The sequence below is a fragment of the Pistacia vera genome, unplaced genomic scaffold, assembly GCF_008641045.1.
Source record: "Pistacia vera cultivar Batoury unplaced genomic scaffold, PisVer_v2 Contig483, whole genome shotgun sequence".
NCBI lineage: Eukaryota > Viridiplantae > Streptophyta > Magnoliopsida > Sapindales > Anacardiaceae > Pistacia > Pistacia vera.
The window spans coordinates 579,510-721,250 of record NW_022196316.1 but is presented as its reverse complement, the minus strand read 5'-3'; the positions used below and the strand labels follow the sequence as shown (position 1 = coordinate 721,250).

Genomic DNA, 141,741 nt, shown 5'->3' with positions numbered 1-141,741 from the left:
AGAAGGTGAGAGTCAGAGAGATTTAGCTGATAGATATCGGCTTCTTTGAGAGTGAATTGAGGTTTTGAAGGGTGAAGGATAAGCCAAAGAAGGAGAATAAGTGAAAGAATTGAAGTGAAGAATGATGAAAAGATACAGAAAAACTTCTTGTGTTGCTTTTTAATGGTGAAACCTTGCTTATTGGCACAGTGTTTAGGAGATTTTGAGAGGACTTGAGACATTTGCAGAGAGAGAGAGAGAGAATTGGAAGGTTTAGTTACAAATTGACTAAGGAAGATGAATGAGAGATGGGATTAATAAAGGAAATAGAAAGCAACAATTATTGTGTTCTTTCATGCTTTTGACTGGCAGCTGCTGTGAGATATTATTTGCTTCCAAACTTCTCCAATCAATCTTTATATCTAGGGTTGTTATTTCATTGCATTATTTTAAACTGCATCTCCACCGTTGGATCAAATTCAGCTTTATAACACATTTCAATATATGAATATATATTATTTCGGGTAATGTGGCAATGGCACAAGAAACAATGAGCCCCTGATATCTCAAAAGTCCATGCATATTAATAATAATTGACAAAACATAAGCTCGTTTAACAAATTGTTCATGCCCTCATGGGTTTTGCACATAAACCTGTTCCTCATTTCAATACTGTTGCTCTGGGTCTATAAATCATATGATTGGTCCTATAATATTTCGGTATTTAGAATTATATAATATTATATTGTTTTAACTCTCATTAATATTATATTTCTTTAAGTCATTGATTAATGCTATTGTGTGGATAATAAATGTTATCGATCACTTGCAATATAAATATTAGGATACAAATTTGAGATATAGGGTTACTATTTAATAATTTAAGTAAGCAAATAAAAATTATATATATGTACATGGATACTAAGAATATTCAATATTGATTAGTTGTACTGGTGCTTAAAACTGAATAGGCAATTGTCCATATTTTAGGGAAGATGCAATAAATATTCTCAACAAAAGAGAAGTGTGAAGCTTTCAAAATGTAAGAATATTCCCACATATATTTTTCCCCATGTTTTAGGTTTAGAATTCAAATAAAGCAATTAACTTAGAGAGAAGAAGACCACTTTCCATGTTTTTGAGAAATTAATTAAAGTCACAAACAGCTTTTTGACCATTTGAGGTTGAGGATTGTAGTTATACAAGGCATATCCTTACTGTGGGGGATTTACAGCTTTTACCACAGCATTAATACAATTTAGTCTTATAAAATTCATATTTCAGATGAAAAAAATATAAAAATTTTATTATATAGATATATATTTATCGATTCTTTTATAAAATCAAATATAGATACATGATGCATTTAGATTCTAAATCAACATCTTGAATATGCAGCACGCTTTATAGAAAATAGGTTATTTTATGAACGATGATGGTTGAAAAGAAAGGATACGGGGATATCTTTGTTACCCAGTATCAAATATGGTGATTGCTTTTTTTTAATAATTGAAGGAAAAGCGTTTTTTTTTCTTGTTGATTGAAGGCGTAGAGGCATCTCTATCTTTTTATTCAATATTCACTCAACTTGTCTTAAGCAAAAGCAAAATGATTGATTAAGTTGAAAAGTGCTTTTCTCTTAAGCTGTTTAGCCGTTGATTGGTGCTTTTTAAATATATAATTTTTTATTTTTATAGAGCTGTGCTCAAGAAATGTTATAAAGCAGAGAAAGGGAGACATGGAGAATCTATAAATCAACTTTTTGGAAACCTCCTCATATTTCTTGAGCCTTTATGTGTCTTATCTAGCCGTTACTTTTAAGTTAAGAAAAGGGTATATAAGGTAGAACCAAATATCTCATCCTTTTCTCTCAGCCGTTTGATTTGGAGGGATCCATTGCTGGACGTGTTGTTGCCTTTGATAAAAGTTAGTGGGTCATAGCCATTAGGATTTCAAAAGAATATTACAGTGTGGGACATAGCATTTGGTTTACAATTATGTTTGCAGTAATACTATATTTACCAACCCAACTATCGATTTTTACATACCGACCCAACTACCCAACAACCCAAATCTCAAAATTTAACTTAATTCACATGAGTCAGTATGTCAAATCGGTAGCTGGGTCGGTAAGTCTAGCATTACTGTTATGTTTGACCATCTGATTAGCAATGGTGGGAATGTTTTGCTTAATAGAATAATAATTAATAAAAATATTTTTAATTCATAATGCAAGGGTTAATTAATTAAAATTTTCCTAGGTCTAATGTAACAACAACAAACTCCATTAGGATTGTTATATAGAAACAAACTATTACCCTATTTTTTTTTTTTTTTACATGACCAAGGTGTCCGGATCAATTTGGGTATACTTTAACTGATCCTCGGGACTCATTGAGCAAAACTATTACCCTATTGTTAACCTAAAAAATGTGGAGCAAAACTATTACCCTATTGTTAACCTAAAAAATGTGGAACAATAGATTTAGGAATGATGAATCAAATCCATCATTTTTTTTTTAAACTCTTTTCCACGATTCTTCTGTACCTTTTGAGAAGATATTGTGTTTACTCTGCTTAATTGTTACTATAAAACCAACAAAGGGATAAGGGTGGATGTAATAAGCGTTGTAGTTGGCATGCTCAAGTCAAATTACACACAACCTAGTGTCACAGGGCCTAAACTCTCTTCTAGGTGCTACACGGCACAAACACGCCAACTACCTGTCAGCCTTCCCAAATGTGCGTTTCCATGCCACAAATTCCAGCAACGATATACAAGATAGGCTACTGAAACGTAAAGCAATACAATATACAAGAAAACTCCCAACCTTATATTATGTATAAAGAATACAAGGAAAACAAGAATACTCTCACAATGTTTCCCACTGATACAATTTGATCCCACACTCATAAATACAACACTCAAGTTACAACAATGACATATACACACATATTCCCCTCTCCCTTGAACAATACAGCCTCCTTGCCTTATATACACATTGGCAAGACAATTACATGATAGTTACAAGAGCAGTTACAACCTACACAATAGTTACCAAGTAGTTGGGTAATTATACATGTTTATCTAGACACACATAACTGTCTCCCAACCTTTGTCTAAGCAACCATGCAGCTTTGTCTGAGTATTCCCATCACCTTGGCACATGCCCACATGCACACCACACACACTAATGTTTGCCTTGTGCGTGTGCTCAGCAGTTTGCTCTTACATTACCCACTTGCACACGTTCTAGCTCGTGCATTGCTTGACCTGCTTATGGAGGCCCCAACGTTCATGCTAACACATACTTGCCTGCACATGTATCTGCTTGCAAGTGCCCACACCCGCAAGCCTATGGGACTATGTTCTCACCATCTTGCATCAGTACGTGTTTGGCGCCCCAACGCTGAAACACTTCATGACTGACACCACCCATCCTCATCTGGCACACTCCCATACATTGTCTTGGCAAGATTGTGGCCAAGGATGAAAGCCACATGCTTGCCCATGCCCATGGCACTTATTAAGGTTCTAACAAACCACCCGCACCAGAAGAACCCAATGTCCTTGTCGGAATGGTAGAAATGTACTTCTGCACACTCTCCTCAAATTGTCACAAATCAATATCTCTTTCCCACAAAATTTCACTATCTTTACCCCTCTTCTATTTCACCAAATACTCAATTTGGTGATTCTTCTTATGATGTCCCATCCTCCAATGATCTAAGATCTTCTCAATTTCATCATCGAATTGTTTCATGATCATAAGAGGAGTTCTCTTAGCTTGGGTCCATGAAGAATCCTCTTTGTCTTCATGGAATGGTTTTAAGAAACTCACATGAAATGTGCGATGCACCTTGATCTGTTCAAACAACTTCAACCTATAAGCAACAACACATATTTTGCTTACAATCTCAAATAGCCCATCATATTTCGGTACCAACCCCCTGTGCACTTGCTTGCTATTGATATTCTTTCAAATATGAGGAGTGAGTTTGAGTAACACTTGATCACCTACATCAAACTATAAAGGCCTCCTCTTAGCATCCGCATACTTCTTCATCCATTTGCTTGCCTTGCGCAAATTGTCTTGAGCTTGATCTATAAGCTCTTACCTGTCCTTTGCCACCCTATCAGTAGCAAGAAATTTTCCCCCTATTGGCTGCTTTGCAATCTCTATAGGTGTTAAGGCTGTTATCCAACACCAACTCAAAGGGACATAACTTTGTTGAAAACGATTTATGAAGATTATAGCAAAACTGCGCAGAGTCTAACAAATCTAGCCAATTCTATTGGCCAGAAGTCACATAATGCCAAAGATATCCCTTTAGCAATGCATTCACCCATTCAGTCTAACCATTCGTCTGTGGATGATTAGCTATAAAAAACTTCAATTTAGTTCCCATTATGTTAAAAAGAGCAGTCCAAAACCATCAAGTGAACCTCGCGTCTTGGTCACTAACCAAATCCACTGGCACCCCAAAATACTTCACCTCATTTTTATAAAACAAGGCAACATTTGTCTTCGTTGTACATGCATCTGGGGCTACCATGAAAATTATATATTTAGAGAATTTTTCCACCACAACAAGGACAGAAGACATACCTTCCACCTTCGAGAACCCACTGATAAAATCAAGAGAGGCTGACACCCAATGCCTCTCAGGAATGGGCAGGGGCTGCAGTAACTCTGCTACTTTCCTCTTTTCAGTCTTGTCTAATTGACATACAAGACAAGTCTTGACATAGTACTCAATGTCAACTTCAATCTTAGGCCAATAATAGTCCCTTGCCAACAAAGCCAAAGTTCTTTCTCTACCGGGATGACCTGCCTATGGTGCATCATGAACTTCTTTCAATAACAGTCACCTCAATCCACCCTTGTTTGGAACATAAAATCTATCCCCATTGGCATACAACAACCCATCATCTAACCAATATCATTGTACAATCCCATCACAAACCTGTGTCAACAAATCCTTGTACTCGACATCCTCTTGGGCAGCCACTTGTAACCTATCCAACATGTCAAATTCCACACAGGTTATTGCAAATAGAGCAACAATCACTTCTTTCCTACTTAAAGCATTAATAACCTCATTGTGCCTCCCAAGCTTATGTTGCCGTGTAAAGTCATATTCAGCCAAAAGTTCCTACTACCAGACTTATTTTGGGGACAATTTCTTTTGCGTTTTGAAGAAAGTGTTGGCGACATTATCTGTAACACCACAAACTTTATGCCCACTAAATACACTCGCCATACCTACAAACTATGCACAACAACCACCATCTCTCTCTCATAAGTAGAATATCGCTGCTTTGCCCCATTCAACTTTCAACTCTCAAAAGCAATAGGATGTCCCTCTTGTACTAACACCATACTAATAGCTATCATTGAAGCATCAGTATAAACTTCAAATGGTAACTCAAAATTAGGCAGCCTCAGCATTGTTTTTAAGGCAATGACTTCCTTTAACTTACTGAAAGTCGTGGCACATGTTTCTGTCCACTCTAATCATTGCCCTTTCTTCAACAAGTCAGTCAACGGTGCTGCCTTCTTTGAGTAACTTGCAATAAACTTGCAATAATAGTTTGCCAAACCCAAGAAAGATCTCAACTCAAGTACCTTTGTAGAAGCTGGCCATTCCACTATTGCCTGCACCTTCTTCGAATCCATTCTCACTTGGCCTTTACTCACCAAGTGCCCCAAGAACATGATCTCCCGCCTAGCAAATTCACACTTCTCCATCTTCACATGCAATTGATGCTCTCTCAATCGTATCAATACCTTTCTCAAGTGAACCAAATGTTTATCCAAATCTCAACTATAGATAACAATATCATCCAAATATACAACCACAAAATCATCTGAGAACTCGTATAGCACATCATTCATCAAATTACAGATGTAGCTAGTGCATTTATCAAGCCAAAAAGCATGACTAAAAATTCATATGAACCATAACTGGTCACACAGGTGGTCTTAGGCTCATCTCTTGTAGTAATTTTGACTTGCCAATACCTTGACCACAAGTCCAATTTGATGAAAATCGAAGCTCCACTCAACCTATCCATGAGATCTTGAACAAAAGGAACATAATACTTGTTCCGGATTGTAATCTTGTTCAAAGCCCTATAGTCGATGCACACACGAAGGAATCCATCTTGTTTCTTTTGAAACAACATAAGAGAACTAAAATGAGCCTTCGAAGGTCTTATGGCACCTGCCTCAAGCAACTCATTAAGCTATTTTGGAGTTCTTTCAACTCCACAGGACACAACCTATATGGTAGGTGAGTAGGTGGGAACACCCTTAGTTCCAACTCGATTTTGTGATTGATAGCCTGCCTTGGAGGAAGTTCTTTGGGCAACTCCCATGGCATCACATCAACAAACTCATGTAAGCCACTGTATCTAACATTTCAACCTTTTTATCAGGCTTCAATTCTATCAATGTCGCCAAATAAGTTTCATGCCCTTTTTGCAACCCATGCTTTACTACCATGGCTGAAATAGTGGTAAGCTTTGACTGTCTCGGTTTGCTACCACCTCCCAATGAACAACATGACACAAAACAGAGGTCTAATTCATGATTAATCATCATACCATTCAAATAGGGTACACCAACACCTTTGTTACCTTAAAGAACTCTACCCCCAAAATAATATCAAAGCCATTCAATATAACAGTAGTCAAGTTTATCTTACCCGTCCAAGAACCCACACATACAAACACAATGCAATCTATTCCCATCACCGCACGTGCATTAGAATTAATACCCTTCATTGTTGTGGGACTCTTAAAGAGTTCTAGCCCTAATGTTGAAACAATTCTGTCTGCCATGAAATTATGAGTTGCTCTCGTATCTAACAAGGCTTTAACCTGAATGTCCCTTATTTTCATGTCAACAAACAATAAAGTATTTCAAACAACACCTTGCTCACAACTCCAAGGTAAGTAACACCATTTCCCGTCTTTGAACTAGTCTTTGCCATCATAGCATTCATTAGTTGCATTGGATTCATTAAGATCTGCTCCCCACTAGCTTTGCCTCCTTGTCAATTAAAGCATTAAGCTTTTCTCTCTTTGGGAAATCCCTTACTTCCTTTAAACTCCTGGTGATCCTTCTTTTTTGCTTTTGCAGTAGCAATATGCTTTTTTTTCTTATTAGTTTTGAAGTCTACTAACCTATTAGCAACAACAATTGCACTAGGCAAATCCTGCACCTTTTGCCTTCTCAATTCAACTTGCGTCCAACTTTGCAAGCTTGGCATAAAGTTAAACAATTTGTCCTCCTTGGACATATTAGAATGTCTAACATCAAGGAACTAAATTCCTTCACATAATCCGTCACAATACCCTTTTTCTCGAGCTTTTTCAACCTATCCTTGGCCATCCATGATGTATTCCCAGGCAAGAACTGATCTTTCAGTTCTTTCTTGAGTTTCTCCCAAGTAGCCACCTTGAGTCTACCCGCATAACATAATCTGCCAACCTTGTGCGCCACCACAACTTAGCATTACCAGCCAAATACATGCTTGTGATCGAAACTTTCTCCGCATTAGGGACTTTCGCTGCCTCAAAGTACTGCTCCATATCCCACAAGAAATTTTCCAACTCCTTGGCGTTTCTAGCACCCTGAAAAGCCTTTGGTTCGGGCACTCTTATCTTGGCTGTACTTCCCCCATCAAGACTACGAGGGATGGCATGTTTCAGCAAGGCATTGTCATCCTCGATGGCCTCCACTCTCCTGTTGGTTTGGTCCACCATTTCCATAAATTGCTTATGGAGAATTTTAAAACTTTGGTCAAACTAATCAAGTCTCTCAATAATGGTTATAATTTGGCCATCTTGATTCTCACCCATCAGTTCCTCCAACCGAGTCACTCTTTCCCTTAATGCTTCCATTTCAACCCTTCTCAACATGAACAAGCAACAAGGAAAATTTAAAAACGAATTGGGATAAACTGGGGTTTGATACCAATGTCACAAGGCCTAAACTTTCTTCTAGGCATTGCGCGGCACAAACATACCAAATGCCTACCAGCCAGCTTTACCAAATGTGTGTATCCTTGCCACAAATTCTAGCAACAATGTATAAAAGAGGCTACTAAAATTTAAAGCAACACAATATACAAGAAAACTCCAAACCTTATATTATGTATAAAGAATACAAGAAAAACAAGAATGCTCCCACAATGTTTCCCACTGATACAATTTGATCCCACACTCACAGATATAACACTCAAGTTACAACAGTGGCAAATTCACACATATCCCCCTCTCCCTTGAACAATACAACCTGCTTGCCTTATATACATATTGGCAAGGCAGTTACATGATAGTTACAAGAACAGTTACAACCTACACAACAGTTACCAAGTAGTTGGGTAATTATACATGTTTATCTAGACATACATAACTGTCTCCCAACCTTTGTCTGAGTATTCCCGTCACCTTGGCGCACGCCCACATGCACACCATGCACATTGTTGTCTGCCTTGTGCGTGTGCTCAATAGCTTGCTGCTTACATTACCCACTTGAGCACGTCCCGGCCCGTGCATTGCTTGACCTACTCATGCCCCAATGCCCATGCTAACACATGCTTGCCCGCACATGTATCTACTTGCAAGTGCGCACACTCCTAAGCCTATAGGATTGTGTTCTCACTATCTTGCATCAGTGCATGTTTGGCGCCCCAACGCTCAAACACCCCACAACTGACACCACCCATCCTCATTTAGCTTGCTCCTGTGCATTGTCTTGGCAAGGTTGTGGGTGATGAATAATTTTATAACCTCGCAAGTGCACGAATCGCTCTCATAGTCTAGTGTGCAAAAGCAAGGGTCGATCCCACAAAGATTTGTAAGCAATTTACTAATCCTAATAACTATGCTTAAATTAAAACTAAAAACAAGACTTAATAATGAAGAATTAAGGAAGATCACTTCAAAAGCAACAATTGAATAAAACTAAAATTAAACAACTATTAAAATTATCAAAAACCCAATTGACCAAAACCTAGGGCTCCAATTTCACCATAATTATCCAACTCTATGTCAAACATCTCTCTATTGTTTATCAATTTCGTTTCTAGGGTTTGCATTCACTAAATCAAGGTATTACTGTAAGGCATACGGGATTAACCTAATATTTTTAACACAAGACTAGCTAGGGCGTATAGTCTAGCCTATGAATTAAAAATCCATTAAACATAGGAATACTTGAAATCAAGAACAAAGGCGCATTTGTCAGGGCGTATGCACAGACACTAATTATTCAAGAAATCATGAACCAACTAAAATTCTGTCAGGGCGTATGCACAAAATACTAATCATTCATTCAATAATCTCAACACAAACAGCCTACTAATTCACACTAAGTGTCGTCACACAATAATGAAAATTAAAGGCAGAATAAATACATGAATGAATCCAGATTTCCATTGAATTGATAATAGTAAATATATGTTTAAACATAGAGCCTTCCAATTAGGCTACATTGGATCCCTAAATAAGAAATTAGTTACACATTGACATTAAAGAGAGCAAACCTCAATTCCCCCAAAAGCATGAAAATAAAAAACCCAGGGAAGAATCTCCTTCTCTTTCTTGCTACAAAGTGGCTCTCAATTTAGGTCAAAGAGTATCCGTAAAATAAATTACAAAGTCCTATTCACACTTTTCCTTTGCTAGGGCCGTTTTTGGAAAAATACAAGTTCAAGTCGGAGTTGGAAAAGGTGAGGTTTTTATTTTTCTGACGATCCATGCCATGTTATGGTTTTTTGGCGCTGCAGTGCCAAATTCTTCCACAAACATAAAACTTTGTCATGCCATGGCATGAACTTTCTGTCCAAATTCAGTTTCTCATGCCGCGGCACAGAAAACTCATGTGCAGAGTAGAAAAACCATGTCGCGGCGCATAAAAACCATGCCGCGGCGCAATCCAACAATTTCGCGTTCTTTCTTTTGCTTGACAATCTGACTTCTCTCTTTAGCACATACAAAGCCTCCAACCACCGTGTGAGCATAAATTCATCACTTTTTCTACCTAAAAGCCTGAAACTCATATATATACCCGTGATTCTGGAAAATAGAAATATATAAAGAAACTTGCATAAAAATAATCCATGAAAGTCACGAGTTCCCTACAATCTACCCATAAAATCATGAAATATATATATCATTTCATCACTCATCAGTGGGCAAGGATGAAAGCCACACGCCTACCCATGCCCATGGCACTCTTAAGGGTCTAACACCTAGCTTCCAAAATCTAAATTACTTCAACGCGGAAAAAGGAGAGACAATAGAGAGATATGTAGGGAGAATTTGAATTCTACCATCAAGGTCTTCTAATAGTCAAATTGGTGACACTTTTAAGCAAAATTATCAACTACTACCCCTAAACCTTAACGATGTTGAGTTTTGTTACATTGGATTTTTTATTTTTGTAAAAGTACCATTTGACCCTTACCATGGTTAAGGAAGTTGAAAGGGTGGGAAAAAGACTACACAATTAAGGTAGGATGACTAAAATGTCCCCTAAGGACTAAAGAGTTTGAAAAGTACAAAATTGCCCTTAATGTACTACATTTCCATCTTACTAAATCGTTGGAAAGGTGGCAGGCGACTGTTATTATCCATGCCAGGTTTTCAACTATAAAATATTCTGAAGGCAATAAAAGCCAACAATTCTAGTAGCAAACTTATAAAAAGCCATTCTAAAAAAAATCATTAAAAATTATACCAAAAAAAAAAAAAAAAAAAAAAAAGCATAATAAATGAGTTAGGAAAGTAATTCAAGCGTGTCCAGAAGACTATCTTGTTCATTTATGAGTGGAAGTGTAATTAGTAGTGTAATTAGTTTTAAACACCAAGGATGCAAAAGAGAAAAAAGGGCAGCAGTTATGATATCAGAGTCCAATGAAAATCCTCGGAAATTGCACTTCATATGTGAGTTTGGAACATGCAATTTCTTTAGAAGGTGGATGCAGTCAGCATGACTGACGATAAAGAAATAAATATCAAAGAAATGCAGTAGCTGTTAATGTTGTCAACATTCGGAAAAAAAAAAAAAAAAAAAAAAAAAAAGTGTTTTCGAAATGAGTATATAATGTTGTCAAAGTAGCTTGAAGGAGTTAAAGATTTGAGAAAACTATCAAAGAAGCTGGAAGACATGCAAGAGCATCTTCATGATGTGGGCAGAATTGTAAGCTCATGGAAAACACCCTTTTTATTGTTGAGCTTAGGGACTGATTTCTTATTCTTAAATTGAGGATTAGATAGTTTATTCTCTACCACATGTGCCTTGGAACTTAGTTCCTTAGCAGTTTTGGCTCTATCTCTAAGCCTATTTTGTTCCTCAATTCTTATGTACATCTTCAAGGCTCATTTGCTTCCATTTATACTTCATCTTGTTTTTGCAATCTCTCTAAGTATCTGCAAGCTTTTCAATCAAGTTGCCAGCTACAAAAAAGTATTGGAGGATTATATCTTTACTTTTTAGGCCATTTAGTAGCTTGTGATAGGTGTGTACTTGATTGGTGACAAGTTTGTCATCAACCATCTTAAGGTCTAGGAATTTCCATATGCCACATTTTTGGGCTTCAACATCTTCTGTTACATACTTCTTTATCATGTTTTCCCATATTTCGTGCGCATTTTTGAAAGGGCAATAGATGTCATAAAGTTCATTGGATAAGGTACTCAGACATACCTTGTTACCTTTCTTCAAAATTTTCAGAGGTTGTTCATAGTCTTACATGTTTGCTTCAAGTTCAGTGTGGCTGAGGAAGTCAACCAAATTCATTACATCCAAGGTGTCAAAAACCTTTCCCTACCATCTCTTGAAACTGACATCATTAAAAGTCTCAATTTTGGATACATTGGGCAATGACTTGGCGGCGTTCAAGGCAACTTCCATTGTGTTTAGGGAACTGGTCTTTAGATTGTTGTCCAGAAATTACAATGTAAAAGAAAATACAGTAAAATAACCATAGCCTAGAAAAATCACATCTAGTCTCTTATAGAGTTTATGCTTACAAATAAGTCCCTATAGATAAATTAGGAAATTGAAGTTAGGACATATTAATTAATTAAAACTTTGTGCAAAGACCAAATTAACAAAATTAATGCGGAAGACTGAGACAAGTAAATAAAAAAAGAAGGGTATAAAACTAGAAGAAACAAAATCGAGATTAAAACTTGTCGTCTTGTGCATAAGAAAACAAACTCTTATAGAAGATTGAAACTCGATTCTAAAGCATAGAAGGTGAAAGCCAAGGCGTGCAAAGAGGCACTGGCCTAAAGATCGATTCTGCCTCTACAGGTAAGAGATTGGGTTTGGGGCAAAGGTTTCAAAAGCGATTCAACTCTAGACTTCAATGGTTGTAGTTCGGCTTAGTGTACTATGAAATGAAATTTAGAACAAAAAAAGGAATAAAGCAGTGTTTTGTTTTCTCTGGTGGAAAAAGAAATCTAAATTTATGCCTATTAATTTACTAATGTGAGCTCTCTGTTATCAGTGTAAGTCTCAATATTTTTCAGCAATGAAAGAATTGCCCTCAAAGCTCAATTTATAAGCATATATAAAACTATTTCCTGCAAAATCAGTTAACGACCAGAACAAAATTGATCATTAATGCATGCAAAAGCAACAGCCAATTTAAACCTTAATTAAATTCCACTAAAATGTCGTTTGTTAGCACAGAGCAAGTAAGGGTCTTTCTTGCATAAGATTTTTCAAAGTAACTAATTATTTACTGAATATGGTAAAATAAAATTGAAAAAACAATTAATTAAAAGCAAACAAATCAAGTTCACGATTGAAAATGCAAGAGTAACGAGATTGAAGGATTATTCATCACCACTAAGCATGTATTGCAAATTAACAATAGCACTTCCTAACTTCCTACTCTTTTGATTATAACAGCTTAAAAAATATCACAAGCTCGATAAATTCAATTTCTCCTTGCTGTGTGCCAGCCTGTGTCGTTGGATTAAACAAGCTCTTAACCCAATTCTCTATCTAGCAAACAACCTAGAATAAGCTCTCTAGATTTAATTTATTAAAGGCATTAAGAGACGAGAAACATACTGAATTAAAGCCAAACTCATAAGTTCGGTTTAGTTATCTTGAGTGTTTATTCCCATTGCAAGCAATTTATCACTAGATATCTAGATTAATTAAGCGATTACATACTTAATAATCTAAATTGGTAATAGATAGATTGACTCAACCGTTCAATTGTGCACTTAAATAATCAAGAGAATATACTAAGACATTATTAATAGAGAGTAAAACACATAATCAAAAGAAGTAGTAAAAAAGGAATTGCAGATTTTATTAATTATCACAAAACATATCTAGGGTTTTGAAATCACCCCCAATCGCAAGAAAATTAGTTATCCATGGAAAATAATAAATCCATAATAGTATTCATGAGAACAAATAATAGAAGGGAGTAGAAAAGCTTAGGAAAATTGGGTTGGTCAAAGTTGTTGATGTAGAATTCTTCCTAATTGCTTCCTTCCTATAATACCCACATTCAAAAATATGGTAGGGATTATTTTATAGTCATAGTGAATATATTTAATTAGTTTTATAGAGGAATTCCACAAAAGTTTCAATAGGGGCAAAATAGTAATTTCACATAGAATCATGTGTTAAAGTGAAAAGTGAGTATGATAAATATAATGTATTAAGTGTGTTAGCCATGAGAATAGAGTGGTAAAAAGATTATGGGAAATACACGTGATGTGATGTTGAGATAAATACGTGTTTGTAAAGTAATAGGAAGAAATTAAAGAATAAGGCATTACAAGAAAACTGACATTTTGCAATCAATTTTTTAGCAACTAATCAGAATTAGTTGCAAAAAGGCTATATTTACCAACTAAATTGAGATTAATCGAGCAAAGAGGATTAAAATTTTAGGGCCCACATGTTCCAACATTTGGCATCTAAAGTTAATTTTTTGCGACTATTTTGTTAGTCACCGAACTGATTGCTTTAGTGACTAATAAATTTAGTTGCAATTTTTTTCAGGTGATTTTTCCCTCCAAAATTTGATAATTTGCATCTAAAATATTATATTTTGCATCTACATTTTTTGTTACAAAAAACAATTTTTTGCAACTACCCCTTAGTAGCTAAATTAGTTGCGAATAATTAGGGATTTGTTAGTAACTATTATGATTAGTTATAGAAAAATAAAATTACCAAAATATCCTATATTTGGACAGTAATTACAAGGGCCCCAAAGTATATACAACAACTAAATTTGATTTAGTTGCTAATTTAAGTTAAAAAATTCATATTCCCCCAAATTATTTGTTCCCGCCAGACCTAAATTATAGGCAACACTAATTCTTTACTAACTAAATTTTTAGTTTCAAATTGACTTATTTGCAAAATAGAATTATATTTCAAAATTAAACAACTAATTAGAACCCTTACTTTTTTAAGTTATTTACAGAATACCCTATCCTATGTAAAGGAAGCATTTTTGTCAATTTCATCTCCTCTCCATGCATCTTTGCCCTATCTTTTTACCCAATTTTCCCAAACGCACAACCCAAATTTCATATCTTTTCCCCACGCATCTTCATCTCTTTTGACGCGTCTTCATCTTAATCGCTGTTGCCCGAATTTCTGAAATGCAAAACCTGACTTTATCTCTTCTCCATGCATCTTCATCTTTTAATTGATCTTTTTGGCTTCCTTCATTCATCCAATACGAGGCAGTCCCTAACCTCCCGTAAGTACAATTTTTTATTCTTTAGTTCTCTCACATGGTAACATTGAATTTGATTTCAAATTTTTAGAAACTGATGTATTTTCGTTTATTGACATTGCATTGATTTTCGTGCAATGAATAGAGACAACGAAAGCAAAGAAAACGTTTCCAAAAGCAGCGCAACGATCATGTGGCACTGAAAGAGGACATGTTGAGAGAGAGAGACATTTCCAAAGCAGTGAAATTGATATGAAAGAACAACTCAGGAATTGTAACGTGTGTGCCATCCCATGTTCATGTTGTATGCATTCCAAGCAAATGACATCTACAATGGGAATAAACACTGATGAATTTTCTGATGCCTGTAAGAGAAAGGATGTTTGTCGGGGTTCTTCTGGTAATGTTGATATGCTGTTGCCATCTTTATGTTATGCATGCAATGGGAGGCATCACACAAGCAGTGAGACAAGCAACCTATTTAGTGCATGCTCAAGTTGTGATTCTTTCACAGAAAATGTAGAGAGTAAAGCAACTTTGAGGGCTCCTACTACTTCTGAAGACACTGATGAAGTTCCAGAGAATCATGCTTCTGTGAAAGGATCAATTTTTCATGTTGACGAAATCTTATCAAATCGACCTAGGCAACAGAAAGAATCAGAATGCTTTGGTGACAACATTTCTTGTATTAGTGGATCAGACAACTGATGAGCAACCAATAAAGATAGTGTACCACAGGAAGCGTGGGAATAGGCAGTAGAGGAACATGGCCAATTATCTGCAAGGCTGGAAGTCAGGATTTGTTTTGAGTTTGTTTTAAAGGAATATTGTTAGGACAGATGGCAGGTTATGGTGGAACGTAAGTGGAATTCAGTTAGAATAAAGGGTGACAGGAGAGAATAAAAGGAGGAGGAGTGAAATAGAAAAGGCAGAGAATTATAAAGTAAAGTGAAAAGGGAGGCTACTGACCCTCGAAGTCAGTATTTGGGAGGTGTTTGACCCTCGAAGTCAGTCTTTTGATTTTCTTTTCTGATTGTATTTTGCATTACGTTTCTGAGTTGTTTGCTTACTAAATACTAAGGATAGGACTGTTGGAATCTAACGTAGTGTCTAGCTGTAATATTTTGTTGAGGTCAATACACAGGATCCTATTACTATTTTTGGTGAATTTGACTTGTGAGTGCAGATTGTTTGTGGTAGTTTGCTTGAATTGCAGGTCAGGTCCTATCAAGTGGTATCAGAGCGTGAGATCTGGGTAATGGTCTTGACAAGAATGGATTCTAGACTTGATAATGTGGAGAAAGAGGTTACTAAGTTGGGAGTTGAAATGGGTACCATCCGGGAGTGTTTGGTGGAGTTACAATCATGGGTACGACGAAAGAATGAAGAAGAGGCAAGTAGAACAGAGGGACGTTCAACAGAAAATATTCAATCTCACAATGACGAAAATATAAACGGAGCCAGTGGGTCAGGGAGCAGTAACCAAAACCGCAGTGAAATAGGGGGAAGGAAGTTGGAAATGCCAATCTTCTCCGGTGAAGACCCTTACGGGTGGATCTTTAGAGTAGAGCGGTACTTCAACATCAATGGCATATCGGAAGAAGGAAAGCTTATGGCAGTTGCTGTCTGCATGGAAGGAGAAGCTATCAATTGATTCCAGTGGACAGAATCCAGAACACCAGCAAGCTCATGGGCTATGTTGAAATTAGCACTACTTCAGAGATTTAGTGGATCCCAAGAACTCAACCCCTGTGAATCCTTGATGGTGATGAAGCAAACTGGGTCAGTGGTAGAATTCCGTCGTCAATTTGAAGCAGTAGTAGCTCTGTTGGTAGGAGAGAAAGAAGAAATCCTACAAGCTGCGTTTATAAATGGACTAAAAACTAAATTAGAGCTGAGGTTAGGTTGGCCTAACCAAACTCTTTAATTCAGATTATTGAACTGGCCCAAAGAATTGAAGAAAAAAACCAAGCCTTAGAAGAGGCCCAAGTGGGGTTAAACCGGGTTTCACGCACAAGTGGGCCTGGGTTTCATATGGATCTAGGAGTCTAACCCGATTTGGTAACCATAACCCGACCTGGTTCAATTTTAGCCCAAAATTTCCCAATTCGACAGTTTCGACAGAATCCCTAAAAGCTAATCCAAATACTTTCTCCCAGGTTACTCGACAACCATCGGAATCTTCCACACAAGGGTCGACGGCGAACTCTTACCCACGCGAACCAATGACGATGAGCTCCAAGCCATTCAAACGACACGGGTTTCCACGACGAGACTTACCTTTTCGTTGGATGACAGATGCCGAGGTCCAAATGAAGCGCGAGAAGGGAATATGTTTTAAGTGTGATGGGAAGTACTCGATTGGGCACAAATGTGGGGAGAAACAATTTCAAATCCTCCTGATTGATGATGAAGAAGATGACCCAGATCCAAGAGTGGGGGAGAAGATTATTGAAACTGAAACAGAGAAACCACAGGAGAATGTGGAGCTCTCACTGAGTTCAGTGGTGGGGATTCAAGGCCCGAAGACAATGAAACTCAAAGGAAAAATCAAAGGTAAGGAATGGATTGTGTTGATTGATAGTGGGGCTACCCATAATTTTATTAGCTCAAAAGTGGTTGAACAGTTGGGAATACCAGTGGTGAGGACTCAGTCTTTCGGAGTCAGAGTTGGTGATGGATATAGTGTGAGATGTGAAGGGGAATGTAAGGGCGTGTGCATGGAGTTACAAGGGGTGAATATTAACCAGAATTTTTTTTCGTTTGATATGAGCAGCGCCGACGTGGTACTGGGTATTGCTTGACTTGAGATCTTGGGCGAAACCATTACAGATTGGCGGAAACAAATCATGAAGTTCACAATGGGACACAAAACGGTCTGTCTGTCTGGGGATCCCTCTCTTACCAAGACACTGGTTTCCCTCAAGGCAATGATTAGGACACTACAGAGCGAAGGGCAGGGTTATTTGATCGAATTTGGGCAACTACAGACTCAGTCTTCAAATGTGGGGAGTATCGATGACAGACTGCTGCAAGTCTTGGGCAAGTTTAGCCAAGTCTTCGAACCACTCTCAGGGTTACCACCCGTCAGGTCCAGAGACCATGCCTTTCAGCTAATCCCTGGGACGCAGCCACCAAACCTTAGACCCTACCGGTACCCTTATTACCAGAAAAATGAGATCGAGTGTTTTGTCAAGGAGATGTTGGCTTCGAGAATTATAAAACCAAGCATCAGTTCGTTTTCCAGCCCTGTTTTATTGGTGAAAAAGAAGGATGGAGGGTGGCGATTCTGTGTCGACTACCGGACAGTTAATAAAGTGACAATCCCGGATAAATTTCCTATTCCAGCTATCGATGAACTGTTTGATGAATTAGAGGGGGCACTAGTTTTTTCAAAACTTGATTTGAAATCCGGTTATCATTAGATTAGAGTGTGGCCAGAAGACACACCAAAGACTGCCTTTCGGACACACGAAGGGCACTATGAATTTCTCGTCATGCCTTTCGGCCTCACCAACGCACCAGCAACCTTTTTAAGCTGTCATGAATGATGTATTCAGACCGTATTTGAGAAAGTTCTTGTTAGTGTTCTTCGACGATATATTGATTTATAGTAAGGAGATGGATGAACATGTGCAACATTTGAGTACTATTTTGCAAGTGTTATGGGAGAACCAGTTGGTGGTCAATCAGAAAAAGTGTCAGTTCAGACAACTACAGTTGGAATATCTGGGACATATTGTATCAGCTAAGGGTGTAGCCGTTGATCCCAGTAAAATAGACAACATCACTAAATGGCCAGCACCAAAGGACATCCGGGAACTTAGGGGATTTCTCAGGCTGACAGGTTATTACCGCCGTTTTGTTCGCGATTACGGTAAGGTTGCTCTTCCACTCACTGCCCTATTGAAAAAGGATTCTTTTGGGTGGAATCCAGCAGCTCAACAAGCCTTTGAAGACTTAAAAAGAATCATGACCAGTGTCCCTGTCTTACGGATGCCCAACTTCACCCAAGAGTGTATTATCGAGATCGATGCTTCGGGAAGCAGGTTAGGGGTAGTGTTGATGCAAGAGGGGAGGCCTATTGCTTTTCTCAGCAAAGGTTTGTCACTCAACTCCAAACTGAAATCCGCGTATGAGCGGGAATTAATGGCTGTGGTTTTAGCGGTGCAAAAATGGCGACATTACCTTTTGGGCCGACGTTTTGTTATCCGAACAGACTAGCAGAGACTCCATTTCCTAACAGACTAGAAATTATTAGGTGAAAGTCAGCAAAAGTGGGTTAGCAAACTGTTAGGATTGGATTTCCTCATTCAGTATAAACCCAGACCATAAAATAGAGCAGCAGACGCACTTTCCAGGATGCCAGATACAATCGAGCATCATGCCATCTCAATGGGTTGTTTTTCTGGGCTAGACAGTTTCGAGGATGCAGTCCAACAAGATGCCAAGCTACGAAAGATCATTCAACAGCTCCTGATTGACCCAAACAGTCATCCTCATTTTCGGTTGGTGGGAAGCCATTTGCTGTTCCATAACAGGTTGGTTTTACCTAAGTCCGGGCCTCATATCCACCAGCTATTACTGGAATTTCACACTTCACCGATTGGGGGCCATTCTGGATTTTTTCAGACATACAAACGACTCTCGAATGTGGTGTTTTGGGAAGGCATGAAGAAGGATATCAAGGCATTTGTCGCTGCTTGCGATATTTGCCAACAAAATAAATACGAGGCTTTAAGCCCCGCCGGTTTACTGCAACCCTTACCTATCCCTAACCAGGTGTGGGAGGATGTTTCTATGGATTTCATTATAGGGCTGCCCAAGGCCCACGGAGTCGACTTTATTCTGGTTGTGGTCGATCGTTTCACCAAATACAGCCATTTTCTCACTCTTAAACACCCGTAGACCGCCAAGATGGTGGCAGACTTATTTATCAATGAAGTGGTCAGGTTGCATAGGTTTCCACGCACTATTGTATCCGATAGAGATTGAATTTTCATGAGCAATTTTTGGGCTGAATTGTTTAAACAGTCTGGGACCCATCTACACATGAATTCAGCCTACCATCTGCAAATGGATGGTCAAACAGAAGTGGTCAACCGTTGCTTAGAGACATACCTTTGGTGCTTCATCAATGGCTATCCACAGCAGTGGCCAAAATGGGTGCCATGGGCAGAATTCTGGTTTAATACGACTTACCATACTTCCACAGGAATGTGTCCTTTTAAAGCTCTCTATGGCCGCGACCCTCCGACAGTGCTACGCTATACGGACCATACTTCTCCAGTTGAAGAAGTTGATCTACAACTTCAGCACCGAAACCATATTATTGAGGAATTAAAGGACAATCTTTTAAAGGCTCAAAACCGCATGAAAATGTATGCTGATCGCCGTCGCCGAAAGGTAACATTTGAGACAGGTGACTCAGTATATTTGAAGTTACAACCGTATCGATTACGTTCCTTAGCCCGTCACTACAACGAGAAGTTGAGCCTGCGGTTTTACGGTCCCTTTGTCATCATAGACAGGATTGGAGCAGTGGCGTACAGGCTGGCCCTTCCTTCTTCAGCTCGTATCCACAACGTTTTCCATGTTTCACAACTGAAGAAAGCAACATTTCCGATCCCTAATAGCCAACCTCTACCAGCATAACTTAACGAGGACCTAACTTTACAATTGGAACTTGAAGCAGTTCTCAAAAAAAGGAAACTGCTGAATGGCTAGTGGGAGGTACTGATTCAGTGGAAAGGGCTGCCTTCCTATGAAAACACGTGGGAAGATGCAGACATTATTCAGCAACAATTTCCTTCCTTTCACCTTGAGGACAAGGTGATTCTCCTTGGGGAGGGTAATGATGAGCAACCAATAAAGATAGTGTACCACAGGAAGCGTGGGAATAGGCAGTAGAGGAACATGGCCAATTATCTGCAAGGCTGGAAGTCAGGATTTGTTTTGAGTTTGTTTTAAAAGGAATATTGTTAGGACAGATGGCAGGTGATGGTGGAACGTAGGTGGAATTTAGTTAGAATAAAGGGTGACAGGAGAGAATAAAAGGAGGAGGAGTGAAATAGAAAAGGCATAGAATTATAAAGTAAAGTGAAAAGGGAGGCTACTGACCCTTGAAGTCAGTATTTGGGAGGTGTCTGACCCTCGAAGTCAGTCTTTTGATTTTCTTTTCTGATTGTATTTTGCATTACGTTTCTGAGTTGTTTGCTTACTAAATACTGAGGATAGGACTGTTGGAATCTAACGTAGTGTCTAGCTGTAATATTTTGTTGAGGTTAATACACAGGATCCTATTACTATTTTTGGTGAATTTGACTTGTGAGTGCAGATTGTTTGTGGTAGTTTGCTTGAATTGCAGGTCAGGTCCTATCACAAATGTGATGGCCTGTAAACAAGGAGGAGGAGGTGATACAGAGTGGAAAAGTACATCATGTCGTTTGGCTTCGTCAAATAACTTTCTTGTGACTGAAAACCCTGTTGGTGACCAACCTGTATTGTGCTCTGTGCCAACTAGTCCTTTATGCCAAAATGAGTGGCAGAATCCTGCAAGTTGAAGTGGTGAAGTGTCCTATTCGAAAGGAAGATATTGGAAAATCTAGTGCAGGGGTTGATGAATCTGATGTGGTTAAAGATCCTCCGGAGTCACAGCCTGTTGACCATAACAAGGTATCTGATTCTACAGAGATTGAAGTAAGTACCGTTCCTATCCCTGATATTACAATATGTGAACATAGTAGTTGGTGTACATTTCTCGGACATGGCACTTGGTGGACCTATTGGAATTTTTAAAATACAAGAGACCATAGGAAAAACTTTAACAGTTATGAAATTGTAGACAGTGTGTTTTTGTTTAACAAATAGTGAAGGGATTTTTAACAGGGAATGATAACGAAAGATTTAGTTTTTACATTGATACCTGGGTGGTTTTTAACTGTGGGGTGACCTCTTGAGGTTGTCCAGATCTGTGGTTGGGATTCCTGTGTTGCAACTGCTGCCTTTTTCGTAGTGGTCAAATAGAGTATTAGGCTGGATGGCAATGGATTGATGAATATTTTTGTATAATAGGATAACATATCACTAGTTAAGTAAACTAATAAACTTAAGATTATTGACTACAGTTAGTATAATAAGCATGTATTTATTGTAATATTTATCATTATAACTGTAATCTGTAATAGAGATTCAAGCTGTAAATTGCCATTATTAAATGAAGTCGTGCATATGCCATGATGTCTTAATTGTTCTGCTAGCAAAATGGGAAATAAAGGAGATTCTTATTACCTAGTAAAGATCAGTCTTTAAGATATTGTAATGAAAAATTAGCTATCCTGTGAAATTCATTTGACACAACCAGACTAGATTTTAGCTCTCTGGATTTGTGTGAGTCTTAGATAATATATGGAATGCAGCTTTAGTGAAAACTAGGAGCTAAGGTACAGGGATACTGAAGCTTGATGGGGTAGAATTTCGAAAACAAACCTTCTGGTGATCTTGGTTTTCACCTGGGGATACTGAAGAAAATACCACCAATAAATAAGTAGGATGGATTAGAAAAGAACTTCCTTAAAAATTGGACGGAAAGTTTAAGGATACCAACCTAATTATGTTCCGAAACAATAAAGTCCGAATCTTCTTTGAAAATTTTAGAAACTTAGGATTTCTTGTTTCTGGTTATTTAACTGTACATAGTCTGATACTTGGAGGTTGGCAACATGCATTTAGCCCCTCCACTTTCATACATGATCATTATATATTTGGTTTACTATTTTCCCCTTCATAAATGCAATGCTTTTAAATTTCAATAACTGTGTGGTTATTTTCTGCTGCCCCTGGGAACAGGTAAGAATTTGTGATATATGTGGAGATGCTGGTCGGGAGGACTTGCTTGCTATCTGTAGCACTTGCAGTGATGGAGCAGAACACATGTATGTCCTACGAAGCTAATCTTTTCCCTTCCTATTATTTTTATTTATAAGTTTAAACTAGCACTGGTGTTCCTTTTTTATCTATTGGGGAGGGTGAAATGCTCATATTTTGTTTTCTTTGTTTCAGCTATTGCATGCGTGAAAAACTGAACAAGATTCCTGAAGGAGATTGGATGTGTGAAGAATGCATACTCAATGAAGAAAACAAAAGGGACGTGCTACAGAAATTTGAAAAAGCAGCAGCAAGAGTATCAAGTCAACCTTCCTTGAATACAGCAGCACAAAACTTTAGAAATTCTAGTGCTTTGGATGATAATAATAGTTTGAAATTGAATAGCAGAGGTAAAGTTAAGTCTAGTCCTAACTTCTCCTCTAAGAGACCTTCAGGCAATTTAGAAGCTATCTCAGTGACTAAAAGAACAGTGTTTAAAAGTGTTGAACAAGAAGGAGTTTCCAAACCCTCTAGCAAAACTTGCCTGTATTCTTCATTCAATAAGGAGAATTTGAAGCAAACTCCTGAAGTGACTGCACAGGGTGACTGCTTTTCAAAATATACTTTCAGAACAGGCAATAAATCACATGAAGCACGGCCAGAGTATCGAAAGTCTCATGGTAATTTTCTTATATAGCTTTGAGGCAGATATCCTGTGCTATTCATTAGAATGTGTTGTTTGAATTTAGTTGTAATTGACCAAGTTTATGTTTCGGCTTTACAGGTATTCTTTCAAAATCAAAGTCATTTAAGATCAGTGAATCGAAAGTGAAAGTTGAAATGTCTGAAAGAGGTGTTCTGAAACAAAATTTCGCAAGAGAAACTGCTAATGGTAACAATAAAGAGGTGAGAGTTGCTAGAATGATGAAGTCTATGTCATTTAGTAATGCCAGCTCAGACCACAGAAATGCTTCAGATCCAATAGTTGTACTGCGCTGTTCTGAAATTTCCCACGGTGAGGATATGAAGAGATTAAAGCTTGCCAAAAAACAGAGGTCAACTCAAACTGAGTGCACTTCGAGATTTCAGAATCCTATTATTAGCTTGCCTGTGGTTGACTCTGGTGTTTCTGCATCAATACCCAATGAGAAGATTGCTAATTGTGGTGAAACTGTTGTACTACCCACTTATGGATCCAATTCTCGAGATCTGGTGGATGTCCAGCATCATGTAAAATCGAACAACTTATCAAAATCAGCCAGTTTCTTTAACACAGACTTTCCTAACGAAGAGAAAAACAGTATTTTCAATGATGTTGGGCAGCGCAGTTTGCACTCTGCTGACATGGCAGTGACTGTGGAAAGAAATAATTCTAATACTACTCTTCATTCCAACAAAAGCCCTTCAGCAAAAGTCTTACCTTGCTTTGCTTCTGTGGTGGCTATTCCTTCTTGGAATTCTTTTGTTCCACAGCTTAGTTACGTGTGGAAGTATGACCTTTTGCTTATCTCTCACATTTCTGAGCTTATATTGTTATTTTCTCTCCTATTATTTCTTAGTCTTTCCAAATTGTCTCACACATGAATGCCTGATGTGTCATGCAGAGGTCAATTTGATATCCAAGGAGGTGGAAGACTTCCAAGTTCTTGTGATGGAATTCAAGCACACGTCTCAACTTGCGCTTCAGCTAAAGTTCTTGAAGTAGTGCGCAAACTTCCTCAGAAGATTCTTGTGGAGGAAGTGCCTCGCTCAAACAATTGGCCAATGCAGTTCCCGGAAAATTACGCAACTGAAGATAACATTGCTCTCTACTTTTTTGCAAGTGATGTTGAGAGGTCTATTAAAGCTTCTTCTTGTGATTTTAGTGCTCTCTTTTGTGCTGACGGTCTGCTGAAGTTCTCTTATGTTTCTTATGCAGCTATGAAAGAAACTACAAAGATTTGCTTGATTGCATGATTAAGAATGATTCAAATCTCAAAGGAAATTTTGATGGAGTTGAGCTATTAATATTTCCGTCAAACCTGCTTCCTGAAAAATCTCAGCGTAAGAATTGACTGTTACGATTGTCATATTGAACACTAAGCTTATGTGCTCACCTGCGAGCACAAAGAAATAAATACTCCTTTTTTTAACTAAATGTTCAAATTTAATGATGGCAGGTTGGAATAAACTGTTGTTTTTGTGGGGAGTATGTAGAGGAAGGAGGATTAACTGCTCATCAGAATCGCCAATTCTGCAGAATACTATTTGTATCTGTAGCAAGAATGGAGATCGACCAAACCAGAAGCAACAATCGTGTGATTTTCCCATGTCTGTTACTCGGAATTTATGTTCCTGTGCATGTTCTAGTGAAAGTTTATCTGCATCAATTTCATCATGCATAGAGCAACGAGGACCAAAATCCTTTACCTTGCTAGAACAACTTTCTTCGGGAAGAAAAGCTGAGACTAGTGGGTCCAAAGTATCCTTCACTGAGCACAAGGTTGTTAATTTTAAAACTAGGCCGGACTGCCAACAGACAAGTTTTAACTGTCCGAAAAATCATCTATCCAGAGATGTGCCCGACACTGTCTCATGCAAGGTAACATTTGTTTTAATTTTGTAACTAATTTTGTAACTCCACTTACAGGAGTTGATCTCTAGGTTGATCTGTACTTGTTCTACCTGCAGAGAGAAGAAAGAGATTCCAAGAGAAGACAGATGGTTGACCTCACTCTTCAAACAGGTAGAGAATGTATCCGGATTGACGAAGAACTGAAATATAAGAGGTTAAAAAGCTGTTTCGGAGAAGCGGGTGAATTCAATACTGAATCCGGGGACATAAAGTATTCGGGCAAGACAATTTCTACCAAAGGAAATGGGGTTGCTCCAAGTCTTGAAGGTGTAAATCTGGAGCTAAATTTAGGAATTGAAAACATTGGTGCAGCAGAACAAAGAGGCAGGCAATCCAAATCGGTGAGAAATTTCGATGTAAAAGATGAGAAATGTGAATGCTCAGTGCCTCTGTCTCTTACTCTTGGCTTAACTGAATGCAATGATGTCAACACCTCATTGTGTTTGTAGTGAGTCTTAGTTGCAGAATAATCCTTCGTAAATAGTAGTTACTCAACATAGATACTGTGATGTATACTAGATCATTAATAATGATCTTGACCCAGTTTTAGAGCGGAAATTAGTTTTCTTTTTGTTTATTTTATTGATAGGAAACTGAAATTTGGGTTGTAAGAAAATAAACGTACAAAAGGTGCACAGGTAGCCTATAGGCCAACTAAAAATCCAAAAATTAATAGAATATATTACGCTTTTTAAGTGAATTTTCAATTTTTTTTATTTATGTGTCATGAGTTGTGGTAAAAATGATCATATTTTTTGGTTAATAAAATTAATCATTTATTAAAATACCATCTTATCTTCCCAACAACTTTAACAATATGTAATTTGCATGTTTTCATCCCTTGAAAGATTAGGTATGATAATTCAATTATATAATTTATTATATATAATGGATCGTATGAAATAAACATACAATACTTAGTTTAAAAAACTAGAAAACCTTTAGTTCTAAGTGAAAATGTCTTGTGTTTTGTGTTGATGTAATTCAAGAAAATGAGACTGGTATGAGAGAAAAAAAATGGTTGAGAGGATGAAAATAAGAAATTAGAAAAAGAAAGAATAAGATAAAAAATATTAATTTTATTTATTATAAAATGTTTCAATAAGTTCTTACTACTCATATCAAATTCCACAGTTGTCTCCAGGTCCACCAAAGGTAAAAATATTGCCCAAGAACCCTTCCATGTCACCAAATTTAATGACATCATAAATCTCAGCTAACACATGCATGATATATCTTGAATATTTAAGGTTGTGTCAACAATCGAGTAAAAGACTTTTTCCCACCTAAATAATGGCCTAATTACCTTTCCTATATACAGACTTTTAAAATACCATTTTATTAACTAAACGTTATATTTCGTTAATAATTTCAGTTAAATATAATAATATTCATTGTGAAGATAAAAATATCATTTACTCTTCTTCTTCTCCTCTTCTTAGCCTCCATTGTGGCTGTTGGCCGGTGCCAGCAAACGATCTGATTCCGGCGTTGCATGTCGACCCCAACCCCACCATATCACTCCCCTTTGCCAACACACTTAAACCCTCTTCACCCCGCACCCAACTACTCCACCAATTGCCAACCATTGCACTTCCTTTGGTTGACATATTTTTGAAGCTATTCCGATCAAATCTGACAACGACAACCCTCTCCAACCACACCATTTGACTCACTGATGCCACCCTAACAAAACCCCTGACATCTCCCAACCCAATTATCCACCGATCGTTGCCGCCTACCTATTAGGTTTTAGCGCAAACGTTATCTCTTCCCAGCGCAATTCTTGTCAACTGCCTCACCAAAAACTTACCTAGCCACCACCTTCCGCACCACCAGCATCCCCCCTCCAAAACCTGTAAGCCCTTGACCTTGATCTCCCACTGACCATTGCATAGAACTAGGGTTTCCTGTTCAAGCCTACTTGGTGGAGTGTGTTTTGGTTGGTTAGGGCATTTTATCGAATAGTTGGTGGACGGGAGTTTCAGTGCTATTCAAGGTCGATTGAGGGCTTGAAAAGTAGGTGGGGATCTAGAGTGGTGGTTGTGGTTGTTGGAAGGGATGGGAGGCAGTGGGAGGTGGTTTACGAGTAGCCTGCAAAGGCAAGCTACAGGTGCGCGAGCGCTAACAGGCAGGAGAGGGGCATATTGGTTAGGGAATTTTTACGAGCAAGTGGTGGGTGCCTAAAAAAAGACCAGTGGATGGCAAACAAGGAGTGGCAAAAGTCGATTGGATGGTGGGTTTTGAAGAGGGGGTGAAAGGGGTTGCAGCGGTGGTGGAAGGGTGAATTTTCGATGTGACAATCAATTAGAAACAAGCCTGAAAGATGGGTGTTCAACAGAAAAAAAAAAAAAAAAAGTGGACATTTTTCAGTGATTAAAGGGTGAAAATGGGTGGGGTGAGGTTGGTTATGAAAAAGGGGTGAGGGGAAGATGATGCTAACGACCGCTTTTTCGATTGCCTCTGCTCACTAGTGAGAAATTAGGTGCTGGAGTAAGAAGGGCCGATGATTGGTGGTGCAAATGGGTGAGGGTAATGGGGGTTTTGTTAATTGACTATCATACCCTTACTTATAACAGACTTTTGACCATCCTGCCCTTTTTTACAATGAAATTTATTAACATAATTGTTCTTTGGGTAGTAAAGTGGTATTTTAAAAGTTCATGGGTGGAAAAATGTCATTAAGCCATTATTTGGGTGGGATAAGGTCGTTTAGTCGTCAGCAATCCCTTAGAAATTTTGTGTCCATCTTCAATCTCATTGTGGGGGAACGACATTTTTCCACCCAAGGTTTGTCAAAACAACACTTTTCCATTAGTCAAGTTTCAAAACGACACTTTCCCACCTACCTTCATGTTCTGTTAGGGCTTTCCGTTACTATTTGACTAAAAAAACGTAAATACCATTAAATATTTGACTTAATATCAAACACAGTAATATCACAATATTAATATGGTATGCACACGAAATGTGTAAAATAAAAATTGGTTGAAGAGTCGAAATGAAAAAATAAAAAAAGTGTTTATGCATAAATAATTGATGACAATAGGACTTAAACCTTGAAAGCAGTTGGCTTTAGTCAAATTCCATTGATATTAAATTAAAATGAGTCTTCAATCAACTTTTATAGGTAAAGGTCATGTTTGGTCGTCTAAGCTCACAACTTAGAGCATTCCAAATTGATTCAAAACCCTATACCAACCATTTTGTTCCATTAAAAGTGAAGCTATTCATCTGAGTTGCTGTCAAAGCCAACCATTTTATAGGTTCTAGTGTTCTTGCTCGTGAATCTTCACTTGGTTGTTGACTATAGAAGTTTTAAAACTACACTCAATTGTTTATGTTCTGCTAACATTTTTGTACTGAAACTACATGGCAAATACAATCTATTTTATATACTTCATGGTATATCTACTAGATTTTGTACATAAATCTGAATGGTATACACCAAATGTCAAATGAGTCATGTTATCACTTATGTTACGATTAACAAATGCATTAATTTATATCGTGTATATTTTGTGCATATGTCGTACTAATTTTGTGTTAATATGAAAAAGTATATATGAAACTCGTAAATAAGAGTTTTAGGTTTTATTCTTCATATGTTAATAAAGATTCAAGACTCTTTTTATAGAGATTTACATTAGACAGAGAGGAAAAAAAAAACCTAACTATAGAAAACCTACAACTGTACAATAAGATAATTAAAACCTGATTTTTAAGGAAAGACAATAATCTCTTAATAATACAAAATATACAACAAATCCCCCAAATAATATGGTTTGAAGATGTCTTCCATAGTCAGCCTGCCCATCAACCTTATGAATTGTTATTGGTAATCCCTTAGTAACTATATTAGCAACCTAATTAATAGTAGGAATGTAAGACATATACATTAGGCCATAATCTAATTTTTCCTTATTGAAGTGTTTGTCAACTTCAACATGTTTGGTTTTATTATGAAGTACTTGATTATGAGCAATAGTAATGGCAGCTTTGTTATCACAGTAAACTTTCATAGGTAGCGGATTGGTAGCCCTTACTTCTTCCAGCAGTTTTTTTTACTCGCAAAACTTTAGAAATCCCATGAGTAACTACTCTAAACTCTTTTTACTCGCAAAACTTTAGAAATCCCATGAGCAACTACTCTAAACTCTACCTCTTTACTACTTCTAGCCACCACATTTTGCTTCTTACTCCACCAAGTAACCAAATTACCTCCAACAAAGGTGCAATACCCAGAAGTTGATCTTCTATTTATTTTACTCCTAGCCCAACATGCATCTGTGTAAGCTTCATCTTGAAGATACCCATAATTTTCAAATAGAAGACATTTTCCTAGAGTTCCTTTTAAATATCTTAGTATTCTATAAACAACATCAGAATTTTCCTTTTCAGGCGAGTGCATAAACTGACTTACTATGCTAACTGCAAAGGCTATATCATGACAAGTGTGACAAAGGTAAATCGGTTTACCAACTAGCCGTTGAAACTTTTCTTTGTCGATTACTTCTTCAGGCTTGGCAGGTTGCATTTTTAAGTTGGACTCTATAGGTGTCTTAGTCACTTTACACCCCAGCGAACCAGTTTCCCCTAGCAAATCAAACACATATTTCTGTTGAGAAATAAATATCCCTTTCTTAGACCTAGAGAATTCTATATCAAGGAAGTACTTCAGTGTACCCAAGTCCTTAATATTAAATTCAGGGGCAAGAACCATCTTTAATCTTTCAAGTTCAGCATAATCATCTCCTTTCAATATTATGTCTTCTACATAAACAATTAAAATTACAATTTTCCCATCACTTTGAGTGTTTAAAAATAAACGTGTGATTAACTTGGTTTTGACTATAACCCTGACCTTTTACAGCTTTCTCAAATTGCTTAAACTAAGATGTCTTCAATCTACATGCCTTCTGACTTCTTAGTTTACCTTCGAATCTGGGTGGTAACTTCATAAATACCTCTTCTTTCAATCTCCATTTAAAAAAGCATTATTCACATCTTACTAATGTAAAGGCCAATTAGGATGTACCACAAGAGCAAGTAAGATACGAATTGAGTTAATTTTGGCTACTGGCGCAAATGTTTCTTGGTAGTAATTCCAAAGGTCTATGTGAATCCCTTGGCTACTAGTCGTGCTTTGTATCTTTCTACACTTACTTTGTTTTTAATTGTAAACACCTATTTACAACCCACAATTTTCTTTTCCTTGGGTAAATCAACAATTTCCTAAGTACCATTTTTTCGAAGAGCCTCAATTTCTTTTAAAACTGCTAGCTTCCAATCTGGGTGATCTAGGGCTTTCTAGATATCTCTTGTAACAAATAGATGAAAAATATTTCCTCAAAAATTTAAATTTCACCTAATAGACAATGAAGAAAAACCATTCTACTACCAATAGTAACAAAATGAGAGGTTGAAATTCTATAGAGATGAGGAAATAAAGTGTTAAGTGGAGTTCCAAATTTAAAATAATCAACAAACTCCAAACAAAATAAATCACCACTGGACGCAATCAATTCTCTTCACTTCCCTTAATATCCATCACTTATCTTTTCTCACAACATCTTCCTACCCTTGTTGCTTTGCTTGGGAATGTTGTCTTGAATGGTTTGAAAAAAGGATTGTAAAGTTTGGAAGCTTGGTTCTTCAAACTATTTTTTCTCTCCTAATTGGTTTGTTAATGTTTGGTGGACAATTCTGCGTCTTTGGCATTGTGTAGCCATTACATTTTAAAATTTGGTGGACATTTATTAGTGAATTTAAGAATGCAATCCTTGATTAATGAAAACCCCCTGTCTATGACAATTAACCTGGTATAACTTTGGTGCCGTTTTGCTCTTTAAAACAACATATATAGAATTGTCTGCTCTCTTATGCATCCATTTATCAGAGTAGTTTTCTTAAAGAATCAAACCATAAATTAATGTGTCAAGGTAATCAATATTTTTTGTTTAGTATAACTTAACATGTATGTAAGGTAGAAAACTAGACTTTTAGCATTCAATAAATTTAATAAAAGTGTCTCCAGATGCATGCAATATTTTGGCTCAACCTCTTTAGAGAATCTTAATCTACCATTGTCAGACCTTAGTGTACCACAAACAAGGGGAAATATACTATAAGATAATCTCTTGCCTTCTGAGCTTCGTGTTTATACTAGATCAAAATTTCATCCTAATAGTGGGAATCATCCTAACAACCATTAACAAAGCCAACCTTCAATTCCAAATTCTCGAGGTTTAAGTACTCTTCCAATTATACCTACCTTTGTACCTTTGTCAGATCTTAATGTTCCTATAGTAATTAAAAAAGGTGTACGAACATGCACTAAACATCTCATTGCTAAGTATTTATCTTATCATAACCTCTCACAAAATCATAAGGCCTTCACTTCATTAAGCTTAGCCGCCACATGTAAGGTCAAGATTATGTTATGTTTTGCTTGGATGCCATTTGAATGGCTTAGATTTCATCTTGATTAGGCATTATTTGTTAGGTCTTATATAAGGCCAAGTTGTTCCATTGTAATGTTTAAAGTTGTTGAATGAAAACCAAGTCTCTGGTGAGAGCATTTTATTTATCCTTTATCCAAGTTTTAGCCTGGCTTGGTGGTGGAAATCCAAATTGGTGGCATTGCCTTTACGTTTGGAGACCCTTGTCCGGTGGCCTAGCCTTTGCGACTTGAGGTTGGCTTCTATCTTGTGTTATTTGGTGTTGTTAGTGATATTCCCTAGCCAATGACGTTGTCTTTATACTTTGGGAGTTCATTGGAATCTGCCTTAATTTATCTTGTAGTTGTGTTGCCGAAGTGTTTGTTATCTTTGTGAGTTGTTATTATTGCCGATTTAGTCAATTTTTTAGAGTAAATGATGCAGAATCTAGAAGTGTTGTTGTTTGATGTTGTTTTAACTCACTCTAAGCTTCCACAAATGCATAATTTATTTTCTCTTATTGATCATTGTCCACTTATTTTGATAGGGCACTTTGGTGTTTTGCATCGGCTTACTTTCTTTAGGGGCATCTCAACAATTCTTGGATTGATGATCAAAAACTTTACACCACGAACATGTCATAGGCTTCCAAGCATACTCCACATGTAAATCCACCAAGTCCGCAATAGAGAGCACAAGTTCAATAATCTCCGAAAAATTCGAAGACGAATCAATCTCCACACGTACTCTAGCAAATTCAAGCCTATCACCTATATCGGTACTTTCCTCACTCCCTCTTTAGATAAGTTTAGGTTTGAGCACCATTTCTTGAGGAATAATGGTTGACCAACCACATGCCAAGGCCTTCCCTCCAACACTTGGTCCCTACTGACATCATCCTCAAACTTAAAAATGAAACCTCCTATCCTATGTGAAATAACCCTAATATTCCCAAGTTTTCCCTATGCTTTAACCACATAGTTCTTGATCACCTAAAATGGTAATTTCTTCCCAAGGAAAAAACCAATTAGGTAATTCCTCCATTTATCCAACCCCAAATTTGCAACTTTTTCATGAGGGGATACTCTCACTTTGCTCCCAATACCCACATACTCCAGCTCAAAAAACTCCAATTTCGTATTGGATCTTTTAGAAATAAAAAGCTTATTCTAAGCACCTTGAGAAGCACCATCACAGGAATACTTACTAACCTCACCCTTGCTATTTTCTGTTTCCCTTTTCATCTTATACTCGTTAGAGCCACTTCCTTCCAATGGCTTACACATTTCACTCTTGACCACTCCCTTAACATCCGAATTCAAATTTTGCTTAGTAAGGAGAAGAGGGAAATCAACACTATCCACACTTTTTTCTTTACTCAAAACCAAACTCTCACCTACTTCAAAAACCCCCATTGAACTAAGGAACCAACAAGCAAAGAAGAAAAAGGAGGGAAGCTAACGGTTATAACTTCTTTTAAAAAAAAAAAATCTCTCTCCTAGTGACATGACACCAAGGGTGTCGTCGCACATGTGGCAAGTGAAGGGGATGATGTGGCAATGGGGTGGAGAAAACTGACAAGTATAAGGATAAGATAATGTGGCGGGTCGGTTGATAAAGGGATAAGGTAATCACAAGGAACCAATAAGAGAGAGGTGACGTGAAAAGGTAAAGACAAAGGATAAGGTAGCAATCTCTCAAGCCAATGGAAGCATGTCACGTGGCGGATAAGAAAAGAAATGAAGGAACAGGAGGAAAATTCAAAAAATCGAAGAGAGAGGGAAGGAAGGCATAACCCTCCAGTGGAAAATTAATCTCCAGCTATCCAACATCAACCAACTCATAGCCAAAGCAAAGGACAACACCAACTCTGGAAAAACATGACCAAACCAAAAACTACTTTTTCTCCATAAACGACTAAGCACAAGCAACAAGAAAAAGAAAGAGAAGAGGGATATCGACCAAGGAGAAAAAAGTGGATGGTGGAGGAGAAAGATAAAAGTGGTGGCAAAATGGATGCGGATGGAGGAAAGGTGGTGGATTGGTGGGAAAGGTAAAGAGTGGCAGGTTGACTATCCTAGAGAGAACTCATTAGTCATTAGTACATTACTTAATTAAATGATTAAAAAATCTAATTAATTGTAACATTACATTATAAATTTATAGTATGATTTCTTAATTAATTATAACATTACATTATAAACATTAGAACAATATTTAATTAAATAATTAGAAATTTAATTAATTATAACATTATATTATAAATGTATAGTATGATTACTTAATTAATTATAATATTACATTATAATTAAATAATTACTTAATTAATTACAACATTACTATATTACATTATAACCATTACTAATTTATAACATTAAATTTACTACATTAGTATTTAGTATTTTATAAATACCCAATTATAACATTAAATTAATAAATTTATAAACATTAATAATTTATTAATTTATCAAATAGACCCCTGTTAATGTTAGTATAAAATAATGGGGTATCTTGTAATTTTACATTTACAAACACAAAGCAAAATAGTGAAAATACCCAATTCGATTAGGGTGTGTCACACCTAGCCTTCTGTTGGCTTACCCGGCGGGCCTAGGCCCAGACCCGAGTGTGAATTCTACTCAGTATTGTCCCCCCTTAAGGGATTTCTTTGCCTCCCTCATGGCTCAAACCCATGCCCAAGGGGTTGTAGGCAAATGGGAAGCACCATGAGTACCATCAGGCCAGCTCCTTAAGGGGGAAGGGGGGGGGGAGGGGGGGGAAGGGGACAATACTGAGTAGAATTCACACTCGGGTCTGGGCCTAGGCCCGCCGGGCAAGCCGGTAGAAGGCTGGGTGTGACATTTAAAAGGCGTGAGTTCTCAAAACCCATTCATTTCACCCATTTCCACCTCTATCCTTTAATTCTTTACAAACTCACCCCCATTTTACACTATTCTCCATGAAATTTCCTTGCATTTTACTCCTCATTTTTCCTGCTAATTAGGGATAAAATGGTCATTTTACCCTTATGGAGAATTCTCTAGAAACCTCAAGAACTTTTCTACCGTCTCGTCGCCGCGGCGAAGAACTTTCTGTTGCCCCGACGAAACATTCTAGAACCGACACCGCCAACACAGAGCAAACATTGCCGCGGCGAAGACTACAACTTCAAAATCCGCTAAGTCTTGATCAATTCCAGGGTAAACACTCAACCAAACCCAAAACATAAACTCAACCAAGGGCTAACCAAACAACATGAATAAGATACAACCTCATTTAGGGAAAATTCAGTAACCCTTTAGGCCATACCTTAAATAGTGGCTACGTATTTCAAGTGGGGTGTTACAGGGTGTTATCTCAATATCTCTTTATTCTCTTCTTCTCCATTCTCTCTGTCGTCTTCTTCTCCTGTGTTTTCTGGAACTTCAAGTGTTGATTCTCTGAGGCATATTATTCAGATTGAAGGTGCGTGATATAAAACTAATCAACTATGTTAATATTATTCTTTCTCTTTGGCGTTATTAACTTATAATGCTGTAATCCATATTTCTCTATTTCCTTAATTCCTTTTATTCTTTCTGTTCAGTCACCTTTGTATTGTGCTTGTGGTTGTGGGGCTTCTCTTTTGGCCCTTCAAAACAATGGTAATTGAAAAAGATTAGTGATTTGTGAACTGGGTTTTGTCTCTTTGAAGCAATTTCTCAAAATTATAATCCATAACTACAATCCACAGATATGTAATGCACAATGCTATGTATGATTGAATTTTATAAATTTTTATATAATTGGACAACACAAATTGCAGCAACTTGCAAGCTTGCAACTGCTACAATTTGCAGCAGTTGCAAGCTGCTGCTACAAATTGCAGCAGGGCAGTAGTTGTAAGCTGCTGTTGCAAATTGTAGTAACTGCATTGCAGCATTTGCAAGTTGCTGCTACAAATTGCAGTAGTTGCAAGCTGCTGCTGCTGCAATTTGCGACAATTGCAAACTTTGATATAGGATGTGACAAATTTTCCTCTTATGAACATCTGTCCTCATAAGGATTTATTCTCTATTGTTGATAAATAATTCTTTATCTGATTAAATAATTATTTATTTATGTAATCTTTGCAGGAAACAATGTCATCGACTAGAGAAAACACCGAGGTTCAGAATGCACAGACTATTGCTGCAGAGTCAACTTCAAATAAGCCTCAAAGGTTTAGGCCAAATGCCAAGTCTACGGTGTGGCAACATTTTGAGAAGATTTATAACAGCAAAACGAACAAGATTGAGGGGACAAAGTGCATGTATTGTGAGAAGACCTTCGCGTATAGTGTGGCTAATGGCACTTCTTCGATGCGCAAGCATCTTACAAGTTGCAAGAAGCTTCCTCAAAATGTAGATAGTTCTCAGACACTTCTCTCTTTCAAGACCACACAAAGGATGGAGGGCAAACTAGTGAGGTTGGTACTTGGAGATTTAATCAAGAGGAGTGTAGAAAGTTCCTTGCTGAAGTGATAATTAGTACGGAAGATCATTTCACAAAGGTTGAGCATCCAAAGGTTAGAAAATTTCTTAGTGCATTGCAATCATTATGGAAGAATGTTTCCCGTTTCACAGTGGCAAGGGATTGTTCGAAGATCTTCAATTGTGAGAAAGTTGCACTCAAGAACAAGTTGTGCATTTGAAGTCCAGAATTGCTTTGACAACCGATATATGGACACCTATTCTGAATTTAAGGTACTTGTGTCTCACTAGTCATTTCATTGACAAGAAATAGGTTATATACAAGAAAATTCTGAGTTTTGTTAGAATTAGTAGTCACAAGGGTAGGGAGGTCGGGAAGGTGGTGGAGAAGTGTATTATTGACTGGGAAATTGAAAATAAAGTGTCCACTATAACGGTGGATCATGCAACTACTAATGATGTGGCAATGACTTACTTGAGGGAGAGATTGGCGGATAGGAATGCTTTGATTCTAAATCATGGTTGTTAAATCGTGTATCAAAAACCTAATTTTTTGAATCGTGTATTGCGTATCGTATCATATTGTAGGATACGCCTTTTTTTTAAAAAAAAAAAAAATTAATATCATCCCCAAGATTAATTAATGAATTTTGTGATATTATTGACTTTAAATTATGGTTTTACATAATCAAAATTATCACAAAATTAAGAATCTATATCATTTCCTTTCAACCATTCATACAATTTCCAAAATCAATATCAATATCTATATCTCCACTTGTGTTATTATTATCATGCAAAATGGGCAACACATCTTCCTCTTTATTTCTCCATGCAAAATAGGTAAATTTAGGGGGGTTTTAGTGAATCGGGTTGGGTGACCCAGATCTGACCCGATTTTTTTTTGGGCCTTTAGCCCAAATTAATAAAGTCACATTGATTTGTATCGATATTTTTAAGGATACAAATTGATACGTATCGTATCGTAGGATACATATCAATGTATCGAAAGATTTAAAATATATTATCTGATACGTATCATTGGCGACTCGTATCGAATCATATCGTAGGATATGTATTGCGTATCATAGGATACTAATAATCATGTTCTAAATGGTGAACATTTTCATATGAGATGCACAACTCATATTTTGAATTTGATTGTGAAGGATGGTATTAGCGAGATTAAGGAATATGTTAGCCGAATTCGTAATGCGGTTAAGTATGTGAGGAGTTCTTCCAGTAGAAGCCAAATCTTTGAGAGATGTGTCAAAGAAGAAAGGATATGTTATAAAGGTACGGTGTGTCTTGATATTGCTACTCGATGGAACTCGACTTTCCTCATGTTGGAATCGGCAATCAAATTCAAAAAAGCTTTTAAAAGGTTGGAAGAGGAGGACTCCAACTACTTGGTTGAAATGACATATGATGTTCCTTTTGATGAAGATTGGGAAAATGCAACTGTGTTCGCCAAGTTCTTAAGGAAATTTTATGAAGCTACAAACAGAATGTCAGGGTCCAACTATATGACTTCTAACAATTATTTTCATGAAATTGTAGACATTGTCACTACTTTAAATGATTGGGAGAAAGACTCTAATGTTTGTCTTAATGCAATGTCAATTAAAATGAGGGAGAAATTTAACAAGTATTTTGGGAGTCTTGACAAAATGAACGTGATGGTGTTGATTACAGCGGTGTTAGATCCTGGAAATAAAATGAAATATGTGAGTTGGTGCTACAAAAAAAAGATGTATGCCGATGATTACGAAAAGGCTAAAAGGATGTCTGGAATCATGAGACACGTGTTACAAGAATTGTTTGAATTTCATAAAGGACTTCCATCAAATTTAGATGAAAGGTAAGCTTCTAGTTCTTGTCCAACAAGCAGAAATGATCAACCTTTACCTGTTGTTAGTAGTCAGCATGGTGGTATTGCCTCGACCCTATGAGGTCGGCATATGTGGAGGAGATGGAGGTAGAGGTACATGATGCTACCAAGTCAGAGTTAGACTGGTACCTTGATGATAAATGTGAATCCATAATGTCTAACTTAAATGTATTGGAATGGTGGAAAGCAAATGCATCAAAGTATACAGTTCTCTCGCGTATGGCCAAAGTCCTCTTTGCAATCCCAATGTCTATAGTTGCTTCCGAGTCAGCTTTTAGTACATCGGGTCGTGTACTTGATAAATTTCAAAGTTCTTTATCTCCGCCAGTTGTTGAATCGTTGATTTGTATAAGTGATTTGTTGAAATGTGCACCAACTCTGGATGAAGATGACTTGGAGGATGCAGAGGCTTATGAAACGGGTATAGTATCTAACTAAGTAACGATTATATTCTTATCTCTTAAATTTATTTTAAGTTATTAGTAAATAAATTTATTCAATGTTTTTACTTTTTTAAGCTACTAATTGACTTTCTTGTGTTTATTTTGTAGAAATGATTGGACTTCAATCACTTAACGAAGGAATATCCACGCCTAATTTGGAGCATTAGACATGAGTCATGTTATGCTTTTTGGGTTGTTTTGTAGTTTTATAATTATAGTGATTGAAATTAGTGGGAGAATCAAAGAAGTTGGTGATAGTTTCTAACTTTCTATATTGTTGTTTGTTTGAATGATTTTGGTGAAGTTATTTGATGTGAATTGTGATGAATAATTGTTTGTGTTTTGGTTTTGATTGAGGAATTTTATGTGAATTGTGATGAATTGATTGAATTCAAGTGTTGCCTAGAGATTAGAAGATTTATGAGTTACATTGGACACAAATGAATGAGTAATCAAAATTTGTTAGGGGCGTATTTGTAAACTTTTAAGGTCTTTTTGTCATTTTTTAAACTAATAGGGGGGTAATTGATTTTTTATAGGGTACCCAGGAAAGGAACTGGAACCTACATTTTAAGTTCCGATTCCTTGAATTTAAGAACCTGTACTATGCAGTTCCGATTTCGATTCCTTTTTTTGGGAACCTATACTATGCGGTTCCGATTCTCCCGAAAAATGCAAGGTACCCAGAACCGCTCACCCCTAGAGAGAAGAGAGAGGATTTTCTCTTAGTAACCTAGATGTTTGTTCTTTGTAGTTCTTACTAACTTTCCTTATTTTACGTTTGAATATGTTTCATCACTATGCTATTTGAATATGTTTCATCACTATGCTATAAAGAGCATATGTGTGTAATTAGCCAAATTCAATTTGTGCATGGAGTATCTTTATCTTCTATGCCTTGTGGCCACAGCTTCTTGAGTATTTATCGAATGTTACTGAATGTCTTTTATGTAAGGAGGATATTAGAATTCTTTGCTATTTGTATCATTTTTTAAAACTATGTATAAAAAAAACGAACATGTATTACACGTAGAAAATACTTATAATAATTTTTTTTTTATATTTTACTAATTGATCATAGAAGTTTTGGGAAGGAAGACTACACTTAGTACTTTGTGTACTTGTAAAACCCCTCCCTAGCCGGGTATTTCCTAAGTATCCCTTGGCCATTGAGAACCTAGAAAACGCAAGCCTAGGAAAGAAGTTTATTTTAAAATCCTATTTAAAGAATAAACCTATCATATCATTCTAAGTATAAAATGCCATAAAAACCTCCCTTTTTACAGAACCAAAAAGTGCCAAAACATCGTCCAACTACAAATCTCTTAATTGGCATAATCATCCTTCATATGCACACATACACCAATCAACACACCCATTTACACCATCCATAACCAAAACATAGCATCATACTCAAATTAACATAAATAAATGTAAGTTTCATTAACCCTAGGTGTTATCAATTGTAGTCATAAGGGAGATTTTTTTTTCCTTACCTTAGTATTCAAAGCACAAAGATACTCCTCCTTAGCTCTAAAGGTTCACCCTTTTTATCTTACACATATAATCACTTATGAATTTCTCTTTTAACTAAAAAACACAACAAATTAGGGTCTTAAAACTCACCTTAAACCCTGAAATTGAAGGTCTTAAAGCGAGAATGGTGATCTCCTTCGAAATTCAACTTGAAATCCTATGAAAATTTGAGAAGAAAATGCTTGGTTAGTGGCTTTTATGGTGGATTTGAGAGATGAAGAAGAAGATGATGCATTTGGGGTGTACAGGGCCGACTCCTTTCTCTTAAAACCTTGTAGATATTTATTTCATTATTACTCTATTATGATTGGTCAATAAAAGTTAGATATAAGGGTCATTTGGCATAAATTTTTCATATAAGGGCGTTTTGGTCATTTCCACTATAACATAATGATTAGCACTCATTTAATGTCATTTGACTTCTTTTTAACACTTGGTAATTAAGCAATCCTATTAGGTAAATAACTAATTTACCCTTGGTGCACTTTTATAGATACTTAATTCATATGGATTTGCATGAAAAGATAATTGTACCCTTGGCTAACGTTTACACCATTTAACCATATCAATCAACTTTATGACCATTCTACATTCATTTCTCTTCAATGAAATCACCTCTTACACTTTATAATGGCCACATCTTGATATGCATGCAAATTGACCATTTTACCCTTCCATTCAAAAAAAGAAAATTACATGAAAAAGTAAATTTCATACTTAGGGCATCGGAATAATAACGTGAGGTTTACAGTTCTGCTACCACTATTGTATTAAAATTGCATGGTGGATACATGCAATTTTACATATTTCACAATAGATTCACCAAATGTTGTAAATAAATCTGAATGATATACACTATTAGAGATGTCAAATAGGTCATTGTATCACTTATGTTAAGATTCATGAAAGCATAAAATTATATCATGCATATTTTGTGTATATATCATGCTAATTTTGTACATGTCTTGTTAATTTTGTGATGATACGAAAAACTATATATTCTTTAATATATTTTATATCCAACATATAATTTCATATCATGTCAATCGCCCATTTGACATATTTATAAACCATTAATTATTGTAGTTTTTGTCTTTGCATTGATATTTATTATCATTTTTATTTGGTTGGTTTACAAACAATCAATAAGAAAATGTACTTTATGTAGGGAGGATATCAGTATTCCTTGACTATTTGTTTACAAGTAAAAAATACTTATAAGAAGAAAAAAAATGAATATTTTATTACCTAATTTTATAATTTAGAAAATCCTACTTGATCAGCATGACAATTTAATGATAGATCAATTTAAAAACTAACACATGATAATTTTTTAATAGATAAAATAATGAAAAAGAAATGGACTCTGTAGTTAGATGAACTAGGGCACCTAGTATAAATAACAATGAGAACATGGTTTCATGAAGGCAAAACCAAGAATTAATTTTGTAAGAGAGTTTTTTTTTTTTTTTTTTTTAAATTAATATTTGACTTTAGTATTTTATTATTTTTTAACAAAATTATTAAGCATGATAAATTTTTATTAATAGAAAAAAATCATATATCTAATTAGAGAGGCCTAATATATAAGTCTCATCTTTTTAAATTATATTAATAAAAAAATTCAAATAACAATAGTAAATATAATACAAAATTTAAAAATAAATACATAACTAATACAAAAATGTATAATGATCAAATAGTCTTATTTTCTTTTTATTTCATAACAAGGTAACACCTTAATTTTGTAATATATTTTTCAAATTACTTATTAATACTCACCTATATTCTCTATCATTTTGATGACACACTTTTAACGTAGGTTTTTATTTTTTATTTTTTTGTTACCTCTTTTATAATTATACAAAAAAGTTCATAAATAGAAAGAATTAAGTTTAAAATAGTTAAATTAAGAGAAGATAACATATTTGATTCATGAAAGTTTGATTGAAAAGCAACAAGTTTTACTATTTCTAAATTACTAAATTAATTTTATTTTATTATGTTTGATAAGTAGAATAAAAAATTATCTAAATATGAACTTCATTTTCAAGACTTTGATTTATACATGGATTCTTTTTAATTTTTCATAATAGACGGAATAGGAGATGTTACATTACAATTTAACAATTTTCCTAATATTCTAGATTGCCTTATTTATTTATTGTTAATTTGTTATCATGGTTCTCTTTACTAGATAACTAAATAATTTATGCAATGGAAAAGGAAAGCATTAAATATGTGAGAGAAAAATACTAGAAAGAGAAAGCTAAAACTTAATTAGCGGCTGTAATTTGGTCAAGTCAACTTTGCTCTTAGCTATTCAATATGGTCAGGGCCGGCTTAAGGGTAGGTAGGTGAGGCACCTGTCTAGGGCCCAAAAAAATGGGGCTCAAATTTTTTATAATTTTTTTTTTAATATCTTAAAAAATGAAAATGATTTATAATTTCTTATCTAAGCCAAGGGGTCCCCAATAAAAAGTCATAAAAGCTCAAATTTATTATAAACTTTTTACATATATTTTCATCCAAAGTTTAACAAAATAGTAAGTTTGTACCTCTAATTTTACATATTCTAGTTTATACTCCTAAATTAACACATTGAATCTCTTTTAACAATGGAAGACTAAAATAGTCATTTACATATCTCAAATTACTCACCCCTAATTCAATCTCAAAATTTGACATTCACATAAATCATCTCCAGCCCTCTTCTGCCACCAATGGTTTGGAGTTGATTTCGGTCAATTTTGGTTCCGGTCGATTTTCTCACCAAAATCGACCGAAATCATCCTTTTATCATTTCCCAACCTTGATAGCCCTCGATTTGACTAATTTTTGATGAATCTCGCAACCCAACTCCACCACATGACAGCCATTTCTAGCCTTTTTAGCATGTACCCGACATTGTTGGCCTTCCCCGACACCACCATCTTCCTCCCCTCAGCCCTTTCACTAAAACCCCTATCATACCTTATCTGTTTACTCTACCAATCGCCGGCCATCGATACCTTTTGGGCCGTGAGTTCTCAAGCATTTTCTTATCAATCTTGGCATTGAAAATCAACCATTTCACCACTCATCACTTCTCCAACATCTACTCTCCAAAACCCCCCACCAAGCTAACCTTGTTAGCCTGCCGATTGTTGTTCAACTCTCCTAGTGATTTTTCATCTCAAAAGGCAAAATAATAATAATAATAATAATAATAATAATTTTTTTTTTAATATATGCTTATATTATTAGAGGGCCCCAAAGTAACTCCTGCCTAGGGTCATAAATGTTCTAGAGACGGCCTTGAATATGGTACGTTGGTAACATCTAGTGTTTGGTAAACAACTTTTAAAATTGGTTAAGTGTAAGTTGGTTATAAAATAATTAGATTTGTGAAAAGATTATAAAAACTAGTAAAAATAGTTTATAAAAATCATATTATTTCTAAAGCTGATTTTATATCATAAAATAACAAACATACCCAACGAAACTAACATAAATAAACAATTGATTTATTACAATTAATTCAATAACTTGTTTATAAATTTTAAAAAAATTGAAATAGGATTGGTTGTTGCCATCAGTTAATCGACAGTCAATGCCGATGAACAATGGCACATTGGCACTATATCCAATCATATAAAGATTGAAAACTTTCAATGTGTCAAAAATCCGGTTGAATCACTAGATTTCAACGTCGCTTTTGGTCACAAAAGGCGATCAAATTTTTCTTTGCCTTTTGCAGTCAAAGTATAGGTCGAAATCCGGTGATTAACCAGATTCTGATAGTTCGACATGCACTAGTTCTTATAGATTGGTGGTGGCACAAATGCACCACCTTTGATCGACTTTGACTGCAAATCAATGGTGGTTGACCGACAGTTGACTGCTATTGACTATCGTCGACCTGTGAACTGTTTTTTCAATTTTTTTATATTATTGATTTTAATTATATAAATTATTTTAATATTTTTCAAATGCTTATAAAATACAAATTTAAAATTATAAAAATATTTTAAAAGAAAATGTCATTTTTATTCATTACATATACAACAAGAATTTCAAAATCTAATTTACAAAATGTACAATTATAGATTTTGAAAATTCCAAACACAATAAAATTTATTTTCAAACCTAATTATTTTCAAAGTTGGGGAAAAGCTGATTAAACTTAAAGCTACAATAATCTTAAACTAATCCTTGTTATGAAATATTCTATTTTATAAAAAGATTCAAAAGTAGGTTTTCATAGCTTTCAGAATAAAAAACCGCTTTTGATAAGATTAATTACAAAAAACACTCTAAAGCTTACTTACCCTTAGATTTTTTTAGAAATAATTACTTAAAAAACCTTTTTTTAAGAGTGAAATTGAAAACTGATTTCTTTTTAATTGGTTTAATAGATAAAACTTTTCATCTAATTTCTTTCCACTTTTACCCTCTTCGCTCCACTAGTTAAGGAAAGCTACTCTAGTTTTCTCTCCCTTTTTTTTAAATTGATTTTTTTAATTAAATTAATAATATAAAAAATTATCTAAAATTTATATAAAATAATTATTTATTATTTATTTTTTTTATCTGTTTATATGATTAAGTTATAAGTATAGTATAATTGTTTTAGATAATCACTCAGAAATGTAAATCATACCATTCTCAAGTTAAACCCTTTAATCCGAAATCAACATCTACCAGATAACCATTTCCTTTATATTTATTTATTAATAAAAATCTCTCACAACAAAACCTAACAAACTTGACAGTTAAAACCGTACCAAAACCTCAAACAAAACCGAGAGCTTACCAAAAGCTAGCAAACGATCAAACAAACAAAAACTCACCAATACCAACACGATCTACATTCTACTCCTTTGCTCTTCTCCAATCCAACCACTTTCCAAATTCTTCTGCCTATTCGATTCCTTTGGGATGCGATTCTTCAGAAGAATTGCAGGATTGCTAGGGTTAGCTAGAGACAATGGTTCCGAAGTAAAAGAAGGCGAAGATGAAGTCGATGATAGTCTAGTCAATAACCGCCCCAATTTTCAAGAAACCGGTCTTCCTCGTAAAGGTTTTGGTGTCAAGGTACAAGTCCCTGTGGAACGGCCTCAGCAAGGTCCCGTTCTTGTCCCCTGTACTTCCGGCGACGGTGGCGTCCAGGTCTTTCTCACTCTTTATCTCTACATTTTGATAATTGTGTAATATAATTATGTTTGGTGCTGGCTTAAAATCTTTTGATGATTTGGTATGAAAGATGTTTTCTTTTATAGTGCTAAAATAATTGTTTGGTCAAAATTTTGGGTTACTTGATTAATTTATGAAGTAGTTAGATCATCTGTTAAGAAGCAAGTTATGAGTAGTCGAAGGAAAGATTGAACGGAAATGATTTTTGTTTTTATGATTGCTACTGCCTCTCAGATAATTTTTTCTTGTGAGATGTAAGACCAAAGAACCAACGGTACTCAAAGGTACAGAACTGATTACTTTTATAGTTTACATTGTCTAGATTGCTTTGTTAGAATCTTGGAGTTTACGGTGTCTAGATGACTTTGTTAGAATCTTGGAGTTGTAGAGGGGATGATATGGGCATTTGAAGTAAAGAAGTAAGATTGGATTGACCTAATGTGTGCTATGGACACCAATAGGAACTGGAGATGAATAGAAGAAAAAAGATTTTTTGAGAAGAATGTCTCAAGGAACTAATAGTGTTTCAGTAATCAGAGGGAGCAATACAACTATGTTTTGCTGAGGTTTCAGTGGCCTTTTTCTGTAAGTGTGTTGTCATTGTGGTTTAGACATCATGTGGGCTGCTTGGCCAAGGCTCAAGCATGGAGCTTCATGTTTAAGCATGCTTTGTGCACAATATGCGTACAAAACTCCTTGCCTGCCCTTGCGGACATTTGGCTGTCTATAGATTCCATGGTACTTAGACATTATTACTATCACCTTCAACAACTTGGTCCAATACAAGGAACTACATTGCCTGTGCCATGTATGATGGCCTTAGCTTCACCTTAGAGACTGCTTTGTAACAATGCATTTCACTTGACCATGGTTAATTGAGGGCCTTATTAATAACACTTTGATAAAATGAACTCTTGTTTTTCTCTCTTAAAGAGTATAAAGTTTTTCCATGTAGTTTCTCATTGTATTATTTTTCCATTATTGCAGCAGAGTGAGCATAAGATGCTCTATTTTTTGATTTCTTTATCTTTACTTGCTATTAAAAATTTCTATGTGTCATATGCAATTAATAGGCTGTGATCTATCATGGTATAGGATGGCCCTAGAGCATTTGGTAGTAAAGTGCTGGGAATTGAATGGAGCAGATCAAAGAAGAGATTATGAGTTTTTCATGGCTAGGTAGAAGAACTATAATTTTTGTTGAATTTTTTATTTTAAGGAAGATAATTAGAGTCTTTGGAACTTTAGCAAGGGAGTAAAGAAGAGAGAACCTTGAACAGAAACATGAGTAGAGAGAGGAAGTTAGAGAAAAGAAGTAGAGATCATTGTGCTAGAATAAGGGGAGACAAGAAAGAGTGATGGAGAAATGGTGACTCCAATTAACAGAAACTTTCCTTTAATCCAAGTTGTATCTTCTTTATAGCAAAGATCAGTTCCTAGGAAGCACTCTTGTAGTTTGATTGGAAGCTTTAAGGGCAACTAATGCTTATGGGATAGAGTCTGAATGCAAGATTAAGCTGGTGGGATTGACAGGATTGAAACACATTTTGACTTCATATTTAAATTTCAAGGGCAGAGCTGAATCATTGGAAACATAAAATATTCCAATGTGATAATTATAACTGGTTATTGTAGGATAAATAACTCCTTTTGAGTGCATATATGTTTGAAAGATCTAACAGCTGTGCAAATTTATTCCCTTAGACTATGAATGTAGGGCTCATATTTTTCTTGAAGATTCTTTAGTTAAATGAAATCATGCCAAACACACAAGAAGATTGTTTTCCAATGTGTAAGTTTGCCGAATAATTAAGGGTTTGGATTTGGTTTAGTCAGCGAATGTGACTTTTGATATTCAAATGAGAGGATGAAAGAAACAGGTATGGTGAATGTGATTTATATGTTTCTTTTATTGTGATTTTTATTAGAGGACTCCTTGAAGTATGCTTATAGTTAGGGAAGTTTTGCTAACCTCTTCTGTCCTTTGCTTTAAAGTCTAATGTGAGGGAAAATCAGCATTATTTGCTTGTATGATTACCACACTATGTTATGATATGACTTTTGTATTTTAATTTTCATAGATTAATATCTATGCTGTCAGTCTTGAAATATTTAATATTCTTGTAAAGGCCTTAAATTTATTGGTTCTTTATTACAAATACAAATCTTCTTTTTCCTATCAAAAAAGAAAAAAAAAGAGATATTTTTGTAAGTCATGTCTAATATTTAGTCATTTCAGGTAATGTTAACTTGCTCCGTGATGAGCATAAAATATGATGTCTTCTGTTCAGACTAATCAATTCATTTTGCATGCTGGACGCAATTTAGTCATTACATTTGCTTCCAAAGATGCTTCCATTGGCAAATGTTTTGTTACTTTCTTCAAACCTGTTTGAAGATCTTTCAGTATCCTTTTTCCTAAGCCAAAGATGATTCATATTTTGCATATTGTCTCATTAGGAACTCTCGTATTTATTTTTCTAGAGCTTAGTTAATAGGCTAAACTTGTGAACTGCAAACTTCTAATCACCTAGCTTTATTTAATTTGCATCTCAAGTATCATGTGTTGCTTAGCCATGGGTGGTATGAAAATCGAATTTAGTGTTTGTGGCACTTTTATATGAATTAGAAGGATTTGGCATTGACCATCCTGCTTGCTAGTCAAAATTAACCAAAAATGGATAGTTATAGCCAGTATTGTTTCTTCTGCCAGAGCTATGCCCAGTTACAAAATAAGAAGACTCTTGAGACTGGTGTTGAATTGTTGGTGGGGGATGAGTATTGACCGACACAGCAACTTTACCTGTGTCATATATTTTTGGTTCACCCACTCTCTTGTTCAAAAATAAATAAACAATTTGAATAAGACTAAATAAATAAACAATTTGAATAAGACTGGGGGAAACGAGCTCTCTGTTTTTTTTTTTTTTTTTTTTTGTTTTCTTTTACACCATTTGTTTATTAGTTATTGCATTTTATGCTTCTATGTTTTTCACTAAAAAATTCAGTAGTTAGTGAAAAAATGTTAAATGTTGCTTCATATGGTTGTTATATAGCATTGGACTCTCTTTGGTCATTATTAATAGTTATTTTTTTCTTTTTTCCGAGATTACTTCTGATTCTTCTTTTTCCTCCTGATTTTCGTATTTGTTTTTTATTGCTTTTTCAAGTGTAGAATATGTTTTTTTATTCTTTTCTGGATTCAGGGTTTAGGATGGTATGCAAAACGTCTCAGGATAGATGAAGATGGAGATGTAGCAGATGAGTTCCTTGATGAGGTCTCCTCACATACATCAGCCAGTATGGAAGAGCAACATAGGCCATTGCCAACATTCGAAGTAAGGTACAGTACCAGACCAGCTATAGTGAAGAACCAGGTCTTGACGCCTGATGGCAAAATTCAGCAATGTGTGGAATACCAAGGTAGATTGCAATGGGTGTGAAGGACCTTTGTGAGCGTATAGGTTTTACATTCGATACCAAAAGTATGTTAACTTTAATTCTTTTGGGTATATGATCTTTCTACTAAGGTTGTGGAACCCTTTTGTACTGTTGTAGCGTCCTGTCGTGTTTGTGTTAATTGTTTAAAAGGGTTTCCTCAACTACTTTATTGGGGATTTTGATTGTACCTATCATCACTCATAATATTTGCAAACTGTAGCTTTTCTCCATAATGCAAGAGTTCCATGAACTATCAACTGAGTTGAGTTGTTCTGTATACACAGCAAAACTGATTAGTATCAATCAAAAGCTCCTTGCTTTACCTTGGTCTTTATATTGATTGCTTTTGTGTTGAATCGGCCTGGGTTATAGCAAAAACTAGGAAATAGAGATAAATGATAATCAATGGCGACAACATTAAGTTGATAGGTTTTTTTATTTGGTTTTTGGTGACAAGATTAAGTTGATTGTTTTCTTATTTGGTTTTTAGTGTAATATCACAATGGTTTCTTGCAATTGTTTCCGCAATCTGACCGGTTTGATTCTGCTCCCGTCCCTGGAAAATGGAGTTGTCTTATACCTTAAAAATATAATATTGAGCTGTTATCCCTGGAAAATAATTTTAAAAATTCTATAATATTTGAATGAAATTAACTATACTTAAAAATATACCTTAGAAACTGTATCATATTGTAAATATTATGTTTCCAAACATTATTTGAAATTAAAACACTCTTAATTAGAAACGTTCTTGCTTACAAGATTACAAACAAAAATTCCAATCCAAAAGCAAAGTAGCTAGGCTCAAACATGTCTGCAACGAAATTTGTTTAACTAGAAATGTTTCTTATGCACTGGAGGAGGAGGGTTGCCACCAAGAGGATAAGTAGGCGCAGTGGTTGCGGGCACAGGAGCAGCGATTCCAACCGGATGGTGCTGGTGGTGTCCGTGGGTCGTCCCAACCACTGGCTCATTCATCTGCCCATGATGAGTAGCTGCAAGATAAGGGTCGTCATGATGATGCTGGGCGTAGCCGAGCACATGAGACTGCTTGGCTCGTAACTTCTCAGCTGTATGCTCAGCCTTGGCCTGGTGTAACTCCATCTTCGCTTGAGCCTCTTTGGCCTTCCCACGCTGATGCGCTATCTCCTTCTCTTCCTCTGTCCTCGCTGCCGCTTGCTCCACCTGCTCTTCTACTTTGGTTTTGTAGATGTCGACGTGAGCCTTGCCGGAGCTGGCTGCGTTGCTCACTTTTTCCTTTACTGTATGCATTATTTGATCTCTCTGTTAAAACTTCTTGTAAATTACTTGCAAATGATTCCTGAGTAGTTTACTGTATGCAGTAGTGGTAGTAACACAGGACAACTTAATTCATCTTCTTATACAAATTAATTTCTGACCAGCGATACATGATGAATCACCACCTCCTGCCACGTGTCTCTCATGCAAGTTCGTCTCTTGAATTTTATGACACGTGTTTGCTCCTGCTAAGCTCCATATGTCCTGCTTAGCCAGCTCCTGTACAGAATTAAATCAGGATAATTTTCCTATGCAAAATTGTATTAATTAAATGGTAATAAAAAATTAAAAAAAATTTGAAAGAAAATCAACGGTGCATAGATGACTCACACAAGTGTTATTATACAAATGTGTTGTAGTATAGGAAAGCCCATTTCCTTTTATCTTTGAATTGCCACGTTGCAGCAACTACGGACCAAAGCTATCCATGGACCTGCTCGCTCCCTGCAGTTCATGCACTTCTCTCTACCGGCAACCGTCGCTTCACCGGCAAATTACGTCGCCAAAGACCAGCACTCGTAGCTTAAACTCCTTAAAATGCCGTCGCATAACAGCATCTTCGGAGCTCCAGACTCCGGTCGGCGTGACCAGTAATTCTGGTAACTACTCTTCCTCGATTCCGACTCACAAAGTCACCGTTCACGATAGACAACGCGGTGTCGTTCACGAATTCGTTGTCCCCGAGGTACGCAATCGTTTTTTTAGTGCTGTGGAGCTTAAGCCTTAAATTTATAGTAAATTTTATTTTACTAAATTGGTTGTGTTATTGAATTTGATCGATTTTCTTGTATTAATAAAATGAAATGCAGGACCAGTACATATTGCACACAGCGGAAGCTCAAAATATCTATCTTCCTTTCGCTTGCAGGCACGGTATTGTTCTCTCATTCACCGAAACAAAACAAAACAAAACAAAGTGCTTGATACTGTAATTTTGTCACTAAAATACATATATATGTATCACATTGTATCATTTGGATTAGTAATTATAATTAGGGATGATAACATCGAATTACATTTTTTGGTCAACCTTATGTAAATGCCATGTTTAGTTTTAGTTAAAGACTTCTTTAATTGTTAATAATATCTTTTATTAGAAAGTATTGTCAAATGCATTTACTATTAAGTTGAAAATTTCCTTTTTGAATTTGAGAATCGTGAAAATGTTCGGTATTAAATTCAATTATTTATGGTTTTTGGATACTAGAGCTCCAAGAATTGATTTTTTTTTCTTTTTGGTGGGGTGAAGAATGAATCATAATCCAAACTTCTTCTTTAGTTTTAGGTTGATGCTGATAATAAGTTTACAAGTTAAATAACTAATCATATTGATTGGAAAGAAATTTAATGTATTCAATTACAACTTGGCCTATATAGCTATGAGCTGCAATCAAGTATTGTTGTTTTAAGTTTGTATGCTTTTGTGTGGGTGAAAAATAGCCTACTAAAGATAAACATCAAGTGCAATTTCAACGATAGATTCAATAAATATCAGCTACACACAGAGTTGTGGTTAACATAAATTTTTCACCTCCATGATATGCCATAGAACTATGGTGCAGATGTACATCCAGATACTACCAGTATATTACGAGTCAACTATTTGGCCTTTTGCTTTGATTCATCATTTTCTTTCATTTGTACTCTGCCCCCTACGTAGTGTTTCTATTTGTGACATATATCTACAAATTTCAAAAGTATTATGCAGTTTACTGATAAGTATAGCTAAGCTATGATAAAGTAGACAAGTCAGATAATTCATTCAGTCTCTTAGTTTGAAGCTTGTATAGTTGAACAATTGTAAAAGATTGATTTCTATCGTTTTCAGAATGCCATCTTTCACTGAATTTCCTTGTTAATTTATCCTGATAATAGTTACTATTAAGTGCACTTCAAACGGATATTAGTGCAGGCTTTGCTTTTTTATCAGTTAAATTGTTATTGATGAAAGCTTTCTTCTACATGGCAGGTTGTTGCACTAGTTGCGCTGTACGTATAAAATCTGGACAAATTAGTCAGCCTGAAGCATTGGGGATATCTGCTGAATTGAAATCAAAGGCATGTTTTGGTATCTGTATTTTATATTTAGATTTGTGGAATAAAATTTCTCATAAATCTATTTTTTTCTGGGAACTACAAACAAAATGCTGTGTTGCATTGACACTGGTGTTGCATTTACTATAGTCACTTTATCAATTAATGTGTTACAAAATACGGCTGAAAGTGGATGCTTTATTCAATTTAGAAGGCAACTTCATTACTTCACCCTGAGACAATGCTTGGTAACTGAGACCAGAAAAAATCATGAACAGAGCTTTTTTTCTGGTTCAATATTATGTTTGGACCAGATATGCAAAGATTCATGGGGAATGGATCAAACCAGCAGTTATCTATATAGAATTGAAGAACAATCATTTGTCCAACCAGTTGAACAAGCAACAATTTTGAATCTTGGCGTGTTCATTTTTCAAAATTATGTTTTCCGATAAAAAATAATAACTTCTAAAGCATTCATGTTTGTTCTGGTGGTTCTTTGGTATACTTCTTTTGATTTCAGGGATATTCCATTTTTTGTTTTGGCATTTTTTATGTGTTAACAAAGGAAGTGCAGTTATCCACTTATGCATGAAATGTTGACTTATGATTAACTTTTCAATTTGATGTCATACTTTGATATGGTTTTGAGGAAATTCAGGATATGATATTTATTGTGATGCAGGGGTATGCACTTCTTTGTGTGGGTTTCCCCTCCTCTGATGTCGAAGTAGAAACACAGGATGAGGATGAGGTAATGTACAAAACTCTGGCCCTTCACTAGAAAAGAGGCCAATTGATTGTTTGAATTTTCAATTGAAATTCTTTCGTTACATTGTGATTTATTAGCATTCAAAGATTCATGTCTACTGCCTTAATTGCATCTTTTGTGCTTCTTCCTTAAAATAGTAATGTAGTGTCTATATGATATGAAATTATTTAAAGACTTTTTGCTTGGAATGGAATGTAAAATTACTGGCCTGTGCAGGTATATTGGCTTCAATTTGGAAGATATTTTGCCCGGGGACCAATTGTAAGTTTATGATTCTCAGAAGTTTTTGAATTTTACATTGCCTTTTAATAAAAGTATCAGAAGAAAGAAGAATTGACCAACTTCTTTATCTGTTCAATGCACAGGAAAGGGATGACTATGCATTGGAGCTAGCTCTCGGTGATGAATGAGCCATATAAAATGCCAAGTAGATGTTGAGAATTTACTGAGAAAGGCTTGCGGATTCACTTTTCTGCCGTCTATTTCTTTTTTTATATTTGAGCTTAGACTTCTTACTCTTTGTTTTAGCCTTCTTATGTATAATGTATTACATGGTAAACATTCCTAGTTGTGTATGGTTGGTTAATTGTCTGCTTATTGCTGGGGAAGACCTATAAGTGACTGATAATGTTTATTTGCCATCCAGCTTATCAATGATATTGTTATGATCAGGAATTTTGAACGTGTAATTTTTTCTCTTACTCCTGTAAAAAGGACCTGATTGACGAGCCCACTTCAGCCACAATGTATCTGTGGAGATCTCAAATTCAGGAATCGGGATATACAAAATTAGCTCTAACATCACGGATTCACTTACATAACAAACCCAGGTGTTTGTTTGATGAAGTCAGAAACATATCCAGACATCCACAGCAAGGAACAAGGTGAGTTGCAGGTCAGTTGTTAAATTAGATGAAGATAAGAAAGGCATGGCCTTCTCAGCCTTGTGTATTGTGCACTGGTATTTTGGGACAATACTTCTCTCTGTATGTTATTGTCTATGCAGAATGTTACTTGGCAATCCATCTAGTTTGGTTAATCGTTTGATCTCACATGTTCGATTAGTGAAATAAGGATGTTAATTATCTGGATTTGGGCTCTTATAGCATGTTTTTTGAGAAACGAAAGGCAGTTTTGGATGTTTTGCACAGATTAAGCTTGGTACAATGCCAATCTAAGCAATGATTCTTTTACCCATTTAAATTTAGCAAGGATATGTCTGTTTGATATGGACTTGTTTGAGGTTCATGTTAAATCCCATCCAATTCATGTCTAGCAATCAAACACTCCTTATTCTCTTATTACTAATGAAAATAAACAAATGAGAAATATGAGCACCTGATACCCTTCATATAGTCGTAATGGAGATTTGAATGAAATATTTTGTTCGTGTGGGATCTTTGTAATGGTCATATAATTACTATTTCGAACTGGAATGAGTTTTCATCTTCATGTATGGTGCTATATTTATCTTTGATACAGACTAGATTGCCTTTTGATGTTACTTTGATTGTTAACTTCCAAAATGGTAAGTATGCGTCTTATTCAGTTCACTTCGACATAACTCAAAATATCTTCTGTAGCCATGTGGAGGAGCAAATGTACAGGAAAATAAGGTTAGCTTGCTATCCCTGTCAAATGTTAGTATTATTGAAGAATCTAATGGGGCCTTCATTTTTATAAAGCTTTCAAGTGAATATATTTGATCTATTCTTGATATTTTTCTAGTCCCCAATTGGAACTCTTGTGAGCATGTATAGTATCTTGATTCTTGACTTTCCAAGCACATTTGATAGCCAGAAATTTGCTTGCTTGCCTTCATTGCTGCCTGGCTGTACTTTGTGAATTATTATATCCAAGTATCTTAAAAGATAAGATCTGTGGAGGACCATTTTGTGGAGAAGATCACTGGTGACACTGACTCTTGACTGTTCAGCTCTGAAATGTTCACAATTTATCGTACCATTATTTGAAAGGAATCTTTGAACTGAGACTCAAGCGTGGCCTAATGCGGATAGATAGTGAAACTGAGTTGTGTAAACTCAGTGTCAAATCTTAAGTTTCAGTCTCTGGCTACTTCTGTTAGACAGTATTTACTTGGCCTCTTAAACAAGGGAATGGAATTTGTCAGGAATGGGGATACTAAAGGATTGACCTAAAATATTCGTAGAACACCCGTATAATTATCATTATGTCTGGACTTCTTGTCATGTGGATCTGGCAGCGTATCCGCTAAATTAATGAATGGGCTCCTGCTTTCTCTTATGGTGGCAGACATGTTTGTTACGTATTGAAAGAGGTAAAAAGGTTCACCCATAGACCCTTTTGAAAAGTTTAGGCTCATGGTTGAAGATTTACCGCTGTGACTTGTGAGTGGGCTTCACAGGCACAGTGCCACAGACACAACAGGCTGTCTACCACTCAGTTTAGGCCCTTTTATTATTAATTTATTATGCATGTTTAAGGGCCCTACTAAAGTTGCATTGAAGAAGAAGATTGATTGTATAGACGGACCTCACAGCTGATGATGTCTTTTAGGTTGATGCTGATAATAAGTTTACAAGTTAAATAACTAATCATATTGATTGGAAAGAAATTTAATGTATTCAATTACAACTTGGCCTATATAGCTACGAGCTGCAATCAAGTATTGTTGTTTTAAGTTTGTATGCTTTGGTGTGGGTGAAAAATAGCCTACTAAAGATAAACATCAAGTGCAATTTCAATGATAGATTCAATAAATATCAGCTACACACAGAGTTGTGGTTAACATAAATTTTTCACCTCCATGATATGCCATAGAACTATGGTGCAGATGTACATCCAGATACTACCAGTATATTACGAGTCAACTATTTGGCCTTTTGCTTTGATTCATCATTTTCTTTCATTTGTACTCTGCCCCCTAAGTAGTGTTTCTATTTGTAACATATATCTACAAATTTCAAAAGTATTATGCAGTTTACTGATAAGTATAGTTAACCTATGATAAAGTAGACAAGTCAGATAATTCATTCAGTCTCTTAGTTTGAAGCTTGTATAGTTGAACAATTGTAAAAGATTGATTTCTATTGTTTTCAGAATGCCATCTTTCACTGAATTTCCTTGTTAATTTATCCTGATAATAGTTACTATTAAGTGCACTTCAAACGGATATTAGTGCAGGCTTTGCTTTTTTATCAGTTAAATTGTTATTGATGAAAGCTTTCTTCTACATGGCAGGTTGTTGCACTAGTTGCGCTGTACGTATAAAATCTGGACAAATTAGTCAGCCTGAAGCATTGGGGATATCTGCTGAATTGAAATCAAAGGCATGTTTTGGTATCTGTATTTTATATTTAGATTTGTGGAATAAAATTTCTCATAAATCTATTTTTTTCTGGGAACTACAAACAAAATGCTGTGTTGCATTGACACTGGTGTTGCATTTACTATAGTCACTTTATCAATTAATGTGTTACAAAATACGGCTGAAAGTGGATGCTTTATTCAATTTAGAAGGCAACTTCATTACTTCACCCTGAGACAATGCTTGGTAACTGAGACCAGAAAAAATCATGAACAGAGCTTTTTTTCTGGTTCAATATTATGTTTGGACCAGATATGCAAAGATTCATGGGGAATGGATCAAACCAGCAGTTATCTATATAGAATTGAAGAACAATCATTTGTCCAACCAGTTGAACAAGCAACAATTTTGAATCTTGGCGTGTTCATTTTTCAAAATTATGTTTTCCGATAAAAAATAATAACTTCTAAAGCATTCATGTTTGTTCTGGTGGTTCTTTGGTATACTTCTTTTGATTTCAGGGATATTCCATTTTTTGTTTTGGCATTTTTTATGTGTTAACAAAGGAAGTGCAGTTATCCACTTATGCATGAAATGTTGACTTATGATTAACTTTTCAATTTGATGTCATACTTTGATATGGTTTTGAGGAAATTCAGGATATGATATTTATTGTGATGCAGGGGTATGCACTTCTTTGTGTGGGTTTCCCCTCCTCTGATGTCGAAGTAGAAACACAGGATGAGGATGAGGTAATGTACAAAACTCTGGCCCTTCACTAGAAAAGAGGCCAATTGATTGTTTGAATTTTCAATTGAAATTCTTTCGTTACATTGTGATTTATTAGCATTCAAAGATTCATGTCTACTGCCTTAATTGCATCTTTTGTGCTTCTTCCTTAAAATAGTAATGTAGTGTCTATATGATATGAAATTATTTAAAGACTTTTTGCTTGGAATGGAATGTAAAATTACTGGCCTGTGCAGGTATATTGGCTTCAATTTGGAAGATATTTTGCCCGGGGACCAATTGTAAGTTTATGATTCTCAGAAGTTTTTGAATTTTACATTGCCTTTTAATAAAAGTATCAGAAGAAAGAAGAATTGACCAACTTCTTTATCTGTTCAATGCACAGGAAAGGGATGACTATGCATTGGAGCTAGCTCTCGGTGATGAATGAGCCATATAAAATGCCAAGTAGATGTTGAGAATTTACTGAGAAAGGCTTGCGGATTCACTTTTCTGCCGTCTATTTCTTTTTTTATATTTGAGCTTAGACTTCTTACTCTTTGTTTTAGCCTTCTTATGTATAATGTATTACATGGTAAACATTCCTAGTTGTGTATGGTTGGTTAATTGTCTGCTTATTGCTGGGGAAGACCTATAAGTGACTGATAATGTTTATTTGCCATCCAGCTTATCAATGATATTGTTATGATCAGGAATTTTGAACGTGTAATTTTTTCTCTTACTCCTGTAAAAAGGACCTGATTGACGAGCCCACTTCAGCCACAATGTATCTGTGGAGATCTCAAATTCAGGAATCGGGATATACAAAATTAGCTCTAACATCACGGATTCACTTACATAACAAACCCAGGTGTTTGTTTGATGAAGTCAGAAACATATCCAGACATCCACAGCAAGGAACAAGGTGAGTTGCAGGTCAGTTGTTAAATTAGATGAAGATAAGAAAGGCATGGCCTTCTCAGCCTTGTGTATTGTGCACTGGTATTTTGGGACAATACTTCTCTCTGTATGTTATTGTCTATGCAGAATGTTACTTGGCAATCCATCTAGTTTGGTTAATCGTTTGATCTCACATGTTCGATTAGTGAAATAAGGATGTTAATTATCTGGATTTGGGCTCTTATAGCATGTTTTTTGAGAAACGAAAGGCAGTTTTGGATGTTTTGCACAGATTAAGCTTGGTACAATGCCAATCTAAGCAATGATTCTTTTACCCATTTAAATTTAGCAAGGATATGTCTGTTTGATATGGACTTGTTTGAGGTTCATGTTAAATCCCATCCAATTCATGTCTAGCAATCAAACACTCCTTATTCTCTTATTACTAATGAAAATAAACAAATGAGAAATATGAGCACCTGATACCCTTCATATAGTCGTAATGGAGATTTGAATGAAATATTTTGTTCGTGTGGGATCTTTGTAATGGTCATATAATTACTATTTCGAACTGGAATGAGTTTTCATCTTCATGTATGGTGCTATATTTATCTTTGATACAGACTAGATTGCCTTTTGATGTTACTTTGATTGTTAACTTCCAAAATGGTAAGTATGCGTCTTATTCAGTTCACTTCGACATAACTCAAAATATCTTCTGTAGCCATGTGGAGGAGCAAATGTACAGGAAAATAAGGTTAGCTTGCTATCCCTGTCAAATGTTAGTATTATTGAAGAATCTAATGGGGCCTTCATTTTTATAAAGCTTTCAAGTGAATATATTTGATCTATTCTTGATATTTTTCTAGTCCTCAATTGGAACTCTTGTGAGCATGTATAGTATCTTGATTCTTGAATTTCCAAGCACATTTGATAGCCAGAAATTTGCTTGCTTGCCTTCATTGCTGGCTGGCTGTACTTTGTGAATTATTATATCCAAGTATCTTAAAAGATAAGATCTGTGGAGGACCATTTTGTGGAGAAGATCACTGGTGACTGTGACTGTTGACTGTTCAGCTCTGAAATGTTCACAATTTACCATACCATTATTTGAAAGGAATCTTTGAACTGAGACTCAAGTGTGACCTAATGCAGGTAGATAGTGAAACTGAGTTGTGTACACTCAGTGTCAAATCTTAAGTTTCAGTCTCTGGCTACTTCTCTTAGTGTGTATTTACTTGGCCTCTTAAACAAGGGAATGGAATTTGTCAGGAATGGGGATACTAAAGGATTGACGTAAAATATTCGTAGAACACCCGTATAATTATCATTATGTCTGGACTTCTTGTCATGTGGATCTGGCAGCGTATCCGCTAAATTAATGAATGGGCTCCTGCTTTCTCTTATGGTGGCAGACATGTTTGTTACGTATTGAAAGAGGTAAAAAGGTTCACCCATAGACCCTTTTGAAAAGTTTAGGCTCATGGTTGAAGATTTACCGCTGTGACTTGTGAGTGGGCTTCACAGGCACAGTGCCACAGACACAACAGGCTGTCTACCACTCAGTTTAGGCCCTTTTATTATTAATTTATTATGCATGTTTAAGGGCCCTACTAAAGTTGCATTGAAGAAGAAGATTGATTGTATAGACGGACCTCACAGCTGATAATGCCATGCAATGCAACAACTTTTGATACCATAATCCTTCTTTTGCTGGTGCAAAATGGGGGTCCATGAGCAGTCAAATTGAGGTACTTTCTCCAGCAGATAACGTAAATTGTAACCCACAGATGGTTTGGCAATTGGTATCAACCTTTTCAGCACAGGAGAATATGCTCTTTTCTTTTTTCTGTATTTTCTTTTCGCTAATTGGTAATTGCTAGCTAAAGCTCGAAACTTGAGTCCCTCTCAAGTCTCAACCCTATAATCTTTGGGAAGTGTGAAAAATGTCCTGCAGCAATATAGGGTGTGTTTGGTTTATTATTATGGATAGGATTTTGGGGATAGTATTAGATAGTTGGATAGGGTTATTATTACGAGATAAAATTTAAAAATTTACAAAAAAAAAAAACCTCACAAGTTTACTAATTTAACTAAATATCCTAATATATAACATTTTTATAAAATAACAAAAACATTTCCACCCACCCACAGTGCTAAATTTCGGTCACCATCGTCGGAATTTGGTTAGAATCTGGCATTGCGACTCAGATCGGTCGGATCTGGCTGCACGTGCGTCGATCTGCCATTTTCTAGCCAGATTCACCACGGATTTGGCCGGAAAAAGCTATATCGATGGCCAAAGATGTTGACGGCCAGATCTGGCATTTTCTGGCCAAATCCATTGTGGATCTGGCCGAAAAAGGCCAGATCGACGACTTTCCAGGCAGTCTTGATGGTTTATAGGCTGTTGTGACAGATTCCGACTACCACCAACGGTGGTTGCCGAAATCTGGCAACTATCAGTGAGTGGGGGTGTTTTTGTTAATTTTTAAACTTTTTTCTGAGGGTATTTAATGAAATTAATAAACTTAAAGGGTCTAAAAGTAATTAAAAAAATATAATAATATTTCTCAAATAATTAAACAAACAAATATTTTGGGAATAGGGTTGAGAATAGGGATAGGAATAATAAACCAAACGCACAGATAGATGCCCATGAACAAATTGTTGATAGTAAAAAAACAAAAAAATGTTTCATGAGTTTTTCAGTTTGAGTCCCTTTAGGCACTAATAGAATTAGTCATTAGAACTCTTACGTAACGAACAGTTTTAAAACCTCGAAAGATTAGTTGAGGTACGCGTAAATAAACTCAAACACTCCCAATTATTAAAAAAATATATATAAACCCCTAGAGGGGCTCAAACAGTAGACTATGTATAAGCAAACCATAGACTATATATAAGCAAACCACTTACTTAACCATCCGACTAAGATTAACAGAATATGCCTCTTTATTTTATGTTTTTTTTTTTCAGTTTTCATTTTTCATTTTATTTTATACATACCCCTTGAAAATGACTTGGAATCATAACAAAGGAAATTGTGTTTTATGGCAGAAGTGACGTCTATCCCAATTCATTTGGGAAAGAGTAATTAATGGGTCAAACACACTATCATTTTCTTGAATTAGTTGGCCATTTTGAAAAAATATGAGGCTAAAGCAGCATAAACCTTATTACGTTCTTGGATTAATTTGTTGGGTAATTTCAAATCCTCACCTCAATATCTTCTTTCTGGCGTAGATGGTGGTTGATAAAGTAATTCTTGATCATAATTTTCAGTAGGAGCACTGCATTGATCATAATTTTCAGTAGGAGCACTGCATACAACACGAAACTTGTGATCGGTAGTAAAAGTAAACGACCGATTCTTCAGTTGCAATCGCATTCGATCTTCATAAAATATCTGTTGGTCCCCCGTGTAATTTTCCTTTATCAATCTATTCCGTGTACTTGATGTCATATCATAGCCAAGTCAAAAGTAAAATAAAAAAGGAAATGAAGTTCATCTTATCCTCTGAAAATTTCCAAATACATTCACCACCTAAAAGTCTTTCTCATACATTCATCCATCATATCCATCCAATGCTTCTTATTCATTGAATTGTCACGCAAGGGAAAAATTAACTCTATACATGTGACTACACAGAACATCTTCTCGTCTGCTTTTGCTGGATATTGTAATATGCAAAACTGAAGTTTTACAATCTGTAATAACCAAGTTGGTTGTGAAGTAGTCTCAATTATTGTTGAACTTCTGCTCAGGGGTGCTCGTCGATGCCTGCATCATCCATATAAGGTTAAGCAGACAAATTTGGAAGGTTAGAATAAGAATGAAAAGGTTTATATGTTCAGAATGTGTTACATGAGACAGATTGTTGTTTCTTTGAGTTGATTGATCATTAGGAATATGTATATATATAAGTGTTCCGATAATGTAAGTTCTCAGATTGATTTTAAAAGGCATGGTTGATATTCGTTTTCGAAACAGGACACAAGAAATTTTAAGAAAAATGCATTTAGTTCCGTATTTAACAAAACATGAACTTGGTCATGACATAAACACATTATTTTCATTTTCTCCAGCCAAAAATAATCTAGCTCATCTGCTTGTCAAGTTAATTACACAGCTTCAAGGAGTTGTTCTAAGCAGTAAAATGACATACCCTGGAAATCAACCACTTTAATTGCAGCAAGAAAACTTGGTCTGTTAAGTTTCAATCTCATTATTTGGTGGTGTTGTTTCCCTTTAGAAACTATGCTTCTAGTTCTATGGTTTTTTCGTCTAACATGACAAGAACTCAAATTATTTCCAGACTAAGAAAAGATTATGTACTCACCCCCACTGATGTCACAAAATTGCAAACAGCACATTTCACAGATCGTGCTCCATATTGGTACATCAACAGCATCCTGCAGTTCCCGCAATTGACGTGTGCGACTTGATTCGCTGACACAATGAAGATTTGATGCTTATTTTCAACTATCATGAACGCAATTGATGAGGTATCCAATCTTAATGATACTTGAGTTATAATTTTGAGTTTTCATTTCAAGGTAATTAAATGGTAAATCATGTACCTTCCAAGGCTAGATTGACAGTGTGACAACAAGAACATTGAACGCTTGTTGCCCCACGAATGTACATCAGTAAGGTGTGGCAACCCCCGCAGACCAACTGGGCCATTTCAGTGCCTGCTAGTGATCAATTGTTTGAGATATTGTAGAGTATACAAGCCAGAAGGGAATTAAAAGAAAGGAAGAAATCTACCTGGTGGTGGCACAGCAGTGACTGCATTGCAAACGGCGCAACACACTGAGGTCGCTCCAACCGGATAGAGCAGAAGGTTTCGACATCCAGAACATACAAGCTGGCTCTGTGCACCTGATCATCAACAGATATTTTACATAGATTACTACTAGATCAACCACTATATGTAATCACATAGAAACATATGTAAAAATCTTAACCATTTGTTATTGATGCAACAATAAAGATCTTCAGAATATCAAGTCAGGGAACTCATTCGGGAATCATTTTGTTACAGTTGCAGAATTTAAACCACCCTCAGTTCTTTTACTGAAGTGTTTGGCCTTTCAGTATCCTAATTGCTATGTGCACAATCAATTCTTACTGTTTTATCACTAAGTACTAAAAAGATCTCAATATTTCTTAATTTTTTCCCCAGAATCCTTGAACATGCTTTAATTTTCACAAAGAATCAAACAGGTACAAGATTCACATTGCATGAGGCTAAATAGTTGGAAGGTGAGTAATTGATTAAGATACCATTGGCAGGAGGAGGAGGAGGAGGTATATACGGAACTGGAGGAGTTGGATAAGGAGCAAGAGGAACTGGCATTGCAATAACTCACAGAGCTCTTCTCTTTCTCTTCCAACCTCCTACAAGCTTTACTTCCTCAAAAACACAAAAAACCAATTCTCTCTCCCATATTTACTATCCCTGTACACAAAATCAAAGAACAGCAAAAAGACCAAACACTTTCAACATGCACCATTGACTAAAAAAAGTAAATCAAAATTGAAAAAGCAACAATACCCAGTTGAGAAAAAAAACAACGAAAAAAGAAGCAATGAAACTGAGTTGAGCATTGTGAAGTGGGGCAAGCACATACCTTTGCAAGTTGCAAGATGAAGTGGGAGAAAAAGGGATGAAAGTGAGAGAAAGAGAAAGAGAGAGAAGAGTTACAAGTTTAGCATTGACGATAAAAAAAAGAGATGAAGTTATAATGAAAGAGATATTTTACCATTTTGCTTTTACGTTCAATTTAAGGTGAAGCTTCATTTTCAACCTGCTTGTCGCCCATAGTTTACAGATAGAAACTAAATGGGCGCAGATTGCCCCACTGTTCTATCGTTACTTGCCCCCCCTGCTTCAACTGATTTTGTGCCACACTTTTAACTGCTACTTCAACACTATTCCTCTAAACTCAATTTAATAATCCATTTTATATTTATCTTTAAACTTCTGAAACATTAAAAAAAAAAACCATGATACTATTATCAATTACCACATTTAATATGTTAAACAGTATTAAATAAGTCACGCGTATCTCAACTAATCTCTCGTAACCTTAAAATTATCGGTCCAATAAGGATTCCAGTAACTACTCTTATTAATATACAAAGAAGAATTTAAACTCAGAACCTCTTAAGTAATACATTTAAGAGTCTCTATCGAATCATTCGATCACCTAAAAATAGTTACTATATTTGATATATCTAATATTTCGACACAACCCTAAACATGTTATCATAAAATTGTGAAAAATTATGATGAAATCTCCCCTGATAATATGGTTAATATTGTCAATTACTATATTTTATTAGAGATGAGTTGGTCAACTTCTTTTATGCAAACTCGTCTAAAACCATTAATTAATACACGTTTCAGCTCAGGTTTCCACATATGTGGATCAAAAAGTCAATTTTTTCTTTTGTTTTTTAAATTTTAATTAAAAGAACGTACAATTAAAAAAAAAAAAAAAAAAGTCTTAAATTTGGTATAAGTCTTAATCCGAATACTATAACATCTAAACTTGATCCAAAGGTCTATCATTTCAATCCCATTAATGTTTATCAATCCTTGTCAGTTCAACGGATAATCCTTTTTTATCGGATAAGGATAACAATAGTTAATGGAGTTGAATACGTGGAAGAAGTAAGAACCCATCTTTGAACCACATCTTAAATTTTGTTTTATAAATAACCAATTCCATTTTCTTGTCACCAAAGAAAATCTAACTTGCTGTTTGTTTAATTTTTCGATACCTACTCTATTGTGTTATCTTATTTAAAAAAAATAAAAAAAAGTGAATATTGACTATTAAATTCAAAATCTAATTATATTTTATTCAATTCAAAATATTTAACAATTACCCTTTTTAATAAAAGTTTATAAATTAACAAAAACACTCATACTCACACATTTGATTGCCAACAGTCAGCTGTCGTTGTCAGACGATAATAAAAAATCATCAGAATGGTACACGACCAATTAGATCTAGCCAGTCGTGTGTCGATCTGGCTATTGATGACAATCATATCTTAACTATCGTTGACGGCTAGATTTCTTGCTATAATTTGACCGTCAACGATGGCCAAGATTTGGATGTCATCAACGACTAGACTTTTGGCGTAGATCTAGACGTCGTCAACGGCCAGATCTTTAGCCTTAAATCTGGACGTCGTCAACGACCACATCTTTTGTCGTAGATTTAGTCGAAAACAGTCAGATCTAGTCAATCATACGCTATTCCGGCAACTTACGACCACCGTCCGACAATGGTGGTCAACTGCTTGCAATCAGTTGGGTGGATATGGGTGTTTTTGTTAATTTATAAACTTTTATTATGGGAGGGTGTTCAGCTAAATTAATAAATGTAAAGAGTTAAAAAATAATCTAAAAAAAATGTTTTAACAAATTGTACCAAATACATTTTGTAGATAGTAATTATCTTTGGTAGATCTCTCAGTAAGTTCGACTAATTATCTTTAGTAGATCTCTCAGTAAGTTTCGAACCTAGATAAAATTCTAACCATCTGTTAAAAAAAAAAAAAAAACCAATAAATCTTATAAGATTCCTAAGAAATTCTAGAAACAAACACCTATTCATCATATTGTGTGAATAGTTGGGACATTGAGGACCATTTAGAAAGACATTTAATGAATTGGCGTCATTTAATCTTTGTCTGTTCGATGTTTCTTTCAGTTGTCAAATCTCTCTTTTGGTTAATCAATACGGCATAGTTTGAATAATCGTTGTTAATGGAATCGAAACTAAGGTACTACATCAGTCTTATACCCAAAAATGGATCAAAATATAATACTAAAATCTGGGTCCCCAAACTCTTAAACAGACTCTCGGTCTCTCTATCTTCAATCTTTATCAGACTGTGTTTGCTTTTTCAGAGTAAAACATCAAAGGCAAGTGAGTGTTATATTCAACCCACCACAAGCAGAAGCTGCTGTCAAAGACAAAGGGGCAATGGAGAGTTGAGACAGAGCCAAGTCATGGAGAGAAATGCAATCGAGGCCGTCTGTTAAATGGATTGGAAAACCACAAGTTTAGCTGGGTGGTCCATTTCATTTTTATGTTCATATGAGTAATACTACACCAACAACTCTCTCTTATAACTCTGACGTGACAGCTCGTAATTGATCAGATCGTAATCAATTAGTATGACTCATACGAGACCGTTATGAACTGATTAATTATGAATTGTCACGTCAAGGTTGTCAGAAAAAATTTGTAAGAGAGGGTAATTGAATTGTCATTGTTAAAGCTACTGTTGGTTGATGCTTCTTCTTCATCTGCATGTAATTGGTTTTTCTCTCTGGATATTAGGTGGTTTTGGTCCATCTAATAATTATGTCTTTTGCTTTTGGTTTTTCAGCTTTGAAATTTCCTCAAATTAACAAGTGAGAGAAATTTGGACTTTTTCATCTTTTATTTTATTTTGGTGGGTACTTTTTTTTTTTTTTTAATGGTTAAATCACCACAATACTTCAAAAGAATTAAAAAAAAAAAAAATCAAATCATAAAATTTTAGGTCACCATCACAAAGTCGTCAAACTGTAGGATCCATCTTAAGATCTTCACATCTTACGATTGAGTTGCGAAAATCAAATAGATATTATTCCAAAAACAACAATATCTGCTTTGTTAAACTCAAATGTGACAAAATTCGTACCTGAATCAGTGACAAAATGTTTTACTACATTTATGAGGTTGAGAAAAATGGAGAATCAAAATATCAAATAAAAAAGAAAGAAGTAGCAGAAGAAGAGGGAGAAAGTGATGAAAAGAGTGAAAGAGTATGGGCAATGTAAGCTTTGAGAAGACTACAAAGTAAACAATTAATTTGCAGGTCCATAGTCCATAGATAAGCATGCGAAAGGGACCACGTTGTTGTACTTTTTCTGGCTTTTCCCTCCAGTCTAACTTGATCCTAACCGGATATTCCTGCCTTTGTTCTAGAAAACTCCAATTATTTCAACTTCTGCCTTTTTACCTCCCTCATAGGAACTTCCAGATTTTTATATTATCATTTATAGGGGTGAGCACGGATAATAAGTAGAATCGAAACCTATGGATAAAACTGGAATTGGAATCGAAACCTAAACCTATCTAAAATCGATACTGTACAGGTAGGTTTCGATTTTATTTTATTAGAACCTACATTTTAGGTTCCAGTTTCTTGAATTTAAGAACTGGAACCGACAGGTTCTGATTCTGGTTCCTTTTTTTGGGAACCTGCACTATGTGGTTTCAGTTTTGATTCTCCTATAAAATACAGGATACCCAAAACTGCTCACCCTTAATTATTTACTTGTTTTCTCTTGATAACATTATCGTAGTAATACTACAGTAAGATTATTTTTGATAACTTTTAAATCTTGGTTGAAAGAGTTATGATTGAAGCACAGTATCAGGTACTACTACTTTTATCCTGTTTTGATATCTTTTGGATAAAGAGCTATGATTGATGTATCGATCCTCATCCCAGTAACGTTACTGGGGCTGTAAGGTAATTATTCCCATTTTCTGAAACAAGGGACTGTTGCAGAAAAAACATGTTAAAGAGTTGAAATTTTGGTTGAATGGCATCCAAAGAGCAGAGCACTTACTATAGACACCGACATTACATATGCTTTTCACTCGAGATTTGATTTATTAATAAGAGACCTTACAAATTGCATCCAATGAAGAAGGGACTTAAAGTGCCATAAACCATATTTAATTGTGATTTAAGATAAGCCATACATATTGCTAAACAAGATTTGATGAAGATTTTCGGATAGAGTGGAGCCATAAATGAGATCTTGATAGATAATTAGATAAGGTCAGCATTGTGAGGCCAAAACATAATCAAATCATGACTGAATGAAAGTTATTTTCCTAATTGTAAGTCATGGGAGAATTTGATTAGCCCCACTTTCAAAACTGAAAAAAACACCAGAAAATAGCAACATAAGCTTTGAGGGATGAAGAAAGAACCTATGAAAATGTCTTTCGATGCTGACATTTCAATCTATGAGCTGCCCCAGAGACTCAGCACCATTGTAGAGAATACCAGACTTTTTCAATTTTCAACCACAATTCTGTGGATTCTGCATAAAGGGGAAAAACCATTGGGGTAGATTGAATGGTCAAGATCAAACATTTTAGTAAAGAAATATGCAAAAGCAAAAGCAAAAGCAACTTCAATCACAATTTGCGGCTTGAAAACAAAATCCTTAGAGATATTGACATCTACAAGAAACCTAAAGGACAATTATAAAGAGAGCCTGTCGATGATACATTTGTTAGTCATGCATCTGGACCATTTCAAAGAATTTTAGTGGTTGCTTCTCTACCAATCTCTATAGATTTCTACATCTTCCAAGTCTGGCCACCAAGTATCTGAATATACACCTATAAATTGAAGGGTAGTTCAAAGTAAAACATTTAAAACTCTGCTTTCTCAATTGTTTTCATCACATACATAGATGGTAGAGAGCATTCTTAGTGCATTAAAATATGAAAAAGAAAATGTTAGAGAAGAACACATTTAATCATCATAGTTCATTATCTCTTCTACGAATACGCATACATTTGATCTGAATTCTTCCACTAAAAATCTTCCGATCATAATAATTCTAATTATCACTTTGGTTCCTGACAAGAAGTTATGGGAAAAGGAATTCACTTGATGTAATTATACTATTAATGAAACACTTGTGAAGGGTTAGGCCTGATTTATACATTTATTTCTTTTCTTCCCAAAGACATACAACCCCCCAATTGATCACTTCTTATTTTATGTACAAAGAAAAATCCAGGAAAGCGGATCTTGCTTACTTCCAATGGTGTGATAACCTACTCTTCATCATTTTCTGCATCGTGACTTCCATACACAACAGAAAAATAGTACCCTATTGTTTTAAGAGAGAGGCCTGGGAACCTGTGAGAACTGCCAGGTCGGAGATCAATCTTAACAAAAGGCCATTGCATAGCTTGTGCAGCCTCACATTCTTCCCATCCATCTCCAATTACGCAAAACCGGACATTTGGATTGTTAAAACGTTCCTCGATCCATTGAAAACACTGGAGTTTCCCCACTTCCCATGAGCTGTAAACTGAAGAAAAAAATAATTTATCAGTACTTCAACTGTTTCTTCTTTATGATAAACAATTAAGAGCACCAAAACAAGGTGCAAGCTTCGTGAATGGGATTTATACAAGAATTTTATAGCCACTCCATTATTATCAACCCATATAGAAATAATATCCCATTGAAGAAATTACATAAAATTTAATCATTATTACTATAATGTCAATTTTCTATATACTACGAAGATGTGGCAGAATATATTATGGAAAAGAATGTTTATTAGACTTGTGATGTTTGATAGGAACCCAATCCAATAACTCAACAATTGGGATGGGCCATGAGTCTTTCATGAACTTGGGTAGAACTCTCTTCAGAAAACCGGCTTGCCAAGGGAGGGTGTCCAAGCCTTTATAATCCACATGTCCACCACTTTTCCCTCCAATGTGAGATCCTAACATTCCACCACGCTTCCACAACCGACATCCACATCGACCTCTTTACCCCCGTCGGCTTCTTTACCCCTTGGTTGACTACGTGGATCCCCTTTCCCTTGGGCCTCCATGCCCTTTCTAGGGGTAGCAGCCTAGGCCCAAGGTCAGCCTGCCACGTAGGCGCAGGATCATGCTTTAATACTAATTGATAGAATCCCAATCCAATAACTCAACAATTGGGCTGGGCCATGGGTCTTTCATGGACTTGGATAAAACTCTCCTTGGAAAACCGGCTTGCCAAGGGAGGCTGCCCAAGCCCTTATAACCCACATGGCCACCCTTTGATCCTAATAGATGTTCACGGATATTATTTCTTCTCTAATAGTCAATGAGTATTAAATACTTCTGAAATTTGTCAGAAGTGTTGAATCAGTATTATCCAATTGCTACTGATGCTAGGCCTCTAATTTGACAAACTTGGAAGAAATCTTTGTTTCGAAGTTTCATTCAAAGATTATATTTTAGCAGGTGATGGTAGTATTGCATCCTGATTAAAGTGTTCTCCAAAGAAGAAGAAGGAACTTCTTGTGGAAGTAATAATGCCAAACAAGGTAATTTGGTTTATCGCTTCAAATGGTGTTTCTTACAGTCTTAGAGGGTGAGACCAGATTGCGATTTCTTTAAGAGCATGGAAGTGTTGGTTGTTGGTGTACCTATTGCCAAGAAGAAAATCACAATGTAACAAGTGGCGGATCCAGAAAATTTGTTTAGGGTTGACCAAAATAAAAACTAATTACATATTAATATTTTTGTCCATTAATATTTTTGTTAGGGTGAGCCAAAATCTAAAAATTATATATATTAATATTTAAAAAAAAAAATTGAGGGTGGGCCATGGATCCGCCCCTGATTGTAACTATAGGTATAATCTTTGTGGGAAACCCTTGGCTAATTTAATTAGTCTAATCAGGTCGAGCTCTTCTACTACTCTTGGGATCTTGAGTTCTCAACAAAATGTTAGTAATACCACATAATTGCATCAATAAATGTCACTCTTACCATATGGTGATGATTCGATAGGAAGACTTTTGGGGTACTTTGTTCCAGGTTTCACGCCTAATCCTAGGGTTTTTAATGTTTAACTTCTTATAGCAGCATGTTAGGAAATTATTTTTGTAAGTGACTTGGGTATTTTCTGGTTTATACAGTTACATGTATGCCTTAAATATTTCTGGTTTAATTAATTTGTCCAAGTAAAGAATGGTAAGAGGAAAAAAGGGGCTTGGGTGAGTTACTGATTAAAGATCAGATCTTGCAGGTTTTGTCTCCTGACCATTCTTTTTAGATCAATAGATTTGTGAAAACCACTGATTTTTCGCCTGGGCTAGACCAGCTTTCCTAGCAAGCTACAAAATTGAGACTGAAACCTTTCTAGGTGTAGTTTAATTGTTCTACAATATTACATATGTTATTATGTATACTGTTTGCTTTCTAACGAACTAGAGATGAAAGGACACAAAATAAATATGAAAAAATATATTCAGTTAATTGCCAAATACAGCTGATGTACAATTCAATCAGGATAGCATCAGCTTCACAAATCAAAAGAATTTATAATGAGGCCTGACTTGCTAAACTAATGTATCATAGTTATTAAAACATAGCACCCTGAGGCAGTAAAATGTTGCCATGTGAATATGGCAATTAAAAGCGTACACTGATGAGAAGCAGAGAAGGTTAATATTAACTATGAAGTGGGGTGCTAAGAATAACATAATTTATGGATAAATGAGATAAAATATAAGACTGACCATCTCCATGTGCTATCCAATTGTCAAGTCGAAAAAGTAAGCATTTTGCAAGGCTAGGTATCAATGATCCAGAAGTCACCAAAACATTTACATGTTGGAATTTTGCATCAGTAAAGTCAGTGATCCCACTGGTAGAACCAAGAGAAGATGTTGCGTAGTCTTCCCCACTTGAACACTGCTCCAAAAAGGCCCTTGCTACACATTGGAAACAGAGATGTATACTATGGCCAAGTGCTGGAAATATGTATTAGAGCACAAGCTCAAATTACAATTAGCAAGGTAATGTACGAATTTTTTTTAATAAGAAACTCAAATAAAGTTTTAAAAATTGAATTAAGTTTTACAAACTAATGAACAAGCTATCTGCATATATCCACACATGTACTGATTACTAAATCAAATAAAGATGAAAAGAATTTCAAGACTTAACACTTATGCATAATTTGCTCCTGACTCTAGTGATTGCATTTAAAATTTCCATTTACTATAGAATACAATTGTTCCAGTGACTGTAAAATTTTCATAATGAAATTTCTGTAGTCTCTTGATTTGTGTTTAAACAGATATTTCATAATAATAGGAAACAAAAACCCTGGCTACAGATTCACATGTCAGGTCAAAAATATAAACGCCAATTTCAACTCTCATTAGAATAATGGATGCTTATTTCTATTAACACAGAAACATTTTCCATGCACCTATTTAATTATCCACTGTTCTGGTAGAATTTCACAGCTTTATCTTAAAAAGATTACAAATCACTAAAAGACATTGCAGATTGCTAACAAGTGAAGCACTTAAACACTGGAACCATAAAGGGATATAACTGAATTGAATTGCGGCCACATCAAAATTCTCAAGGAAAATGTACCTGATGATAGCCATCTATCTGTATATTCATCAGTCATACTGTACAATTCATCCAAGAAACTCAACATTTCTTGATCAAAAATACTTTGCAAACCCTGAAATAATAGAGTTAATCATATCACTGTATTATACACCATATTATAACATAATAGCTCTAACAAAGTAAACAGCTTTCTGAATGAGATACATGAGATAATGCAGAGCAATCAATACATACAAAGGATTGAGAAAGGAAGACATGACTGCGGATAGAAGTGCCACATATTACTTCCCACTTCCAGGAGACACAAAGTTTGAGAGAAAAATCAAAGTTAAAAACATCACACACTTGACTTCATCATTTTCCATAGATTCCATAAACTTGCACAACCTATCTTCATTTGAAGATGACAACCAAATTAGAAGAATCCAAAAAACCCATATAAACTTGAAGCTTGATTCTGGTTACTTTAGCTCAAAAATCCACTGAAGGAAAATTTTCAAAACAGCAAATGAAACAATCATATTCTTGCCCACAATGAAGAAACAATCACAAGTCCAATTAACACTATTGCTTCATATGAATACAATTTATCGTTTACTAGCCCAAAAAAGTTTATCAGATAACTAAGTATGATTGGAACCACAGGTTTTCATTTCTATATACTTTAACTCAATTCAGATAATCATAAAACAACTAGGTAAGCATATAAAAGATAAAAAGACCCCGTGCTGATACACAATAAACATCAATACCTGTTTATACTTATTCCCAATAGCTCGGTGCCTGTATGCAAGCTTCTTGAGACTGGGATCATCATGTGGAGGACTAAACCCATCCCGGTTAAAATCATAACCCGAAAGATCCATCCCATCATCATATTCCTTCAATGCATCAAGAAACGGCTTATTGTAGTTCTCAATCTGCAAAGTTGAAAAAAGCTTCATACTTATGACATTCAAAATCACAAATTAGTAATGAAATATCAAGTGAAAAATGCAAACTCACTTGCTCATAGAAGAAATAGTCATCACACATTTTAAGAATGTGATTCTCCCACATTTTCCCAAGCTCAACACCTTTCTTTACATCTTTTGAACCATTGAAAGCCTCAGCAAAAGCCCCATTCAGCAAAGACTTGAGCAGAATAAGGGTCTCGTCCATGTCCCAGATGTAAACATTTGTAATCCGATTCCCGGCCTTTTGGGTCTTTCCATCAGACGCTGACGAGTTGTCTCCCATGTTTTTGTCTTTGAATCTGTTGAAAATTTTAATTTTGAATTCGTTAATCGGCAAAAGAACTAATTTTGGATTTGGGTTTGTTAAATCATAACAAGAAGAACATATTGGCAGGTTACCGTTATCACTAACTAAACTATACAAAGGTTAATTTAATGAAACGCTCCAAAATTAGGGTTTATGAAATCAAAAGATTACCTTCGCGTTATTTAAGAGATTGCTTTTCCAACTAACTCGGATATATTTTAATTTCTTAAATCATCTATAAATTGGTTCATTTTAATCAGTAATTTAATTTTTTATACGGAATTTGTTTGTATTGCATAATTGAGTTAACTAAATTTTCTAATTTACAGATTTTGTAAATACTATTTTATTATCTAAATTTATATTCCATTTTCGATTTCGGAATTATTGAGACTCCACAATACCACCATTCTCTTTCCTAATCATTACTTATCAAAACCCTTCAAACTATATTCTTATCGATCCCGCCAATTGTCGACAATCGAGTGATTATATACGTAACCGCTCCTTCTAAATCAAATTTTAATTAATCCTAATCATCAAAATCTAACCTTCAACCACCAAAAGATTTATCAATCTCTCCTCTTTAAAAACCCTAATAGTCTGAACTAAGTTTATTCTCTACTCATTACCAAAATATAAATTTAAATAATAAAATAACATTTTATAAGTTTATAAGTGAAAAAATTCATTTGCCTTGAAAACGTCCTTATCATTTGCGCCATTTCTGGGTAGATATTCAAAATAATAATTTTTATGTACGGCTATATAAATTATTTTGGTATAATGTAATAAAAAAAAAAATAATAGATGTGTTACATAATATCATAACCAAATTATGGTTATGCTAAATATAATTTAAAATTTTATTTTAAAGAATTGCACAAAATTTTTTATTATTGATTCTTTACAATATAATGATTTTAAGGATAATTAAAAGAGTAAACTACTTTTTCCCATCCAAATAATGGTTTAATGACACTTTCTTACCCACAAACTTTTAAAATATTACTTTATTACTTAAATTTATAATCTGTTTTTTATTTTGACATCGTTGTTTGGCGCTTGAAAACAAAATCCTTGAGATATTGACATCTACAAGAAAAATAAGGACAATTATAAAGAGAGCCTTGATGATAATATGTTAGTCAGCACTGGACCATTTCAAAGAATTTTAGTGGTTGCTTCCTACCAATCTCTATAGATTACTCTCTTCAAGTCTGGCCACCAAGATCTGAATATACACCTATAAATTGAAGGGTAGTTCAAAGTAAAAACATTTAAAACTCGCTTTTCAATTGTTTTCATCACATACATAGATGGTAGAGAGCATTTTAGTGCGTTAATATGAAAAAGAAAATGTTAGAGAAGAACACATTTAATCATCATAGTTATATCTCTTCTACGAATACGCATACATTTGATTGAATTCTTCCAAAAAATCTTCCGATCAATAATTCTAATTTCTTTGGTTCTGACAACAAGTTATGGGAAAAGGAATTCATTGATGTAACTATAATTAATGAAACATTGTGAAGGGTTAGGCCTGATTTATACATATTTCTTTTCTTCCCAAAGACATACAACCCCAATTGATCACTTCTTATTATGTCAAAGAAAAATCAGGAAAGCGATCTTGCTTACTTCCAATGTGTGTAACCTACTCTTCATCATTTCTGCATCGGGACTTCCATACACAACAGAAAAATAGTACCCTATTGTTTTAAGAGAGAGGCCTGGGAACCTGTGAGAACTGCCAGGTCGGAGATCAATCTAACAAAAAGGCCATTGCATAGCTTGTGCAGCCCCACATTCTTCCCATCCATCTCCAATTACGCAAAACCGGACATTTGGATTGTTAAACGTTCCTTGATCCATTGAAAACACTGGAGTTTCCCCACTTCCCAGAGCTGTAAACTGAAGAAAAAAATAATTATCAGTACTTCAACTGTTTCTTCTTTATGAAACAATTAAAGCCAAAACAAGGTGCAAGCTTCGTGAATGGGATTTATACAAGAAATTTATAGCCACTCCATTATTATCAACCCATATAGAAATAATATCCCATTGAAGAAATTACATAAAATTTAATCATTATACTATAATGTCAATTTTCTATATCTATGAAGATGTGGCAGAATATATTATGGAAAAGAATGTTTATTAGACTTGTGATGTTTGATAGGAACCCAATCAATAACTCAACAATTGGGATGGCCATGGGTTTTCATGAATTGGGTAAACTCTCTCAGAAAACCGCTTGCAAGGGAGGGTGCCAAGCTTTATAACCCTATGTCACACCCTTTTCCTCCAATGTGGGATCCTAACATTCCACCACGCTTCACAACAAGAAATCCAGTCTGCTCTTTACCCTTGTTGACTACGTGGATCCCTTCCCTTGGCCTCCATGCCTTTTCTGGGTAGCAGTCCAGGCCAAGGTCGCCTCACGTAGGCGCAGGATCATGCTTAATACCAATTGATAGGACTCAATCCAATAACTCAACAATTGGGCTGGGCCATGGGTTTTCATGGGCTTGGATAAAACTCTCCTTGGAAAACCGGCTTGCCAAAGGGGTGTCCAAACCCTATAACCCACATGCGCACCTTTTCTCCTTCAATGTAGATTCTTACGAGTACGATATTATTTCTTCTCTAATAGTGAATGAGTATTAAATACTTTGAAATTTGTCAGAGTGTTGAATCAGTATATCCAATTGCTACTGATGCTAGGCCTAATTTGACAAACTTAGAAGAAATCTTTGTTTCGAGTTTCATTCAAGTATATTTTAGCAGGGATGGTAGTATTGCATCAATTAGGTTCTCCAAAGAAAGACAAGGAATTCTTGTGGAAGTAATAATGCCAAACAAGGTAATTTTTGTAGCGCTTCAATGGTGTTTCTTACAGTCTTAGAGGGTGAGACCAGATTGCATTCTTTTAAGAGCATGGAAGTGTTGGTTGTTGGTGTACCTATTGCCAAGAAGAAAATCACAAGTAAAAGTCGGATCCAGAAAATTTGTTTAGGGTGACAAAATAAAAACTAATATATTAATATTTTGTCCATTATATTTTGTAGGGTGAGCCAAAATCTAAAATTTATATTAAATTTAAAAAAAAAATGAGGGGGGCCATGATCGCCCCTATTGTAACTTAGGTATAATCTTTGTGGGAAACCCTGGCTAATTTAATTAGTCTAATCAGGTCGAGCTCTTCTACTACTCTTGGGATTCGAGTTCTCAACAAAATGTTAGTAATACCACATAATTGCATCAATAAATTCACTCTTACATATGGTGAGATTCGATAGGAAGACTTTGGGGTACTTTGTTCCAGGTTTCACGCCTAATCCAGGGTTTTTAATGTTAACTTCTATAGCAGCATGTTAGGAAATTATTTTGTAAGTGACTTGGTATTTGGTTGCTGTATGCTATTTCTGGTTTAATTAATTTGTCCAAGTAAAAAGGTAAGAGGAAAAAAGGGGCTTGGGTGAGTTACTGATTAAAGATCAGATCTTGCAGGTTTTGGCTCCTGACCATTCTTTTTGATCAATAGATTTGTGAAAACCACTGATTTTTTGCCTGGGCTAGACCAGCTTTCCTAGCAAGCTACAAAATTGAGACTGAAAACTTTCAGGTGTGTTTAATTGTTCTACAATATTCATATGTTATATGTATACTGTTGCTTTCTAACGAACTAGAGATGAAAGCACACAAAATAAAATGAAAAAATATATTCAGTTAATTGCCAAATACAGCTGATGTACAATTCAATCAGGATAGCATCAGCTTCACAATCAAAAGAATTATATGAGGCCTGACTTGCTAAACTAATGTATCATAGTTATTAAACATAGCACCCTGAGGCAGTAAAAGTTGCCATGTGAATATGGCAATAAAAGCGACACATGATGAGAAGCAGGAAGGTTAATATTAACTATGAAGTGGGGTGCTAAGAATAACATAATTATGGATAATGAGATAAAATATAAGACTGACCATCTCCATGCTATCCAATTGTCAAGTCGAAAAGTAAGCATTTTGCAGGCTAGGTATCAATGATCCAGAAGTCACCAAAACATTTACATGTTGAATTTTGCATCAGTAAAGTCAGTATACCCACTGGTAGAACCAAGAGAAGATGTGTAGTCTTCCCCACTTGAACACTGCTCCAAAAAGGCCTTGCTACACATTGGAAACAGAGATGTTACTATGGCCAAGTGTGGAATATGTATTAGAGCACAAGCTCAAAATACAATTAGCAAGGTAATGTACGAATTTTTTTAATAAGAAAACTCAAATAAAGTTTTAAAAATTGAATTAAGTTTTACAAACTAATGAAAAGCTATCTGCATATATAACAATGATCTAAAATAAAGATGAAAAGAATTTCAAGACTTAACACTTAGCATAATTTGCTCCTGACTCTAGTGATTGCATTTAAAATTCATTTACTATAGAATACAATAGTTCCAGTGACTGTAAAAATTTCATAATGAAATTTCTGTAGTCTCTTGATTGTGTTTAAACAGATATTCATAATAATAGGAAACAAAAACCTGGCTACAGATTCACATGTCAGGTCAAAAATATAAACGCCAATTTCAACTCTCATTAGAAAATGGATGTATTTCTTTAACACCGAATAATCAATACGGCATAGTTTGAATAATCGTTGTTAATGGAATCGAAACTAAGGTACTACATTAGTCTTATACCCAAAAATGGATCAAAATCTAATACTAAAATCTGGGTCCCCAAACTCTTAAACAGACTCTCGGTCTCTCTATCTTCAATCTTTATCAGACTGTGTTTGCTTTTTCAGAGTAAAACATCAAAGGCAAGTGAGTGTTATATTCAACCCACCACAAGCAGAAGCTGCTGTCAAAGACAAAGGGCCAATGGAGACTTGAGAGAGAGCCAAGTCATCGAGCGAAATGCAATCGGGGCCGTCTGTTAAATGGATTGGAAAACCACGAGTTTAGCCGGGTGGTCCGTTTGAATAATCCTACACCAATAACCTTTTCTCACAATCCTGACATGACAGTTCGTAATTGATCAGATCGCAATTAATTAGTGAGACCTATGTAAAACCCGTTATGAACTGACTAATTACGAGCTATCACGTCAGGATTGTGAGAGAGGATTGTTGGGGGATTATTATTCTGTTCCTATTCATATAAATAAGTATTGAATTGTCATTGTTAAAGCTACTGTTGGTTGATGCTTCTTCTTCATCTGCATGTAATTGGTTTTTCTCTCTGGATATTAGGTGGTTTTGGTCCATCTTATAATTATGTCTTTTGCTTTTGGTTTTTCACCTTTGAAATTTCCTCAAATTAACAAGTGAGATAAATTTGGACTTTTTCATCTTTTATTTTATTTTGATGGGTACTTTTTTTTTTTTAATGGTTAAATCACCTCAATACTTCAAAAGAATTTATATATATATCAAAAATTTGCTTAAAGAACAAAAAATAATCATAAAATTTTAGGTCACCATCACAAAGTCTGTCAAACTGTATGATCCATCGTAAGATCTTCACATCTTACGATTGAGTTGCGAAAATCAAATAGATATTATTCCAAAAACAACAATATCTGCTTTGTTAAACTCAAACGTGACAAAATTCGTACCCTGAATCAGTAAAAAAATGTTTTACTACATTTATGAGGCTGAGAAAATGGAGAATCGAAATATCAAATAAAAAAGAAAGTAGAAGAAGAGGGAGAAAGTGATGAAAAGAGTGAAAGAGTATGGGCAATGTAAGCTTTGAGAAGACTACAAAGTAAACAATTAATTTGCAGGTCCATAGTCTATAGATAAGCATGCGAAAGGGACCACTTTGTTGTACTTTTTTTTGGCTCTTCTCTTGAATCTAACTTGATCCTAACTGGATATTCCTGCCATTGTTCTGGAAAACTCCAATTATTTCAACTTCAGCCCTTTTACCTTCCGCAGGGGGAGCTTCAAGATTTTTATATTATTATTTATAGGGGCGAGCATGGGTAGAACCGAAACCTGCGGGTAAAACTAAAACCAGAATCGGAACCTATCCGAAACCAACACTGTGTGGGTAAATTCCGGTTTCATTTTATTGGAATCTACATTTTAGGTTCCAGTTCCTTGAATTTAAGAACCGGAACTGACAGATTCCGGTTCCGATTTCTTTTTTTGGAACTTGTACTGTGCGGTTCTAGTTCTGATTTTCCCAAAAAATACAAGGTACCCAAAACCGCTCACTCTTAATTATTTACTTGTTTTCTCTTGATAACATTATCGTAGCAATACTACAGTAAGATTATTTTTGATAACTTTTAAATCTTGGTTGAAAGAGTTATGATTGAAGCACAGTATCAGGTACTACTACTTTTATCCTGTTTTGATATCTTCTGGATAAAGAGCTATGATTGAAGTATCGATCCCCATCCCAGTAAAGTTACTGGGGCTGTAAGGTAATTATTCCCATTTTCTGAAACAAGGGACTGTTGCAGAAAAAACATGTTAAAGAGTTGAAATTTTGGTTGAATGGCATCCAAAGAGCTGAGCACTTACTATAGACACCGACATTACATATGCTTTTCACTCGAGATTTGATTTATTAATAAGAGACCTTACAAATTGCATCCAATGAAGAAGGGACTTAAAGTGCCATAAACCATATTTAATTGTGATTTAAGATAAGCCATACATATTGCTAAACAAGATTTGATGAAGATTTTCGGATAGAGTGGAGCCATAAATGAGATCTTGATAGATAATTAGATAAGGTCAGCATTGTGAGGCCAAAACATAATCAAATCATGACTGAATGAAAGTTATTTTCCTAATTGTAAGTCATGGGAGAATTTGATTAGCCCCACTTTCAAAACTGAAAAAAACACCAGAAAATAGCAACATAAGCTTTGAGGGATGAAGAAAGAACCTATGAAAATGTCTTTCGATGCTGACATTTCAATCTATGAGCTGCCCCAGAGACTCAGCACCATTGTAGAGAATACCAGACTTTTTCAATTTTCAACCACAATTCTGTGGATTCTGCATAAAGGGGAAAAACCATTGGGGTAGATTGAATGGTCAAGATCAAACATTTTAGTAAAGAAATATGCAAAAGCAAAAGCAAAAGCAACTTCAATCACAATTTGCGGCTTGAAAACAAAATCCTTAGAGATATTGACATCTACAAGAAACCTAAAGGACAATTATAAAGAGAGCCTGTCGATGATACATTTGTTAGTCATGCATCTGGACCATTTCAAAGAATTTTAGTGGTTGCTTCTCTACCAATCTCTATAGATTTCTACATCTTCCAAGTCTGGCCACCAAGTATCTGAATATACACCTATAAATTGAAGGGTAGTTCAAAGTAAAACATTTAAAACTCTGCTTTCTCAATTGTTTTCATCACATACATAGATGGTAGAGAGCATTCTTAGTGCATTAAAATATGAAAAAGAAAATGTTAGAGAAGAACACATTTAATCATCATAGTTCATTATCTCTTCTACGAATACGCATACATTTGATCTGAATTCTTCCACTAAAAATCTTCCGATCATAATAATTCTAATTATCACTTTGGTTCCTGACAAGAAGTTATGGGAAAAGGAATTCACTTGATGTAATTATACTATTAATGAAACACTTGTGAAGGGTTAGGCCTGATTTATACATTTATTTCTTTTCTTCCCAAAGACATACAACCCCCCAATTGATCACTTCTTATTTTATGTACAAAGAAAAATCCAGGAAAGCGGATCTTGCTTACTTCCAATGGTGTGATAACCTACTCTTCATCATTTTCTGCATCGTGACTTCCATACACAACAGAAAAATAGTACCCTATTGTTTTAAGAGAGAGGCCTGGGAACCTGTGAGAACTGCCAGGTCGGAGATCAATCTTAACAAAAGGCCATTGCATAGCTTGTGCAGCCTCACATTCTTCCCATCCATCTCCAATTACGCAAAACCGGACATTTGGATTGTTAAAACGTTCCTTGATCCATTGAAAACACTGGAGTTTCCCCACTTCCCATGAGCTGTAAACTGAAGAAAAAAATAATTTATCAGTACTTCAACTGTTTCTTCTTTATGACAAACAATTAAAAGCACCAAAACAAGGTGCAAGCTTCGTGAATGGGATTTATACAAGAATTTTATAGCCACTCCATTATTATCAACCCATATAGAAATAATATCCCATTGAAGAAATTACATAAAATTTAATCATCATTACTATAATGTCAATTTTCTATATGCTATGAAGATGTGGCAGAATATATTATGGAAAAGAATGTTTATTAGACTTGTGATGTTTGATAGGAACCCAATCTAATAACTCAACAATTGGGCTAGGCCATGGGTTTTCCATGAATTTGGGTAAAACTCTCCTCAGAAAACCAGCTTGTCAAGGGAGGGTGCCCAAGTCTTTATAACCCATATGCACACTCCTTTTCCTTCCAATGTGGGATCCTAACATTCCACCACGCTTCCACAACCGACATCCATGTCTGCCTCTTTACCCCTTGATTGACTACGTGGATCCCCGTTCCCTTGGGCCTCCATGCCCTTTCTCGGGGTAGCAGTCCGAGCCTAAGGTCGGCCTACCACGTAGGCGCAAGATCATGCTCTAATACCAATTGATAGGAACTCAATCCAATAACTCAACAATTGGGCTGGGCCATGGGTCTTTCATGGGCTTGGATAGAACTCTCCTTGGAAAACCGGCTTGCCAAAGGAGGCTGTCCAAACCCTTATAACCCACATGCGCACCTTTTCTCCTTCCAATGTAGGATCTTAACAGATGTTAACGAATATTATTTCTTCTCTAATAGTGAATGAGTATTAAATACTTCTGAAATTTGTCAGAAGTGTTGAATCAGTATTATCCAATTGCTACTGATGCTAGGCCCCTAATTTGACAAACTTAGAAGAAATCTTTGTTTCGAAGTTTCATTCAAGGATTATATTTTAGCAGGCGATGGTAGTATTGCATCCTAATTAAAGCGTTCTCCAAAGAAGAACAAGGAACTTCTTGTGGAAGTAATAATGCCAAACAAGGTAATTTGGTTTATCGCTTCAAATGGTGTTTCTTACAGTCTTAGAGGGTGAGACCAGATTGCGATTTCTTTAAGAGCATGGAAGTGTTGGTTGTTGGTGTACCTATTGCCAAGAAGAAAATCACAATGTAACAAGTGGCGGATCCAGAAAATTTGTTTAGGGTTGACCAAAATAAAAACTAATTACATATTAATATTTTTGTCCATTAATATTTTTGTTAGGGTGAGCCAAAATCTAAAAATTATATATATTAATATTTAAAAAAAAAAATTGAGGGTGGGCCATGGATCCGCCCCTGATTGTAACTATAGGTATAATCTTTGTGGGAAACCCTTGGCTAATTTAATTAGTCTAATCAGGTCGAGCTCTTCTACTACTCTTGGGATCTCGAGTTCTCAACAAAATGTTAGTAATACCACATAATTGCATCAATAAATGTCACTCTTACCATATGGTGATGATTCGATAGGAAGACTTTTGGGGTACTTTGTTCCAGGTTTCACGCCTAATCCTAGGGTTTTTAATGTTTAACTTCTTATAGCAGCATGTTAGGAAATTATTTTTGTAAGTGACTTGGGTATTTTCTGGTTTATACAGTTACATGTATGCCTTAAATATTTCTGGTTTAATTAATTTGTCCAAGTAAAGAATGGTAAGAGGAAAAAAGGGGCTTGGGTGAGTTACTGATTAAAGATCAGATCTTGCAGGTTTTGTCTCCTGACCATTCTTTTTAGATCAATAGATTTGTGAAAACCACTGATTTTTCGCCTGGGCTAGACCAGCTTTCCTAGCAAGCTACAAAATTGAGACTGAAACCTTTCTAGGTGTAGTTTAATTGTTCTACAATATTACATATGTTATTATGTATACTGTTTGCTTTCTAACGAACTAGAGATGAAAGGACACAAAATAAATATGAAAAAATATATTCAGTTAATTGCCAAATACAGCTGATGTACAATTCAATCAGGATAGCATCAGCTTCACAAATCAAAAGAATTTATAATGAGGCCTGACTTGCTAAACTAATGTATCATAGTTATTAAAACATAGCACCCTGAGGCAGTAAAATGTTGCCATGTGAATATGGCAATTAAAAGCGTACACTGATGAGAAGCAGAGAAGGTTAATATTAACTATGAAGTGGGGTGCTAAGAATAACATAATTTATGGATAAATGAGATAAAATATAAGACTGACCATCTCCATGCGCTATCCAATTGTCAAGTCGAAAGAGTAAGCATTTTGCGAGGCTAGGTATCAATGATCCAGAAGTCACCAAAACATTTACATGTTGGAATTTTGCATCAGTAAAGTCAGTGATCCCACTGGTAGAACCAAGAGAAGATGTTGAGTAGTCTTCCCCACTTGAACACTGCTCCAAAAAGGCCCTTGCTACACATTGGAAACAGAGATGTCTACTATGGCCAAGTGATGGAAATATGTATTAGAGCACAAGCTCAAATTACAATTAGCAAGGTAATGTACGAATTTTTTTTAATAAGAAACTCAAATAAAGTTTTAAAAATTGAATTAAGTTTTACAAACTAATGAACAAGCTATCTGCATATATCCACACATGTACTGATTACTAAATCAAATAAAGATGAAAAGAATTTCAAGACTTAACACTTATGCATAATTTGCTCCTGACTCTAGTGATTGCATTTAAAATTTCCATTTACTATAGAATACAATAGTTCCAGTGACTGTAAAATTTTCATAATGAAATTTCTGTAGTCTCTTGATTTGTGTTTAAACAGATATTTCATAATAATAGGAAACAAAAACCCTGGCTACAGATTCACATGTCAGGTCAAAAATATAAACGCCAATTTCAACTCTCATTAGAATAATGGATGCTTATTTCTATTAACACAGAAACATTTTCCATGCACCTATTTAATTATCCACTGTTCTGGTAGAATTTCACAGCTTTATCTTAAAAAGATTACAAATCACTAAAAGACATTGCAGATTGCTAACAAGTGAAGCACTTAAACACTGGAACCATAAAGGGATATAACTGAATTGAATTGCGGCCACATCAAAATTCTCAAGGAAAATGTACCTGATGATAGCCATCTATCTGTATATTCATCAGTCATACTGTACAATTCATCCAAGAAACTCAACATTTCTTGATCAAAAATACTTTGCAAACCCTGAAATAATAGAGTTAATCACATCACTGTATTATACACCATATTATAACATAATAGCTCTAACAAAGTAAACAGCTTCTGAATGAGATACATGAGATAATGCAGAGCAATCAATACATACAAAGGATTGAGAAAGGAAGACATGACTGCGGATAGAAGTGCCACATATTACTTCCCACTTCCAGGAGACACAAAGTTTGAGAGAAAAATCAAATTTAAAAACATCACACACTTGACTTCATCATTTTCCATAGATTCCATAAACTTGCACAACCTATCTTCATTTGAAGATGACAACCAAATTAGAAGAATCCAAAAAACCCATATAAACATGAAGCTAAGTTTGATTCTGGTTACTTTTAGCTCAAAAATCCACTGAAGGAAAATTTTCAAAACAGCAAATGAAACAATCATATTCTTGTCCACAATGAAGAAAAAATCACAAGTCCAATTAACACTAGTGCTTCATATGAATACAATTTATCATTTACTAGCCCAAAAAAGTTTATCAGATAACTAAGTATGATTGGAACCACAGGTTTTCATTTCTATATACTTTAACTCAATCCAGATAATCATAAAACAACTAGGTAAGCATATAAAAGATAAAAAGACCCCATTCTGATACACAATAAATATCAATACCTGTTTATACTTATTCCCAATAGCTCGGTGCCTGTATGCAAGCTTCTTGAGACTGGGATCATCATGTGGAGGACTAAACCCATCCCGGTTAAAATCATAACCCGAAAGATCCATCCCATCATCATATTGCTTCAATGCATCAAGAAAAGGCTTATTGTAGTTCTCAATCTGCAAAGTTGAAAAAAGCTTCATACTTGTGACATTCAAAATCACAAATTAGTAATGAGATATCAAGTGAAAAATGCAAACTCACTTGCTCATAGAAGAAATAGTCATCACACATTTTAAGAATGTGATTCTCCCACATTCTCCCAAGCTCAACACCTTTCTTTACATCTTTTGAACCATTGAAAGCCTCAGCAAAAGCCCCATTCAGCAAAGACTTGAGCAGAATAAGGGTCTCGTCCATGTCCCAGATGTAAACATTTGTAATCCGATTCCCGGCCTTTTGGGTCTTTTCATCAGACGCTGACGAGTTGTCTCCCATGCTTTTGTCTTTGAATCTGTTGAAAATTTAAATTTTGAATTCGTTAATCGGCAAAAGAACTAATTTTGGATTTGGGTTTGTTAAATCATAACAAGAAGAACATATTGGCGGGTTACCGTTATCACTAACTAAACTATACAAAGGTTAATTTAATGAAACGCTCCAAAATTAGGGTTTATGAAATCAAAAGATTACCTTCGCGTTATTTAAGAGATTGCTTTTCCAACTAACTCGGATATATTTTAATTTCTTAAATCATCTATAAATTGGTTCATTTTAATTACTAATTTAATTTTGTATACGGGATTTGTTTTTATTGTATGATTGAGTTAACGATTTTTTCCCCCTATTCACGTGTCTCTCTATGGAGTTTTAAAATACTATTTTATTATATAAATTTATATTTTATTTTTTATTTTGGCATCATTACGATTTCAGACCACCATAATTTTCTTCTCCAGTCATCACTCATCAAAACTCATCAATCTCTATTCCTGTTGGCCTCGTCAATTGTCGATAATCTAGCGATTATATGCAGCTGACCCTCCCAAGTCAAATTCCGATCAATCCCAACTACCAAAATCTAATCTTTCACAGCCAAAAGACTTATCAATCTCTCCTCTTCAAAAGCCCTAACAGCTTAGACTAAGTTTATTCTCTATTCATGGTCAGAATATAAATTTAAATAATAAAATACAATTTTAAAAATTTATAAGTGGAAAAATACCATTAAATCATTATATGGGTGGGAAAAAGTCTTTTAACTCTATATAATTTGTGACATTTTTGGGTAGATATTCAAAATAATACGGCTATATAAATTATTTTGGTATAATGTAATAAAAAAAAAAATAATAGATGTGTTTCATAATGACATAACCAAATTATGGTTATGCTAATTATAATTTAAAATTTTATTTTAAAGAATTGTACAAATTTTTTATTATTGATTCTTTACAATATAATGATTTTAAGGATAATTAAAAGAGTAAACTTTCCTACTCATAAACTTTTAAAATATTATTTTATTACTTAAATTCATAATCCGTTTTCGATTTTGACATCGTTGTGACCCCACACTACCATCATTTTCTTCCCCAATCATCGCTCACTAAAACCTCTCAAACCCTACTCTCGTCGATTTCGCTAGTTGCTAGCAATCGAGCAATTAGAGTTTACGCAATCACCCCTCTTAAGTCAAATTCTGATCAATTCCACCACAAAAATCTAACATTTCACCACCTAAAAACTCAACGGTCTCTTCTCTTTAAAAGCTTCAACAGTTTGGATTGAGTTTGCTCTCTGTTCGTCACCGGAATATAAATTTGAATAATAAAATGGTATTTTAAAAGTATGTGGGTAGAACAGTGCCATTAAACCATTATTTAGGTGGGAAAAAGTCATTAACCCTAATTAAAATGTTAGAGATGGTTTGTGATTCAAATCGTAACGGCTTGCTTCTTTGCTCTGGCTGGGCTTGGTGGGACCTCGTTGGGGTGTGTGTGTGTTATGTACTGGGTGTGTCCTCCCTTGGGAAAGCCTGGGGTGAGCTGGTTTTTAGGTGGTTTTGGAGATTTGGAGGATTAGTGGGGTAGGTAGTTTGGCTCGGCTTGGCAGTGTTTTCCTTTTGCCTCAGGGAGGCCTTGATTTGGGGGGCTTTTGGAGTGCTGGCTGCTCTGTGGAGATTATCCAGAATGCTGCTATTCTGGTTAGTGTGGTCTGCTGGTATGATATGTGCAGGTGGGTGAGTTGTTTTTGTTGGATGTTCTGTCCAGATTATCCAAACTTTGGAGGGCTTTGGTTTTGTTAGACGGTACAGATTGGTTGGTTTTTTGGCTTTCTTGTTTTTGTGTAGTGGGGTCCTGGTGGGATGGAAGCTTGGGAATTGGGATTTAGTCTTTGCTGCTGGTCATTCGGCCAGGTCCTCTCCCTCTGATCTCTGCGTGTGGGGCTCTGTCTCCTTGGCCTTCCTTTGTCTCCTTGCTTGCTTTAGTTTAGTTGGCCTGGGCATTTAAGGCTGGTTTTCTATTTTCTTTGCTCGCCCCTATGGGGCTGGACTGTTTATGCTCTCCTGTTTCCTTGTTTTTTTGGGTTGAGGCTGTTGTGAATAGGATTGTATAGCGTTTTGTTTTTGGAGTTTCTTCACTTTGCTTGTCGCGTTGAAGTGCTTGGGGTTCTCCCCTTCCTAGGTGTAATTCTTTATTTTTTATAAAATTACTTTACCATTCTGGAGTTGAAATTAACATGGTCAAATGTAGGCGGTTCAAAATTTTAGTAAGAAATCAGAAGTTGACATTAGAAGAATTTTCTGATAAAATTATCAAATAAATAATAAGAAAATGAACATGTTTATCCATTAATATTCTAGGCCGGACCCCTTTTGACTTTTGTTTGAACAATAAACCAACTGATACTGACAACAGATTTTGATTCCTAAGCCCGCAGATTCGAGGCTGAGTCAAACAAATTAACCCTATAAACAGCTTGCTTCTTCAAATTCTTTATTAATAACATCCTCATTTTCAACAAGTTCGATCACTCCACAGAATATTTATATATTTCTGATTTGGTCGGCTTCTGGAGTCTATTCAACAAGATGGCATCAAATGTAGGTCGTTGATGCAGTCATTATCATAGTTTTATAGCATTAATGTAAACGACCAAAATAGCAGACTGGTTTCATAGCAGTCTGAGTTTTCCAGAAAACTGCTATGGAGTTTAGCTGTCTTTCTTGAAAAATTAGAACAAAAACCAAAACAAGATTCACAAATTGTTATTTTTATATCACAGGAATGCAGATGGTACAAAATGTAAGCATCAATTATACATTGTTTGTTTCTCTTTTGACATGAACTGTGTAAATATATTGGCTGCAAATTTTATATGAAAATCTATTGAAGAAAACAAATTTTACAGGGCAAACCGTATGAAGTTTAAGCGTTTATTTGTCACGCGCTTGAGACGGGTTTGCTGCGAAAAAGCCAAAAGATTGAGCAAACTCTGGACCAGAACCCTTTCTTTTTCTTCACTGGTAGAGATTTAGCATCCTTACTAGCAACAAGGTCAGCCATGAACTGAACAACAGCCTGATGAACAAAACAGTAGAATTAAGTTCAGTTTTTAATAACTATGCAACAGAAAATAAGTTCACATTAAGCAACATAAGCTGAAGTTGTAATCTGGCAATACCTGAGCACCCAATTTAGCTACTTCTCTTGGTGGAACTTCTAAAGGAGTCTCATCAGCACGAAAGACTCTCAGTTTCGACAATAACCCAAAAGATTCTGGTAAAATTCTGATCTGATCATCACTTATATCCAACTCCTCGAGCATCTCTAGATTTCCAATTGCTCTTGGCAAGGCTCTAAGATCTGCAAAGTTCTTCCCCACATTCAGTTTCTTGAGGCTTACTACAATACAAAGGCTCTCGGGAATGGACTCAAGTTCATTAAAGCTCACATCAAGCTCCTTTAACTTGGAGAGGTTTCCAATCGTTGTTGGCAACCCTTTTATTCTGTTATAGTGCAAAGTGAGAATCTCCAAGCATTCAAGCTTCCCAATTGCCTCAGGTAGAGCCTTTAGCTGATTGAAATCTAATCTTAGCTCTACAAGTGATGAACAGTTTCCAATTGTGTAAGGAAGTTCCTCAAGTTCATTGGTTTCCACATCCAGTTTCTTCAAAGAGGTCAAACAGCCGATTGACTCCGGCAAATGGGTAAACTGGTTTGAACTTAGATCAAGGTTTACTAAGTTGATCAAGTTCCCAAAAGAAGCTGGTAATGATTTCAACCAGTTTGCATGAAGGTCAAGATCAGTTAGGTTGATAAGTTCCCCAAACGAGTCAGGAAGGTTAATGAGTTGATTCGAATGGACATCGAGCTTCTTTAAGCTCTTGAGGCCATTGATAGAGGATGGAAGAGCCATGATGCGGTTTTCTGATAAATTCAGTTCAATCACATCCTTCAATTTTCCAATTGACACAGGAAGCCATTCAACCTGATCTACTAACTTGTCTCCAAGATCAAGAACTATTGCTCCACTTTTAGCAGCATTTTCAATAACAGCAGCCATCTTCGTCAGACTCAATTTTTCATTGTTTACTTCACCTGTAAATGCTCCAAAAAATCAGGGTTGAATTCAACAGATTAAAAAAAAAAAAAACAACAAAAATAGTGTGAACTAATCACTAAATTCAATACATAACATGAAAGACACGAACTCTTTACTTGATTGTAACTCTACACAACCCAAAATCAAATTCAGAGGTAAAAGAAACTTGATCAGCATGCCAATAGAAAAATTCAAAGATCAAACAAATCAACATAAAAAAATCAAGCAAAAACAGAGATGGTAACATCAAATTCAAGGAAAATTATACTTCAATCACAGTTTCAGTCTGATAAAGATTATAAATAAATAAATAAATAAGCAATAGTTTTTACCTGAAAAGAAAGCAGCCTTAGTGGAAGAACTTTTCAACAAGCCCTTAAACCCATGTTTCTCCAATTGATGATCATCTTCTTCCCTTCTCTTCACCAAACTCTCATCACTAATAACACATTCTTTCTCGATTTTCTCAACTGGGTCATCATCAAAACCACCCACTTTCTCCATCTGGGCATCCCCAGAAACCAACCCAGAAGCTTTCTGAATCAGCTCATCAAAGGTCCCGAAGTACTTGTCAACTTCAACCAAGTGCTGAGCCTCTTTCCTCTGCTCATGACTCTGAAACAAAACCATACTCTTTTTAAACTGTTGCAAAATGGAGAAGAGTTCTTCAGGAACATCTTTTGGCTTCTCCTCGTTGGAGATTTCCTCAAGCTTAGTTTGCTCCTCAGTGTTGACTGTTTTGATCACAGACAAAGCTGCTTCCACTTCTTCAATGGAGGGCCTTGGTGGCAGTGATCTGTAGAGTAACATGATGTCTTCAATTGTTCGTATAAAGGCGGGTGAAGGGTCATGTTTGGATATCTCAGCCATGGATGACTACTGGGTATGGTGGTTTCTAGATTCTGCAATAATGAAGAAATCTTCAAAGGCTTTTCACATTTGAAGTTAATAAATGATGGGGTATTTATTAATGGATTTTGATCTTAATCAATTTAATTAATAATATTTTAAATTAATTATAATAGTTTTTGAACTAACTTATTCTTGGCTTCAACTAATCACGTTTATCTTTGTCAACTTTTCAAAGCATTTATCTTTGTATGAATCTTTAATGGTTTCACATGAGATACTGATACATCAAAATGGAAGATTAAAATAAATAAATAAATAAATAATTTTCAATTTATTATATTAAGATGGAATTTTTTTTTTTTTAGGACACAACATTTGCTTGTATTTCAAAAAGGACATCTATTTCTGTTTTAAATTTGTGTTTATTATATTTTTTTAAAGGAATATTTAAAATTAATCAAGATATATATATTAAAAAAAAAAAAATCCATATTTTGTGTGTATTAAATTTTTAGTTATCCAAAAGATTAACTATTTCAGATTTCTTTTAGTTTTTTGTTTCAGAAAACAAAATTAATAAGTAAACAATTATATATAATTTATGAGAAAAATAGAATGAAATAGAGAAAACGATAATGATATCGATGATAATAAACAAGCTTCTATTCTTAATTACATATAAAACATGAGTTTAATTTTTCTTTTAACTTTCTTCTCAATATATTATAATATACTTTAAAATCATTGTCATGAAATTTCTATTGTGGAAATTTTGTCAGAAAATGTCAAGAAAATCAACAACAAAAAAAAAAAAAAAAAAAAAAAAAGTAGATAGAGTGGTGCTAGAAAATATGATAAAGCTTAAATTAATTAAGCTGAAAATGACAGAAATAAAATTAACGTGACAACTTCTAGCTACTCAGTTCACACGAAAAACTTATGAAAGAAAAAAAAAAAAAAAAAAAAGTAGTTTTTGGTAGTGAATAGTAGGAGTGTCAAAAGAACTGGTTGGAACCAGAACCGGCGGATACTTTGAGTTTGGTTCGGTTCCTACCCAGAACCAGTCGTTAATGGGTAGGTTCCGGTTCAAATTTGTGGAAAGCCATTATGTGCAGTTTTGGTTCCGGTTCCTAACTATAGGAACCGGAACCAGGAACCGAGACTAATATAAAATAAAATTAAAGATTAGGGGGATTAATAAAAACTTTTGTAGAAAAAATAATGTGAATACATTTATATTTATATTTCATAACATTTAAAGTAAGTTGGTTTGACTTTTGAGAATCTATCTTTACAAAGTAATGGAGCTTGTAATTTTGAATTTATAATTTGTAATTTTATTTTTGTTAATAAGTGCCAAGTGGGGGGGTATTTGTAAGTTTTTAAGGGTTTTTTTGTCATTTTAAAAACTTTTGGGGGGTCATGAATTTTACAGGATACCCAGAACCAGAACCGGAACCGAAACTGTTGTTACAGGTTCTGGTTCTGGGTATCTAGGAACCAAAACCGTCGGTTCCGGTTCTGGTTCCAAATTTAAAGGAACCGTCGATTCCGGTTCCGGTTTCGTTTCCTTCAAAAAGTGCAGGGTACCCAGAACCGAACACCCCTAGTGAATAGACAATGAATTTGTAATAAACAAAAAAAAATTGTTAATCTTGCTCTATCGATGATTTTATGTACTTAAATTATACATGTTTCGTAATTGAATTCGTGGACTCGAAAATTATCAAACTCTCGTGCGATGAATCTGGAGAAAAAAAGATTAAATATTTAGTTTGTATTTTTTTTTTTTTAATCTAAAAACATATAAAATCTAAATAGATAAATTGAATGATTGTTGATTTTTTACTTTCTTATTTAAGTTGTTTGTTTTTTAAATAAATTTTCTTCAAACTTAACGATTTATAAACACCCCCATTTGACATTAGATATAATATTATGTAAATAATTTTTTATTTGATATTGTTTAACTCTATACTTAAAATTTATAAACTTAAAAAATAAATACAAATACCTTATTGAATTAAAGTGTTTGATAAAAAAGTTTAAAGTAATAAGAAAAAGGCGTAAAATATTAGCATACTAAGAAAATTGTTTAAAGGGTTAATTTAAATAGACTTATTTGTAATTATTTATATTAAATAAGAAAAAATTTGTCAAAACAATTTAAACAAAGTATTGAGATATTTTTCATTAAGTAAAATAATGTCAAAAAAATTAGCTTTTTTAATTCACTTAATATTGGCAAAAAGTCAACAAAACACTTGTTATTCAAATAAGTAATCGAGTTATAAAATTATTTGGATATTTATTAGACTTGACTTATATATTTTATTAACAAAATCGAAATTGGTTCAAACCGATGAACAATCGTAAAAGCGATAATGAGATTTATCATTTGAATCATTCTTTTATTCGAAAATCTGTCCGTTTGGTTTTTTTATTTTGGAAATAGTATTTGGTAATTGAATAGGGTGATTATTATAAGGTAAAATTTAAAATTTAACAAAAAATTCCTTAAGTTTGTTAATTTAACTAAACACCCCAATATATAAAATTTTTATAAAATAATAAAAATACCCCCACCCACCTACAATGCCAGATTCTGGTCACCACCGCTAAAATCTTGTCAGAATCTGGTATTACGATGCAGACTGGTCAGATCTGGCCAGTCGTGCTTCGATCTGGCTGGAAAAGGCCATATCGGTGAATTATCGACCATTTTCGGTCGTTCGTACGCCGTTGTGACAAATTCCGGCTACCATGGGTGGGTTGGGGTATTTTTGTTAATTTTTAAACTTTTTTTTAGGTGTTTAATTAAATTAATAAACTTAAAAGGTCTAAAAGTTATTAAATAAAATATAATAATATTTTCTGAATAATTAAACAAACAAATATTTTGAGAATAAAATTAGAAATAGGGTATGAAATAATAAACCAAACGATCGATATTATCATTATTTCCGCCTCGCTTCATAGTCCTCACTCCACACAGGCCCAATTTAAATTTATTATGAAAACTATTTTTTTCTAGACTTATTATTGCATTAAAAGAATAAATACTCTCTTCGTTTCTTTTTAAGCGACGTTTTAAGATCTTGCATAATTTTTAAGAAAACAAATTTCTCTCTCAATATACTGACTCTTTCACTGAAATTGCAATGGGAAAATTTTGATTCTCCCACTGCTCTTCACCTGCATTTGAAAAAGAAAGAGAGAGAGAAGATAAGGGGCAGAGATGGAGAAAAAGAGAGCAGAGATGAGGGCAGAGAAAATTGGAATACAAAGGACAGGGGAATTCATCAAGGAAGAGAGAGAGGATGGAGTAGTCAAACGACTTTTATTTTGGCAAAAAAATACTTTTCTCAAACGTTTATTAAAATGAATCGGAGGGAGTATTAATTTACAATTAATTACAATCCATACATTATATTATATTTTTTAATAAAAAAAAGGTAAGTATTAATATGGCCTCTAAATTTAGTTATCAAAAATAAATTTGGTTAAATTCACAATAAAAATAAAATCATAATAAATAAATTTTACCTAATTGAGGCAATAATGAACCGCGTCACTTCAAAACAATTAAATCTTTGCAAAATCACCCCTGAGCCTTGGGCCTTAACCAAATATACACTGACCTGCATCCGCCTTGCCTGCTCAGCCCTTTCTCTATCAAATTCACACACACACACACACACACAGACGCCTCCATTTTTCTCAATCACTCTATTGATTTCAAGCTTCAAATAAATCAACGCGTTCTTCATCTGTGAGTTTCTCGTTCACAATCCAATCTTCTTGTTTTCTTTGTTATGTTTTCTTTTTTCTTTTCTGTTTTATGGTAATGTGATTTTTATACGATGATATTTCAGGGGTTGTTGATTGAAATTTGATACAGATATTGTTTATATTATATGGGTTGCACTGTGAGAGAGAAGCATATCCGGACAAACCGGAGGCCACGATCCGTGAAACCCGAATTCGATCCTTGTTGTTATCTTGATAAGGTATCAATATCTAAATCTATACTTGAATCGGGTCTCAAACCATTGAGTTATCATCTGGGTTTACATGATTCGACCCAGAACTCAAACCCTAACCCTAACTCAACTTTTGAGGATCATGGTTGGGGTTACTGCACTGAGGAACAACTGGAGGAAATTTTGTTGAAAAACTTAGAGTTTTTGTATAATGAAGCTATATCTAAACTTGTTGCATTGGGTTATGATGAGGATGTTGCTTTGAAGGCTATATTGAAAAATGGGTATTGTTATGGTGGCATGGATGTGTTAACAAACATATTGCATAATTCTTTGGCTTATTTGAATAGTAGTCCTTGTGGTGGTGGTGGTAATGGTAATGCTGGTAATGTGAATTCAGAGGAACCAGAGATGGTTTTTAATGATTTAAGACAACTAGAAGAGTACTCACTTGCGGGTATGGTATGTTTGTTGCAACAAGTTAGACCACATTTGAGTAAGGGTGATGCCATGTGGTGTTTGCTGATGAGTGATCTTCATGTGGGTCGTGCGAATAGTATTGAAATTCCGGGTACTAATGTTTGTGGTGGTACAGTTCCAAACAATGTGGATAATGTTGTAAATAATGGTGGGGTTAGTGGTGTTGTTGCTCCAGCATTGTGTAGGTTTCATGGAGGGTGGGGGTTTGGGAGTGGGGGAAATTCTGAGTTTTCGGTCAATGGGTTCTTTTCATATAGTGCTGAAATGACTTTGCCGAGGGATATTGAGTGTCCTAAGAGGTTTAATCTTTCGCCTTCTATGAAATCTTTGTTGAAGAGAAATGTCGCAATGTTTGCTGCTGGTTTTCGGGCTAATTCGAAGCAGATGCAGTCACAATCTCCGGCTTGTCTGAGTGTTACGTCGGGTGGGGATGTTTCTCCAGTTGGATCTGGGGCTGAGGTTTTGGTTGAGAAGTGTGAGGAGTCAAAGAGTTTGAAGGATCCAAATGGGGTTGATTCAGTAATGAGTAAATTGCGTGATCTGAATATTGATGAGCATTTGGAGGATGTAACAGAGGATCAGAAGGATGAGATGATAGTTACTTTGCTTGACCAGGTTAAGGAATTAGAGAAGCTGGTGAAGGAGCGGAAAGAATGGGCACACCAGAAGGCAATGCAAGCTGCTAGGAAACTTAGTAATGACCTAACAGAGCTTAAAATGTTGAGGATGGAGAGGGAGGAGACTCAGCGGTTGAAGAAGGGGAAACAGACTCTTGAGGACACAACCATGAAGAGGCTCTCGGAGATGGAGAATGCACTGAGGAAGGCTAGTGGTCAAGTAGATAGAGCAAATGCTGCTGTTAGAAGGCTTGAAACAGAGAATGCTGAAATCAGAGCAGAGATGGAGGCTTCCAAGTTGAGTGCTGCAGAGTCTGTTACAACATGTTTGGAGGTCGCAAAGAGGGAGAAAAAGTGCCTTAAGAGGCTCTTGGCTTGGGAGAAACAGAAAGCTAAGTTGCAGGAGGAGATCGCTGATGAGAAAGAGAAGATCAAGGAGTTGCAACGATGTTTGGCACGCGTCCAGCTGGATCAGAAAGAAACTGAGGTGTGTTTAATTTTTCTGTTTCCACCTATGCATGCACACAAAATATTAATTCTTAAGGTTTATTGGAATGAGATCATTTATAGTAGTTTGAGTAAGAATATTGACTATATACCTGCTGTCCTCTCATTGTAATTGTCTGAGTTTCAATTAATTAAGAATATTGATTCAAAACCTAGTTGCATAAAATTTCTTGTGTATCCTATATTGGTTTTCATAAAATATAGACTTCCAAATTGACATAGGTTAATTAGACAAAACAACAGTGATAGAAACCTGAGCATTTGAAGTCAAATGTTTATGGAACTCGTATTTCAATAATGTGGTTTCCGCTATACTTGCTATTTAGGAATGATTTGTTGGTCTTCTCATGGATGAAAGTTAGAACTATGAAGTTGCAGATATTATTATCATTTAGATCTCTGCCTAAACATAATGTATAAGTTACTCCGTTGAACGAAGCAAATTGTGGGTAACTGAAGGAAATGAAATTTTATTGCATCAGTTCACACTCTAACCAGCACTAAACAGCTTCTACATATTTAAGATAATGCAATTTGGAGCAACTGAAAGCATTAAGAATGTGAAATGGAACAACTACAAACATTTCTCTTCTGTTTATGAGATGATGTGATTTTTGGCAAATAATTTCTGGATCTTCTGCTACATGGGATATATTTATTTTTATATGAATTGATTTTACATTTGAGTCTTGTATATAAGTTTGCTTTACCTTTATACGTTCAGTTTTTGAATTTGTTCTTTTTAGCTTCAACAACTGTGCCAAATGAGCTCACAGATTTTTATTACTAGTATCTGTGTATACATAAACAGCAGCAGTCTTGGTCGTTTTGATCTAAGGTTCTTGATTCTATTTTTCATATAATGAACATAATTTTTTATTTTTAGATTAATGGCTGTTGATGAGATTATAAATTGCTTTACTTATTTAGCAAGTTATATCTTTTCTTCCCCAAAGGCACTGTGGAGCTAATTTTAGCTGGGCAGAACCAAAATCCTGTGTCTTCTTGCTGTTTGAGAGTTATAGTGCCTTTTGGGGGAGGGAAGAAAGCTTCAGTGTCTTGGAACTGTGCGATGATGGCTATTCTTTGGGTATTTTGGTTGGGAAGGAAAAGAACAACATTTGAAAATCATTTGGAAGAAAACATTTTCTCTTTATGGCTTCTCTTTTGGTTTTAGCGACTTCTGCTTTTCGGAGAATTCCTCGTTTCCTTATTCATTATAATTGGCCATTGTCTTATGATTTGAGCTGTGTTTATGTTTCAGCTAGTATAAGTTTGTGTTGATCTATTTGGAGTATGTTTTGGTGTTTACATTTGTAGGGCTATTTTAGAATGTCCTACTTTTGTTAGGGGAAGTCCTGGGGTGTCATGTTGTAAGTATTTTTTCTGTTTTGCTAGAGGACATCTATCTCTTCTTTTGAAAATTTAACACATAATACAAATTTCCTGTCTCTTATCCCCCCAAAGAAAAAGTAAATGAAAATGAGAGGCCATAACCTGGGAGAATTATTTTTTTTAATGATGTGAAACTGTATTGGAAGCTGCAACTTAAAATATGTCCTTATTCCTCGTTCATTTTCCCCTCTAAAACACATCTTCTTATTACAGTCAAAGTGGAGGCAGGAACAGAAGGCCAAAGAACTAGCCTTGACCCAAGTGGAGGAGGAACAGCGTTCAAAGGAAGCAGCAGAAGCTAGCAATAAAAGAAAGCTTGAGGCTTTGCGCCTGAAAATAGAGATAGACTTCCAGCGCCACAAGGACGATCTCCAAAGACTTGAGCAGGAGTTTTCGCGTCTAAAAGCATCTGCAGAGTCTACTGAGTTGATTCATCAATCAGCTACTTTACCTTTAGGAAAGTCAGAGAGGGTAATGCCCCAAGGAGAAACGATTGCAAGGTTGCTGCATGAGTTGGACGAATTGGAAGATTCGTCTGAGAAAGAAAGCAACCGTGATAGGGATTGCATGATTTGTTTGAAAGATGAAGTCTCCATTGTTTTTCTGCCCTGTGCTCACCAAGTATTGTGTGTCAGTTGCAGTGACAATTACGGAAAGAAGGGAAAAGCCACTTGTCCATGCTGCCGGGTTCCAATAGAACAGAGAATCCGCGTTTTTGGAGCAAGTTCATAGTCATAGTTTGGGTTTAAAGAAAATATTGTGCATCATCAAGTCTTTTTCAGGATTACTTGATAATATGCAATTTACATTTCGTTGAAGACATTTTGGCTGCTTGCTTTTACATATACCTGCCTCTAATATGCTGTGATAGTTGAGCATAATGTGGATGTATGTATATAAGAACTTGAGTAGGCTCATGGTTTCAGCCTTAAATAAGTGAAATGCATTTTCACTTTGTTTCCCACCTGCTTGCAATGGAGCTAATTATCTGTCATTTATTATTTTATAAAAAGAGTTATCATTCTCTGGCCTGTTTGTGCATGATCAGGATTAGACAGAGCTTATATGTAGCCAGTATCATCTAACAGACAGTATGAAGTAATTTCCTCGTTACATTATTACAATTTAAGAAATGGGTTTATTTTGGTAAGTTCTTTGTTTGTTTTCTCTATTTATCTTAATTAAAAATAATTATACAATTATTTGAAAGCGCTCTTCATAGTTTAAAAAAAAAAATTCCCAAAACAGGGGCGGATCCAATGGTCACTTCGTCAGTCTTGGCTGAGCTTAAAAGCCAAAAAATCCTGCAATTTTATATTTGTTACGTAAAGTATTTACTTGTGTCTCAATTTAAAATAAAATTTTGATAGATTTTTCATTTCCTTCACTCTCAAAAACATAAAAATTAAAGTTTGTGATTAGTATTCTCTCAGATGAATCAACTCAAAGTTAATTCATCAAACGTGTCTCACCATTCTCAAGCTTCTAAACATTTCAAGTAATTTTACTTTCACTCTTTTTTTCTTCTTAATTAATTTTATTTCTATTGGATTAATCTTGAATCCTCAATGGCATGGTGTATATCTATATCTACTCAGTGATTGAATAATTTTTTTTATAATTTCTTTGCTTGAATTGATCCTTGTATAACCAAATCAAGCATCAAAATTATGTCTAACAATTGTTTAATTTTGTTCTGGGATCAAACATAGGGAGTGTAAATAAGAGTTTGTTTCATATAAGTTTTAATTACTTCTGCTCATTACAGCTTTGTTTAGATTTATTTTCTTTTTTCTTAGAAAATCTTAAAGCATTATTAGGATTTAACAGTGGTGTTTTATAGTAGACTAAAAAAAAAAAAATCAATAGTTTCATTTTAGGTATGCAGTTGGGTGGGAGAAATTATAAAATTCACTTGAATGACAGTATAGAAGAGCAATAATATCGTGAAACAAATTAATTGGGAGATGAATAATTTAAAGAAAACAAGTGGAAAAAACAAGTGCCAAATGGCTGAAGCTGAGCTAAAGATATAGAGAAGGTTGAGAATGCACGAGAACAAACATGAATGAAAATCAAAGAACACAACAGCTGTTCTTGAGAACAACAGTACTGCAGTCTCTCGCTTTGTTACTTGAAAAAAAAATATTGTTAATTAGGTAAACAACAATTTGTTGTATGAAATTGGATGCCCCGTGAGCATCAAATTTTGCACATCCCCAGTTGATCAATTTGGTCAACTGGCGTTGCACCGCCAATTTATTTGTCAACCACCACCACCACCTCCGCCCTACCTCATCTTATTATAGTTGTAGGTCACTTAATTTGACACGTAAAATAACTGAAAATTTTGTTCAAAAATGTGTTCAGTATATGAAAATCTGTGATATAATTTTATGTTTACTAAAATGGTGTCATTGATGATTAGTAGTTAAATTTCAGAATACAATATTTGGACTGAATTATATGTTATTCCTCGATCTTAGTGGGTTTATAGTGATTTTAATTTTGAAGTTTATGAAAAAGGTAGAAATAATTTAGGAATTCACATGCTTCTTGTTGTCTATTGTTATACTTTATAGTTCATTTTGCTTGAACAATGAGAAGCAAAAACAGCACAATTATGATTTTACTGAGTTTGATTTCTTCTTGCTGCTAATTAATGTAAATTGTGATATTGATTGCAGCGGGTTTGTATATAAATGGAAATGGAAGATATATTCTGAAAAGAAAAAATATATAAAAAGGAAAGCTAGATCACCATACAATCAAATTCAACTACTCCTTTGATATTTAGTGAGTATGTATATTTCCAACTCAACCCATGATCTTATTAACTTTCAGATTTCCCATTTCTTAATCATTCCAGAGATTTATATAATATATAATTGTCAAAGAAACAACTATTTATCTTACCAAAACTTAAATTTTCTACTTCAAGTTGACTCATCTACAAATCTCACCCCCTTGTGTGAACTCACTTTAATATATATTTTTCTTTCACTTTATATTGTCTTGCATGTGAATCCGGTAAGTTTCCATGTATATATATTAACCTTAGTATCTTCGGCAAAATGGGGTGATTTTCTTACATAAACTTCAAGAAAGTACCACTATATCTATATGCATGGTCTTTTATTACTGATTGATAATTGTTTCTGGAGAAATTGACCATGTCTACGAGGGTTCATGTTGGCATTGAGATGGAGGATCACACGGCTTCGGGAGATGCGGTTTCTCACCGAAATTACGCTCAAGTTTTTGGTGACAAAGTGAGGAGGTTTCCGGGGTTGTTGTGGCATTCAACCTGCAAGTTTGGTGGATTTTTTAAGAATTATCTTGAGAGGTTTGATCAGAGAGTGTGGAAATTTCTGGGTTCATGGTGGCATACAATTTGGAAGGTGGGTGAAGAAGATTATCGACGAGTGATTCATGCTCTGAAAGTTGGGGTTGCATTAACACTGGTTTCACAGTTGTATTTGATTGATCCATTGTATAAAAGGTTTGATGACAGTGGCATTTGGGCTGTGATGACTGTGGTTGTTGTGCTTGAGTTCAATGCAGGTTATTGCTTATCTTTTCTGCGAATTAAGGCTTTGATTTCAAAGGAAAAATTAACAATGTTTGCATATACAATTTATTAATATATATATACTTTTTTCTTTCTTATTATGTACAGGTGCAACTTTTTACAAAGGATTGAATAGAGGATTGGGAACATTTTCAGCAGGATTCTTAGGCTGCTTCATTGAATATATTTCAGACGCCTCCGGTCATATTTTCCGAGCTGTTTTCATTAGTGTTGCAGTTTGTCTAGTAGGTAAATTTCGTTAGTCTCAAATGATTCTTTTACACCCGGATCCACTGTTAAGATATTGTAGATTTATCACTTACTCACTTCAAATTAATAGTGGAGTTCAAGTGCATTCCTCTTTGATGTGAGTAAGAGATGAATATAAAATATTTTGACAATGAGTCAAGGGGTTACAGATTTAATCTTCAATAACAAATATTAATTGGTGTTCATTCTTTCATTTCATACGGTTTTTGGATTGTGTCAATTAAGAATATACATTTCAAATGTTTACATGAAACTCAAAAGTAAGGTAGGGATCAAAGATGATTGAGTGATTTTGAGTAGTTGTAAAATCTTCCATTTTGAATCTAACAGGAGCTGGAGCTACATACATGAGATTCGTTCCTTCCATAAAGAAGAACTATGACTATGGTGTTGTGATATTCCTTTTAACCTTTAACTTGATTACCTTATCAAGCTACCGTGTTGACAATGTATTGAACATCGCAAAAGAACGATTTTACACCATCGGCATTGGCTGTGGCATCTGCCTCTGCATGACTCTTTTGATCTTTCCTATTTGGTCAGGCCAAGACCTCCACAATTCCACTCTCACCAAACTCGAAGGCCTCGCTAAATCCATCGAAGGTAATTAAGAACCGATAATTAAACTTAATTATCATCTCAATGTTATTAGTTTGTTTAATGTTATGTGTTAACTTTGCAGCTTGTGTGAAAGAATATTTCAATGATAATGATACTGAAGGAGTAGGCCAAGAAATAGATGATATTATCTACCAAGGTTACAGGGTTGTTTTGGATTCCAAATCCAATGATGAAACTCTTGTAAGTTTCTTAATTTCTACTGTAATTTAAGCTGTTAACTTCTTCACTTTTTCTGGGTATTAATTGAAGTGAAAGTTTGAGTTTTGCAGGCAGTTTATGCGAGCTGGGAGCCTAGGCACGCTAAACACAAAATTCCATGTAACCAATATCTGAAACTGGGAACAGTTCTTCGCCAATTTGGATATACAGTTGTTGCTCTTCATGGATGTTTGCAAACTGAAATTCAGGTAATATTTAAACAGCATTCTAATTAATTGCAATTTGAGTGATCATAATTGTATATATGATTTAAATTTTAATTTGATTATAGACTCCGAAATCGGTTCGAGCCCTCTTCAAAGATCCATGCATTCGCCTTGCCTGCGAAGTCTCAAAAGCGCTTACAGAACTTGCCAGTAGTGTTAAAAATCACCGCCACTGCTCCCCGGAGATACTCTCCGATCACCTCCATGAAGCCATAGAAGACCTCAACACCGCCATAAAATCTCAGCCGAGGCTGTTTCTTGGAGCCGACGAGAACCATGCTGGCAACATGCTAGCCCTAGCAGCTGCACATGCAACGCAAAAGCAACAAAAAGAAAAAGAAGCAAAAATATCATTATCGAGCGTAAAAACCGACTCTTCTGCGTTGCTCGAATGGAAAACGAAGAGAAAAACCGACCCCTCCACGTTGCTAGAATGGAGAGCCAAAAGGGCACCCGAAGCCGACCGGAAGACGTTGAGGCCACAGCTGAGTAAAATTGCAATAATGAGCCTTGAATTCTCGGAAGCGCTTCCTTTTGCTGCTTTTGCTTCTTTGCTGTTGGAGATAGTGGCGAGGCTCGATGGTGTCATTGAGGAAGTTGAAGAACTGGGGAGAGTTGCAGGCTTCAAAGAGTTCAACCATGGTGATGATCGGATCATTGTGACTTGTGAAAGGCCGTCTGAAAGGGATAATCATTTGCCTTCACATGCCGCAGAATAAGGGTTTTCACTGTTAGCTAGATATACCCTTATTTGATTGTATATTGAAATTTCATGTCATTGTTTTTTTTTTTTTTTTTTTTTTTTTTTGTTAATCATTTTTTCTAAAGTTATAGTGGTTTTATCTTATAAGCTTCAATAAATTTGGAAATATCTTGAAAATATTTAGGCTAATTATCTTAGACAATTTAAATACGTGTCAGATATTTTAAGGGATAAAGTAGTCTTACTATTATGATCCGTTAAGATTCAGCTTTATATTGCTCTGATTCGTTTCCCCTCACTCGCTCTCAATTTTGTTCCTCTATTACTCAACACATAAATTTACTCTCCCTAAATTTATTAATAGGATGCTTTCTAACTTAATGACATATATATCATTAAAAAATTTATTCAAGATAATAGTGACTAATTAATGACCTAAAGTGACATGAATATTCAATGATCAGATATTTTTAAGATGATCAATTTCACATGAAAGTTAGTACACAATTTTAAATTATTGAAATGTAAATTGAGTTTAGAATGTTTAAATGATTGGAAGTTAGGCATGGCAATGGGGGCGGGAGAGGACGGGGATCTCATTTGCCGTACCCATCCCCGCCCTCAAAATCACTCCCCACCCCCGCCCTATCCCCTTTACGGGGATTACAAGAATTCCCCTTTCCCGCCCCATGGGGAACGTCGAAGGCCCGTCCCCATCCCGTTAATTTTACATAAACATAAATTAATTTGAATATTACCAAACACAATAGTTAATTCTCGTCTATATGCAAACACTTACATTAATCGCTTAAACATAGTTAATTCTCTTCCACGTGACAAACACTTAAATTAATTGTTTAAACATAGTTAATTTTACATAAACATAAATTTGAGCATTTCCCTATATTCTGTTTATGAAAACATAATATGGGTTTATATAGGTAGGATAATTGTGTAATTAGATGAAATATAATAGTATTAGTGTAAAGTAAATATACATATAACTTTATATATTATATACGGGGCGGGGCGGGGCACCCCTGCCCGATCCTTGGGGACGAGGATTAAAACGCCCCCCAATCCCTGCCCTTATCCCTTAAAAAACCAGGGCTTCCCCGCCCCATATGGGGCGGGGTGGGACGTGTCCCCGAAATTCTGGGGCCTAGTTAGTAAATACGAGTACGGCAAAAAAATGGTACGAGTATAATACGGCAAACGGTGAAAAATACGTTTATAAAAATTTGGTCATAAAATTTGGATACGGGAAAAATACGATATGGGTATATACGGGTTTAATACTGTGCATTGTCAATAATACGTTTTGAAAAATATGGCAATATCAATATTAGTTTTAACACTTTTATGGATTACCTGGCTAAAATCAATATAGTATTTCAAATGCAAAGTATTTAATTAACCAATAACACAAATATACAATATATAACTGATATTCAAATTATAGTCTCCAGACTCAAACACAATATTTAGCCATGATTCTTTACTAATTAAAACTTGATAAGTGTGATATTAAATGCAAACCATTTTAACTTCCCATTAATCCATTAATTATATTAAATCAAGAATAAAATTTTGTCTCACAAATCTATATAAAAGATAGTGTTACAATAGTCTAATTATTATTTATACCCATATATATGACAGTTTTTTTTTTTTTTCACATAAATTATTATTTTAATATCATTAATCTAATATAATTTATTAGATAGCACGAAAATAATTAAGAATATGAAATAATTTTGTATGGGTTTTGAGTTTAAAATGTAAAGGTGTGAGGGAATGGACGGGAAAATGGAGTGTCATTTTAAGTTTTGAACTTTTTGAGAGGGTTATTTTATTCCCCTTTTCCATCTCTTCCCTTACGCCTGACTATTGATTTTTCTTCCCCCACTAAAATGACATCATTTCAATCAGTTTTTTTTTTTTTTTTTTTTGTAATAATTCATAAATAATTCGATAATCTTTATAAAATATAGAAATTATTGAAATGTAAATTGAGTTTAGAATGTTTAAATGATTGGAAGTATATATGGTAATTTTTTGAAAGAAATAGATTATGGTTTTCGCTTGGTATCCATTAATGTACATAAGCTTTTAAGTTCTACTATTCTTTTTTCATAACTAGAATTAAATTAATGTAGAATCACTGTATTAACGAATTAAAAAATAAAATAAAATGGAATTTATAGATAAAATTTAAAAAAAAAAAAAAAATTGTTAAAAGGGCCCAACCGGGTTCGAACCGGTGACCTCTTGATCTGCAGTCAAATGCTCTACCACTGAGCTATGGACCCGTTTGTGTTCTAAAAAACTTATTTAACTTTAAATAATGAAACTATTAGTCAGACTACTAACTATTGACTAAGAATAATTCCTTCTCCAATTTGCACATGACTTAGATTTTGTTTTTCCAACAGAAAGCCGATTTATTTTTTATCCATATTTTATGGCTATATTTTAAGGATACATGTAATTAACCCTTTATTTCTCAGCTAATTTTGTCAATAAATATGCAATTTAAGTAGCTATTATTATTGTTATTCTTAAAAATAAAATTTTAATTGGATAGAAGTTGACAGGGCCGTAAAACATATCATAGGAAGATGACAAATCAGAATAATTAAGGATAAGATGGTGTTGTTTCTGTACAATTTGAGAGCATGCACTTGAATGAAAGAAGAAACTGGGTTTTTTTTAATGGCTTTTTGTGTCACAAACTCTGCAATTTTCCAGACCTGGATATCAAAATCAAAATCAAAATCAACCCCACGTAGCTTATTTGGTTGGAATTTTGGCAAGAAAAATCCTGACAATGATCAAACTCCACAGCCTAACTATTATCACAACATTGATCTTCCCTTCTCTCTTTCTCTGGTGGACAAAACTTTCCTCCGAGGTAACTTTTATCTTTCAATCAAAAACTTAAAAGTTAAAATTCATCCATTTCACATTAAGAACTTCACAATTTATGCTCAGGTAGAGACCTGAAGTGTTGCTACAAGGCCACCATTGATGGGTTCAGTGCAAGTGATTTCCACAGCTGCTGTGATTTCAAGGGACCATGTGTGATAATCGGATACACAAACAAGTCATTCAAGTTTGGAGCTTTTAATCCTGAAGGCTATAGGAGCACTGATGATTATTATGATACGTTTGATGCCTTTCTCTTTTATTGGATAGATAATGAGGAAATTGATCCATTCATTCTACCAAAAGTTGGGGGCAGTGGTGCAGCCCTTTTTGATTATGCTCGAGGTGGGCCTCAGTTTGGGGCTGATGGGTTGCTCATTGGGCCCCCGCTTGCCCCAGTCATGGGCGGGTTCGCCGGACCAGATACCAATTCCGGTGTTGGGGACCTCAGGCAAGGGAAGTCTAGATTGGGCTTGTCATATGCCAAGAGAAAAGATGGGAAGGAGTCTATTTTTGGTGATGAATCCAGGGCTACTATTGATGAAGTGCTTGTTTTTTGTAGTCCTCAAATTGCAAGCTTATACTAAGTTTAGATTAGTTTATTGTTATGAAGTATATGGTTTTGATTGTAACATGAATAATTAAATTATGCCGCAGGAGCCACTGAACTTGAATAATGCACTTCTTTTAGAACTTTCACTTTCAGTTCCAATAGTGGAGCATATTTGCATAAAGGGAGAGATTTGTTAAACAAGGAAATCATTTATATATTTGGTGGGGAAGACTGAGGAGCCAAAGGGGCATTGAGATAGGTTTAGGGGGGTGGGAGAGACTGATTTTTACAGAGAATATCAGTTTGTGTTACATGAAAAGTGATTATGGATAATTAGCTTTTCAGGAAAGCACTCTTTAAAGTTACATTAGTGACACTCTTTTGTCAAGATTCTCACCAAAGTAAAGAATGGGCGGGGAACAGTTTGCAAGAACTTTTGCAGATGGAAATTGACATAATCTTATTTTCAAATGCATAATTGCCTCTTTTCGGTCGGCTCTTCCTCCATTCAGTGAATTCCTTTCTTGGCTCATTTGTAATCTGTATATATTTTACTTCAACTGGAATTAATTATATGGGTGGAGTTTGGATACAGTTGTAACTATTCTTTTGAATGGCCTTCAGGCTAAGCAAGGTCCACATCACATCTTTGGAAATTACTTCAACTGTGTGGTTTCTTGTAATAGTATAATAAAATGATCCTGAAACTTGGTAGGGGAAGCGGGAAATTTTCTTATAAAACATATCTGTCATTAGCCTTTCTGGGTGTTTCAGGTAGAAGCAGCTGAGGCTTGAACATGATCCTACCATGACACGTAGCTAGGCGTCGCAATCTTCTTGTTATAACGTTTGTCGTTCTCGGAGTCAGGGAGCTTAATCTTGTCAATTAAGTTAGAAATAATCAGCCACTTAGATACTAATTAATAAGCAAACAGCACAGGATTCATTTTGCAGATGTGTCCAAAGCAGCAATATTTGCTCAAATGTTGAATCCAATATGTAATCAGTTTGTCAAGACTCAAGAGCTAAAAGTGCCAAATACCAAATGCCTCGAAGAGAAAAGTTTTTTCTAATGCCATTCAGTATTTTTTATGAAAAAGAAATCATACATATATATATATAGATGACAAACCTTAATAACATATATCAGAAGGTAACATACAATATGCTGCAAGAAGCTTATTTCTATGATGATAGAGATAGGACAAACCGTGACTCATCCAGCATTCCATCTCCAGGTGAAATCGATAAAAGTGACCACCTGGGGGTTCTTTTACTAAACCGAAACATGAAACCAGACCGACCCAACCCTCGACTATTAATCCAACTTAATACAGTAAGCATAAACCATTTAACCAGGACTTTTGACAAAAAAATTAAACCTGAACTTGACATAGAAAAAGGGGATTTACTCATTATTTTCCTCTCCAAGATCTAACATTAAAAAAGGCGTTGTCTTGGAGACCCCTTGAGATGCAAGTTACACCAGCTGACCAATCCTAATACAAGACCCCCTCAATCACAATCACCAAATTGTTGTACTAAAACCAGAGACCACAATAAAATTCCCAGCTTTACTTGCTTGCTTGAACCCGGCATTGGAGAAAGAAGAAGCTAGAATGATCTTCTCTTCTATTTCTAGAAGAGGCTTGAATAATTTATCAAACTGGTTTGATCATAACCGTCATAGGACATATCTTCATTACCATAAAAACTTGGGTAATTTACTTGTCCTGAGTATGGTGACATGCAGCCAATTCGACTGAGATCTTCAGCAAATTCAATTTCTCCATTGAAATTCGAGTAGGATGAACTTGGGGAGAAATCCGTGTGCTCATATGACTGCCATGGAGTCATTGAGCTTGGAAACTCATACTGAGGAAAGGATGCAGCTTCACGGACCTGTGAATATTCCTGCGACAAGCCAATGAGAAAATCAATAACAAATCTCACAAATATAACTCAATCCATGGAAGTTCCTTCTATCAACCTTGATTCTCGAGTGTTTTACCTTTGATGAGTCAAGAATTAGTTCAGGCGAGACCCAGAGATTTGCAGGATTTGAATCCATCAGAGCAGGCACAGACTCGGGTATTGTTGTGACTTCAGAAGGATAAGGAGAAGTCATAGGGCTCGAATAGCGACTCTCATTGTACAGGCAGCTTGCTTGAGAAGAAATGTCACCGGAGATACTCAAGGGCTCATTAGAAACTCTTGTGGAAGTCAAATCCTCAATGCTTGAACTGCTTCCAACTCTCTTTCCCTTCAGTTCTCCATGACTCGTCTTCTGTGCATTCTCATTCTTTTTAACAACACGGCACAAAGCAAAAGCTCCCTGGATAGAAGAGTTAAATTACATATAAGCCTCAAAACAAACTTGCCAAAATGCCATTTCATACTACTGAACTGCATCATCAAACTTATTGAATTTACCTGAAAATTTGGTGATCCATGAGAAAGATCATCACAGAGTCGATACTCATGCATTACCCAATCTGTCCGGTCCCCTAAAGGCGCGCGTCCGCGATAGAAAACAAGGGTCTTTCGGTACCCTGTTGCAGAAGAAGATTGGCAAACAACCTTCCGGTCTTTTCCAGTGGCTTTCCAGTAGCCAGCTTTGGTGGCTCTGTTTGTTCTTGAGCCATTCGGGTATTTTCGATCCCTTGGACAGAAGAAGAACCATTCCATATCTCGTTTTGGAAGGAATGACTTATCTGCAAATTCACAGCTTGGCATTCAGGAAAAAAAAAAAAGTAACAAAAGAAAGATTGTTCATGGAATCTGATAGAATTGGCTTTTGGAAGAAAAAGAGAAGGCCCCATGAAAAAAGATCTTATAATAGGACTATAGGAGAGACGAAAAGAAAAGAGATACAAAATATACAAAACAAACAAAAAAGTGCTTTCCAGTACTGAAAACAAAATCTGTTCACACTGGCATTGATGATTGAACTCCAGTTCATCACTGATGACATAGTCATTATCAGTTTCTAATGGCAATTTGGTTGTACAAATTGAATACAAGTTGTGTACATCCAAAAGAAAAGGCCAAATTCATATAATTAACATGCAAAATTATCAATTAGAAAGGTGAAAAAGATGGATTTGTAAAAGTACCTGGCAACTCCCAAGGATCAAACTTGTACAAGTGGACCACAGGGATGACTTCAAGCTCAATTTCAAGCCCCTCTACTTTTCTTTTGAGGTAATATCCCACCAATTCCTCATCAGTTGGATGGAACCGAAAACCAGGTGGCAAAGATGCCATTTTTACACTCTCCAGTCCAAATCTGTTTACTACCTCACAACACTCTATATATAAAGAAACTAAAGACAAAAAACCAGAGAAAACAACAGAACAAAACAGAGCAAAAGCAGAAGGAGGGCTGTGTGTATCAAAGTCACTCGCTAAGTCCCTGAAGTGTACCTATTAAAGATCTGGAAAATCCAAAAATAGAAGCTTTTATCGACACTAGATTTGTTGTAAAGAATTGAGTGCAACCTCCAGAGAATGCACCCGTTGAACATCAAGTTCATTGTTCTGAAAAGTCTTCTTCTTATGATCAAAATTTCAAACCCCACCACCCCCCACAAAGTTTTAATCCAAAAAGAAAGTATAAACTACAGAAAAAAGCTGAAACTTAAGCTATACCCAGAAGCCAAAATGGGAGTAAATTCCACAGCGAAACTAAAAGGTTGTGTACAAAAGCTGTTTAAAACTTCCAAAAATGGAATCTTTTACTGCACCCGGTTGTTAAAATCATTCAAAAATTCAGGAGAAATGGTAAAAATTACGAATTGATGAGGGGATTGGCTGAAAAGGAGGAGGTGATGATAGTGAAGAAGAGACAAGAGAAGAAAAGAGGAGAGAAGAGAAGAGAAGAGAATTTAGTTGGGTAGAGTAAAAATGGAGGAGAATGGAAGGAGATATATATAGGAAGAGAGAAGACGATAGTCCCAAAAAAACTTAATAACACACACCGAAAGTTTAGAGATTGCTTTGCCTCAAACGTTCCCAAAATTCCACAAAGTGGCCCACTAAGCTTAAACCAGTTCACACTTCAACAGTTCTTCCCGCCATATTCATTCGTGACCGTTGCTGCTTGCTTCCTCCTTCGACTTTCACATTATCGATAATGCGTTAAAAATATGCAATTTTGATTTGAAACACTAAACTGATAATACCCTCTTCAGAAACATAGAATGAAAATCGATTTTAAAAGTATTAATAATATGATATTTTTATGTACTATGAGAATACCCATCTAGTGGTTTGATTTTATCTCAAAGAATTGGAGTCATCTTGGAGGGATCTTAAGAACAGTGTGGTCAAAGTTATGATTTTGATTATGGAATTTGGGGTTTCTTGGTTGTGTCCTTCTAGTCTAACCTCCTTCCACGTCACACTGAGTCAGACAAAAGCACTTTTCTTTAATTTTATGGAATTGATTCTGTCATCAGCAAGGACCCACGTCCAAAAAAGAGAGAGACCCCTCACCCCTCATCGCCCCAAAAGTGCTTAATGAGTTTTCTAAACTCAAAAGAATGACCAAACACAGCTTAGTGGTGGGAAGCCTTTAAAACTTTACTGAATTGAATTCACATACATGGTAATGGAAAAAGTGCTTCTCTTAAGTGCTTATCAAGTAGGCCCAGCTCACGTAATGTATAGGAAAGGAGCTATGTAAGTGGTTAATTGAAGTCTTTTCTTTGGTTTATTAGTAAAAGGGAATAAAAGAAAGGGTTTAGTAAGTGCTTTTTTTTTTAAGCAATCCCTAATGGATTGATTTCCACGTAGATAGTGGTGCATTATTTACTAATTTAACTTATTAGTGGACCTTTTAGTTTTCACATTAAAACAACACTAAAAAGATATGGTCAAATTAAATCTTTCTACTCCAAATCCATTTAATTTATTTAATCCAATTATTAAATAAACCCAAACGAACTTTAATTTTTAATATTAAAAAAAAAAAAATAGGAACTTAGTAATTTTACTTTTTATTAGGCACATTGAAATACTATTTTATTGAAAAAGAAAAAAAAAATTTCCAAAAACCAACTTTTTGTAGGAAGTAATCAAGGGCTGTTAGTGCTTCACCAAACCCAAACAATAGGGCATTATTGTGTTGTCAAACACCCAAATCATAGAATTTAGAAAGTTCAAAGTAATGCTAGTGCAAAGGTATGCCTAATCTTTTATCAAAGTTAAATCCATAATACTAGCAATAGTATATGCGGCTTTTACCCGACCAACAGTTTTAGAACTTTGGGAGAATAGCAGATGTCTTAGGGTCCAAAACAAATGAAACTTGAGTTTAGTTTATAAGTCTTAGGGTCCGTTTGGTTCATTATTCTGATAGTTTTTTATAATAATATTTTGAAAAAAAGTTAAATTAGGAGGGTATTAAGATGTAAGATTTGGAAATTAATAAAAATATCTCCTATATTTGTTTATTTACTAAACACCCATATAATAAAATATGAAAAGTTAACAAAAACACCACCAACCTACCTATTAAATATGGATCGGCCACCACCGTCGAAGGGTGGCCGGAGTGTTTTTGTAATTTTTTTAAAAAATATTTGGGGGTATTTAATTAAATTAACAAATTTAGCGGAGTTTAAAAGAAATTGAATAATATTTTAAAAATAAGTCATTTTTACTGTTTAAACTCTATTGAGAATATTAATAATAGTATTCCCAAAAGTGAATCAAACGGACTGTTAAGTTCTTGTAAATGCGTTTTGAGAAAAAGACACTTGCATGAAATCTAAAAACAAATCTATATGATCTGATTCGAGTGAGCTGTTACACATCTTACTAATAATTATATAATAATAATAATTGAGCAATGCGCATGGGGGCAGCTTATTCTCCCATTGATATTGAAATGTTAGAACATGAAATAGACCCAACAAGCGCCACCAAAACAACAAAGTGTTTAGGTTGAGAAGAGGAGGTGGTGGTGTTTCACAGCCAAAATGGTGTTGTACAGCTTGATATGAAAAGTAATAACACAAAAGAGATGGGGGGCCTTGGTCCAAATTTGAGTGAATACAAGTGAGAAATAAACCAAAAATGAAGGCTAAGTGTAAATGTTTTATGGGGAATTGGAAAATAAGATGACCATCACTTCATCCTTGTCGCTGTTTGTCTTCTGCTTTCGGTCCCTTTGTCCCTTCCTCCCATTTTGTCTCTCCTCTCACTGAAATGTGTTTCATTTCTCTACCCTTTTAACATTCAGAAGAATAATTATAATTGTTGATGCGTGATTTTGACATCAACAAAATATATCTGTAAAATGTTGGGTTGGTCTAAAAAATATACGTGAATGAAAAAGAAAAATGACACTAAATACAGTAAGAAAGGAGTTTTAAAGTGGTTCGGATGCTAAGAAAGCAAATCATACGTCCACTGATATTTTTATTAATGATAATGATCAGGTTGCTTTAGACGATTGATTTTACACTGATGATACAAGGTATCAAAGACTGTCTTTTCTAGAGAGAGAGTTTTTGTCAAGAGTAAAAAGTGCGAATCCCTTTAATGAGAGAGGAGCTCCTATTTTATAGTGAGATGTCTTGAGGTAATGATCACTGAATCTGCAAGTTGGTGGGATGATCCATGCAAATCCTTCGTTTAGAGTAATTCACGTGATTTGCTGCAGGGGATGGACACGCGGAATCATCACAACTCCTTGTTGGCCTGACGTGCACCCATTATTCTGACGGAAGCAAGCTGTGGGGTGCAACCATGATCACACGACGCAGCTGCGCCAGAATGGCAGAAGACTCTTCCCGAGATCTGACATTTCGCACTTAACTGGATGTTACGTCAGTCCTATGTTCTCAGGCATAACAATAATTAACAAGAATAGAAATTAAGAAAACCAAGAATATTTTGTATGGTCTAATATTAGAAATACCAACGTTTAGAATAATATATAAAGAATCATAACTAGTATGGTTTTGTGCCCCTCCTTTGCCTCTCTACATTCAAAAAACATAATGATCACCATATTGTTGTAAAGAGGGAAAAAAAATCGTTGAAAATTGAGTGCTACATAACACCGTTTAACATTAAAAATTTACCATAAGTATTTTTCTATATTAAAAAATAATAGATCAAGCAATAATGTCAAAATGATAATAGTAAAAAGTAAGTGAAGTGTGAAGAATATTTTGGGTGCATGCAGTATAATATTACAAATACGAAAGATAATTTAATCATTTTCCTTTGTCGGGAAAAACCGTTGAAGATCAAATAACGATTAAAATAGAGGACGAATCGGATTAAGTAAAACCTTTGTATAGTGATACACTATATAAGAATAAATTTTATATAATTATAAAAAATTATGATTCTAATTTTGGATAAATATAAATAAGAATAAACTTCACATTATAATAAGTTATAATTTTTCTAATTATCGTGCTTCTACATTGTAATAATTATCTGTATATTACAAAAAATATATATATTATATTACATTAAAAGTTTAAAATAGAATAAAATATTTATCAAAAGTTGTTTGGGACAATGATTTATGTTTTAGAGTTGTTACCATATCTTTTACCTTGCGAGTACGTAATAACTTACTAACATGGACACCTTCTCATTGAAGCCAAAGTATTTTTAGCTTTTCAAGTATGTATAGAGTTTCATGGCACGAAACTTTTTATATTTCTGTATTATCATTCTCAGGATTATTTCATTTCTCTTCTTGTCTAATTGCAGCAATGATTTCTTCTTTAGTTAAAGCATACACGATTTGTTGCTCATTTAGATTATCGAGAAAGACATTAATGTCGATTCGATTAATATAGTAAAGTTGTCAAATTTGATCACTCAATTCTATAATGTGACTCTTTTACTTTTCACATCCACTTTATTTATAACGTGTAATTCATTAATATTAAAGGTCTTACTTTTGTAATGCTTAAAACTATTGACAATTGTCTGTAGCTTCATATTAATTGATTATGCATCAATTATATTTATAATTTTATTAATAATATTTATTTTTACTGGTTTCAAGACATAATCTTCTATTCGTTTTGAAAGTAGAATCATAACTTTTCTATATTAAAATAGAATCGTTGAAGATAAAGTGATGACGGCAAAAAAGAGAAAGGTCTTGGATGGATCCACTTTCCCGTTTAACATTACAAATACGATGTTGAGAGAAAAAACAAGCGATTAACTAATAAAAACTGAGTGAAGAAAAATCGTTGAAGATCGGAGTGACAATGACAAAAGTAGAGGATATTTTGTCAGCACTCACTCACCATTGATTAAGGTGGGAAATGGGAACAGAGTTGAGAAATTAAAGAAGGCCTAAAATGGGTCCTCAATAATTTGGTTGTGATTTACAAACTAGAAAGGGCAAGGGGGGGGTAGCCAGCCACCAATCACTATTTACAAAAGCTAATAAGACAAAAGAGTTTGTAAAATTACACTAATCTCTCTCTATCTCTCTCTCAATTATGGAACATGTTTTGTCTAATTATCATAATTGTGTTATAAGATCACTTTTGAATCATGAAACACGCTAAGATTCATGTATCAGACATGTCTCAGACAGCAGGAGTCACAGTTTTTTCATTAATTTAATTCAATTATGACTCTATATATGGGCTAATCACATTTTGATCCATAATGTTTTGCTTTGTGAAGTCAAGTCCTATAGAATCTGGAAATAAGACTTAAGTTTTTATCACTTTAGCGGTCATTATGTTCGAGTCATTGGGTTTAGTTATATCTACTCTGTCAATCAATATAAAATTAACTCTCCCCCTGTGGCCGGATGACATTTCTTTAGTCATCAGGGTTAGTTATATCTAGAAATCTTATATTCGAGTCTCAAAAAAGGTAATTATTGCCAGCGTTCATCACACAAAATCATCCTAATCTGCTTTCTGTGTGCTGATCCAGTCGTTTTGGACAAGATCGATGGCCGAAATAGTCAGATGGCCATGTATCTAGCTGAAATGCCAGATCGCACAGGACCAGCCAGATTCGGTCGATCATGCGATCTAGCTAGTCATGCACCATTTCGACGATGGACGCCAACGATTGGCGATGGTAACCGACGGTCACTGTGGTGGCCAATGACCGATTGTGGTCTTAGGTAATTTGGTGGAAGTATAAGTATAAATGTCTTAATATTTTTCTGTGTAGCTAAAATTGTTTATAAAATTCTAGTAAATTGTTTGAATAACAAGGGCATTATTATCCAAAAATTTTATTATAAGGGGTAAAATTATAATAAAAATAAAATTACCAAATAATCTCAGAATACCTAAGAAAATTGTGGTATTCATATTATCACCTATGTAACTAACAATGATAATTATTAGTTTTAAAAGATTACCGAAATCTTATATTATTTAACAACTAAATATGGTAATATCTTAATATGATAACATTATTGGAGTAATTGGCGATAACTCATAATCAAACAATCCCTTAAATCTTCATCACTTGGTGGTCATTAAAATTTCTTTTTCAAGAATAAAAATCTACGATACCCCTAAATCTTATCTTGCCTAATGTAAGAAAATGTATAACTACTCCATTATTCAGTACAAAAACCAATAAAATCCTCAACTAATGGCTATTTTTGTTTTTCTCTTTGGTTTTTTTTTTTTTTTTTTTTTTTTTTTTTCTCTTTTATAACCAGTTGATTTCTAATGTCATTCACATCAGGTTAGACTAGGAGTATTTTTGGACAATTTTATAAAAGTTCTTTAACTTGTTATCAACTGACAAGGATGTAAGCATTACTTTTCAGATTTTAGACTTTTTAGTACTGGATCTAACGTACTTATACAAAACGTCAAGGACTAAAATGAATTTAACTGTATTAGTAGTCTAATTTTGGAATTTATTCAACAGGCGTGGACCAACGATTTGATGTGGTTATTATTATTGTAAGTTTGAATTTTGTGTATCAGAATATGCATATGGATACGATTTATTTGTTTGACATTTGATGCAATTATATTTATATATATAATTATATTTGTATGGTTTTGCATTGTGGTAAAAGTGTATTTTAGTGTACTATTAATAAAGGTGTAAAATGTAAATATTTAATTAAATGTGATAAATGAGTTGTATTGGTTTGTTTTCTTTTGCTTTCTCCTGTTTCGAATTCTCTAGGCATAGTTAGCCGTCTTCAACTTTATGTTGGAAAGTCAAGCTTATTATAATTTTTTAATATTACTTTTTTCTACGATTTAAACTAAACCAAGGAAAATATGACCAAGACTATGATTATTGAATAATATTATAGGCCAAACGACTTGCGCATACCCAAGGTTTGTTGAAACGACAAGCTGGTACCTAAAAGGTTTTGAAACGATAAGCAGATACCTTCCATTATGTGCTGTTAGTAATTTATGTTTGTTAACAGTGAAAAGACTAAAATGCCCTAGAAGTTTGATATTTAGTTTTTTAAAAATTTATAAAAACCCCCTAGGTTTGCTAATTTAACTAAACACCCCATATATAAAAAGTTTGTTAAATGACAAGAACACCCCCACCACCTGCGGCCAGATTCCGGCCACCACCGTCAGAATTTGGCCGAAAATTGCATTACGACACAGACGTCGTCGGATCTATGTCGTAACGCGCCGATCTGGCCTTTTCCGGCCAAATCCGTGGCTGATATGGCCGGAAAAGGCCAGATCTACGGCCGGATTTGGCCGTCGACGTCGCAGATGGACTTTTGCGGCCATGACGGCCAGATCTAGCCGTAGATCTAGCCTTTTCCGGTCATATCACCCACGGATCTGGCCGGAAAAGGTCAGATCGACACGTTACGACACATATCCGACTAGTCTGTGTCGTAACGCAATTTCTAGCCAGATTCCGGCGGTGGCGGCCGGAATCTGGCCGCAGGTGGTGGGGGTGTTTTTGTCATTTAACAAACTTTTTATATATGGGGGTGTTTAGTTAAATTAGCAAACTTAGGGGGTTTTTTTAGAAATTTTAAAATTTATAAAAAACTAAAATATCAAACTTTTAAGGGCATTTTAGTCTTTTCACTATGAACAAACAGAAATCATTAACCGCACATGATGGAAGGTACATGTTTGTCGTTTCAAAACCTTTTGGGTACCAACTTGTCGTTTCGGCAAACCTTGGATATGCGTAAGTCGTTCGGCCTAATATTATATCAACAACCCTCTCTTACAAACTTTCTCTTATAATCCTGACGTGATAGTTTGCAATTGGTCACTTCACAATGGGTCTTGCATGGATCCTATTAATTAATTGCGAGCTACCATGTTAGGATTGTAAGAGAAAACTTATGAGAAAAGGTTGTTGGTGTAGTATTACTCATGATTATTTGAAGAGTAAAATAAAAAAAAATAAAAAATTATGTATTGGATAAGCTTTTTATTTTTTTTTTAACCAAAGTGTCTTAACCAGTTTACACTTTACACACACCTCAACTAATCTTTGAAAGAGATTTTTTTGTTATTGTTTTTGTTTTTAACCAAGTGTTCAACCAGTTTACGCATACCTCAACTAATTTTTGGAAGAAATTAGCGCAGTCCTCCCACTTAAATGTATCAAATAAGTTTCTCTATACAACATTTTATTATGATATTTTTTATTAAAAAAAAAAATCATCTTAATGTTTAAGTAATTCAAGGATTTGTATTAAAAATATTAGAATGCAAAAATAAAATTACTATATATTATTATTATTGAAAGAGCTCAAATTAACATGTCCATTAAGATATATCTTTAATTATAAAATAACATTTATCATTAATTATCTTTAACACTTTTTATATGGGTCCCTATTAAAACAAGGGTTAGACTATCGTAATACAAATTTTTGACACAAATTCATAATTATTGACTCAATATAATCTAACGAATTTGGATTAGAAATTAAAGTTAGTTAATTTTTAGTACTGACTAAATAATTTTTAAACCATTAGATTTTCATGAATTAACGTTTATGAATTTGTATTACAAATCCGTGTCTAAAATTTGTGTTACAATAGTTTATGACTCTTAAAAATATCATTTTAATATGTAATTTAAGCTTATCATTGGCGAAATGACTCAAAAATGTTCGTGTCGAATGCTGGGTCCATTGGGCCTATGGTCTAGTTTATGGCCCAAAAATTGCAAGCCCAAATCCAGTAAAATTTAATTCTAATTTCAATTTAAATGCCCATGTTTTTATTTTTTTTACTAAAATAATTCATAATTAATATGAAAAATTAATGCAAATGTCATTTAATATATGATTGTTTGTTTAAACATAGTTGCACCTAATTTCATTTAAAATATTAATATTTAATAAATGACTGTTTGTTTAAACATAGTTGCACCTAATTTCATTTAAAATATTAATATTTAATAATAAATTTTATATCACAAATAATGTTAAATTAATTTAAAACTATTATATCATTGGCCACATTTTTTTTTTCACTTGTTATAAATTTTCCATTTTTATTTTAATAGAACTTAATTAAAGAAGATAAACTTAAAAAAAAAAAAAAAAAATCCTTACCAATGACGATGTGCCACACCATGACGTGTGGCGCACACGCGCACCCTGGTTCACTTGTTGTATAGGCATCGTTGAAGCTTCACAAAACTCAACTCTCAGATTAGAATTCTGATCGCAAAATCTGAGAATAATCATCGGCCATCGATGTCTGTATTGTCTTTCACGCCACATCTTCACGTTCATGTCAATCCCATACTCAGTCCAAAACCAAAAACAAAGCCAAAGCTCAACAACCTGTAGTTCACCTAGGACCAAGTGTAGAACCTGCTTTCAGGTTTTGCTTTTCTGAAGTCTTTCTTCTTTTCGTGGAGACCATCTAATTTTCTTGGTGCTCCTTTGTCCAGTTTTATTTAATTAATTATATAATCTTGTCAATATTCTAGATGATGGCTAACATTCCCAAAGTATTGCATAAATGATTGCTTTGTGGTCTGGGAAAGGGAAATGTGATTTTTCTTGATACCACACAACTGCTCATGATTTGTTGCTATTTCAGATATCAATTCCCTGTTTCGGATGTTCTTGAAATAGATATTTTTCTCACTTTTTCTTTTTTTATTTCATCTGCTTAGCTTTTATTAATTGTAATGTTAAGTGTTTGAGGGAATTTGTAATATTTCCCTTATTTTGCAGAAACTTCTGCTCTACTTGTGGCATTCTTTTAATTTTTTTGTAATCAATACTGGGAAAAGATGAGCAACACTTTTTGGTCTGTGACTAGAAATGCTTTGAAGGCTTGTAGGGGTATTTGAATAATGCATTAATTAAAGGTGTAAATATGTTATTAGTAATGCAAATGTGTGTTTGATAAAGACAGCTCAGTTCGCAAATACCAAAAACCATTTTCTTGATTGGAAAAGTAACTTGGCAAACAGTTTCCAGAGAATCAATTAACATTCTAAAAAATCTCCTGTTTCTGAAAACAATGAAATAATGTTCCATTTATTTTGAATAAAATTTTATAGGTTGTATGATAACTGCTCTCCATTTTTGTCAAAGAATGACTGCTCTCCATGTGCTTTTTTATTCATAAGATCTCAATTCACATGAGTGGGGGTGCAGAACAGCTCTACTTTGATTAGTTGAGAGCTAGCATGAAATTTTATCTGTCAAAGAGGAAAAAAAATGGATTCTCATTCTCTTTAGTCATTAGCAGAATCATATATCTGATAAAGGAAAAGCACCAGCAACATTGTTACGGACTAACACTTGAATTTTTAGAACAAAAAACACCAGCACAAATGCTGTAATATTTTAAAATAATTATTTCTGCATTTAGAGGCTGCCTTCTATGGAGTCATTGATACTTTAATTTTTAGGATTTGCAATTGTAAATATAAGCAACTTTGTTAATTAATTTTAAGTGTTTGTTGCAGCTCCTTAAAGCTCCATCAAAGTCTCAAAATTTACCAGACTCTCCAAACCCGAAGACTTCATCTTTATCTGAGCAACTCAAGCCTCTCTCCACAGCCACTCTTTCTCCAACCAAGAATGACCAAATCCATCTTTTATCCAAGCCAAGGTTCGCATGGGTTAACCCGACCAAGCCTATAAGGTCTGTGCTTTCACTTCAGAGGCATAAGCGCTCTGCTTACTTGTACAATTCTCAGATTAGAGAACTAAAAGGCTTTGCAGAGAAGCTCAATGACTGTGACAACTCTGGAGAAGCTTTCTTGGCCGCCCTAAATGAAATCCCACGGCAACCCACTAGAGAAAATGCTCTCTTGATACTCAACAGCTTGAAATTTTGGCAAAAGACTTATCTTTTCTTTAATTGGATAAAGACTCAGAATTTGTTTCTTATGGAAACTATATTCTACAATGTTACCATGAAGTCTTTGAGGTTTGGGAGGCAGTTTCAGCTCATTGAGGAGCTTGCAAATGAAATGGTAAGCAGTGAAATTAAGCTTGACAATATTACTTACTCTACTATTATTACTTGTGCCAAAAGACGCAATCATTTTGATAAAGCTATAGAATGGTTTGAAAGAATGTATAAAACTGGTTTAATGCCTGATGAAGTTACATATTCTGCTATCTTAGATGTTTATGCTAAATTAGGTAAAGTAGAGGAAGTGTTGAGTTTGTATGAGAGAGGGGTAGCTACTGGGTGGAAACCTGACGCCATTACATTTTCTGTGTTGGGGAAGATGTTTGGTGAAGCAGGGTATTATGATGGCATTAGGTATGTTTTACAAGAAATGAAATCTTTAGGTGTGCAGCCTATTTTGGTTGTGTACAATACATCGTTAGAAGCAATGGGCAAGGCTGGGAAGCCTGGTTTGGCTAGAAGTTTGTTTGATGAAATGATTGAATCAGGTTTAACCCCGGACGAGAAAACTTTAACTGCCCTTATCAAGATTTATGGCAAGGCTGGGTGGGCTAAGGATGCTTTAGAATTATGGGAGCAAATGAGGGAGAATAGGTGGCTGATGGATTTTATTTTGTGTAACACATTGTTGAATATGTGTGCGGATATTGGATTGGTTGAGGAAGCAGAGAAGCTGTTTGAGCATATGAAACAGTCAGAGAATTGTAAGCCGCATGGTTATAGCTATACGGCAATGCTGAACATATATGGGAGTGGCAGGAAGGTTGATAAGGCAATGGATTTGTTTGAAGAGATGCCTGAGCAGGGGGTTGAGATCAACGTGATGGGGTTTTTAATCAAAGTTATTGTTTATCAATTCTAATGTTCTTGATTCATTCATTACATTTAATGTCATTCATTAATTACCATTATTGTGTGACGCCCTTTGATGTTGATTAATGTATGGTTTGAATTAAGATCAGGCAAACGCCACATGCTAGTCTTAAAAAGTTCTTGTGAATGAATGGTTTGTGTTTATGCATAGGCTCTGACAGATACAAATTGGTTTTCGAATTCTAGTGCTCCTAGTCTTAATGGGTTTTTAGCAATTAGGCTAGACTATATGCCCTAGCTAGTTTATTGTTGGAAGCACTAGGTTAAAAATATTGAAGTCACTAGATGGAATTTGGTAGGGGATTGACAATTTTTATGGCGTAGATTACCATCTAACTCTTTAATCTTGTAATTTAAAAAAGGATATATGTTAGTGGTGAATAAGATAAAAGAAATCAAATCATGTGAGGGAATGGTCCACATTTGCATTATTAAGTTATAATACAATATTATCAATGTTAAAAATATTTCTCATATTTTCAATGTTTTCTTCTTTTTCTTTTTTCTTATGATGCTTTTGGATGCTAATTGTGTTTTCAAGAAAAAAATAAAAACAATTGAAGAAAAAGCAAACTTTGATCCATTATAGCACCAGACTGGTACAACCCAAATACTATTTCCTCCAGGAAATTTACGGAAAGGAAGAAATTAAGTTGTTGGAGGGCAAAACACAACCTTGTAATCAGTTCCCGAAGGGCAAGTAAATGTACCGTTTGCATTGTCTAAGGCATAACTGTAAGCATTTGGGCACAAATCCTTAAAAAACTTGAAGTACGCCGATGCAGAAGTCTCAGGGGTAGTACAGAAGCTACCACGACAGCACAAATTGTCAGTATTGAAAACTGTACATGGATGATTACAGCCACCGGGGTCCCTTAACTCAGTTGGACACAAACGATTGATGTCAGCCGCACACTTAATCGCTTTGTTGCACCCAGTAGTTGTTGCTCTAAATTCCATAGGAACGTTGAACCCATCCACCAAACTGATATCAAAAAAATCAGTGCTCTTATGGCTACCGCCGGAGCCAAAACCATATTCTGCTAATGTAACGGGTGTCGTACTCGTACCTCGTGACACACAGTAGAGAAGACCGTCACAGTCTCCGCTCTCACATTTGCCTGTCCCGTTTGCATTAAAGTTGCAGTTGGTTCGAGCCCATATGCGGCCAATGTCGTCGAAGTTAGGATCCGTGTTGAGAAACCATGATTGGCCTTGACGTAGTTCCCTGCCCCCACCAGGGTCGGCAGCTGCCCAAACCGTGTAGGAGCAGTTATTTTGTATCTCGAAAAGGGCTGCATGGACGCCGGTGAAAGCAAGACTTAAGTATAGAGTAGGAAGAATGGAAGAGGACAAAGAGAGGATTCTGAAGAAGCTCATCATCTTGGAGACAGTGAGAAGAAAAAATGGCGTGTTTGATGTTGGTCTCTTCGGAAAAAAATTATGAAAATATCGATCAGAAAATTTCGGAGAAATTTCCGGGTGATTTCTTATGATTATCCTTTTAGCTTTAAGTCAATGTTGAGGCAGTCGTAGAAGACTTGGACACAAGAAGTCAAATATGAGCTGGCATTGGTAACCGACTCACCGTAGAGAATTAGAGAGATTACTACTTTAATTAAAGTAAATTTCAGTGCATTTAAAAATAAATGGTGTCCCTATCAAATTTTATTAGTAATTTTTTCAAATTTTTATTTTTATTTTTTTAGAATTCTCACCAGCGAAAGGGAAACTTCCCCAGCTCCATCTTTGCAAGTTATTATAAAATCTGAGGTGTGAAATTGACGTGTTATTTATGGTATATCGACTATAATAATATTATATATAAATTCTAATCTATGTGTATAAATATTAATATATGATCGAAAATTTATGGATAGATGCACGCTAAACAAAAGAGAAAAACAAATCTACAAAATCTAATGCTACTCAACACAATAAAAAATGATAAGAAGTCTATTAATGAAATTCATGGATTTCACATTTGATAAAACATTTATTAATTTCAACACCCAGAAAAGGTGATCATATGTGCTTTATTATAAAAACTAATTTAAGGTCATATTCTATTGATAAGTGTAGTTTAATTATTTTCATTTCGCCCTTCAAATGCTTCAAGGGCAAAATATAACCTTATAGTTAGTCCCATTAGGACAAGTAAATATGCTTGTTGCTATCTTTGAAATACTTGGAGTAAGTTGTAGGTCCACAGTTGCCAGAATGGCAACAGTGCTCCTCAGTCTTGAAAACAGGACATGGCCCGTTACATCCTCTAGAAACCTCCAGCTCATTCGAGCATTGATCGATGATATCATCCGTGCATTTGATCACACGGTTGCATCCATTTGAGACTGAACTAAACTCCATTGGAACACTAAACCCATCAATATTGGACATGTTAATAAAGTCCATGTCCATGTATTGCTTCAAAGCGTACTCAGCCAATGTGTTTGGTGGTGCACCATGTCCTTGGCATTCGATGAGCCTGTTACAATCACCTTCTCACACTTGCCCTTTCCATTACCATCAAACTGGCAATTGGTTCGGGCCCAAATGCGGGCTGCTGTGGTGCCAGGGTTGGCAGTGATGGTCCATGTTTGACCTTAGCCAAGTTGTCTACCACCACCAGGCACAGCAGCAACCCAGACAGTGTACGGGCAATTGTTTGTGATATCAAAAGAGGCTGCATTGGCCATGGTGATGGAAAGAGTAATTAGAAGGAATGAAGAAATGGAGAGGATATGCAAGAACTTCATTTTGGAAAGATTATTGATTTGTGACTCTGTGTGGTGTTTGTGAAGGTGAGTTTATATAGAAATCGGAAATCAGACTACGTCATTGGAATTTGTTAGATGGTATATTAATTAATGTCGTTTACTTGGAAAGTATAAGTAAAGATAGTGAACAAATTAATGATATTTAGGCTAATTTAGCTGTGGGAAATCAACCATATTTTGGAATATCAAGTACTTTCTAGCTAGTTAGAAACTAAACTATGAGATGACGGACACCACAATTTAAATACATATAATTAATAGACTGACTTTATTGGTAGTGTAAGGCTCATTCATGCATCAAAAAGTCATCCACTAGTGACGCTCCCATAATACAAGAGTAAGGACATGTTTCCACCCAAGGCTGGCGACGCTCACATAATCCAAGAGTAAGGACATGTTTCCACCTAAGGTTTAGCGAAACCATCGTCTCATAAAATTCCAAATTGTCACCTTTAAATTAACATGTGTATGATTTTTGAGTTATGGTATAATATAGGTTAACATGTTTATGATTTTTGAGTTATGGTATAATATAGGTGGTGTTATTATCAAACTATCCTTGAAAAATAAATTTAAATTACTTTTGAACTCCTAGATTTTGGCCATTCTCGAAACCTTTTCAGGTCACATGACTTCCTTTTTAGGCCGATTTGGCTGTTTTCCAGAGCCGGAGACCTTCCCTAACACCACACACAGCACCCTTGTCCATCCAGGACCAAAACCTCACCCTCTCCCCGTGAATTCACCTGGCATCCTTCACCATCACCCACGCACAAGCCTGACTCCCCCTCAACCATCACCCAACACCTTTCACCATTTTAACCCCCACCGTCCCCACCGCGAGTTTGGAGAAGTTTGGTTTGTTTGATTGTGGGGTTGCTTTCATTGGTAGATTTTGGAGATTTGTGAGAATATTGATAATTGGTTGTGTAGTTTTGAAAAGTTTGAATTGATTTTGATTTGCTGGTGTAAATTTCTGGAATTTCTGCCATACCCAACCCATTACTGGAGCTTTCTCCCCCAGACGCACACCAAATGCTCGACGAAAAACCGCACTCACCCACTACCCCCATTGGGCACAAAAGAAAGGCTAGTGGATGACAAATGGTAAGTGAGGGAAGCTAATGTGGGGGTGGATTTTGAAGAGGAGAGAATGGGGGTTCGAATGGAGGTGGTTGGGTAAATTTGCAATGTGTGAGGCAATCAAAAAATGGCTACAAAAATGGAGGTTTGTGAAGTCAAACGTGTAACAACTGCTGAAAACTAGTACAATGCATGCATAATAACAATATAAAATTGGGCCCCAAAATTTTCTTTTCATTATAAATCATATGTCTTTTATATACAAAGAGTACTGTTTACAAAAATTCGTTTTAAAAGACAAAACAGGGGAAACAGTGTAGCTATCTCTCTTCGTTTGCCGACGCCCCTCCGACTGCATCATCACCTAGATCCTGCATCCACAAAGGAAAATAACGGGGTGAGCACAAAATAATGCTCAGTAAGTAAAACCCTCTATCTGTCTGTCCCCGTATGTATAACTCTTAATTCTTTCCTTTCCCTTTCTGATTCTATCTCTGTTTCTACTAAACATCATGCCTCACTTACCGGAGGTACGCCGATAACGTTCACACAGCACCATCTCACTCTCCATGACTAGTCGGTGAATTCACACAGTACCAACCCGTTCTTAGTGACTATCGAGTGGGGATCACAAGCACCAACTCGGTTTTCCTAACTATCGGGTGGAGATCACCTAGCACCTACCCGTTTCTCATGACTCTTGGGTAACGATCACCAAGCATTAACCCGTCCCTAGTCACTGTCGGGTGATGTTCACAAAGCATCAATCCACTTCTACTAAGTGTCGGATGATGATCACAAAACATCAACCTACTTATCTAACAACTAACCGGGTAGTGGTCACAAGCATCTACCCATTTCTACTACTCATCGGGTGACGATCACAAAGCATCGACCCATCTCTAAGGGCTATTCGGGTGGTGATCATAAAGCATCAACCCGATTCCCATAACTGTCGGGTGATGTCACAAAGCATCAACCCATATATTCTACTCTTCTAATCCACTCTATTCTAGCATTTTTTTCTCTCTACCCTTAGAGTAGTTGTATTTACCAAGCTCTCTACTCATAGAGTAATTGTATATACAAGTTTACCAACTCTTTCTTTGGTTACTTTCCAATGCATATAATAATGCATATGGATGGTTCATCTCCACTAATGCACTTATGAAATGCCAACATGCAATGTTGCAAGAATTAAGGTTCACTACTCATACTCAACTCTACTAGGCATTCATCAAACAACTCAAGTGCATCATAAAACTCTATTATAGCAATGATTCTAAATCTTCTCTAATCATCCAAAATGGGGAGAAACCCCTTCACATAACCATAAAACCTGTCAAAGAAAGCACTTCCAAAAAGGGATCCACAATACCCCTTCAATTTCATCTCAAACTACCTTTCCAACCCAACAACTCATTTCTCATATTTGCAAGGTCTAAACATTCACAAAGCATAGAAATCTCTATTTAAACCTCCATACATGGCATATCACGTGTATTTACATACATACATCATTTCTATCAAAACCCTAATCAAGAAATTCTTAAATCTCAACTTGGGTTGGGATTCACTTACCTTGTTTGGAGAGACTTCACCAACTCTTCCTTTCACTTGGTTTGCTTACTTTTTCTCTACTCATAACCAAAGAATAAAAACCCTCAAACTTCAATACAAACTAAAACTCACAAACACACAACTTAAGTAGGGATCCTTCCTTAGGAAGCCTTAGGTTGATTTTCTACCCCAAATCACTTCAAAAACCCCTTGGAACTCCTTGATCAAAAGAAAGAGAAGTTGAGAGGAACAAGAATGGAGAGTTGCGTTTTTGAGAAGGAGAATGAGGGGTTTGCTAACTCTTAATTCCTTTTAATGAACTTTATACCAAAGCATTCCCATTTTGCCCTTACTCTTCTTTAGGAATTCCATCTATACCATTTGATTTATTACAAACTCACCCCCATATCAACATATTCTCCATGAAAAATCCTTACAATTAACTCCCCACTTTTCCTGCTAATTAGGGGTAGAAAGGTCAATTTGCCCTTAGGGAAGAAAATATCTAAAACTCAACAAACAATTTAATCGGCCTGTCGCCGCGACGAAACTGTCCAGCAGCTTTCCCGTGGCTTCAACACCTCTTCGCCGCGGCGAAGATTCTTCTTCGCCCCGGCGAAGACTGAAACACTAAACTTCTTCTATTTTCCACCAATTTCAGGGCAAGCATTCATCACAACACTCAATCAAACAATCTTACCAAAACCAACTCAAATAAGAGCGAAAGAAGAAACAACAACTACGTACCTCAAGTGGGGCGTTACAAAACGCCCCTACTGGGCGCAAAAGAAAGGCCAATGGACAGAAAATGGTGAGTGAGGGAAGCTGATGTGGGGGTGGGTTTTGAAGATAAGAGATAGGGGGGTCGAATGGACATGGTTGGGTGAATTTCCGATGAGTGGGGCGGTTGGAAAATGGCTGCAAAGATGGAGGTTTACGAAATCGAACAGTTGCCATTTTTGGGCGAATGAAGGGTGTTTTGGTGTGGGAGGAGGGTGGTGAAAGGTGAGGAGGAAGCAAGGAAAAGGGAGGGGGATGTTTTAGGTGGAAAGGTTGCCGAAAAAAGGTTAAAACATCGGTAGCGACATTTGCTAACTTGGGGTGCCCCTGCCTAAAATGTGCCGACCACTATATAGGAATACTACAGTATCCACGCACGCGTCCAGCCCACCCTTGGTAAATGGGTAAAGTAAATGACCACTTTACCCTTTAACCGTTACATTAAACGATTTTTTGTTCCTGTTAATTTAAGGATGGAAATATGAAATGTTAATTTAAGAGTGAAAATCTAGAATTTATTAAATTAGGAGTTGGAATTGGGATTTTGCAAAACCTTAGGTGGGAACTGTCGTTTACTCTATAATCCAATTAGCACAGTATGGGGCTGATAATGCGCAAGAAAACTGAGAAAATGAAACCACATATAAGGAAGCTTCAACTCTGTTTACAATCTTCGAGTAACAATTGGACTTGTATCACAAATAGAAGTGGACCCAACCCCTCTGAGGGTAAGCTCATGCCTACCCTCATATTTAAAAAAAAAAAAAAAAATTGCAAAATATATAGACCCACAAAAAATTGCTATTAATATATATATATACCCAAGCCCACTCAATTTTTTTTTTTTTTTTAAATGAGAACTATTATACATATATATAGGTTCACAAAAAAATTGCTATTAATATATATATTTCAGGCTCACATTATATTAAAAATTTAGAACTCTCTCCACTCTTCTTCTTCACGGCTCCACTTACTTTTTATGATTTTATCCCCAAAATTCTTTACTCTCTCATTCTCTCTCCACAGCGCCACAATTAGTTTTGTTTTCTGTTTTATCAGATTTAAGTATATGTACTACTCATTTCAATTTAGTTTATTTTAGGTTGAATCATGCTTATTTTTTGGAGGTTTTTTATTTTAATTTGATGGAAAAAGGCATGGATCTTGTGAGTTTGTTTTGTGTTTTGTGTCTAAAACGTTCTTGCTTTCCCAAATTAAACCTTAACTATATTTTACGGGACTTTATTCTTCACCTTTCACCCACCACTTTCCTACATTTCAAATGTCACCGTTTAGTTGCTCAAAATTACTAAAGAAATTTGAGTTACTATTTATGTTTATACCAAGAAAATCACTCCCCCCCCCCCCCCCCCCTTGTTTTAATTAATTCATATTACAAATTTTATTAATTAATAATATGTATTTACTCATTTTATTGTGTTTCTATGTAAAAAATTTATTATGTTTCTTTGTAAATTGGATGTTTTTTTTTAACACATTTGCTCAAAGTTTTACTTCTCGTAGATTTATTCAAGTAGAAACAATGGCGGACCCAAGATTTTTGTTGAGGGGGGGCCTCTGCGGCTCCGCTATTGTTTGTTAAATAACTAGTAAAAACTTTTAAAAAAACCATCAAACGAGCAAAGGAAATACTACAATATCAAGAAGCTGAAAAGAGAGAATGTAATAACACAATACTTTCCTAGTTGAATAAATTTATGAGAAGCAAAGGTGTTGAAAATAACATCCAATTCACAAGGAAACACAAGAAAATTTTTATGTAGAAAAACCTCTTCAATGTGAAGAGAGCAAAAAACCCTAAACCTAAATCCTAAACCCTAAGTCTTGACCTAATTTGCTTTCAATTCAAATTCTTCTCTTACCAATTGATGTTATTGATGTCTTATGAAAATTTGTGATGAAATTGGGAGGGAAGAAGCAATGGTTGAATGGAAAAATGAGTTAAGTTATATGCACTTTTAAAGTAATGTTTTATATATTAAATTCATTAAAAAAATTAAATAATAAATAATTCAGCTTGCTCTTAACCAGTGTTTTGAAACCGGACTGGATCGTTCGATCGGACCGATTCGACCAAGAGTCGGCAGTATCTCCAGTCCGGTATCATCTAAAACTCGGTATTTTCAGTTAAACCAAATTGAGCCGCAGTTGGACCGTCGGAATAGTGCCAAGTCACGGTCCAATTGCAACTCAATCCTACCGGATTCCAACATCATTCGAGGGAGATTCGACTTGACGGCATCTCCACGAAAAAATCCATCCATTTTCAGTGGCTGTCGTCTAGCTTTCGTCGCTCGCCGTCCACCTAAAATTCACGTGATCGTCGGACTTCGTTCTTGATTCCGACAATTTCCGACGCTGATGGAACTCCCTAACACCACCATCAGATTCGTCGGAACTTATACATCAAAAGTCCCATGTTTCCAAACTTCGATTGGCCGTCGATCATAACTGCTGCCACCACTCACCAGTCTCTTCACGCGACAGCGGTGTTTTAGATAGATTTCAAAACTTAAGGGAGTATTTAGGGGTGTTTTTGATGAATTTCAAACATATAGGGACTAATTTTTTTTTTGTAAAATGCGGTCCAACCGACCGATCTAACGGGTCAAACCAAAAATCGGACCCTTGAACGGGTCATAGTTCGGTCCGGTTTTCGGAACATTGCTCTTAACATAAGATTGTCATAATCAAATTCAATGAAAAATTCAAATTGAATTATAATTTTTTTTTTTTTAATTATGTCATGTCATTGTCATTAAATAGAGGATATATTTGTGAAAAGAGTATAACTTAATCATTCAAAATTTATTAAATTTAGGGAAAGATAATGATAATTATTAAGTAAATTATTAGTTTATAATTATAAATTATAAATTTTTATTTCTATTAAAAAATGGTGTAAGTTACATCATGAAATCTTTTATTAGTAGAGGGAAATGACGTATGTTAAGGAATTAATTAGGTAGAGAGATGAAAGATAGAATGGTAAGTATAGATAAAACGACAATGAGGCCTAGCCAAAAATTAAAAATCAGAGTTAATAGTGATTTGTGTAATATATTATATGAACTAAATTAGGGAAAAGGTGGAGAACATAAATGTCAAATTAGTAAAGACAGGTAGAATCCAAAAGGATAAGAAGAAATTCTAGAGAAGATTTTTCTATAGAAAAATTTGGTTTTTTTTTTTTTTTTTTTTTTTAAAGCCTACCCTCAAAGGGGTTGGGTCCGCCTCTGAATAAGAAAGTATTGTGTTATTGTATTCTTTCATTTTCAGGTTCTTAATATTATATTATTTCATTTGTTTTAAGTTTGGTGATTTTTTAAAGGAAAATAATACAGTCACTGACAGTAGTGCACCGAATTTATGCACTGAATGACGTGACAAAATCTTAACTATTGATTAATTTTAACTTAATATTAATTAACGGTCAGGATTTTGTCACGTCATTCGGTGTATAAATTCGGTGCACTACTTCGGTGACTGTAGCATTACTCTTTTTTTTAAGTTTTTATTAGTTGTTTGACGAACAATAGCGGAGCCGCAAAGGCCCTCCTTGGCAAAAATCCTAAGTCCGCAACTGATCACAAACCAGATGATGTGGTGGGGTGGAGGTCCTTCCATTACACGATATTAATATTTTCCATTTCGTAAGTGTGTTTATTTTGTTTATAAGTAATTAACATGTAGACATTAATTTCTCATTTCATTAACATTTCATATCATGTAAAATCTCATTTATTATGCCGGGCTTTTTGCCGTAATATATTCAGGTAATATTATGTAGCAAAACAAAGAGGATACAAATTCCTTTTTTATAGATGAAGAATTTTCATTTTTTTTTTTTTTCTCAACGTTATCAAAGAGAAGATGAATTTATAAACATATTAATCCCTCCGTTTCATTGAAACACCATATAATGACCAATGGCAATACGAGTATTCCTCTCTGTCTATCTTTGATAATTTTATTGCATGTTGAATCCATCTTATTATTCTCACGAACCCCATGTGGGAGTTTATGATTGGCTTAGTTAGACGTGACCCATTATTGGATAGACGAGATCTATGTGAATTGATTAATTGTAAGCTGACATGTGACATTAGTGAGTGTAGTGTTAGTGTGTTACTCTTATTATTATGATTATTTTTTGTGCATTATATAATAATAATTGGAGTATTTAAATATTTTAAATTTTAAAGTCCTTGTATTCAAAGAACAAAAATAATTTACATTTTTTTTTTAAGATTTATTTGATTTATCATCTAGAAACATAATCTAAATTTTGTTCTTAAATAATCTAATTAAAGTTGTCCCTTATTTTCACTCCCAAACTTAAAACTTTTTATAAATTGGTACCCAAAAGTTTCGAAAATGCACATTTACATCCCTTACAATAAGAAAGTGTCAGTGTCATAAGGACCACGTTACTTAATGCACTAAAAATAAAATAACAAAAGTAACAAAAGAAAGATTGTTCATGGAATGTGATAGAATGGGCTTTTGGAAGAAAAAGAGCAAGCCCCATGAAAAAAGATCTTGTAATAGGACTATAGGAGAGACGAAAAGAAAAGAGATACAAAATATACAAAACAAACAAAAAACTGCTTTCCAGTACTGAAAAAAAAAAAATCTGTTCACATTGGCATTGATGATTGAACTCCAGTTCATCACATAGTCATTATCAGTTTCTAATGGCAATTTGGTTGTACAAATTGAATACAAGTTGTGTACATCCAAAAGAAAAGGCTAAATTCATGTAATTAACATACAAAATTATCATAAACATATATTTAATAATCAAAAAGTTGTACACACTCAATACATAACTAAATTATCTACTCCTCTCACAAATATGAACCTTTAATGGATTCTTCATAACTATTGTGAACTCCTGCTTCTCTGATAAATCAATCTCATCTCCCTCAACACCCTTCCACTCAAATTTCCAAACCAAATTCGCCACAAAATACTCCAAATGAAGCATTGCCAAACCAAGCCCTGGACAAATTCTTCTCCCAACCCCAAATGGCATCATCTTAATCTCCCTACTTCCTGTTATATCAAAATCACCACCCACAAATCTCTCTGGCTTGAATGCCATTGGATCTTCCCACACTTTTGGGTCCCAACCCATTTCAGCTACCATTACATTGATGCTCACATCCTTTGGTATCACATATCCATTCACCTCTACATCTTCTGTGACTGCGTGTGGCAACACAAAATGCGCAGGAGGATGTCTTCTTAAACCCTCTAATATCACTGCCTTCAAGTATGCCATCTTCTGCAACTCATCTTCTTTCACTTCATCCTCTCCTTCTTCCACAACCCCTTTAATCTCCATGAATATCTTCTCTTGAATATGTGGGTATTTCACTAAATTCGCCATGATCCACTGCAGCGCTGTGGATGTAGTGTCTGTGCCAGCGTTTAGAAATTCCGAGGACAAAGAAACAATTTCTGATTCATTAAGCTTCCTCTTCTCTTCTGGAAGCTCCAAATCTAACAAACTATCAACATACGCTATAACATATTCATCCTCTTTTCCTTCGTTTAAACTCTCTTCCTTCTCCTTCTTTCTCGATCTTATCAATGGAATCAATACTTCTTCTTGATATTTCCGTAACTGAAGCAGCTCTTCCCACCTTTTTCGAAGTACAATTTTTGTCAATCTTGGCCACAAATTTAGTATATTGAATCGGTTAAATCCTAACAACAGCCGACGCTGGAGGTCCTCAACATGTTTGATTTGGCTTTCATTAACCTGGTCTCCGAAACACATAAACAATAAGCAAAACATGCCGTATTGAAAATGATCCATCACACGAACTGGATCACCACTTTTGGACTCTGACTTGAGACGATCCAAAAGAATATGCAGAACCCACTTGCGCGCACGCGTGTAGCTCCTCACACGTGCAGGGTGGAGAATTTCTCTATTCAGATTACGGCGCAGGAGGCGCCACGTAGGGCCATAAGAAGAGGAAGTGATATTGTGTTGGTTGCTGCTAAATAATTTGGTTGTGGGAGGAGCCGGTGGACGATTAGAAAAGACAGCACCATTTTGGACTAAAGCCTTGTAGGCAAGGGAGCGGTCGGCAACAAAGATGGCACGGCGAGAGCCAAAGTGGAGAGTAACAATGGGGCCAAATTTGGCATGGAGATTCCGGAGGATGGGTTCAATTTGAGAAGTTGATCTTCGAAGCCACAATAAGTTGCCAACAATGGGGAAGGTTGTAGGGCCAGGAGGAAGATGTTTGTTGGGAAAGAGAAGGTTAATGAAAGCTTTGAGGAGGAAAGCTATGGAGATGGAGAAAAGGATAATGAACCAGGATTGCATTTTGCAGACACAAATTCTTAATGAATGAAAACGAAGTGTTTAGAATTTGTGTTTGGTAAAGCTGAGATTGCAGTCATATTTATAAGCTTATTGCGAGGGACATGCACAGCTTGTTACAAAATAAAGTAACAAAGTAATTTATTTGAGAAATGTGTTTGGTGGTAAGACGTAAAGGCATACGTCATATAAAGGAACCAAGAGTAAAGATAAAAAAACGTCCTTTAGCGACCTGGCCGGGGTGTGAACAGAGGATGTGGTGGCTAATTGTGGTGGGTTTGTTTTTAGGGGAATTGTGTTAGAATTATTTATAATTCTTATAAAGTGGTCCATGTGAATTAAATATAATATAAGGTTTAATAATAATTAATTTAATTGAAAGGTATATTGGTCTTTAACTTTTGATAGAAAGGTGTGATATTTGCAGTTAATTAAATAACTGTAATATAAAAGGTGGGTCCTCTCTCTATTCTCATATACGCTAATTTTTTTTCTCTATCTATCAAAAGAGTTTGCAATTACAGAAGAGAAGAAAGGGAGAGAAACGCTGTCTATTTTTGATTCAATCAAGGTTTAAGTTTTAATTTTCAAACTATGGAATTAGATATGTATTTTTTTTTATATATATGTGAAAGTTCATCAAGTTTAAAGATCATGTAACTTTATATTTGTGCAACTTAGGGCATAGAAACATGAATTGACTATTGATTTTTTGCTTATGATGAGTTTGCTTTTAAGTTTAAATATGGTATCAGAGCAATTTCAGGTTTAGAGACTGATGAATTTTTCATTAAGTTATTTTTAGGGTTCTTATGGGATGTAGAAATTAATTGGGTTTTTGGAAATTGTGAAATAGGAATGGTTTGGGTAAAATAGATTTAAAAAAGTAGTTTGGGTTTAGAAATTAACAAATTGGAAGGCTGGAAAATTATTCTGAAATGCAAATTTTTAGAATCCAGAAGCTTTTTTCAATAAAAAAAAAATAAAATTTCAGAAATTCGGAATATGAAGTTTACCTGATTTTTCCAGAAATTCGGGTCAATAATTGACCCATAAAATATTGACCCAACCCAATGATTAAAGCCTTATTAAATGAGCCTATTTTTTTTTCAAATCCATTAAGAATAACCCATAAAGAAGCCCAAACTTATAACCTATTAAGAAGCCAAACCTATAACCCATTAAGAAGCGCAACCCTTTTTGGTCAAACGGGTCAATTCAAATAGGTTAAAATGGGTTGACTCGAACTGAAAAAGTGGGTCAAATCGGCCTGGTTTAGGATTCGGAAATATGATTCGGACCGGTCAACGAGTTAAACCGGTTCAGACCGTTGACTGAACCGGTCAATGGTTAAAGTTAATGGTCAATCGTTAAAGTTAACAGTGACTGTTAAACTTAACGGTCAACGGTTAAAGTTAACGGTCAACCGTCAAAGTTAACGGTGACAATCAAAATTAACAATGAGGGTCGAATCAACCCAATTTTGTCCTTAATGTGCGTTTAGGCACATGAAATGTGTATAAGTTTCTAAAGTATAATTTTCTTTAGAGAAAGAGTTTGATAACTATATTATGTATAATTTGTTAGTCACCAAAGTGGCCAAATTAAAATGTTTATCCCATAGATATCAAACTAAACAAGATTCAATTACTCATGATCATTAGATGCTTTAATGAGATGACATAATGTATTGGACATGAGTAATTTGAAGTTTATATGTTATAGGATAGTTAAGGATCGTCCAAATATAGATTAGTTAATCCTATAATTATGAACATAATCATGGTTAATTAATGTACTTGATTAGATGTGTTTAGTATATCCAAAGATAACAAACATGTCTAACTAAAGTACATTTAATTACCAATTAAGAAAACTTATAAAAGATTGCATCAATTAAGTTTAATTATCGTATATTGTTATTTCTTCCAAAGGAGATTTTCAATATATATTTATGTTTTAATGATAATAAATTTTAATATCTGAATCTGAAATTAAGTATAAGGTATAATACTCAAAGCATTAATGTGTAAGCCTAATTTTTGTTTTTGCAGCATTTGCTCTTCACGCCTCATCTGTTATTAAGTTTAATGGGTTAAATTATAATGAATGGAGTGAACAAGTTGAGTATTACTTAGGTGTTCAAAATCTCGACCTTGCACTCATGACAAAGAAACCAGCTGATCTCACTGAGAACAACACTGATGAAGAAAGGTCTTTCTATAAGGAATGGGAGAGATCGAATAGATTGAGCCTGAAATATTTACGGATGACAGTGGTGAGTGAAATCAAGACCTCACTTCCTACCACAGAATATGCTAGGGAATTTATGAGATTAGCCAAAGAGACTTCTCAGTCTGAGGCCGCTGACAAGTCCGGCAAGGCGGCATTAATGAGTAGGCTGACCACCATGAAATATGATGGTTCCGTAGCATGTATGAACATGTGACTAGACGAAAGTTTTCTTGTTCAATTTGTCATTAACTCTTTACCTTATCAGTTTAGTCCATTTCAAATTAATTATAACACAATTAAAGATAAATGGAATATGACTGAGCTTCAAACTAAGTTAGTTCAAGAGAAGGAAAGATTGAAGAAACAAGGAGTTCATTTTGTTAATCTTGTGGGCTTGTCTGGAGTTTAGAACAAATCCAACAAGAAGTATGGAAAGGGCAAAAGGCCACTGAAGATTTACGAGTCCTCTGCCCAAGTCCATAAGAAGGATAAGACTAAAGAAAAGTGTCATTTCTGTAACAAAGTTGGACACTATATGAGGGACTGCCTGAAACGTAAGGCATGGTTCGAAAAGAAAGATAAGCCTAATGCTTTTGTATGTTTCGAATCATATTTATTGGAAGTTCCTTATAATATTTGGTGGATTGATTCTGGATGTACCACTCATATCTTTAATACTTTGCAGGGATTCCTTATGACCCAGATCATAAACGACAATGAAAGATTTGTGTACATGGGGAATCGAGTCAAAGCACGAGTTAAAGCCATTGGAACCTATCGTTTAATTTTAAATACTGGACATCATTTAGATTTGTTTAATACTTTTTATGTACTGGAGTTATCTCGTAATTTGATATCTTTATCTAAACTTGATTTAGAAGGATATTCTTTTAAGTTTGGGAATGGATGTTTCAGTTTATTTACATATAATTGTTTAATTGGTTCTTGTGTGCTTTGTGATGGATTGTACAAATGACATCTTGATAATTTGTTTGCTGAGACATTATTGACCCTGCATCATAGTATAGGAACAAAACGTGCTTCTGTGGATGAAAAATTTGCTTATTTATGGCATAAGCGTTTAGGCTATATATCAAGAGAAAGGATGCAAAGATTAGGAAATGATGAAGTTTTACCTGATTTGGACTTTACTGATCTTGGCGTTTGTGTGGATTGTATCAAAGGAAAACAAACCACATCCATAATTAAGAAAGCAGCCACAAGAAGCACAGAACTCCTTGAATTAATACACATCGATATATGTGGTCCTTTTGATGTACCTTCTTTTAGTGGAGAAAGATATTTCATCACTTTTATAGATGATTTTTCACGTTATGGATATATCTATTTATTGCATGAAAAATCTCAATCTGTTAATATCCTAGAGGTATTCATTAATGAAGTTGAGAGGCAATTAGATAGAAAAGTGAAAGTAGTTCGATCAGATAGAGGTGGTGAATATTATGGTAAATACAATGAATCTGGACAATGTCTAGGTATATTTGCTAAATTCCTGGAAAGTCGAGGCATATGTGCCCAATACACAATGTCGGGAACACCACAACAGAATGGTGTTGCAGAAAGGCATAACCGAACGTTAATGAATATGGTTAGGAGTATGTTAAGTCATTCCTCATTACCCTCATCATTGTGGATATATGCATTAAAGACTACTGTATATTTATTAAATAGGGTTCCTAGTAAGGCAGTTCCAAAGACTCCTTTTGAACTATGGACAGGAAGGAAACCTAGTTTGAGGCACCTGTATGTTTGGGGTTGCCCAACAAAAGTCAAGATTTATAATCCACATGAAAAGAAACTGGACTCAAGAACGACTAGTGGTTTTTTCATTGGTTATCCAGAAAAATCTAAAGGGTATCGTTTTTACTGTCCTAGCCATAGTACGAGAATAGTTGGGACTAGAAATGCAAGGTTTATTGAGAATGGTGAAACCAGTGGGAGTGTTAAACCACGTAAAGTGGATATTCAAGAAGTCAGGGTACAAGTCCCTGCGCCTATGACTTCTACTGAGGTTGTGGTTCCTATAGTTGTCAGACGTTCTGATAACAATCAGGAACAACAAGTAATTGAGCAAACATTACCTGATAATTTAGTAATCAATGAACCTGTGGTTGGTGAGCCACATGAAGTAGTAAATGAACCACAAGAAATGGCATTAAGAAGATCTCAAAGACAAAGGGGATCTGCCATTTCTAATGATTATATGGTTTATCTACAAGAGTCTGAAATTGACTTAGGAATAGAAGCAGATCCAATTTCATTTTCACAAGCCCTTAAAAGTGATAATTTTGTAAAATGGTTAGACGCCATGAAAGAAGAGTTAAAATCAATGGAATACAATAAAGTTTGAGATCTAGTAGTGTTGCCTAAAGGTTGTAGAACAGTCGGGTGTAAATGGGTCTTTAAGACCAAGCGTGACTCTAATGGCAATATTGAACGGTACAAAGCCAGACTTGTTGCCAAAGGTTTTACTCAGAAAGACAGTGTTGATTACAACGAGACCTTTTTGCCAGTTTCCTCAAAGGACTCGTTTAGAATTATTATGGCAATGGTAGCTCATTATGATCTAGAGCTTCATCAAATGGATGTGAAAACTGTCTTTCTGAATGGGGATTTAGAAGAAGAAGTGTACATGGAACAACCTGATGGTTTTCCAATTGAAGGGAAGGAACACATGGTGTGTAAATTAAAGAAATCTATATACGGATTAAAACAAGCTTCTAGACAGTGGTACCTCAAGTTCAATATATGATACCATTACTACTTTCGGATTTAAGAAAAACACTGTTGATCGGTGTATATATCTGAAGGTCAATAGGAGCGCATTTGTAATTCTAGTCCTGTATGTTGGTGACATTTTGCTTGCTACTAATAATCTTGGCATGATGTATGAAACCAAGAAGTTTCTCTCTAAGAACTTTGAGATGAAGGATATGGGCGAGGCATCCTATGTGATTGGAATTGAAATTATCCGTGATAGATCACAAGGATTGTTGGGATTGTCTCAAAAAGCTTATATCAACAAAGTTCTGGAGAGATACAAAATGGATAAGTGCTCTACAAGTCCAGTTCCAATTCAGAAAGGTGATAAGTTGAGCCTTAAGCAATGCCCACAGATTGAATTGGAACGTAAGCAAATGGAGCATATTCCTTATGCATCAGTTGTCAGAAGTTTAATGTATGCTCAGACATGTACCAGACCAGACATTAGTTTTGCGGTCGGTTTGCTGGATAGATATCAAAGTAATCCTGGAATGGATCATTGGCGAGCTGCAAAGAAAGTGTTAAGATATTTACAAGGGATGAAGGATCATATGCTTACCTATAAGAGATCTGATTATCTTGAGGTAGTTGGATATTCAGATTTAGATTTTGCTGGTTGTTTAGACACTAGGAAATCCACTTTTGGCTACGTATTTATGTTAGGTGGAGCAACAGTTTCATGGAAAAGTGCAAAGCAGTCTGTCATTGCTGCTTCCACTATGGAGGCTAAGTTTGTGGCATGCTTTGAGGCCACAGTTCAGGGATTATGGCTACGGAATTTTATTTCAGGACTTGGGATTGTCGATAGTATTGCCAAGCCGCTGAAAATTTATTGTGATAATGTCGCAGCAGTCTTCTTTTCTTAAAACGACAAATATTCAAAAGGTGCTAAACATATGGAATTAAAATACTTTGCCGTTAAAGAAGAAGTTCATAAACAAAGAGTGACTATTGAGCATATTAGCACCCATTTTATGATAGTAGATCCGTTGACTAAAGGGCTATCACCTAAGACCTTTAGTGAGCACATTGAAAGGATGGGTATTATTGCCCGTCATGGTTGATTTATAATGTATTTTATATATTCCTTGACATTATGTTGTTAACATTATGCTGTTGTTATGTACCTAAAGCTCTTTATGTTTAGTCACTCTGAGCTCTTGATGTATTGTTTCTGATTGATATAAGTTATTCTGTTGTATGTTTTTTTATATTATGTTGTTTTGTATACATGAATGATAAAGATGACAGAATTTGTCCTTGATAAGGGCATTATTGTTGGACCATTAAGAATTATTATAGATTGTTCTGAGTATAGAATTTGTAAAGTGATACATGGAAGGGAATATGTTGATTTAATAACATATGACCGCCATGATCCTTATAGGTTCCTACTTTATATTGTTTATATCTTGACCATTTAAGATATGACTTTTAATTAATTATTATTGTGTACACATTATGTTTAATTACTAAGCTGTAAAGTTTTATTTTTTATGACACATGTACCAAGTGGGAGAATGTTAGAATTATTTATAATTCTTATAAAGTGGTCCATGTGAATTAAATATAATATAAGGTTTAGTAATAATTAATTTAATTGAAGGGCATATTGGTCTTTAACCTTTGATGGAAAGGTGTGATGTTTGCAGTTAATTAAATAACTACAATATAAAAGGTGGGTCCTCTCTCTATTCTAATATACGCTAAAATTTTTTCTCTGTCCATCAAGAGAGTTTGCACTTACAGAAGAGAAGAAAGGGAGAGAAATGCTGCCTATTTTTTATTCAATCAAGGTTCAAGTTTTAATTTTCAAACTATGGAATCATATATGTATTTCTTTTATATATATATATGAAAGTTCATCAAGTTTCAAGATCCTGTAACTTTATATTTGTGCAACTTAGGGCATAGAAACATGAATTGATTATTGATTCTTTGCTTATGATGAGTTTGCTTTTAAGTTTACAAATTGAGCTGATGAACCTACCTTTGTCCACTTTCCTCACTTTTCAAACTATGCAATAGGTTAATTTTCGTTGATGCCTTCACTTTTTAAGTGCATCAATTAGAATAAGTGGCAAAGGATCAACCCGTGATGCTGTGCTTGTGTCACGGCCTAAGAGTTTCACACCCAAAAGGCTAACCTATTTGAGTGGCAAAGGATCCACAATCAAATTCAAACTTCAATCTTCGGCTATTGGGCTTCTTTAGTTCTCCTTCTTCAATCTAGTGTCGTTCTTCTTCTTTGATCCAGTAGAAGCATTGCTATGATTAGGAAGTAGTTGATCTTTAGCATAAGTATGATGCCCCTTGACCAAAGAAGCCCAATAGCCCAAGCACTACTACTAGAAACTAAGATAATATTCAACCGTTGTAACATGCAACGGAAAGTATTTGTAGGCTCTTCCAATTGTGTGCCAATGAAAAATGCAAGCTCCTTATCATCGTTGATG

General features: G+C 35.1%; 17 protein-coding genes, 1 non-coding gene and 1 pseudogene across 25 annotated transcripts in view; 7 read left to right on the top strand and 12 right to left on the bottom strand.

The window, feature by feature from the left end:
* Window positions 1–235, bottom strand: part of LOC116146878 (NDR1/HIN1-like protein 26) — a 697-nt gene extending 462 nt beyond the window's left edge. The window contains exon 1 of the mRNA XM_031432322.1: window positions 1–235. This exon is cut by the window's left edge and continues 462 nt beyond it. Within this exon, the coding sequence (XP_031288182.1) occupies window positions 1–221 (221 nt within the window). The 5' untranslated portion in view covers window positions 222–235.
* A 14,678-nt stretch (window positions 236–14,913) lies between these two features.
* On the top strand, window positions 14,914–25,901 carry LOC116146740. Of its 3 annotated transcripts, XM_031432168.1 has the most exons (9): window positions 14,914–15,217; window positions 21,324–21,420; window positions 22,570–22,655; window positions 22,783–23,267; window positions 23,372–24,077; window positions 24,192–24,422; window positions 24,506–24,630; window positions 24,747–25,168; window positions 25,258–25,901. In XM_031432168.1, the coding sequence occupies exons 1-9, from the start codon at window positions 15,210–15,212 to the stop codon at window positions 25,648–25,650; spliced, it is 2,553 nt and encodes an 850-aa protein (XP_031288028.1). In that variant the 5' UTR covers window positions 14,914–15,209; the 3' UTR covers window positions 25,651–25,901. The 3 variants fall into 3 exon arrangements, with proteins under 3 accessions (XP_031288028.1, XP_031288026.1, XP_031288025.1); XM_031432166.1 differs by lacking the exon at window positions 14,914–15,217 and having other exon boundaries at window positions 21,107–21,396; XM_031432165.1 differs by lacking the exon at window positions 14,914–15,217 and having other exon boundaries at window positions 21,107–21,420.
* Window positions 25,902–29,303: 3,402 nt separating this feature from the next.
* On the bottom strand, window positions 29,304–29,924 carry LOC116146860 (uncharacterized mitochondrial protein AtMg00810-like). The gene has a single exon (XM_031432308.1). It carries the CDS (start codon window positions 29,922–29,924, stop codon window positions 29,304–29,306), a length of 621 nt encoding a protein of 206 aa, XP_031288168.1.
* Window positions 29,925–44,696: 14,772 nt separating this feature from the next.
* LOC116146803 lies at window positions 44,697–48,839 on the top strand. The gene is made up of 2 exons (XM_031432252.1): window positions 44,697–45,113; window positions 48,344–48,839. Exons 1-2 carry the CDS (start codon window positions 44,883–44,885, stop codon window positions 48,578–48,580), a joined length of 468 nt encoding a protein of 155 aa, XP_031288112.1. The 5' UTR covers window positions 44,697–44,882; the 3' UTR covers window positions 48,581–48,839.
* Window positions 48,840–49,201: 362 nt separating this feature from the next.
* Window positions 49,202–49,938, bottom strand: LOC116146828 (late embryogenesis abundant protein 6). Its single transcript, XM_031432283.1, has one exon. The coding sequence runs from the start codon at window positions 49,848–49,850 to the stop codon at window positions 49,413–49,415; it is 438 nt and encodes a 145-aa protein (XP_031288143.1). The 5' UTR covers window positions 49,851–49,938; the 3' UTR covers window positions 49,202–49,412.
* A 332-nt stretch (window positions 49,939–50,270) lies between these two features.
* LOC116146859 (ferredoxin C 2, chloroplastic) lies at window positions 50,271–57,431 on the top strand. The gene is made up of 10 exons (XM_031432307.1): window positions 50,271–50,562; window positions 50,687–50,750; window positions 51,847–51,935; window positions 52,597–52,665; window positions 52,900–52,944; window positions 53,049–53,082; window positions 55,906–55,994; window positions 56,656–56,724; window positions 56,959–57,003; window positions 57,108–57,431. Exons 1-10 carry the CDS (start codon window positions 50,305–50,307, stop codon window positions 57,150–57,152), a joined length of 807 nt encoding a protein of 268 aa, XP_031288167.1. The 5' UTR covers window positions 50,271–50,304; the 3' UTR covers window positions 57,153–57,431.
* A 3,655-nt stretch (window positions 57,432–61,086) lies between these two features.
* On the bottom strand, window positions 61,087–63,484 carry LOC116146777 (protein LOL1). Of its 3 annotated transcripts, none has more exons than XM_031432219.1 (6): window positions 63,374–63,484; window positions 62,895–63,069; window positions 62,376–62,489; window positions 62,186–62,299; window positions 61,945–62,054; window positions 61,087–61,385 (listed from the first exon to the last, which is right to left on the bottom strand). In XM_031432219.1, exons 2-6 carry the CDS (start codon window positions 62,965–62,967, stop codon window positions 61,344–61,346), a joined length of 453 nt encoding a protein of 150 aa, XP_031288079.1. In that variant the 5' UTR covers window positions 62,968–63,069; window positions 63,374–63,484; the 3' UTR covers window positions 61,087–61,343. The 3 variants fall into 3 exon arrangements, with proteins under 3 accessions (XP_031288079.1, XP_031288077.1, XP_031288078.1); XM_031432217.1 differs by lacking the exon at window positions 63,374–63,484 and adding an exon at window positions 63,242–63,367; XM_031432218.1 differs by lacking the exon at window positions 63,374–63,484 and adding an exon at window positions 63,166–63,230.
* Window positions 63,485–67,420: 3,936 nt separating this feature from the next.
* LOC116146858 (eyes absent homolog) lies at window positions 67,421–73,057 on the bottom strand. Its single transcript, XM_031432306.1, has 6 exons — window positions 72,824–73,057; window positions 72,571–72,738; window positions 71,837–71,930; window positions 70,966–71,199; window positions 68,471–68,748; window positions 67,421–67,740 (listed from the first exon to the last, which is right to left on the bottom strand). The coding sequence occupies exons 1-5, from the start codon at window positions 73,055–73,057 to the stop codon at window positions 68,489–68,491; spliced, it is 990 nt and encodes a 329-aa protein (XP_031288166.1). The 3' UTR covers window positions 67,421–67,740; window positions 68,471–68,488.
* Window positions 73,058–79,793: 6,736 nt separating this feature from the next.
* On the bottom strand, window positions 79,794–85,675 carry LOC116146788 (eyes absent homolog). 3 transcript variants are annotated; one of them, XM_031432233.1, is made up of 6 exons: window positions 85,200–85,595; window positions 84,947–85,114; window positions 84,208–84,301; window positions 83,337–83,531; window positions 80,845–81,122; window positions 79,794–80,114 (listed from the first exon to the last, which is right to left on the bottom strand). In XM_031432233.1, exons 1-5 carry the CDS (start codon window positions 85,431–85,433, stop codon window positions 80,863–80,865), a joined length of 951 nt encoding a protein of 316 aa, XP_031288093.1. In that variant the 5' UTR covers window positions 85,434–85,595; the 3' UTR covers window positions 79,794–80,114; window positions 80,845–80,862. The 3 variants fall into 3 exon arrangements, with proteins under 3 accessions (XP_031288093.1, XP_031288091.1, XP_031288092.1); XM_031432231.1 differs by lacking the exon at window positions 79,794–80,114 and adding an exon at window positions 85,629–85,675 and having other exon boundaries at window positions 80,540–81,122; window positions 85,200–85,449; XM_031432232.1 differs by lacking the exon at window positions 79,794–80,114 and having other exon boundaries at window positions 80,540–81,122; window positions 85,200–85,449; window positions 85,550–85,623.
* Window positions 85,676–88,197: 2,522 nt separating this feature from the next.
* On the bottom strand, window positions 88,198–90,495 carry LOC116146766 (plant intracellular Ras-group-related LRR protein 5-like). Its single transcript, XM_031432205.1, has 3 exons — window positions 89,876–90,495; window positions 88,623–89,539; window positions 88,198–88,519 (listed from the first exon to the last, which is right to left on the bottom strand). The coding sequence occupies exons 1-3, from the start codon at window positions 90,411–90,413 to the stop codon at window positions 88,382–88,384; spliced, it is 1,593 nt and encodes a 530-aa protein (XP_031288065.1). The 5' UTR covers window positions 90,414–90,495; the 3' UTR covers window positions 88,198–88,381.
* Window positions 90,496–94,030: 3,535 nt separating this feature from the next.
* Window positions 94,031–98,401, top strand: LOC116146767 (MND1-interacting protein 1-like). 2 transcript variants are annotated; one of them, XM_031432206.1, is made up of 3 exons: window positions 94,031–94,167; window positions 94,271–95,962; window positions 97,591–98,401. In XM_031432206.1, exons 2-3 carry the CDS (start codon window positions 94,313–94,315, stop codon window positions 98,107–98,109), a joined length of 2,169 nt encoding a protein of 722 aa, XP_031288066.1. In that variant the 5' UTR covers window positions 94,031–94,167; window positions 94,271–94,312; the 3' UTR covers window positions 98,110–98,401. The 2 variants fall into 2 exon arrangements, with proteins under 2 accessions (XP_031288066.1, XP_031288067.1); XM_031432207.1 differs by having other exon boundaries at window positions 94,037–94,167; window positions 94,297–95,962.
* Window positions 98,402–100,480: 2,079 nt separating this feature from the next.
* Window positions 100,481–102,983, top strand: LOC116146857 (aluminum-activated malate transporter 12-like). The gene is made up of 6 exons (XM_031432305.1): window positions 100,481–100,941; window positions 101,057–101,197; window positions 101,549–101,821; window positions 101,901–102,019; window positions 102,109–102,246; window positions 102,330–102,983. Exons 1-6 carry the CDS (start codon window positions 100,551–100,553, stop codon window positions 102,981–102,983), a joined length of 1,716 nt encoding a protein of 571 aa, XP_031288165.1. The 5' UTR covers window positions 100,481–100,550.
* A 2,224-nt stretch (window positions 102,984–105,207) lies between these two features.
* On the bottom strand, window positions 105,208–105,279 carry TRNAC-GCA. Its single transcript has one exon. It is a non-coding gene; the product is annotated as a tRNA-Cys (tRNA).
* Window positions 105,280–105,598: 319 nt separating this feature from the next.
* LOC116146826 lies at window positions 105,599–107,051 on the top strand. Its single transcript, XM_031432279.1, has 2 exons — window positions 105,599–105,881; window positions 105,962–107,051. The coding sequence occupies exons 1-2, from the start codon at window positions 105,656–105,658 to the stop codon at window positions 106,480–106,482; spliced, it is 747 nt and encodes a 248-aa protein (XP_031288139.1). The 5' UTR covers window positions 105,599–105,655; the 3' UTR covers window positions 106,483–107,051.
* Window positions 107,052–107,561: 510 nt separating this feature from the next.
* Window positions 107,562–110,136, bottom strand: LOC116146786 (NAC domain-containing protein 71-like). Its single transcript, XM_031432229.1, has 4 exons — window positions 109,565–110,136; window positions 108,882–109,162; window positions 108,460–108,783; window positions 107,562–108,362 (listed from the first exon to the last, which is right to left on the bottom strand). The coding sequence occupies exons 1-4, from the start codon at window positions 109,713–109,715 to the stop codon at window positions 108,087–108,089; spliced, it is 1,032 nt and encodes a 343-aa protein (XP_031288089.1). The 5' UTR covers window positions 109,716–110,136; the 3' UTR covers window positions 107,562–108,086.
* Window positions 110,137–119,687: 9,551 nt separating this feature from the next.
* LOC116146856 (pentatricopeptide repeat-containing protein At5g46580, chloroplastic-like) lies at window positions 119,688–121,800 on the top strand. The gene is made up of 2 exons (XM_031432304.1): window positions 119,688–119,739; window positions 120,337–121,800. The coding sequence occupies exons 1-2, from the start codon at window positions 119,688–119,690 to the stop codon at window positions 121,686–121,688; spliced, it is 1,404 nt and encodes a 467-aa protein (XP_031288164.1). The 3' UTR covers window positions 121,689–121,800.
* A 456-nt stretch (window positions 121,801–122,256) lies between these two features.
* On the bottom strand, window positions 122,257–123,163 carry LOC116146804 (thaumatin-like protein). The gene has a single exon (XM_031432253.1). It carries the CDS (start codon window positions 123,080–123,082, stop codon window positions 122,348–122,350), a length of 735 nt encoding a protein of 244 aa, XP_031288113.1. The 5' UTR covers window positions 123,083–123,163; the 3' UTR covers window positions 122,257–122,347.
* Window positions 123,164–123,813: 650 nt separating this feature from the next.
* LOC116146837 lies at window positions 123,814–124,455 on the bottom strand (annotated as a pseudogene).
* Window positions 124,456–132,676: 8,221 nt separating this feature from the next.
* Window positions 132,677–134,314, bottom strand: LOC116146755 (cytochrome P450 89A2-like). The gene has a single exon (XM_031432190.1). The coding sequence runs from the start codon at window positions 134,267–134,269 to the stop codon at window positions 132,761–132,763; it is 1,509 nt and encodes a 502-aa protein (XP_031288050.1). The 5' UTR covers window positions 134,270–134,314; the 3' UTR covers window positions 132,677–132,760.
* Window positions 134,315–141,741: the final 7,427 nt, after the last annotated feature.

Coding starts and splice junctions, on each gene's coding strand:
- LOC116146740 (XM_031432165.1), top strand. CDS start 21,259: ATGAGTGGCAGAATCCTGCAAGTTGAAGTGGTGAAGTGTCCTATTCGA. Junction 22,656..22,782: donor AGTGATGGAGCAGAACACAT/GTATGTCCTACG, acceptor TCTTTGTTTCAG/CTATTGCATGCGTGAAAAAC. Junction 23,268..23,371: donor AGAGTATCGAAAGTCTCATG/GTAATTTTCTTA, acceptor TCGGCTTTACAG/GTATTCTTTCAAAATCAAAG.
- LOC116146860 (XM_031432308.1), bottom strand. CDS start 29,924: ATGGTTCTTGCCCCTGAATTTAATATTAAGGACTTGGGTACACTGAAG.
- LOC116146803 (XM_031432252.1), top strand. CDS start 44,883: ATGCGATTCTTCAGAAGAATTGCAGGATTGCTAGGGTTAGCTAGAGAC. Junction 45,114..48,343: donor CCGGCGACGGTGGCGTCCAG/GTCTTTCTCACT, acceptor TTCTGGATTCAG/GGTTTAGGATGGTATGCAAA.
- LOC116146828 (XM_031432283.1), bottom strand. CDS start 49,850: ATGCATACAGTAAAGGAAAAAGTGAGCAACGCAGCCAGCTCCGGCAAG.
- LOC116146859 (XM_031432307.1), top strand. CDS start 50,305: ATGGACCTGCTCGCTCCCTGCAGTTCATGCACTTCTCTCTACCGGCAA. Junction 52,945..53,048: donor ATTTTGCCCGGGGACCAATT/GTAAGTTTATGA, acceptor TTCAATGCACAG/GAAAGGGATGACTATGCATT. Junction 56,725..56,958: donor AAACACAGGATGAGGATGAG/GTAATGTACAAA, acceptor TGGCCTGTGCAG/GTATATTGGCTTCAATTTGG.
- LOC116146777 (XM_031432219.1), bottom strand. CDS start 62,967: ATGCCAGTTCCTCTTGCTCCTTATCCAACTCCTCCAGTTCCGTATATA. Junction 62,490..62,894: donor TCCTCCTCCTCCTGCCAATG/GTATCTTAATCA, acceptor GTTGATGATCAG/GTGCACAGAGCCAGCTTGTA. Junction 62,055..62,185: donor TGTCAATCTAGCCTTGGAAG/GTACATGATTTA, acceptor TCATTGTGTCAG/CGAATCAAGTCGCACACGTC.
- LOC116146858 (XM_031432306.1), bottom strand. CDS start 73,057: ATGGGAGACAACTCGTCAGCGTCTGATGGAAAGACCCAAAAGGCCGGG. Junction 71,931..72,570: donor TTGGGAATAAGTATAAACAG/GTATTGATGTTT, acceptor CTATTATTTCAG/GGTTTGCAAAGTATTTTTGA. Junction 71,200..71,836: donor AGATAGATGGCTATCATCAG/GTACATTTTCCT, acceptor ACATATTTCCAG/CACTTGGCCATAGTATACAT.
- LOC116146788 (XM_031432231.1), bottom strand. CDS start 85,433: ATGGGAGACAACTCGTCAGCGTCTGATGAAAAGACCCAAAAGGCCGGG. Junction 85,115..85,199: donor ACTATTTCTTCTATGAGCAA/GTGAGTTTGCAT, acceptor TCAACTTTGCAG/ATTGAGAACTACAATAAGCC. Junction 83,532..84,207: donor AGATAGATGGCTATCATCAG/GTACATTTTCCT, acceptor TCCAATGTGTAG/CAAGGGCCTTTTTGGAGCAG.
- LOC116146766 (XM_031432205.1), bottom strand. CDS start 90,413: ATGGCTGAGATATCCAAACATGACCCTTCACCCGCCTTTATACGAACA. Junction 89,540..89,875: donor TAAGGCTGCTTTCTTTTCAG/GTAAAAACTATT, acceptor GAGCATTTACAG/GTGAAGTAAACAATGAAAAA. Junction 88,520..88,622: donor TAGCTAAATTGGGTGCTCAG/GTATTGCCAGAT, acceptor TTTGTTCATCAG/GCTGTTGTTCAGTTCATGGC.
- LOC116146767 (XM_031432206.1), top strand. CDS start 94,313: ATGGGTTGCACTGTGAGAGAGAAGCATATCCGGACAAACCGGAGGCCA. Junction 95,963..97,590: donor TGGATCAGAAAGAAACTGAG/GTGTGTTTAATT, acceptor TTCTTATTACAG/TCAAAGTGGAGGCAGGAACA.
- LOC116146857 (XM_031432305.1), top strand. CDS start 100,551: ATGTCTACGAGGGTTCATGTTGGCATTGAGATGGAGGATCACACGGCT. Junction 100,942..101,056: donor TGTGCTTGAGTTCAATGCAG/GTTATTGCTTAT, acceptor TATTATGTACAG/GTGCAACTTTTTACAAAGGA. Junction 101,198..101,548: donor TGTTGCAGTTTGTCTAGTAG/GTAAATTTCGTT, acceptor TGAATCTAACAG/GAGCTGGAGCTACATACATG.
- LOC116146826 (XM_031432279.1), top strand. CDS start 105,656: ATGAAAGAAGAAACTGGGTTTTTTTTAATGGCTTTTTGTGTCACAAAC. Junction 105,882..105,961: donor GGACAAAACTTTCCTCCGAG/GTAACTTTTATC, acceptor ATTTATGCTCAG/GTAGAGACCTGAAGTGTTGC.
- LOC116146786 (XM_031432229.1), bottom strand. CDS start 109,715: ATGGCATCTTTGCCACCTGGTTTTCGGTTCCATCCAACTGATGAGGAA. Junction 108,784..108,881: donor ATGGATCACCAAATTTTCAG/GTAAATTCAATA, acceptor TCTTCTATCCAG/GGAGCTTTTGCTTTGTGCCG. Junction 108,363..108,459: donor TAATTCTTGACTCATCAAAG/GTAAAACACTCG, acceptor GGCTTGTCGCAG/GAATATTCACAGGTCCGTGA.
- LOC116146856 (XM_031432304.1), top strand. CDS start 119,688: ATGAGCAACACTTTTTGGTCTGTGACTAGAAATGCTTTGAAGGCTTGT. Junction 119,740..120,336: donor TGCTTTGAAGGCTTGTAGGG/GTATTTGAATAA, acceptor TGTAAATATAAG/CAACTTTGTTAATTAATTTT.
- LOC116146804 (XM_031432253.1), bottom strand. CDS start 123,082: ATGATGAGCTTCTTCAGAATCCTCTCTTTGTCCTCTTCCATTCTTCCT.
- LOC116146755 (XM_031432190.1), bottom strand. CDS start 134,269: ATGCAATCCTGGTTCATTATCCTTTTCTCCATCTCCATAGCTTTCCTC.